This window comes from Aulonocara sp. 'chitande type north' Nkhata Bay, linkage group LG13, assembly GCF_057382095.1.
Source record: "Aulonocara sp. 'chitande type north' Nkhata Bay isolate Kocher_YH1m ecotype deep benthic linkage group LG13, A_spYH_male_GT1.1, whole genome shotgun sequence".
NCBI lineage: Eukaryota > Metazoa > Chordata > Actinopteri > Cichliformes > Cichlidae > Aulonocara > Aulonocara sp. 'chitande type north' Nkhata Bay.
The window spans coordinates 8276426-8398321 of NC_141356.1; the positions used below are offsets into that span (position 1 = coordinate 8276426).

A 121896-nucleotide genomic window follows, 5' to 3' on the forward strand; every position below is an offset into this window, starting at 1 on the left:
GGTTATATTCCACTGAACACAGTGGAAATGGCAGCCATTTAGTATTTAGTATTAGTATTTATTTATTTATTGTCATTGTCAAGAACAATGAAATTGCGTTTGGGGCTTCCATACAACCCAAAAAAAAGAAGAAAATAATAAATACCCCTTAAAACCCAAGTGTACATATTTAACCCAGTGTGACTCCAATGCAATAAGACAATCCTTAGCAATAATGTTCGTAGAAATTCAGACAAAGACCTGAGAAACATGACAAAATACAACAATGCAACCCATTCAATATTATTGTACTGTGAGATATGATATCAGATATGATAGTTATCTATTTAAGAAAGAGGGGGGGGGGGGGGCAGGAGGGGGAAGAGAATAAAGATATGATGCACCAATGCAGACCAGTTCATTGCTATTAAGAAGTTGGATATGGTTATTGTCCGTGAGAGGGGGGCAGAGAGTTCAGGAGCCTCACAGCCTGTGGATACAGGCTGTTGGCCAGTCTGGATGTTCTGGCCTGTATAGACCTGTACCTTCTCCCTGAGGGCAGCAGATGGAAAAGGTGGCGCGCAGGGTGATGTTGGTCCCGCAGGATACTGTGCACCCTCCTCAGACAGCGAGTGGGGAAGATATTACTGATCTCTGGCAGACTTGTTCCAATAATTCTGCCAGCTTCTTTCACCACCCGCTGGAGTGCTTGCTGATCGGCCTTGGTGCAGCTGGGGAACCACACTAGAAATCCATACGTCAGAACGCTGCTGATGGCACAGTTGTAGAAGTTCAACATCAGAGATCTGGGAATGTGTGCGCTCCGCAGTCTCCTCAGGTAGTAGAGGCGCTGTTGGGCCTTCCGTACAACTGAGGTGATATGGTTGCCCCAGGACAGGTCCTCGGTCACAGTTACCCCCAAGAATTTAAAACTGCTCACCCTCTCCACCGCCTCACTGCCAATGAAGAGAGGCAGATGGTTGTTATGACCCCTCTTCCGGAAATCTACAATGATCTCCTTGGGAAAATTTAACACATAGCAGTGGCACAAAAAGGTCCCAAGAAGGCAGGAAGGTTAAAAGCAGAGAAACATCAATAATTCAGCAGTTACAATAGCTCATTCCAAGTTACAAACTTGTGCGTCGGGTTATATCTGTGCTTTAGAACAGCCTGCCTCTGTAGCTTTCCCCGACACTTTCAGCTTGCCGTCACAACATCCAGCACTGAGATCTAACGAACGAGTTATTTGTTCTGATTAACTGTCCAGATCTTTTCCGGCATCATAACCGTATTTGTACCTTATTTCTTGAAAAATACTACCTCCCATTGTTTGTAACTGATGACGGTTAGTGGGAGCTGGTGGCAGCATAGTACAATTCATAAAGTAGTTACTTTATGAATAGTAATGAATAATTTTGACTTTTTTGTCAGAATTCTGGAAAAGAAGATAAAAAAATACGTGCCCACTTTTTTTTCCAGTGGCCCTAATCCTCTTCTGTAGCTATCAAATGAATGGAGTCAAGTTGACAATTACATGCAGCCTGTTTGTGATAATACAGCAATGACACTTTGCAAAATATGCCAGAAAACTGTAACAACAAATGTGTTTCACCACTTGAGACATAAACACAGCATCAGATACAACCAGAATATGAAGGAGGAGATACTGGCACTCTGACGTGTGACCCAAATATAGAAAACATTACTCAAACAAGCAAGTTTAACTTCTTTCTTCTAACTTTTTATTAAGTGACAATAGTGCGGAACAACCTGAAGATTCGTTAGGTTAATTGACTCTAGTTGTATTTAAACTGTAGTGTTGAGCTGTTTTTATTTTATACTTAAAATTTCCAGCGAACCTAGGTTACTTTTGTAGTTTCATTTGACTTATGCTGTGTCACTGGATACAATGATGTGCCACTACTATTACACTATAGTAATGCTGCTGTTGGCACCTTATTTCAATAGATTCGCACTTGAAATTAGGTAGTGTGTCATCGGTGACAGTAGCTCATTAGAAAATAAGGATGGAAAATGCTCTTTATTTACTTGCATTTATAAATGCTGCTGCCTGCAAGCATCAATAAACTGTTGTTTATATTGTTTTTCTATATTATTATAAATATAATTATACAAAATGTTTCTTACATTATTTTGTTTTCAGGCTATATGTTGCTTATCCCTAGTTGCCAAACATAAAAAACAAAAAAAAAACAAAAAACCTTTTCTCAATCACAGGAGGTTACACTGCTATTTACTTTATTGTCCACCAGCACATTTTCACTTGCACAATCTTCTCTTAAATCATTTGCTGTGAAGTGCCAGCTGTGCGACATACTAAACTGGTATAAAAATTACACATTATTAGTTGGTTTTTTTTTAACAAATGTGATATTTTTAAGCTCTAAATGTTCAAAGCTGCATAAAATCATCCAGTATGTAACATAATTAATCTTTATTTCACTTTTATAGCAATAATAAAGGCTTTTAAAAAAACCTCTTTCTTACTATAGTATATCATTAACTGGAAAATGTAGCATCTGTGTCTAAAGCATAAGCCCAAGGAGACTGATGACTGCCATACCTCCTAATATTACGATAAGATAAGATAAGATAACCTTTATTAGTCCCACACGTGGGAAATTTGTTTTGTCACAGCAGGAAGTGGACAGTGCAAAAGTTATGACGCAAAAATAACACCCACATGAAAAGAAAGTCATTTATTTGCAATGGATAGGTGGCAGTTAACTTAACTTAGAAACACTGGGAGGAGGGAAAAACAATCTACTATCATAATAATAATGATAAATATTATAAATGATAATTTTGGTTGGTAAGATAAGATAGCTGTTGCCTAACTGTAGACCTGAGAATAGTAATAGTCTTTTTTATTATGCTCTTGACCAGAATGAAAATGTCCATCACATATTTCTTTATAAAAATTCTTAATGCTCTTGAATATTTCCACTTAAATGCATGGTGGCATAGTCTCAAAGGCCTACTTTTACATTTGTGGGTGGAATAAATATATGTAACTCTAGTATAAAAGGCAAATAAAGCCTGTGCCAGATTTCATTGGTAAGCTGATGATAACCTTGAGATGACACACAATTTTCTCAAAGACTCCGAGTGCATGAAAAAGGTTTATCACAATAACTCATATGATTTCTCTTTGATACGTAAAAATGTTTTTGTCTAAAATTACTAAGCTCACAGGCAGTGAGACACTAAATGTTAATACATATTAGTCTTGCAGCAACAGCAAATCACATCTTATTCTTTCAGTTATGGTGATTGGTACAGCGTCTTACACCTAAGTCAGTTGGATTTGCCTATAATATCAGTAAATAAAACTTCTATTATTAAGGAACTGTCACTATTTTTTCCTCAAGGATTTTTTCAATAATAAGAAGCTGATGGAGAATGAAGTCAAAAAGCCAGTTCATCTAAATATTAAGCTGTGAACACCACTGAGAATATGTTGTGTATTTAATCATCTTCACTCACACAGCATGACTAGAGCCAGCCTAAGAAAACAATACTTTTGATTTGTGTGTGTTTTTCTAAATAAACTTATTACAAAGCATTATCTTGCCTGAGGCGAAAAAGAAAAAGTCTAAAAAAAATATCTGCCCCTGAAAGACGAGTACCTTGCCTGGCAGCTCAACTGCCCCAAGGCTACCCAAAGCTGTCTGTCTCCCAGGAATCATATATCAGACTTCACAAGTTAAGGTAAATACAGCGAGAAACACACCTATATGGTTCACAAAGGATTTTAATAATACATTATAGATAAATGGTGTTTGTTTTCTACCTACTCTTACTAGAGTTCTTCTAAAAGAAAAGCAGCAACAGAGAAAAGCGTGTGTTTAAGAAAAGTGTTTAAGAAGCTAGGCAAGAGTCTTAAAGAGATTTGCTGAGTGACTGAGACAGGATACATAGAAAAACTGTCTCATCTTTTCCTTACTTGTATGTTTTATTCATTGACTTGCCTTTCAGTCCGTTTGCTTGGTTCCAAGTGATGAATCCCAAACGAATTCCAATTTTCACGTTTTATTTTTAGCTTTTCAAGATGTTTTTGTTGAAGAGTTTCCCGCTTTTTTGCCACAAACTTCGGTCGAATATGTTTGAAAACTTGAGAAGAGATTTTTAACAATATAGTGAAAGCAAAGAAATCCTGTGAAAAACTTTGTAAACCAGCAATAGTTTTCTGTGTGACTTCATCAGTCTATCACATCGTTGTGGAGGACGTTTGGCCCTCTCTTCTTTACAACGTTGCTTCAGTTCATTTTCTTTTTCAACCATTCGGTTGTAGATTTGCTGTCAGACAGATGGCCTCACCTTTGACTCTAGAATACTTTGGCACACAGAGGAGTGGATGGTCGACTCAGGTTTTGTGGGAGAAAAACGAGCCCAAATCATCACTCCTCCACCACCATGCTGGTATGCAGTATTTGCGCTGATGTGCTTGCTGTGTTTGGTTTTCTTCAGATGTAGTGCTGTGTATTATGGCAGAACATCTGCACTACTACACTAATACTCCTGGGAAGTATGTGCTATTGTTTTAAAACACTCCTGTATACTCCAGACCAGCAAACTACCACAAGTTCTGTTTTTATAGAGCTTCACCCTTGCTGGTCATCAGTTAATACAGTGCGTTTGATTAGCAGCACCTGTTACTTCCCCTCTTATTATATACCATTGTGTTTTTAGAAATGACTGAAAATGCACAAGACAAGATTTTTAAGAACTCGTAAGCTGTTTTGTAAGTCTGTGTTTTTAATCTATGTGATTTGTTGGTCAACTCAATTAATCAGGAAATAGATATTCATGAACCAGCAGCAAATGTAATGCCCCTTTCACGGCGAACAAGGTAACCACATCTCCTCCATATTATTCATGCAGAGGAATTGTATCAGATCAGTTTCTGTCAGGCCCTTTTCTTATAAAAATGATATTAATGAAATCTGTAATTGCCTCAGTTAGTTAATTTTATTCGCATAGATGTACAAACAGTTGGCTGGCTCTCTGAAGTGGGGGTGATGTGTGAATCTGGGGCATGCAGTGACTGATGTTCAGTGCTGACGGGCATTGGCACTGCCACTGTGCCAAACCCATGAGGTGCCCAGCAGAGAAGAGGAGCTGCAGCTGGCCTGGATAAGATTTGCCATCAAGTACGATGGCAACCTGGAATCCGTTGTACCTGAAGCACATACATCTGGGGACACCTGAAGGATGCTGAAGCGGCTGTTTTCTTCTCTGCTGTGACGTATTTTGAGAAAAATGATATTGGTACTACTAACGGGGGTCTGGGTTGGGATGTGATAAAGATAGACTAACTACAAGTTAAGTAAAAACAAATCCTCTGAAAGACTGTAAATAATGTTTTTAGGTGTAACTGGCGTATTGTATATCCATCTTAACAGGCCAGTGAGAAATCCAAATGAAAGATTTGTTTTACACCAGGGATCTCAAACTCAGTTTACATTGTGGGCCACATACAGCCGACAATAATCGCAAATGGGCCCCGACCAGTGAAACATCCCACACATTTAACACATTTAAACATGAGATATCTTAATAAAATAAAAAGATGCGCAGTTTTGAACATGATAAATAAATGCTGCTGCAGTGAATGAAAGAAAACTGTCAGGATGTCTCTTTGGGCCTAAAATTGTAAGAAATAAATGTGTAAAATTAAAGAAACTTATTGCCCAGACTGTCATCTAATTATACAAAGAAAGTTTTTATTTCACAGAAAATGTTCTATTTTTGTTTTTAATTTATTTATTTATCTTTACTGTGAACCCAATGTATTCAATAGCAGAGATTGAAAAACAGAAACCTTTCTACCATTTAACCGTTAAACTGTTACTTAATTACTTTGGTTTAGTGTGAATGTCCATGGTGGAAGTCTTTATCAGCAGGAAAATGCAGTTAAATAAAAAAAAATCAATGCTCTTTTTCACATTTTCCAAAGCCAAATCCAGTGGGCTGGATTGGACGCTTTGCTAGATCAATTTTGGCCCCTGAGCCTTATGTTTGACACCCCTGCTTTAGACTAATTGTCAGGTTAAGATTATCTGGTTTATTGCATGATAGTTTTCTCTTTTAAAGTTAACCTGCTTAGTAGATTTGCATCTTGATCTGAGCCAAATTGATTCAGCATCTGACAACAGCTCTCGTGGTGTGTGGGGATCACAGCTTTATGCCGAGAATGGAAAAAAGCCAATGAGAGATGAGTTCATGTTGAGGTGACTTGGGCTTTTTTCCACAGTTTTTGGTTGGATTTCAGTCAAGTTGTACTGTGCCGAGGATTAGAGAATGAGTACTGTATTAAAACCCCAGCAGGGCTTTCTTAGTTATGTCAAATGTATTTCGTGTTGCCTATTCATTTAGTTGGAACAGATGTAAGTCTGAAAGACAATTTTGCAAGTATTAGTTGTGAGTGAGTGATTTCCTTTTTTAATACCAGCTGGAATTTTTAATGTCCTGTCATCTTCTTCTACATTCAAGCTTGTGTGCCACTTTCAGGATGGATACTCTTGCCCTACTTCCACAGCTCTATTGTACTGCCCACATCCTCTGTGTTAAGGCAATATGTTGCCCAACGGGATTAATCTGTTGCAAGTCTCTTCATTTCTCTCCAGTTCAGTTCTGTCACTCATGACTCGTTACACACCAATACAAACACGCCATATTTAGACAGCTTCACATGCCTGGCTGCTTAAAAGTGCATACGAAATGACAAACTCTATCCCCGGGCAACTATGTCACAATTGCACAGTTTTTACTGCAACTACACACCAACCAAATCCTTTAGACTGTTCTGTATGTCAGAAATGTCAGCTTCATTCATCAATCCAGCCAGCAGTGACGTTGCTCACCACAGTATAATTGGGACAACTACAGGCCTGACCTTAAATCCCCAGCCTGGACCACTGCACATTTGGGAGGTGGAAACTTGTAGGTGTCAAAGTGTGAATTCCTCACTTAAATCCAAACTTCAGTGTAGTGACCAAGAAAACATCATTGCCGGAATAACCCAGGACCGTGCGGACCAAATTGACTTTTACTGTATTGCTTGTTGATTTAGAAAGGCATTGACAAAGTCACAGTAGGTCTGCTGTAGGGTCAGTTTACCTGAAATCTTATTGCTCATATAAAGTCAATTGGTTAGTATTTTGACTTGATTGAATTACTTTTTAAAATGTAAATTCTTTTCTTCATCATCATCATCATCATATTATTATAATGCTGTTATTTATACTGGTACTGATGCACAGTGTGTGTTATTGTTACTGATTAATTGTGTTGTAATTGTGAGGGACAGCCTGTCAAACTGTTGCCTTAGTTACTACTATGAATGGATTTCCACTCTATCAACTTCCATGTTCTTCCTCAGTTTTAATCTTATATTATTCATTAGTGTTAAAAAAAAATTACTATTGTGTTTTGTGAAATCAAAATTGATAGGAATGGATTTCTCTTCATTTGCTCGCCTGGGTCCATTTTCTAATGGAGAGAGCTTTGTTAGATGTTTGCTTAGCAAAGGGATGGACGCTCACAGGAAAAGATAGCTTTGTTTATCCCGTCATTTCCATTTAGGCATGCATGCCTCTCATCCATCTGAGAGGCTTTGTGAAAAACGAGCAAAAGATGATGCCTGCAGGCTGGTCGATGGGGTTCTGGCTGCTGAGAGCACCTATATATTCATTATCATATAAAGCAGAAGAAGCACTGGATCTACACCCAGGCTCTAGGTTTTTATTGCTTATGAGGCTTCATTAAATATGCATGAATCATAACAGTGATTTACACATCATTTCCTGTCCATGAATCTTTAATGCCTCTTACTATGTCATCTGGCAAGTGATACACCTCCTCTGCTAATCAGTATGAAAAACCTGTTACTTTTTTCAGCACTCTGTAGTCTCGCTCTCTTCCTCGTAACGTCTCGCTCAAAGACGTATCCTCAAAGATGCCATTTTGAGAAGGTGCGATATATTTTTTCGCAAATGTCAAATTAAGGTAACCTCAAATAATGAATAGAAGCTACCCAGTAAAAGCACTCTGGGGTAGGAGGAACAACAAAACGCGAGTATTTTACAGATGCATCTTCCTAAAAAGCTAAAACATGTTAAGGGTAGTCAAGATGAGTTCAGAATTTTTGAATTTTAACTCTCCCTGAACTTGTCCTGGTTTGCAGCTTAACTCAGCAGACTCCTGAGCAATATTTCCTCTGAATTCATACTCATCAGTGAGTATTGCTAATCTTCTTATTCCACTGCCAGTCGGATTACCTGCCTGCTGATATGTTGAATAAACCCCTGTCTGTTTTCTCTCTCCTTCCTCCCCTGAGCTCTCTCATCTTATGTGTGTGTGCGTGTGTGGCCGGGGACAAGAAGCAGTCAGTAATCATTTAGTTGCAGCTGGTAGCACTGCAAAATTGCACCATATCCAGGGATTCCATCTTAGACCAGCCAATGAATACTATCTAAAGACATCCACAGACATGTTTTACTCTTTCTCGTGTCTGCTGAAGAAGCTTTTGTTTGATTAACTGTTGAGGGGAACATTTCTGCGAAAACTGATAACGCATAACAATTATGCACATTTAGTGCACCACTGTGGGATAATCTTCCGCATCTTTCAGTTTTTGTTTGTTCTTTAAATTGGGCTTGCGTGCATAATGTTAGGGTAATTCTTGTGGCTCTAACCTTGTAGTGTTAATTATAAAATGCTTTCTTGTGTACTATAAATTGCTTCTCGCAGCTGCTCTGTCTTTGTGTCTGCTTAGTGGGGAGTAGTTGCCAGTAACTGATTGGAGGACGGCAGTCTTGGACAGTGCTGTATACTGTGACATTCTTACAAGGACAGCCCTTCAGCAGTAGTCTCAGTCTAATGTATGTCTTCCTCACTGCCCTCCTCTTGTTTTTAGGCTGGTCTCCCACATACTCACAAAAAGCCTTTAAATGCACCCACAAAAACATGCTGGCCTTACTCTTTCATCTCACTCTGCATCCACTGGCAGCCCTTAAAAACACAGGAATTTGGCATTCAACCCAGTGACTGCAAAGCGAAATCTTTTTTGTTTTGTTTTGTTTTTTGTTAATTTACCCTGTTCTGCTCTAGTTGCTGCTATGGCTAAATTGCTGCTCATTAGAAGAGACGTGTCCCAGGTCCATCCTGTTCCCCTTATGGAAAACAACTCCACTATTAAGAGGAAAAGCATTAGGAGTGGCCATTAGCGACTGCACAGAGGAGAGACATAAAAAACAAAACAGCAGCGCACACTCTGGCAGAAAGACAGAGAGTTTTAGTGTTACATTATTCTCTCTAGCGTCTGGATAATGAAATTTACATTTGTTTTCCACTGAGAGTCTCCAGCTGTGTCACAAAAAAGTTCTGGCACTGGTACTCAAAAACAAGGACTTTACCATATGCACGAGAGATAACGCCGAAAAGGAAAAAAGTTTTGACATTGCTTTTTTGAAGCAATTAGAGCAACACTTGAAGACGAAAAAAAGTTCATTAAATTTCTGATGCTTTGCACAGTGGTTGAGCTGAGTGCTTTTTAATTAGTATAGACTGACATATTGAACCATTGTTACTGTTTGTCAAGGTGTCGATCTTTAATCAGCCGTTGCCTAATAAAAAAAAAACAAAGAGTCTCATTAGACATTAACATCAATCCATTTTCTTTTTGTGCTGGAGCCTATCCCAACTATCACAGGGCAGGGTACACCAATCTGTTGCAGGGCTAATACACACAGACAGACAACCCTTCACACTCACAGCCAATTTGGATGTCTTTAGGGTGCAGAAGGGAGACTGAGTATCTGGGGAGATCCCACATGGACATGGAAAACATGAATTCCACACAGAATCAAATCAAAATGTATTTCTATAGCTCATAATAATATAACAAAGTTGACCAAAGTGCTTCACAGTCGGTCAGAGCAGTAGCATAAGACAGAATAAAAAAGAAATAGATAAAAGAGGGCAGGAAACAATATGACAATTGTTTGAAACAAAAAAAAACTAGCCACAAAATAACATACTAGTTTGAATCAAAAGCCAGACTAAAATAATACGTTTTAAGACGCAATTTAAAAGACTGGATGGACTCGGAGGAACGAATATAAGGAGGGAGGTTATTCCAGAGTCTGGGAGCTACGACAGCAAAGGCCCGATCACCTCTGGACTTCAGACGAGACCTCGGTTGCGTCAGGAGCATTTGATTGGAAGATCTAAGTGCCTTATTAGGGATATACAAATGAAGGAGTTCGCATAGATAGCTGGGAGCCAAATTGTTTAAAATTTTAAAGGTAAGCAAGAAAAAATTGAAATTGATACGATATTCAACAGGGAGCCAATGTAGGTTGGCTAAAACTGGTGTGATGTGGGCATTATTTCTAGTACCAGTTAACTGGGTTTTGAACTAACTGGAGCTGGTAAATGGAGGAAGATGGGAGGCCGAGAAGAGGGAATTACAGCAGTCTAATTTGGAAGTGATAAGAGCGTGAATGAGCAAGGTCCTTCATAAGGAGGTATGTCTTTGCTTTAGATATCTGACACAGCTGGTAGAAACTGTTTTTTACCACAGAGGAGATCTGTTTTAATGAGCTGTTCAGGAAAACACCAAGGTTTCTAACAGTGAGCGAGAGATGGCTATCAGTTAGTTGTTCCAGCAGGGTGTGACTATCAAAAACTATAACTTCTGTCTTATCCTCGTTCAGTGTGAGAGAGTTACACAGAAAGGCTGCTGGATTTGAACGCTCGACCTTTATGCTGTGAGGTGATAACGCTAACCACCATACTGCCCCCTAACATCTGCATCATAAGAAATGATTGCAACATGCTGCTAATATTAGAGATAAAATGGGTGTTTTTAGATCATTTTCACATCACTATGTTAGTTCAGGGTGTTATTATTCTGAAATTTGTTGATTAACACTAAACACAGTCTGCAGTTGTTCATAAAGCTAAGTTCTGGCCAACTTTACAGTTTGATCAGAACATAGCAAAAGTTGAAAAGTCAGTGAATCAATAAAGCGATGCAATCGGCCGACATTCATGGTTTTCAGAGGTTTTCCCAAGGGAGCCGTGAATGTGTGCACCAATCCGTCCTAAGATATTTCACAGAACTGGTAAAAATGTTAGCATCACTGGGGTCAAGGGATTTTGAAGTCTTCTGGATACAATGTGGGCAGACCACAAATATCTAGATTTTCTCAGAGCTGTTAAACTGGACTGGCTGAAAACATCAGTGGTTATTTTTCCTGTTTTGTTTTTTGTCAGCAGTAGTGAGGGGAAATCCATGTGCTTCTTGTTTCATGTGAACTTTAACAACTCCTTCCTCGCCCACTGAGCAGCGAAAAGGTCACTGCTGCTTCTCCCATCGACACCAGTTAAACATCCGACTCAGTCTGGGTCACCGCGGAACATCGCTGCTGTGAAATGTTTTCCAGTGGCTGCCTCGTTCTTAATAACTTCCCAAGTTTGGCTTAATAAGCACTGTGTTGAGATGAAGGATAGACTTGTATCTGATGACGTACACAGTGCAAGAACACTGGGGGAAAATGTTTTCTTTTGTTCAGCTTTAAAGGTTATCATCAGTCTAGGTCGGCGTCTGCGTACTGAAAAAAACCCACTCCCTCACATTTGTCCATCTTAATGTTCTTCTGCTCATAGTGACAGCGTTTGAAAATTGCAAACATTCTTTACAGACAGTTACAAATGTATTAAATTATTCATCTGAAAGAGACAGCCTGAGCTCGCAGCCTACGTTAATGCGTTTTTCCACTGAATTGTCTTTTTATATATTTAAATATATAAAAATGTTAAGCACAGTTAATGTTTTTATCATACCATTCACACAAACAGCCTAAAAAATTGTGTCGACAGACTTGCTATTTATTCATGTTTCTGACAGGCCAGATGGTGGTGACCTCTTGAAGTGCACACAACACCACATTTAAATGTGTTTCAGCACTAATATGCAGCAAACTGTATAGAAAGTGGATTAGCGTCGACACCGCTGAGCTTGACGTCATGTTTTATTCAACGCTCTTGAAAAGAGAAGACCTTGGAATAAAAACATGTTGGCTGGAGAGACAGGGAAGGGAGGGGAGGAATCAACAGAAATGTTTCTCTTTTAAGGATTCAGCAGAAAATACTCAGGTTTCTCTCTTGATGTCCAATATCACCCTCTTAGCACAAACAGTGTAGGTTAAATTCAAAAATTTATTCCTTTTGTGTACAAAAGTCCACTGCTTCAGGCAGCTTTCAGCAGAGATATTATAAATCTAAGACCACTGAGCTGCGTTCACACAAGTGAAGGTGGGCAGCTCCCACGTAAACTACACAATTAAAAACCTCCCATCTAATCAGAAAGTCGCTGGCCACAAAGTCTGGCAGGTGATGAAAAGCTCTGGGGTACAATTTGCTTTCTGAATGGCAGTAAATGTCAAAAGCTGTAATCAGATTGTTTGATTTCACAGTTTTGATAAACAAATGATGAAATTCAGTCTTTCAGAAGGGTATGTGGCTTCATTACCTATTTTGAACCAGCCCCTATTTCTTTTTCTGCTTTACATTGTCATTCGAGACAGCGCAGAGGTTTAAAGTCTGTTTAAAGTTGAAGTTTAAACTACTACTTTCTACACTACTAAGCTCCTAGCTCACTCGGTCTTCCTTGTCTGTGTGGGTCAGGCCTGGGTTCTGGTGGGGATGTGATTAAACTTTTTCTTTGTCTTTTCCACTCTGTTGCACTTTATCTTACTAACCTTCTCCCTACTGCCACCCTCGTGTCTCTTCCCTTCTCCTCCCTTCCCATCACCACCTCAGGATCACTGCAGTGGAACCTGCTCTCATCTCAGCAGTAAGGATGATTGATTAGCCATCAGCAACCAGGCTCATCTACTCTTACCATTACTGCATTGCTGCACTCTTGCTGCTCATTTTTAGGGGCTAGCATTGGGGAGAGCAGGTCGCTAGAGCCCAAAACACAGGTGTGACAGACTCACATTTGATCCCAATGATATACAAATCCTCTAATTTTGGTGGTGAATCGAGTCATGTCTCATCTACTGTGACAGAGTTCAGTCATCTTGAGCATCCAGACGATTCCTGTTATGTGTGATAAAATGACACATTCTTTAAGATTGTACTGGAGTTAAAAGGACAGAGCCAGGGCCTAGCTTAAGAGCCTTTTAGAAATGCACTCCTTTCCATTAAGCTGACAGCATCTGAAAGGGTCAAGTTTGTGTCTCTATGTGTCACGGTCCGGGGCAGCGGCCGTGTGGAGAGTGGAAGGAGGACTCAAAGCGCAGCACTCATTCAGGTGCGAGGGTGATTTATTGATAATAACAAACATAAAGAGGAGATGGCAAAACAGAACTACGGATGAACTAAACTGGGTGAAACTACACAAAGGAGTGGCAAACCTGAACACGAAGGGAGAACAGCAGGGAGAGCACGCAGAGGATTTCACAGGGTAGATGCAGAGTACGCAGGGTAACACAGAGGATGAACACAGGTAGGAACACAGACGACGCGACGAGGAGCAGAGGAAATCACACGCTATAAATACACAAAGAGACACTGGGAAATCACACACAGATGGGGGAAACAGCTGGACCTGATTAACCTGACGAGACAGGGGAACACTAACACCAGGGACCAACAGAGGGAGCACAAACCCAGAACCCAGTGTCTAAAATCCCAAACACAAACCATCCCAAAACAGCCATGAATAATAATGAAAGTAATAACAATAAGTACATAAACATAAAGTCACTGAGTCATGGTCGCAGGACCATGACAGTACCCCCCCCCCCCTCAAGGGCTGGCCCCCGACAGCCACAGAAACACACCACCAGATCCGGGCGGGCGGCAGGGGGCCCAGGACGGAGGGACCGGACCACGACCACGGACGGAGGCCCCAGAGTCCCAAAACAAAGATGAACACAAAACCCACAGGGGAGCAGAGTCCAAAGCACAGTTCAGGAGGCCGTCCACGAAGAAGGCAGCGGCGGCGCGTAAAGAGTTCAGGAGGCCGGCCGTGCGGAAGGCAACGGCGGCGCGTAAAGAGTTCGTTCAGGAGGCCGGCCGTGCGGAAGGCAGCGGCGGCCACACAGGCGATGGCGGTCCGGGGGCCGGCCGTGCGGAAGGCAACGGCGGCCAGTCAGGCGATGGCGGTCCGGGGGCCGGCCGTGCGGAAGGCAACGGCGGCCAGTCAGGCGACGGCGCTCGGCCAGTAGCCTAGCCAGCGGTCCAGAAAACGGCCGTTTAGCTCCAGACCCAAACGAGGCTGGGCCAGGCAAGGCTGAGGGCACGGAAGCCGGGACCGCAGCAGGCGGAGATGATGATGCAGACACGAAGGCTGGACCAGACGAGGATGCAGACACGGAGGCTGGACCAGGCGAGGATGCAGACACGGAGGCTGGACCAGACGATGCTGATGATGCTGATGATGGACCAGACGATGCTGATGATGCTGATGATGGACCAGACGAAGATGAAGCCGGACCAGACGAAGATGAAGCTGAAGCCGGACCAGACGAAGATGAAGCCGGGCCAGGCGAAGATGAAGCCGGGCCAGGCGAAGATGAAACCGGGCCAGGCGATGATGAAGCCGGACCAGACGAAGATGAAGATGAAGCCGGACCAGGCGAAGATGAAACCGGGCCAGGCGAAGATGAAACCGGGCCAGGCGAAGATGAAGCCGGGCCAGGCGAGGATGAAACTGTAGCTGAAGCTGGGCTAGGCGAAGCAGACGCTGAAGCTGAAGCTGGGCCAGGTGAGGATGAAGCTGGACCAGAACCAGGCGAGGCTGAAGCTTCAGGCTGAGGCGTGGCAGTAGCAGGTGGTAGCGCTGCAGGTGATGATACTGCAGGAGGCGGCGCTGCAGCCACAGGTGGAGAAGCAGCCACAGGTGGAGAAGCAGCCACAGGTGGCCGGACGGGATCCTCGGGCCCCCCAGCAGGCGAAGCAGGAGGCTGGACGGGCTCCTCGGGCCCCCCAGCAGGCGAAACAGGAGGCTGGACGGGCTCCTCGGGCCCCCCAGCAGGCGAAGCAGGAGGCTGGACGGGCTCCTCGGGCCCCCCAGCAGGCGAAGCGGGAGACTGGACGGGCTCCTCGGGCCCCCCAGCGAAAACAGCCGCAGAACCAGTGGGCACCGGGGCCCCCGGCACACATGAAACAAAGCCAGTAGGCACGTGGGCCTCTGGCACACATGAAACAAAACCAGCAGGCACGTGGGCCTCTGGCACACATGAAACAAAACCAGTAGGCACGTGGGCCTCTGGCACACATGAAACAAAACCAGCAGGCACGTGGGCCTCTGGCACACATGAAACAAAACCAGTAGGCACGTGGGCCTCTGGCACATGTGAAACAAAACCAGTAGGCACGTGGGCCTCTGGCACACATACGGAGGGCTGCAGCTGCGCAGAGCACTGACCCTGCTCAGGCAGTGACAGCCCGGTGCAGTTCACAGCTGGCATCTTGGCCACCAGGGGTCCAGAGTAAGCTGAGGGCAGCAACCCCGCCTCTGGGGAAGCCCCGGAGTGAGTAACAGTCACTAATGTTGCCAGCTGTTGAGGAACAGGTCCGTAATGTAACAGTTTGTCTCCCTGCTCAGAAACGGCGGTGGAAAAACAGTGTGAAAATTGTGGCTTAAGGGAGGCTAATGGTTGAGCTACAGACTGGGAAGCTTGTGGCTGGACACAGAACTGAGCCGGAGAATGGTGATAGAGTCCTGGCTCAGAAGGAGCGGCAGAGAAACAGTCTCTCGGTTTCACAGAGGGTCTGTACACGCCCACTTGCGAAGGGTCCGTTACCACGAAGGTGGGTAAGCGATCCGAACAGTCTCCCATCCCGCTCTGGATAGCCCCAGAAAACAGAGTCTCGGAATCTGGGGAAGCCAGAACATGTCGCTCGCTCACCGCCTCGGACTGCTCGGAAGTAAAAGCAGACGGGGGGTGAAGACCGAGGTCCAGAAGGAGGAACTCCCGCTCCCACGAACAAAGCGAGCCCAGGAGCCATGGGAGACCGGTCACCAGACGCTGTAGCCGCCTCTCTATAGCGCGCTGGGACGTGCCACCCGGGCTTTCCAGCCACAGGTCGATCAGCTCCTGTGTGGCATCGATGAGATTTTCCCGTAGTTCCCTGGATGGATTAAGCGCTGCTGGGTCCATGTTGTGGTCGCGTCGTACTGTCACGGTCCGGGGCAGCGGCCGTGTGGAGAGTGGAAGGAGGACTCAAAGCGCAGCACTCATTCAGGTGCGAGGGTGATTTATTAATAATAACAAACATAAAGAGGAGATGGCAAAACAGAACTACGGATGAACTAAACTGGGTGAAACTACACAAAGGAGTGGCAAACCTGAACACGAAGGGAGAACAGCAGGGAGAGCACGCAGAGGATTTCACAGGGTAGATGCAGAGTACGCAGGGTAACACAGAGGATGAACACAGGTAGGAACACAGACGACGCGACGAGGAGCAGAGGAAATCACACGCTATAAATACACAAAGAGACACTGGGAAATCACACACAGATGGGGGAAACAGCTGGACCTGATTAACCTGACGAGACAGGGGAACACTAACACCAGGGACCAACAGAGGGAGCACAAACCCAGAACCCAGTGTCTAAAATCCCAAACACAAACCATCCCAAAACAGCCATGAATAATAATGAAAGTAATAACAATAAGTACATAAACATAAAGTCACTGAGTCATGGTCGCAGGACCATGACACTATGCACACTCTCTTTACTTTACCATAAAAGCTGTGATGAAAAGTTTGCATATTACATGTAATGTAAAGTCTGAATGCATGCACTCTGAATGCAATGTACACTTAGAGATTGCCTTTGGTGCATCTTTGTTAGTTGCTCGTTTAATATTATTAAAAGGCATGAATGTTTTCGTGGAATCCCCTTCAGCAATATGAGTAGTGACCGGCTCTCAGTCTCACTCCAACCAAACTACTGTCACAGCAAATAACAGCTGCAAGTTAAACAGACTTTTCATTTTAAAAGCTTTTCGGTGCAAACAGTGCAAAGATTCTTCTGAACACTTCTGCAAAGAAAACAGAAGAAACACAGATTCTGGAGGCACATGTAAACTTCTCCAGTATAACCAAAGATTGAAGACCAGCTGGGACACAATGACCACTGACAGTAAACCAACAGAAGAGAATAGACATGGAATATGACTTCAGACAGTGGTTACAATATGATGATATATGTAATTGACTATGTGCTACAATATATCTGTGAAGGTTCTCAGTCATCCAGGTCATCGTAGTCTATGGAAATTGGAAGGAAAAGCATCTGGACTTCTAAGACATTTCACTTCTCATCTGAGAAGCTTCTTCAGTTCTAAGAGTAATTGGTGGACAGTTCCAGATTTTAACCCTCTCAGGCTCAAATTAAACTTTTTGTTGCTAATGCACAACCAAGTCCTGCAGTGGTACTTCTGAGTAAAAAAAACTCATAAAATATGTATGTGGGGTAATCAGGTTGTTAGTTTGTTGCAAATCGGCAACGCCTGCCTCGAGAGTGTTAAGCCGTATGGGAGTGTCCCCAAGAGGGTCATGGACCCCCTATTGGTCCTCTACCTAATCACATGAGCCAAGGTCTCTACATTAAGTACTGCCACTTCATAAACGCATGGCACAACATAGAAGAGCCACCTCGATAGGACAAGACTTAGTGGTTCATCTACATCTAAAGGACAAAGGTCACTCTTCCGAGGATGCCAGTTTTCACATTTTGGACAGAGAAGACAGATGGGTGAAAGAAGCCATCTATGTTCACTGTGAACGACCATCTTTGAACAGAGGCGGTGGATTATGACACCAACTGTCTGCCATCTATAATCCAGTTTTGAGATCCCTTCTGAGACACCTTAACGCCCTCTCACATCCTGGGCCATTTGACCACAGTAAATCACATGATAGGGTGGGGTTCACCCAAAACGATGGCTGATTGTGACCCACACCTGTTTTCACACGTTGGCTCATGTGATTAGGTAGAGAATCAATAGGGGGTCCATGACCCTCTTGGGGACACTGCCATTGGGCTTAAATCTGGGACTCTCCACCAATTACTTTTAGAACTGAGAAGCTTCTCAGATGAGAGGTGAAACGTCTGCAAGAAACCTAAAGAAGTCCAGGTGCTTTTCTTTCCAAGCTCCTTAGACTGTGCGCTACAATGCTCAACATTTAAGGAAGAATATAATGCTGGTATGGAACACAACTCGTTAAAAAAGGCTATTTTCTAGCTGGCTGTAGTTGATAACTGAATTACTGGTGTGCCTGTGGAGGATCAAGGCATTATGCTGTGACAGTGTAACATAATAGCAGATAGTAGGAGGAATCCTGACATTAATCTTGGAGGCTCTATTCTAAAGCTTTGCTGTTGGTTCACCGATTAAAGTAAATTATTATAATAGAAGAGGCAAAGAAAGATGGTACAGAATGAGACTGTCAACGTTCTAAATCCCAGGATGATGTTTAGAAAAAACAATGTTTTACTATATGTTCACTGCCAATTTTGCCAATGCCAATTTTTAAAATGAATGTTTTCACCAGCATAGGAACATGACCATCTATGTGGTAAATAAATGTATACACTGTGAAAAATAAACTATTCTGGTGTTCTCTGGTAAATGCTAATCAATCAGTATAGTCCTGGGCTGTGAGCACAGGTCTCGGTAAAGCGCACGGGGGCCTGATGCAACCCTTGTGAAGTCCATTTCCGACGTTTTTTATTAGAAACATACACAACTAGCCAAACTGGAGGTCACTTTTGGTTACCGTGGCACTGTACGTTGTATTCCTCCTTGCACAAAGCAGCAAGTTCTGGTTCTATTGTTGGATTTATATCTTTTTGCGGCCCTGTCCACCTTTCCTCATGTAACAATCTGTCTTCTGGTATCTCTACCACACTGTGACTGTGCTGGTAGATACAGCAAACATTCTTTGCAATGTCATGTATGACTGTGCTGTCCTGGAAAAGCTGGACAACCTGTAAAACCTGAATGTGTTGCAGGTAAGATATCATGCCATCATTTGTAACAAGGATACCAACAAGGCAAAAATTCAGTCAGCAGAAATAAAAAATAAAGCAAAGGTTATAGGGTGATCTTTTGTTGAGGATAAACATGAGGTATATCTGTTACCAGCTATAACTGAATTGAAACAATTTTGCTGTGTGCAACAGGCTGAACGTCTTGTTAAATCTCTTTTAATAGCTCCTTAGAGCACTTTAATTTGTATGCCAAATTTTGAAATTGCACATTGTTTTCATTGAATTCGGTTTCAAGTGTTGTCATTATTAATGCTGAAAGAAGGGCAGCTGTGTTATGTTGTGGTTTATTTGTTAATAGAATTAAATGATGGAGATGAGAAGCTAAATGCCTCTTTGTAGTTTTACGATGTGAAAATGCACATGAAGTGATAAAGTGGTCCTACAGTAGCAGTAGATGTTTTAAAATTTTAAAATGTTTTTGAAGATAAATATTGTGACTCAAAATGTAGCAATTTGTGTTATAGTAATATTATGATGTTATTTTTAAAAGTTAAAGCTAATATTTTAATAATTGTAACTTTTCCAAGGTTTGCATCCAATAAATACACATGACCTGATGAGAAATCATATCTTAGTAATTAATTTGTACGTGACATGATCTATAATTAACAGTATATTGCTAAAATAATTTCTGGACATTTGTGAAAATGTAAATCCATTAGATTTATATGTGGGAATACCTTTTTAACAGTAGAGATCTATCAAATATACAAACTTTTCATGCAAAAATCCTGTATTACAGTTCATATAATTAAAAATTAAGATAGATTTACTAGTTTTACAATGGTACTTTTTTATTGATAGTATCATGTTATTATATTAAATGTGAGCTAAATGTTCAAAATATTTAACATAATATTACCTAAATTCAAATAATAACAGCACTTTTCTGTAATTTTAAGCCTGATTATTTGTATTGCAGGTGTGCTTGACTGTACTATTAGGGAAATTTTGAGTTTAATTGTTTTTACACGTGTAAATACCTGTCATTTAACCTAAAATATCCACAGAAATACCAGCTATCTCAGGTAAATTAAAGATACAAAACTATTTCAATTACAGACTTTTTACAGTCTTTTTACAAGGGTTCACTTACACTGGTAAGTTTTTAATATTTTACAATATTTTTCTGCTTCTCCAGCTACAGGAATATTTTATATTTTTTATGATTTTCTCAGTTTACGGTATACAAATTAGATAAAATGTGTGTATAAATCAGATTAAATTGGGGTCATGCACTCCCAATTAATGTGATTGGGGGGGGGGGGGGGGGGTTATAAGCATGTAAGAGAAAGTAACTGTGGTGTGATACATTTTATTCATGAAAAAGTCAAAGGCCATGAGCTGCCTGTAAAAAGGCTTCCAGGCTGCTTATTCCTCTCCTGCTCCATGCAGGCAAGTTGTTGATTTTTTTGCTATTTTGATTTTCAGCACATTGGTTAAACCAGACAGGGGTGAAAAGTAGAAAGAGAAAGTTTCAAGTTCACTTTCCACCAGGCAGTGAGATTTCCAATTATAAATATTCTTTATGTACTAAATTACACCCAAGTCATCTTAGAGTAATTTACATTCTCGACACTGTAATATAGGAAGAAACCAAACACATCTCTTTGAGTAAGCACTTGACAATAGTTGTGACCATATAGACATTTGATTTGATTGGTTGTGTTACAAATCATGCCAAATATTGAGGCCAAACAGTAATTTAAAATGTGTGTCACGTAAGAAAACTACAGTGTCATCAGCATCTAGAAATGTACCTGCATATGCTGGAGTATTAAAATATCATTAACTGGTACAGGAGCTTATATACACAGTCCAGAACATCTTCCACTTTCTAACTGTCCACACTGTGATTCATGCAGTTAGCCTTAAGGTCTTTTCATCTGCATTTGGCCTGGCAAAGACTACTGTGCACAAGAGAGCACAGAACACAGAAGTTACACGAACAGCCTGAGGTGAAATGAAGAATTACTTTTACTTTTACTACACTGAGCAAACAGACTTACTTAGTGTTCTTTCACCTTCCTTCGCCTTTTTGTTTATTTCACATTGTTCTGTTTTCTTACTCCCTCAATCTTGGAGTGAAACACACAGGCTAGAACACCACAGTTGTGCCAAAGAAGTGGTCAGTTGATATTGAGCTGCCATGCATTCCTGCTTTTAGAAACTAATCAGGCTAAATTAAAATTGGGATAATTAGTACATAATTCTTCCCTCGTCTTATATGGAGTGCTTCTAATTTGAGTCCATATAGGCACCACTGAATATTTGGTTTACTATAATTTATGTTGGAGGAGGCTTCAAGTAAAGAAAGTCCAACAGTATATTACTGTGTAGCTAAGATCCAATAATGAGTGTCTGGCTGTATTTTTGGCATCACCCCCTCATCCTTTTAAGTAGTCAGCCCTCATCTTCCATGATTCTCTGCCTGCTTTTCTTTTACTGTCTCCCTTCAATCTGACTTTCACTTTCTATTATGTTCAGTCTCATTCCAATTTTACTTTAAATCAATATTCTTTATTATTATGAAGCCTGCATGATCAGCACTGGAATGCAAAACATGTTACTGAGATAAAGAACATTACTTCACTCTTTTTCTTTCTTTAGGCATCACTCTTTATCATCATTATATCTTTCAGGGAAATGAATTATTCAGCTGCACCCCTGGTAATAGGATCTTATAGTCATTACCAACAACTATAGGGATGGAGTTATTCTTTTGTCTTAGGTGTATGCAGCAAGATGACCGATGATAAAATCAGTTCAGACCATCCAGCTAAATCACCTCATTAGGAGGACAGATAAACTCAAATGAGTGAAACTGCATAAATTTAAAACATGTTCTCAAGGTTCTAAAAGAGTTTATCACAGCTGTATAATTTGCCTCCAAAAGCAATCAAGTATGCACTGATGCAAGAATGTACCCCCCCCCCCCCTCCCCCCCAAAAAAATAATAATACCTGTTATAGTGGTGATTAAAGAATGATTTGCATGACTTCAAGACATCTAAAAGCTTATCATGTTATTAGTGATTCGTAGGCTTCACGTTAAGCTACTGAAATATTTGGCTTTAATGCCCTTTATCATCCTCACACTTCTCTTCCTTGCTGTAACTAATAAGCCGTGGACTTTCATCTGCCCTGCGTCTCGAATATCGTCTTACTGTTTCACTGAAACACTACACAAGGTTTCCTTCTTTTTGTTTGCACATCTCTCGGTAGAGAGTGGTTTTCTTTAACAGTGTTTTGTGTCCAACCGTCCATCACCTTGTCATTTATTAGACGTTAATAAAACATCAAGAGGGAGACCGCAGCCAGAATGGTAATGGGTTATCTTGACAGCAATATTCAGCATATGTGGTTTGTGTTGATGAGGCATCAAGTGTGGCCAGGGGAGCGAAAGAACCACTTAACGTTTCTCTCGGGGTCAGGATTACGTGACACTGAGCTACCACTACATTAAGCATTCTTATCACAGTCTCCGAGATATGACACAGACAAATATGGGCTTTAGGTCAGGGTGCGGTACATCATTATCGTCATTGTTTGTAAGGGAGGGGGGGGTCTTTTGTTTCTTTTGGCCTTGGTCATTGTGTGAATTCAGTTTCATCATTCACTTTCTTATTGCTCAGTAATGACTGACTTATTCCCTCTAATATTGAATGGCTTGAGTCTGTAAATGATGATTGTGATGGCTGCAGTTACAGCCACATGTATTGGGTAATATCTATCAAACATCAGCGCTACAATAGACTTATACATAACAATAGTTATATTTTCTTTCTTTAAGTATAGGATTTAATTTACAGGGTAATAAAGAATTGGCTTTAGTTTAGAATTAATTTACTTATACAATTACATGAAATTGTATTCTTAAATAAGTGTGTACATTTTAGGCCACGCTGTTATGTGTGTTAATCTTTCTTTGTTTTCTGAGTTACCTCAGCAGCAGCTTCTCCCAGTCCCTCAGTAGATGAGCTAACAGGTGGAAAGGGGGCGGAGCAAGCCTATATGGAGCCCTGTGGGTCATACCACAACTCTGGATCATGGGGGGGAAATGGAATTTTTTATGTTGGTTTCGGTTAGGTTTGCGTGTGTTCTACCCCTTTTTGTGTCTTTGCGGGCTGATCACCCACTATTTAAGTTTTCCCTTTGTCTCATTTAAGTAGGTCAGTTTGTTTGAGTTAGTAGTATTGTTTGTTACCAGCTTTTGAGTAGAGTTCTGTTACTTTGACCTCTTTCATGGGTACAAGATTTAGATTCTTTTGTATAATTTAACCAATTTTATTGTGGGAGGTTACATTTTATTGGACTTAACCTGTACCTTCTTACTTACTTACCCCACGGTCCATCAGAGTGATTCAAATGTTTTAATGGCAAGGGTCATTCTTTGGTTAATTCAGCACCATTCCACTCATAACTCCAAATAGGAAAGAGAATGATCATACTCCTCTCAAATCTATAATATGGACCCATTTTTCCATCCATCCATCCATCTTCATCCGCTTTATCCAAGGAAGGGTCGCGGGGACAGCAGCCTAAGCAAAGAGGCCCAGACCTCCCTCTCCCCAGCCACCTCCTCCAGTTTATCCGGGGGAACACCAAGGCGTTCCCAGGCCAGCCGAGAGATACAGTGGGGCAAAAAAGTATTTAGTCAGCCACCGATTGTGCAAGTTCCCCCACCTAAAATGATGACAGAGGTCAGTAATTTGCACCAGAGGTACACTTCAACTGTGAGAGACAGAATGTGAAAAAAAATCCATGAATCCACATGGTAGGATTTGTAAAGAATTTATTCGTAAATCAGGGTGGAAAATAAGTATTTGGTCAATAACAAAAATACAACTCAATACTTTGTAACATAACCTTTGTTGGCAATAACAGAGGTCAAACGTTTACTATAGGTCTTTACCAGGTTTGCACACACAGTAGCTGGTATTTTGGCCCATTCCTCCATGCAGATCTTCTCGAGAGCAGTGATGTTTTGGGGCTGTCGCCGAGCAACACGGACTTTCAACTCCCGCCACAGATTTTCTATGGGGTTGAGGTCTGGAGACTGGCTAGGCCACTCCAGGACTTTCAAATGCTTCTTACGGAGCCACTCCTTTGTTGCCCGGGCGGTGTGTTTTGGATCATTGTCATGTTGGAAGACCCAGCCTCGTTTCATCTTCAAAGTTCTCACTGATGGAAGGAGGTTTTGGCTCAAAATCTCACGATACATGGCCCCATTCATTCTGTCTTTAACACGGATCAGTCGTCCTGTCCCCCTGGCAGAAAAACAGCCCCATAGCATGATGTTTCCACCCCCATGCTTCACAGTAGGTATGGTGTTCTTGGGATGCAACTCAGTATTCTTCTTCCTCCAAACACGACGAGTTGAGTTTATACCAAAAAGTTCTACTTTGGTTTCATCTGACCACATGACATTCTCCCAATCCTCTGCTGTATCATCCATGTGCTCTCTGGCAAACTTCAGACGGGCCTGGACATGCACTGGCTTCAGCAGCGGAACACGTCTGGCACTGCGGGATTTGATTCCCTGCCGTTGTAGTGTGTTACTGATGGTGACCTTTGTTACTTTGGTCCCAGCTCTCTGCAGGTCATTCACCAGGTCCCCCCGTGTGGTTCTGGGATCTTTGCTCACCGTTCTCATGATCATTTTGACCCCACGGGATGAGATCTTACGTGGAGCCCCAGATCGAGGAAGATTATCAGTGGTCTTGTATGTCTTCCATTTTCTGATGATTGCTCCCACAGTTGATTTTTTCACACCAAGCTGCTTGCCTATTGTAGATTCACTCTTCCCAGTCTGGTGCAGGTCTACAATACTTTTCCTGGTGTCCTTCGAAAGCTCTTTGGTCTTGGCCATGGCGGAGTTTGGAGTCTGACTGTTTGAGGCTGTGGACAGGTGTCTTTTATACAGATGATGAGTTCAAACAGGTGCCATTCATACAGGTAACGAGTGGGGGACAGAAAAGCTTCTTACAGAAGACGTTACAGGTCTGTGAGAGCCAGAGATTTTCCTTGTTTGAGGTGACCAAATACTTATTTTCCACCCTAATTTACGAATAAATTCTTTACAAATCCTACCATGTGCATTCATGGATTTTTTTTTCACATTCTGTCTCTCACAGTTGAAGTGTACCTCTGGTGCAAATTACTGACCTCTGTCATCATTTTAAGTGGGGGAACTTGCACAATCGGTGGCTGACTAAATACTTTTTTGCCCCACTGTATAATCTCTCCAGCGTGTCCTGGGTCTGCCCCGGGGCCTCCTCCCGGTGGGACATGCCTGTAACACCTCACCCAGGAGGCGCACAGGGGGCATCCTTGTCAGATGCCCGAACCACCTCAGCTGGCTCCTTTCGATGTGGAGCAGCAGCGGATGGCCGAACTTCTCACCCTATCTCTAAGGGAGAGGCCAGCCACCCTTCGGAGGAAGCTCATTTCTGCCGCTTGTATCCGCAATCTCGTTCTTTCGGTCACTACCCACAGCTCGTGGCCATAGGTGAGGGTAGGGATGTAGATCGACCGGTAAATTGAGTGCTTCGCTTTTACACTTAGCTCCCTCTTCACCACGGCGGACCGGTGCAGCGTCTGCATTACTGCAGCTGCAGCCCCAATCCGTCTGTTGATCTCCGGCTCCCTTCTCCCATCACTCGCGAACAAGACCCCGAGATACTTGAACTCCTCCACTTGGGGCAGGAACTCATCCCCGACCCGGAGTGGGCACTCCACCCTTTTCCGGCTGAGAACCATGGCCTCAGATTTGGAGGTGCTGATCCTCATTCCCGCTGCTTCACACTCGGCTGCGAACCGTTCCAGAGCGAGCTGGAGGCCCTCACCCGATGAAGCCAACAGAACCACATCAGCCGCAAAAATCAGAGATGAGATTCTGAGGCCACCAAAGCGAAAGCCCTCCGCCACTTGGCTGCGCCTAGAAATCCTGTCCATAAAAATTATGAACAGAACCGGAGACAAAGGGCAGCCCTGGCGGAGCCCATCACCCACCGGGAACGAGTCCGACTTATTGCCGGCAATGCGAACCAAGCTCTTACAACGGTTGTATAGGGATCGAATGGCCCGTAGCAATGGGCCAGACACCCCATACTCCCGCAACACCTCCCACAGGACACCCCGAGGGACTTTGTTTACTTTGCCTTGTTTACTTTGCCTTGTTGCCCATATTAGATTCTTGATGAATGTGTGTTGTTGTTATTCAGCCTGGTTCAATGTGCCCCTTTTTAACTTTGAGCACCCGCCCCTTTAAACCTCTCTGCACGGCCCTATCCCGGGCAGGGTAAACTGTTCCCTCGATGTTCTTTTCATAAGGGTCTTCTGAATCGCTCTTTGTCTGGTCCCTCACCCAGGACCAATTTGCCATGGGAGACCCTACCAGGGGGCAAAAGCCCCCAGACAACATAGCCCCTGGGATCCCTGGGACACACAACCCCTCCACCACGATAAGGTAGCGATTCAAGGAGGATTCAAAATGGACCCATTTTTTAAAATTATTATTATTATTATTATTATTATTATTATTATTATTATTATTATTATTATTATTAGTCCACCACTAACCATGAGAACAATGTTTGGCTGTTGTAAATCCAGCACTTTTATCTGGAGTCTCTCACATGGGTTCATGTATTTTCATATAGATGATTCAGGTTTACTTAAAGCCTCTCTGTAAAGTGTACTGCACACTTAAGCAAGTCTAAAAAAAAATCATCTTAGCCTATTTAATATTTGAGCTTTTGATCATATCGGTTGACCTTCAAGAATGGCTACAGCAGTCTGCAGAGGTATCATGGGAATTCCGATTCTGCTGGCTTTAAAAGTCTGGAAATTGCTTTGACAAAATGAAACACCGTGCAATAGGAAATTATTTACTGTAGGCCCAAATAATCCTATGAGGTGAAGAATGAAGACTTGGAGTTCAACATGCAAATGACTTTTGCAAATGTATGGTTTTTTTTCTTTCTTTTCAGACCACGGAACACATGCATACAGCAACGATGTAAAGCCATTGGTAATATCCTGGAAAAGCACCATCACCTCCTAATTTGCAGTCAGATGTAGTTCAGACACTTTTAACACTCTACAGAGATGTTGCACAAATACATAGGCTTCATTTGCATTCATCTGATGGAAATTACCTTGGTGTATGGGTCATTTTGGACAATTCTGAGGTTGTAAAACATCTATGCACGCACTCTCTCTGTGGGCTTTCATGAAATAACGATGCTCAACGCTGAAGCTCATTATACAAATATATTGTCAGCCAAAAGCTATTTTCATGCCCGTTTCACTCTGGAAAGGGTGAAACTGATTCATATGCAATCATATAGCAATTCCCTGAGGTTGTTAGCACCCTCGCTTTCCACAGGTCTAGGAGGTCAAATTATGTTTTATGACCTTTTTGGTTTATGTCATTATTCACTTTATACCCCTCCAGTCATTTTTTTTATTCTGCTCTATTTATGATAAATAAAACATGTCCATCATGTATCATTTGCTCTATGTGAAGAAATTATGCAGTCAGATCATAAAAGGATGACTCATTTTGCTGTTACAAGGCAGTAATTTAGAATCAATTTCATACAAGGAGAGGTAATAGAAACAGGGCTGCAAATTACACCAACGACAATGCTATTACTATACAACTCATTCGGTCTTTCATTAATATTCATATGGCAGATGTTCAATTGCCTGGATGACAGAAGTAAATCAGGGATATCTTGTGGGGATCTCTCTTCCTAAAGTATGACATCGTAACTCATCCTGACACCCAGCACTGAAAGCATCAGATGAGACAATTTAAAATATGGAAAAAGAGTTGTGAACGCACTCACAGGAGGTACAAGTCAAAGGCTTTGTCTGTTCATGTGGATCAAAAATGCTCCGTGAGCATCGACAACAAAGTGTGCTAAGACGTGACGTAGTAAAACGTTAACTTGAGCACACCATATGGACTGCTGTGGTTTAAGAGAAATCAATGAGAATTTTATGACCCTGTTGCCTCCGCTCGATTGTTCTCATTCCCCGTGCTCCATGTGGTTGCAGAGGGAATTGTGCTGACGGTAAGACAAAAAGGATGGCAGAAGGAACGAGAAAAATGAGAGCATATGGGCACTAGAGGAGAAGCTTCCCCTTGTGATTGATTCTGTGATTTCTGAAAGCACACATGATGGGCATGGATTTTGTTGTGTGCCATTTATAAATTAGGAAGGATAAAGTGGAGAAGAGTCACATCATAAGCGTTTTGGTTTTGTGGCTCAAACATTACCCCTGTTATTTGTTTTTTAGTTTTACCATATTTTTCTATACAGTATTAAACACGGTTAAATGTTTCAAAAGCAAATATTGCTGTAAATAAATCACATTACGGTGCAATATTTCATTGTGTGTATCCTTGACACTTCAGAATCAGAATCAGAATCAGAATCAGAATCAGAAAGGGTTTTATTGCCAAATGTTGAGCAGGTTTACAACATTAGGAAATTGCTGCGGTGCTTCAGTGCAAACATACTGTCATAAAAATATAAAAATAAGAATAAGAATTAAAAGTGCTAAGTGGATAGATATATACATGATATATACATGAGTGCAGGTGGTGATCAGTGCCAAACATAGAATGATGCAGTGAACACAGCGTAGGGTCATGTGTTAGTGGTGGGAACAGTCGTACGTTTATTGTTCATATGTCCGACAGCAGAGGGGAAGAAACTGTTCTTATGGCGAGAGGTTCTGGTGCGAATGGACCGGAGCCTCCTGCCTGAGGGCAGCAGGTCAAACAGACTGTGTCCAGGGTGAGAAGGGTCAGCTGAGATCCGAGCTGCACGCCGCAGTGTCCTGGAGGTGTACAGGTCCTGCAGAGATGGGAGTCTGCAGCCAATCACCTTCTCAGCAGAGCGCACAACACGCTGCAGTCTCTGTTTGTCCCTGATAGTGGCTCCAGCGTACCACACGGTGATGGAGGAGGTGAGGATGGACTCGATGATTGCAGTGTAGAATTGCATCATCGTCCGTGTTGGCAGGTTGAATTTCTTCAGCTGCCTCAGGAAGTACATCCTCTGCTGGGCTTTCTTAATGACGGAAGTGATGGTGGGCTCCCACTTCAGGTCCTGGGTGATGGTGGTACCCAGGAAGCGGAACGAGTCCACAGAGGTGATGGGGGTGTCAGTCAGGATGATGGGGGGGAGTGGAGCTGTGTGCTTCCTGAAGTCCACAATAATCTCCACTGTCTTCTGGGCATTCAGCACCAGGTTGTTGTGGCTGCACCAGGACACCAGACGTTCAACCTCCCTCCTGTAGGCAGACTCATCCCCGTCCGAGATGAGTCCGATAACGGTGGTGTCATCTGCAAACTTGATTAGCTTGACAGACTGGTGGGTGGAGGTGCAGCAGTTGGTGTACAGGGAGAAGAGCAGAGGAGAAAGAACACAGCCCTGAGGGGAGCCGGTGCTGATGGTCCGGGAGTCCGAGACATTCTTTCCCAGCCTCACATGCTGCTTCCTGTCCGTCAGGAAGTCAGTGATCCACCGGCAGATGGGATCAGGCACATTCATCTGGGAAAGCTTGTCTCGGAGATGGTCTGGAAGGATGGTGTTGAAGGCAGAGCTGAAGTCCACAAACAGGATCCTGGCGTAGGTTCCTGGGGAGTCCAGATGCTGCAGGATGAAGTGTAGGGCCATGTTGATGGCGTCATCTACAGACCTGTTGGCTCTGTATGCAAACTGCAGGGGGTCCAGGAGGGGGGCCGTGAGGGTCTTGAGATGGGAGAGAACTAGGCGCTCAAATGACTTCATGACCACAGATGTCAGAGCCACGGGTCTGTAGTCATTTAGTCCAGTGATCCTAGGTTTCTTGGGGACAGGGATTATGGTAGAGGACTTGAAGCAGGCAGGCACATGACATGCCTGCAGTGAGGAGTTGAAAATGCCAGAAAACACTGGGGCCAGCTCGTTTGCACAGTGTCTGAGGGTGGCAGGAGACACACCGTCTGGGCCGGGAGCTTTTCGAGCATTCAGACTCTTAAACTGCTTCCTCACATCTGCTTCATGAATATGAAGAGTTGTGGTGGGAGGAGGTGGGAGGAGGTGGTGTTCACAATGATATTTTGGTGGAGGTGAGTAATATTATGTAGGCTGTTTTTTTCCCTTTGTAGTGGAAAGAATGTCACAGTGATAAAAAGGTCAGTGGAAAGAATGTCACAGTGATAAGAAGGTCACAGCCTTGTTTGTAAGGTTAAGAGTTTTTCTGTGAATTTTGAAACGATCACAAACTACAAAAGATGACTGAAATTTCTGAAATATGTGAACACTTGAACCTGTGTTGAACATCAAAAAACGATTGTAATGTACTGTAGCTGGACCGAAGCATAAACATTTGAGAATTATGTAGATAAAATGGGTGTACGTGTGATGTACTATTCAGTACGCATTACATTATGACCACCTGGCTAATACTGTGTCGGGCCCTGTAATGAAGGTCATCTTCATTGCTTGACCGGATTAACATACATGAGTAATTTTAACATTTGTGTAAAAGTAGACACTTAAATAAAAACGTTGTACTTGTTTTTATTGGTTTTTCCTGTTAGCAGTCTTCCAGCTGCTACTGGTTAATGTCAACCTAGGAACAGAGATTTGGCAAGTTCAGTTAAGCTGATGGACAGTATCACTTTAACATTTACCTGATGATATTTATGATATTTTAATAGGTAGGAGATCTTGTCATCAAAATATCCTAAGTGAATATTTTGATGACAGGATTTTGTCTTACCTGTGTTTTCACCCAATGGTGTGCCCCAGCCTTGCTGAATGCCTTTTAACGTTTCATGATTGAAGTTTTATTGTAGATTATAGGTGGTAGAAAAAGTGGGAAAATATTTGATTTAATAATTGTCATTATTTCTACATATTTGATTTGATGTTAATAAAGGCTAGTAAATGTGATGTGTGTGTAGTTTACCATCTTAGTTTAGCATGCAACCCCAGAAAAACAACATGGCTTGAGGGTCAAATTAGCAGCTGTCTATAAAAGGCTTCCAGTTGACAACAGAGGTTGTTGGAATTATGTCTCAACGCTGGGCTGTATGTTTGTGTTATGTTTTGGAATTTGTTAATGTAGGTGAACAAACACATGGTTGATCTGCACTAGACCCCTTAAGGTGTGATGTGGTATCTGGAAACAAGACGTTAGTGACAGATTCTTTAAGTCATGCTGTAAGCAAATACTTGTCAGGATGGAAGGCATCACATTGCCTTGGCTGGGGTGTCTTCTTCCCATAGTGTATCCTAGTGTAAGGAGTTACCCAGGTAAGTGATGCACACACACCAGGCCATCCGTGTGATGTACAAGAAAACATGATTCATCAGACCAGGCCACCTTCTACCATTGCTCTGTGGTCCAGTTCTGATGCGCTTGCCCATTGTTGGTGGTCGACGATGTACAGGGGTCAGCATGGGCATCTTAACTGCTCTGCAGCTATGCATCCCCACGCGGTTGGGTATATTCTGACACCTTTCTGTCAGAACCAGCATTAACTTTATTTGAAATTTGAGTGATAGTAGCTCATCTGTTGGATCGGACCACATGGGCTAGCCTTCACACATGCGTCACTGAGCCTTGGCTGTCCATGACCCCGTCGCTGGTTCCCCGCTGTTCCTTCCTTGGACCACTTTTGATGGATACTGACGTATGCAGACTGGAAAAACCTCACAAGAGCTGCAGTTTTGGAGATTTTCTAACCCGGTCACCTAGCCATTGCAGTTTGGCTCTTGTCAGGGTCACTCAAACCCTTATGCTTGCCCATTGGCTTTGAATGCATCGACTCTGAGGAAAAAAATGTTCACTTGCTCCCTAATCTATCCCACCCACTAACAGATGCCGTGATGAAAAGATAATCAGCGCTATTCAGTTCGACTCTCAGTGGTCATAACATTATGCTTGATCGGTGGATGTCTTGTTTGTTTAGTCTCCATAGTGCTTTTTTCCCAGATTGTGTGTGCTCTTTAACTGCAGTAGATCAGATGTTAACATTCATTAACATCAATCACAAATAAAATAAATAAATAGAATGGAAAGCCATCTTCTCAGCAATTTGAAAGTGTAATGTCCATTAAGCTGCAGAGAACATTTGGTCTCTATGACTAACATTAAGTTACGCCAAGCTGGTGGTCATTCCAAGTCAAGACCATAAATGTTCTCCAACTTTTTACCTCATACAAATCATTGTATTCTGCAGTAATGAGATGGGAGTCACTGAGCTTGTGTGGAATAAATGTAAAGTGCTTACTATGCATCAATAAGAGAGAAAAAAAACTTCTCAGCACGTTTTGAACACTTTCCATTGGACGAAAATTAGAAGGCCAGATGGGCAGCGGAAATAATGGAGATATTTCACAAGGCTTATGACCAGCACTCAAGCACACTCAGAGCACTCAGGCTCTAATTGAGTTTTTACATGACAAGAAGTGTGATTATTCCTGCTCTCCATTTTCGTTTAAGGATCTTCATTACATACCACTGCCCCAGCAGACCCTTTGCCTTAACAAAGAAATGTAAAGGTTGCAAGAAGAAAAATAAGTGAAAGAAATAAACAGCTGATTTATGACCTTTCAAATTCTCAAATTATTCCTGTCTTGTTAGAAATGCCTGATCAAACAGTGCCTTTCCAGTTTGACCAGGACAGACCTGAAGTGAACAAGTAGGTTTTATTTTAGCAGAATAAAAAAACATCCACGATGTTTTAGCTATAAAAAAGTGGAGAGAAATAAAAAAAGACTTGTGGTGAAAAGAACTCTTCTCAACAAAAACAACAGCATCAGTCATTTCAGAAAAAGCTCAAACATTATTTGTCACTGTTAGAGTTACACGCTTTGTACAGATTAAACAAAGCACACACATTGACTACAAGCTTTAGATGTTCTGGCAGGTAGATTTGTTACTTTTTTATGTTAGATAGAGTCAGACTAGCACTCTGTATGGCTTCTAGGCTTTCATGCTAAGCAGTTAACAGCGCTCTTGTAGCTGTCATGACAGATTTCCCCCCCCCCCAAAAAAACTCATTGTTTAATGGCATATTTTTGGATATAACATTTGGATTGTTGTCTTTTTATTTATGTTATAAAAATATCTGAATACATGGCAATTTTAAATAAACCTAAAATGTGCCTGCAAAAACTGTACATATATCACAAAAATCATCCATTTAATATTACACAGTAGAAAACCTGAAGAAATTGTTTGACTACTACAACATATGGTGAAACGCAGCACAAATAAGGATGCACATGTTTCCCTGAAAAGAAATGTGCCAATGACGTCTTAGCTGTCCTGTACATGTTTTCAGACCATAAGCTGAACAGGATAACCATGAGCCAGCATTGGTTAAAAAAAAATAAAGACATTCTGCCTGGTTTGGGAAAGAGAATGAGGAATAACAATGGAATGAAGCCATATTGCAGAATATATTAGATAAGTCCAGAAGCAATTCATTAACTGTAAGATGCTTAATTAATCAATGCCAAGCAGCAGCATGAATTATTTTAAATTAGGATGCTGCCATGCTGCTGCTGTCCTTTAAAAAAAATCCAGAATGATGGTATGTGACTTTGCATCTGATATGAATTAAATAAATATGATAGAAAGTAATACATTTAAGCTTCTTAGTAACTTCCAGGTTAAGCCTCACTATGGATGCGAATACTGGTCAAACTTTATTCAGATGAATGCATTTAACTTTAATCTAAGTGTACTTACTTAGGTTGTGCTATATGTACTGTGTGTCTGCATATTAAAGAGTGTTTTGCACGCATTTTTTTCATTTAATCATTTGGAGTTGATTTTTCTGAGTGTGGTACACTGCTCTATGACAGGTGCAAAGACTCATGGGAGTTTTAATGTTTAACTCTGTGTCCTGAATTTAGCAGTGCTGTGATCATTATTTCAGTAATGCTGGGCTTAGACTTTGATTCTCATGAACATGTGATGTGTTTTCCAGTGTTTGAGCTGCCAAGAACTGTAAAAGCTTAGCTATTAATAGGCCACCGTGACTGAGACTCCTTGATCAACGTTCTTGTTTTGAGCTTGTTGTTCAAATGTTGACAAAACCAGCATTGCTATACTGCAATTTTGTAATGCATAAGGTACATTCATTTTGCAAACTTTTGCAGATTTTGATCCTTTACCACATTCAATGCAAAAATGTAAATAATGTATAAAACTCACTAAATGATTATACATTGCATTTAATTTATAATTAAATTGTTCTCTTTTGCAATCATGTCAAAAGGAAAGTTTTCACTACAGTAAGTACACCCTTGGTAGTTTAGTAGTAGCCAGGTGCTGCTGATCAAATAAACTTTATTAAATATGAGAAGAAAAATATGTGCAAGTTCTGTCAGTTTGCTGTTCTGGAGCTTTCATGTGTGTGTTAATACAATGTCCCAAAAACCCAAGGAGTGATCATCCTAGCAAATTCACCCATTCAGTGCATTTCTCAGGAATGTTAACATTTCAAATGTACATGACAGTGCACTTGGAGAAAGATTGAAACACGGTGGTGTTTGTGTTAAATAAACATTCAAGATATGATTTAAGTACCAGAAATCAGCTTTAACTCACTGTTTTATATAAAAAATGTTGTAATAACTTTATTAATTTATGAATGACAGACAGTTTTATACATAGTTCCCGATTTTTAGAGCTCCAGAAGTCGTTGGACAGCTGACTGGCAATCAGTTTTATGATCAGATGAGGCCTATTCCCTTGTTGTCCCCTCTGATTATCTAATTATGGAGATAGTATGGTATGGTGGTTTGAGCAGGTTGTTGGAGGGGAGAGGTTTAAAATGCTCCTCTATAATATTAACAATATTTTTTAAATGAACAAAAACATACATACATAAATACTAACAATGAAAAGAAAATTATATTTCAGTTAGAAATGCTTAATAAGATTAGACAGCGTTCCCCTAGATTTGCAAATGACCGGAAAATTTTCATATACTTCAAAAACTATTTTCATAAAAATCTCAACAATCTGTTAAGTAGATTTGGGGTATAATACAGCAAAAAGACATCAATTTTGACAGGCAGTCTCTCAAAATAAATGCCTTAGCTTCCCATATGAAAAGGTTAACTGCTTCTCCGAGCTGCAACAGAAAATGACTTTACAATGAAATACTGTCATAGCCCGTCAAAATTATATTCACAGTTTCTGTAATTTTAATATGGAAGCTAGGTTAATGTTGGACTGAAATCCAAAGTTGTGTGCCTCCAGCAGGAATAGAAAATATATGATAACTGCATTCCAGCTCAGCAGTGTGGCAGACCTGGCATAATTACTATTAAAAAGACAGATTTGTGGTGTGTACACTGAATGTGCAGACAGCCGTAACAGCATCCTGATGGACAGTCAAACATTTATAGGATGTAAGGTGAGACGCAATCTCGAGTAAACCTTCTCACAATTAACATGCAAATCAGAAAAAGATCTGGAGGGGATTGTTAGCAAAATCCAATAACAGAAAGATAAAGAACACTATCGTATATGTTCATTTAGTCTGTCTGCCGCAAAAAAATAATTAATAAATACAAATATTTCCCCAGTTCCTGGATCTGCATCACAATATGAAAAAGCTTGAAAATCTCATTGAGGTGCTGAAAATGTCAGAATTATAATTTCAATCAATTGTTGTAACAGTGTGACAACTCCCTGAGGAATATTTAGCCTAAAAAATAACAATTAGTTCTCTGGTAAAAACACCATTAACAGTACTGCATTTGCAGCCAATGAGCCATAAGTAAATTAATAGTTACCCTGAACATTTAGTGCTTTTAAAAGTGCTTGACTATTAAACATGTCTTTTTTTTTCTCCCCCACATCCAATGTTAGTGTCTCTACAGACGAAAGAAAAATGGGCTTCATTGTGTTGTTGGAACCTGTGTTTTTCAATATGTCACAATAGGCAAGTTGGAAAAACATCTTTCTTAAAGAAAATCTCTACTTCATGAGAATAAATCAAATGTTACTTAAAAAAAACCTTCAAGCCTATAAACTTAAAGTTCCATCGTATGTATTTATTTTTTATTTCAGTTGACTTGGACTCAGTATATGTTCTTTGTGTTGCACTGCAGGCTTTTTCTTTTTTCATCCTTCACTGAAGAATGAATCTCAAAACTGAAGGCCAACGTCTCAGAGGCTGGAACAAAACCCTCCAACTGAGAGAAGTTGTTTGTTTTTTTTGCTTTTGCAGTTAATAAAGCAAATTAAGCCTCTTATCACAGAGCTTAAGGAGCTTACATTAAATAAGAATGAACCTATGTAACTCTGTTTAGCCACATAAAGTGTAATTAAATCTGGCATATTGTATATTTCTGTGGCAGTTTTATGTACAAAGCTGAAAACAAATTCTTCTGATTATCAGTCGAACCCATAAGTTTAAGGTCTTTCCCTAATATAAGAATCTGCCAGGATGCACTTCATTCCCAGGAGGATGATATAGGCAGATTTATCCAAATATCAACAGTACAGATACCAATGCTGGTACTGGTATCAAATCGATGCTAGCACAGTAGGCTCAATACTTAATCAAAGGTCAGTATGTAGCCCACTGAATTGTATTAAATACAAACATTTTTTGGAAATGGAAAAAAATATACCTCAAAACCTACGCTATGAAAAATTACTGTTGCATCTATCCATCCATCCATCCATCTTCATCCGCTTTGTCCGGGGCCGGGTCGCGGGGGCAGCAGCCTAAGCAAAGAGGCCCAGACCTCCCTCTCCCCAGCCACCTCCTCCAGCTTATCCGGGGGAATACCAAGGCGTTCCCAGGCCAGCCGAGAGATATAATCTCTCCAGCGTGTCCTGGGTCTGCCCCGGGGCCTCCTCCCGGTGGGACATGCCTGGAACACCTCACCCAGGAGGCGCCCAGGAGGCATCCTTGTCAGATGCCCGAACCACCTCAGCTGGCTCCTTTCGATGTGGAGCAGCAGCTGCTCTACTCTGAGCCCCTCCCGGATGGCCGAACTTCTCACCCTATCTCTAAGGGAGAGGCCAGCCACCCTTCGGAGGAAGCTCATTTCTGCCGCTTGTATCCGCGATCTCGTTCTTTCGGTCACTACCCACAGTTCGTGGCCATAGGTGAGGGTAGGGACGTACATCGACCGGTAAATTGAGAGCTTCGCTTTTACACTCAGCTCCCTCTTCACCACGACGGACCGGTGCAGCGTCCGCATTACTGCAGCTGCAGCCCCAATCCGTCTGTCGATCTCCGGCTCCCTTCTCCCATCACTCGCGAACAAGACCCCGAGATACTTGAACTCCTCCACTTGGGGCAGGAACTCATCCCCGACCCGGAGTGGGCACTCCACCCTTTTCCGGCTGAGAACCATGGCCTCAGATTTGGAGGTGCTGATCCTCATTCCCGCTGCTTCACACTCGGCTGCGAACCGTTCCAGTGCGAGCTGGAGGCCCTCACCCGATGAAGCCAACAGAACCACATCATCTGCAAAAATCAGAGATGAGATTCTGAGGCCACCAAAGCGAAAGCCCTCCGCCACTTGGCTGCGCCTAGAAATCCTGTCCATAAAAATTATGAACAGAACCGGAGACAAAGGGCAGCCCTGGCGGAGCCCATCACCCACCAGGAACGAGTCCGACTTATTGCCGGCAATGCGAACCAAGCTCTTGCAACGGTTGTATAGGGATCGAATGGCCCGTAGCAATGGGCCAGACACCCCATATTCCCGCAACACCTCCCACAGGACACCCCGAGGGACATGGTCGAATGCCTTTTCCAAGTCCACAAAACACATGTAGACTGGTTGGGCAAACTCCCATGCACCCTCAAGTATCCTGGAGAGGATAAAGAGCTGGTCCAGTGTTCCGCGACCAGGACGAAAACCGCATTGTTCCTCCTGTATCCGAGGTTCGACTAACGGACGAACTCTCCTTTCCAGCACCCTGGCATAGACTTTCCCAGGGAGGCTGAGGAGTGTGATCCCCCTGTAGTTGGAACACACCCTCCGGTCCCCTTTCTTAAAGATGGGGACCACCACCCCGGTCTGCCAGTCCACAGGTACTGCCCCTGATCTCCACGCAACATTGCAGAGGCGTGTCAACCAGGACAGTCCTACAACGTCCAGAGCCTTCAGAAACTCGGGGCGGACCTCATCAACACCAGGGGCTCTGCCACCAAGGAGTTGTTTAACTGCCTCAGTGACCTCGCCCCCGGAAATTGGCGGGTCATTCCCCTCATCCCCAGACTCTGCTTCCTCCTCGGAAGACGTGTCAGTGGGATTAAGGAGGTCCTCGAAGTATTCCTTCCACCGCCTGACAATTTTCTCAGTCGACGTCAGCAGCGCTCCGCCAGCACTATACACAGTGCAGGTAGAGCACCGCTTTCCCCTCCTGAGACGTCTGACGGTTTGCCAGAATCTCTTCGAGGCAGTCCGAAAGTCTTTTTCCATGGCCTCTCCGAACTCCTCCCACACCCGAGTTTTTGCTTCAGCCACTGCCCGAGCCGCATTCCGCTTGGCCTGTCGATACCTGTCGGCTGCCTCCGGAGTCCCACAGGCTAACCAAGCCCGATAGGACTCCTTCTTCAGCCTGGTGGCTCCCTTCACCTCTGGTGTCCACCATTTGGTTCGGGGATTACCACCACGGCAGGCACCAACCACCTTGCGGCCGCAGCTCAATGCAGCAGCTTCGACAATGGAGACGCTGAACATGGTCCATTCGGACTCAATGTCCCCAGTCTCCCTCGGAATGCTGTTGAAGCTCTGCCGGAGGTGTGCGTTGAAGATCTCGCGGACTGGGGCCTCTGCTAGACGTTCCCAGCACACCCTCACTACGCGTTTAGGTGCACCAGGTCTGTCCAGCGTCCTCCCCCGCCACCTGATCCAACTCACCACCAGGTTGTGATCAGTTGACAGCTCAGCCCCTCTCTTTACCCGAGTGTCCAGAACATATGGTCGCAGGTCTGCTGATACGATTACAAAATCGATCATCGACCTACGGCCTAGAGTGTCCTGGTGCCACGTGCACTTATGGACACTCTTATGTTCGAACAGGGTGTTCGTTATGGCCAAACTGTGATTAGCACAGAAGTCCAATAACAGAGCACCCAATCACGCCCCTCCAGGTCTCGCTGTCGTTACCCACGTGAGCATTGAAGTCTCCCAGCAGGACAACAGAGTCTCCAGGTGGAGCACCCTCCAGCACCCCCCCCCCCCCCCCCCCCCCAGGGACTCTAAGAAGGCTGGGTACTCTGAACTGCCACTCGGCGCATAAGCGCAGATGACAGTCAGGACCCGTTCCCCAACCCTAAGGCGCAGGGAACAAACCCTCTCATCCACCGGGAAAAACCCCAACGTACTGGCAGCAAGCCGAGGGGATATTAGGATACCCACCCCAGCCCGCCGCCTCTCACCAGGGGCAACTCCAGACTGAGACAGAATCCAGCCCTTCTCCAGGAGACTGGTTCCAGAGCCCAAGCCATGTGTAGAGGTGAGCCCGACTATATCTAGCCGGTACCTCTCAACCTCACGCACTAACTCAGGCTCCTTCCCCACCAGAGAGGTGACATTCCATGTCCCTATTGCCAGTCTTGGCAGCCGGGGGTCAGTCTGCCAGGGCCTCCGCTCCTGGCCGCCACCCGGCACACAATGCACCCGACCCCTATGGCGCCTCCTGCGGGTGGTGGGCCTGCGGGAGGATGGGCCCATGTCTCCTCTTCGGGCTGTGCCCGGCCGGGCCCCATGTTGCATCTAATGTATTTATATAAATATACATTTATTGTATTGCCACAAAGTGCTTTAGAGACAAGCAGATTTACATTCCAGGTCTCCAACACACCCAGTGTCAAAATACACGAAAAGCTGAATGGAGTGTTTTGTTGTATTAGCTTATTATTGTGGAAGGTAAAAATCTCAGTGATTTCCTATTAAAATGTGAACAGCATTTTCAAATTAATGATCTCTGATCTCCTCTATAAGCTGCCTTTGTAGCTTGAACGTATTCATAACTGGTATTGGGGTCAATATTGGTAGCGGCAGTTCTGGCTCTGTGTTTACATGGACTTGGATCACTACCAAAGTTTGCTGTATCACACAGCACTACCAGGAGGCACCACTGGTGTGTTCAGCACTATCAACCAGTGTGCCAGCTCCAGAGGGAGTACTGGCAAATAAAAGTCACAAAGATTTTACTCTCGAACTGCAGACACTTAAATGAGGTAGTTTATATTTCAGTTTCACAGCTTTGGTGGCCAGAAACCATTCACTGCACTCCCCTGTGTGCTGCCTCCAAGCCCATCAGACTAAAATATGATGTCACCATCTTCCTGCAGGATACTCTTCACACAGTGAGAAATGTGGGGTCTCTACTGAACATGCATCCCGAGGGGAAATTATATGAAGTTGCTGAGTTGCTGCAGTAGTTATGACACTGGTTGTTGTTAAATATTAAATAAGCCACTAAACTTAAGCACTTTATTGGAGTACATAAGTCATTTTTGAAAACACAAAACATTTGAGGCATTTCATCATTCATTTAACTCATATGACATTAAAAAGAAAACAAACAAGACGAGTATTTGGGATAGTTTATGTATTTAATCTTTTCAAGTGGTGGATGCTAAATTGTGAATAAATTGCAATTGAAAAGAGGATAAAAATGTTTTCAGTGACATTTTATAATCGAACACCAATTAAAGCAGAACAATAATAATTCCCTAGTTACTGGGTACTGGATGCTTCCACTTCAGGTTAATTTCACTTCATTTCCACTGGGGGATTGATCATTTCAGTTACATTTTTATTTACACAAGAAGTCAGTTGGCAGCCAGCCTTTAACGCTGTATGCCACAGTCTAAATCAGGGCCCGGGGGCCACTTGAGGGCCACGTCACCCTTACTTGCAGTCCGTATAATGGACCAAATTGTATGATAAAATATATCATACAATTTGGCCTTTGAAGTTACTTTTGTTCTTAGGGAGGATTTGTTTTTTGTTGAGTGCAGGGTTAAAATAAGTTATTTAAAAAACAAAAATTTGTCTGCATATTTATTTTGTTAAATATGAACAAAATTATAGCAGAAGTGCTGCCACGCATCTGGCCAGACACAGAGTACCAATGTGAAAGGATTAAGTTTGCTTGTTTGTTTGTATGTTTTTTCATACTACTTGAACACTAAAGTGGCCATTCAATCAGATGACAGTGCCAGCAGTGGCCCACAGCTCATTTAAGTTTGAGACCCCTGGTCTAAATAAACTGAGCCTAAAAAAGTCACCGGTACGTGTTCACTGGTCAAATCTGAAAAAACAAACCCCCCCAAAAAAAACAAAGAACAAAAAATTGTATGTCTGTCAACTTTGACCCAAAACAAGACTTTACCATTGGAAGTTACACATTAAAGTTATGCATTACATACCACCATCTTTGCTGTTACCAAAGTCTACCTCAGATTTCAGTTCTTTTATTGTCATGCCTCTCCATAAATATTATACTGATTTTTATTTTTTGTGAAAAATTGTGAAAACAATGCATAGTTTTCATCAACTGTTTCTCCTTCTTTAGTTTTGGATATCTCTCCCCCACATTGCAAAGGGACTATGGGCAGAAATCTGTGCCATCAGAAACTGAATATGAATAAGTTCAATTTGAATTTGAATTGCTCAGATTGAATCTGAATTGTAACTTGAATAAATGCTTTTGAAAACTGAATTTGAATTAGTCTAATTTGAAATTGAATTTGTGGTTTGAAAATGATCATCACTAAATTGAAATTGAATTTTATATTTTGAAAATGAATTGATTTGCTTTGAAACTGCATTTTATCCTTTAAAAATTCAGCTCTCGAATAATTTCAGTTTCACTTCTCACCATTCAGTTTCAGTTCTACAATTCAATTTCAGTTCCAAAATTTTGTTTTTTGGAACTTACATCCGGTTCCGGTTCAAGCGCAGATTAATAGAGCTACGTTTTACTAGCGGACCGAAAGTGTTACCGACGGGAATCTACAGCGTCTTGAGCTGAATTAAGACTTCAGAAGTCATTTGTCATGTCGAATGACCAGCAGATAAACTCTGAGGTTGGTAAATGTATTACATGTATAAGAACAAGCGTCATGTTAAGAAATGATAGCCGTACAGTAACTTTTATGCTTATTGTAGCTGTTAGCTAAAAACGCTAATTTAGCGTAGTTTGCCCTGAATTCAGCTTTGACAAACAAATATGATCGACTGTTTCTAGTAGAATTCCAAAGTTGTCATCTTGGACCCTGTCAGAGTACCCCCTCTGTATGCTTGCAGAGACCCCTACAGTAGGGAAACATGCAAAACGGTGTCCAAACCTTTGTATTTTAGCTTTATTTATGTCTTACACAGCATCCCAACTCTTTAGCTAACTTAATAACTTTAGCTAACGTGAATAGTTAGTCTAATTCATTAGTGCAGCATCACTGGATCACCTCTGTTTGAAGTGATATACAACTATCACTGTGTTTAACTACCATAATAATTCTTAGGGTACTGAGTGCATGCTTAATTAGATTTTTTTTTTTTTTAAAGCATACTGCTCCATTAATATGTTTGACAGGCTGAAGTTGTCGGGTCACCTCCTAAATCGACCATCTTTTACAGGTGTTTTGTGCCAGAAATGGAGTGTCCACTGAAGACTGAAGATACTGAATCTCTACGCCTTGCCATTGATCCCTCTTGTGCCTTCATCTAGACAAGAGACAAACTTAACCACTCTCATATGCTCTGAACCTACATCATCTTCTCTGACAGTTGTAGCTTGGCTCATCTGAGGGTGAAATTATAAGAATGTGTTATTTTGCAAAGTGCTCTCCAGGGTTCCTAAATAAAATATGGCATTGAGGTAATTTCTTTTGAATTAATCCCTTCTTCTGAAATATAAGAACCTCTCCTGGTTTTAATGGCACTTTGGATTTCTTTACTTTCTGTTCCACTTCCAAACCCAAATAGATGCTGACAAGCTGACACAGTAACATGGAAGAGGGAAAGAGGTTGGAAAGGACTACTACAAATAAACCTAATGCCTAACAATGAAAAGTGTAAAATAAGAACAATAATAATAATAAAGATAAAAGATGAAGTAACACGTTTTTAGTATTTTATTTATTCCAAATGATCATCCAGATGTCTGTGACATGTGATGACAAACACCATAATGGAAGGCCTTAGTCATCACATGCTTAAACTCATCATATATTTTTGCATATGCTGAACAGGCAGTCAGACATGCTGTAACTGTGGGGTAGAAAACAGCATGAACACCATACGGCAGGTGTCTCAAACTCCAGTCCTCGAGGGCATGGAAAAGTTGCATGACACTTTGACCCTTGAGGACTGGAGTTTGAGACCCCTGTCATATGGAATATGACAGGTGTGGTTGAACTGCATGAAGACTGAAGTTTCTCTTCTCTTCTGGCAGGACAGGAATGTGGCCTTGTCCTGTGAGCCACTGTAAGGATGTACTTAGTAGGGCTGGGCGATATATCGAGTTTTTTTTAAAAATATCGATATATTTTCATACGAGATATAAGATGTGACAATATCGTTTATATCGATATAGTCTATGTTACGTTATAATTATACTCGTGGAGCCGCAGGTTTGCCTCTCTTTCGTCCACTTTTGTCTCTACGCAACGTTACTCGGCCTCGCCTCTCCTTCACTGAACACAACTCCGCCTCCCCCATAACTTCACCTGCAGGCAATGACAAGATGAAAGCGGAAAATCTCCGTTAGCGAGTTACCGTGCGTGGGGCTGGACGGCGTCAACGTGTTAGCGAGCTAACCGCGCTAACGACATGCTGCACGGCCTAAAATCCTTTCATTTTCTCAAAACTCGACAGTGCGCCTTATGTATGAATTCTGGTTGTGCTTACTGACCGCGAACCGATTTTATGTGGTACACAGCGCTCGGCAATCTGTCAAAAAATGTTTTAATATGACTTTGCTAAGCTACGGAGCTGCACCGCTTGATGGATTGTCTTGGAGGATTACGGCTACCGGGGAGGAGCCTCGCGGAGTGATATGTACTCTGTGTGTATAAGGACCACAAATGGCACCTGTTCAGAGACGTGGTGCAGCTGTGAAATCTGTCTCTTTGTTATTATGCTCAGCGTCTATTAGTTTACATTTTGACTGCACAATTGTGAGCTTTTTGTTATGCACAAAAACAACATTGTTTTCTTTTATTTATGGACCATGATTATTTAATAAATGCTGATAATTTATTTTTGAGTAATTTCTTCATGTACATCTACGCTGTATGTAAATAAAAGCGCCCACATCTGGGACACAGTGTGACTAGAACTCTCTTTTTGTTCTTAACTTACGGCTTTAAAAAAAAAAAAAAAAAAATCGAGATATATATCTTATATCGCCATCCAGCTAAAAAATATCGAGATATGAATTTTGGGTCATATCGCCCAGCCCTAGTACTTAGAGTAGAACTGGACTGTCACCGGCCTCAGGCTCTTCACCCTTTTCAAAGACAAAGCAGTCATTTAGATAAAATATTAGATATTGTTTACCTGTAAATGCACAAAGTAAATTTAGAAATGTAATTATTGTGAAGAGTGAACAAGCGCTGATAGTGTAATCTACAGCTGTGGCCTAAGTTTAGAGAATGAGAAGTGTTGTTTGCTTATTTACAAAGTTTGCTGTTTCAGTGATAGCTGTATATCATATTATATCACTTCAAACAGAGGTGACCCAGTAATGCTGCACTAATGAATTAGACTAACTATTCACTTTAGCTAAAGTTATTAAGTTAGCTAAAGAGTTGGGATGCTGTGTAAGACATAAATAAAGCTAAAATACAAAGGTTTGGGCACCGTTTTGCATGTTTCCCTACTGAGGGAAGCATTCCCTACTGCAAGCATTCTGAGAGGGTACAAGATGACAACTTTGGAATTCTACTAGAAACAGTCGATCATATTTGTTGTCAAAGCTGAATTCAGGGCAAACTACGCTAAATTAGCGTTTTTAGCTAACAGCTACAATAAGCATAAAAGTTACTGTACGGCTATCATTTCTTAACATGACGCTTGTTCTTATACATGTAATACATTTATTACCAACCTGAGAGTTTATCCGCTGGTCATTCGACATGAAGAATGACTTCTGAAGTCTTAATTCAGCTCAAGACGCTGTAGATTCCCGTCGGTAACACTTTCGGTCCGCTAGTAAAACGTAGTTCTATTAATCTGCGCTTGAACCGGAACCGGATGTAAGTTCCAAAAAACTGAATTTTGGAACTGAAATTGAATTGTAGAACTGAAACTGAATGGTGAGAAGTGAAACTGAAATTATTCGAGAGCTGAATTTTTAAAGGATAAAATGCAGTTTCAAAGCAAATCAATTCATTTTCAAAATATAAAATTCAATTTCAATTTAGTGATGATCATTTTCAAACCATAAATTCAATTTCAAATTAGACTAATTCAAATTCCGTTTTCAAAAGCATTTATTCAAGTTACAATTCAGATTCAATCTGAGCAATTCAAATTCAAATTGAACTTATTCAAATTCAGTTTCTGATGGCACAGATTTCTGCCCATAAGGGACTCCATAGTGTAGTGGTTTGTACACTCACCTTACATGTGAGACACCCTTTGAAGTTGTATCAGAAATGGCAACTCGCATGAAAATATGCCCAAGCAACCAGGCAACCCTCTGTCAATAAGCAGCTGAGAACAGCTTTCTGGTATAATATGTATGTATGTCTGTCTGTCTCAGCTGTGAAACTGGTATATCTTCTGTGTTATAAATGCAGCACTTGGTAAAGAAAAATGAAAGCAGCTGTTTGTGTGTCTGTTTGTTTTGAGGCTTATTCACTTTTGTATTTTAGGCAACTTTTGATTTCATTTCATTTCATGTATTTTATTATTTTATTGACTTATTTTTATTATTATAATCTTGGGAGGATTAAAACAATAAATGTAGCCCGTATGTTTTTCAGTTACAGTATTTACTGTAACTATTATTTACATATATTACAACTTTTTTTTTGTTTTGGGGTTTTGTTTTGTTTTGTTTTTTGCTTCTTTTTCGCTTTTTCTCTCTTTTTTTGGCGGTGGTGGGGTGGGGGATAGTACTGTTGTATTCAATGCGGAACTTTGTTGCTGGAATTTGTTCCTACACGGCATCCTATTTAGAAACACCATTTCACTTCCTGTTAATATTCACAACAGAGCCGATACAGATAAGCTAATTAATTTTAGCAGTGTTTACTCATTAAATGTTAACGTAGCAGAAATTCTTAGGAAGAGCAATGATTCCTTACACCGTCAACATTAAACTCGCGGCTCGGACGTTAACTGGCACTCTCAATTTGCAGAATAAAACCGCCGTAGATTGGTGAGTACCGCTTCTCTGCTGCTAGCATAATTTGGTTAATTGAATACGCGACTGACAGATAACGTTAAGGAACTGATGTTTGCATTGTGTCAGTTTCGTGGCTTGTCTTTATTGCTGCATGTAAAGTTGTCAGCGTGAACGGCCACTGATAATTTGTCATTGAGCTCACAAACATGCGGGGTATATATTTCTTGTGCAATGTCATGTGACATTTTGTCGGGCCTGATGAATTTCTAATGCCTCATCCTCCACAGCAATCCAGCAGAGACTGTCAAGGCAGTCGGACTCGCGTGATCAAACTTTAGATTAGAGCAGCATAGTGCCAAAGTTTAATTTCGCATACATGAACCTAAATATGATACATTTGCTTCTAAAGCTATTTTTGCTTTTCACCAGACATATTTAAAAAGAGAACTGTCCTTGTGAATATTTAACTTTATGTACGCATCATATGAGATAAATTACCTTGTGTAGTTGTAGCATATAGTACAGTCTCTGCACTGGCAGCTTTTGTCATTGGAACTGAAAGTTTAGCTTCAAGTTATGTTTGAATTTTGAAATTTGTTGTGTCATTGAGCTTTGATTTTTTTGCAGTCTGGATGCACTCCAGGCAAATATGCATGCACGTCTTGTACGGACACGGAAAGAAGATGAATTTAGACATGGAGTGGAAAGCACAGAAATCAGAATGCAGTCACAGTTGTTGAATAATTCTGTGTTTACTGGAGAGGGTGCACTTAAGCGTCAGGCTGACTGGAAACATAAGTTTAAATTCATAATGTCCAGAGTTCACAGTCTGAATCATATGTTATCTTTTGTACATCAATGTCTCACATCCCAAACCATTTCACGTATCTTTCATCTGTTTCTTTCCTCTTCCTCCTATTCTGCCTTGCTAACGTGGTCTGTAGGGGCTGGCAGGGGCTCATAGCTCAGGGATGTCACTCCAGTATTCTCATAATTGATCCTAAGACCGCCCAGACCATCCAGGTGCTGGAGAGACACAAGGCAAATGTGGTCAAGGTGAGTTTGAGAAGTAAATTGGCTTAATTGTTTCCCTCCACAACATAATTGCTGTTTAATTACACAAATTAATTGACTCACTGTTGCGCCTCTGCTCCATAGACTTCAAAATATGATTTAATATATACCACTAAGTTAAGCCGTTGGAGAAAAGGCACACTAATGAGGCTACAAAGTGAACACACCTTGTGGGGTTGTATTATTTATGTCTCACAGTATTAATGTTAGCATTGTGTGACCTTGAGTGGAGTACTTTTGGCTCTCTCTGCTTCTTGTAAACCAACACCTGCAACACAGATAGAGCATTGACAGAGAGTCATTTTGTTTGGGTCCGTGTGCGCGTGCATGTGTGTTGTAGAAGAGAAGAGTAAATAATGGGCAATAAATTCTACAGTGATTATCAGTGCCTGGGCTCAATCCGGGCCTTTCATTCTTCACTATAAAGAACACTTTAATCTTGTAAAGCACCGCTGCCACAGCAACAAGCTATTCCTCACCACCCAGCCTGACATAAGAGAACTTGCTGAATGAAGGAAAAAGGGAAATAGAAAAAGAAGTACCTACAGTAAAGGGCATGCCTACCTGGGAGCAAATAGACAGACATAATCAATTATTTAAACACCATCTTGTATGTGGAGTAATTTGTTATTTCACATATAAAATGTGCTGCCTGCTGTAACCCCTAATTTCCCTCGGGATGAATAAAGTATTCTGATTCTGATTCTGATTCATTTCAGTGTAGGGCTGTGCGATATGACCAAAATCTCATATTCCGATATAAGAATTCTATCGTCTGATAACGATATAAATCATAAAAATGTAACATTTTCTGTAAATTCTGTGAATCTCGGGCAGCTCAACTTGCGGGAAGTGTTTGCAGCTGCGAGTCATGTAGCTGCAGTCGAGTGTTTTAACCGATGCATGAAACTATACATTTTTAGACATAAGTTGTAACGTTTTCTTTGTGAGTATTTATTACACGGCGTGCTGCGGGGAAAAGCCTGTTCTAACGTTTATTTTTTAGCACCTGGCGGCTCTTTTTTTAAATTCTCATCCGTAAATAATCTGCTCTTTCACGTGATTCAGTTTATTTTGAAAAGTCTCAACAGGATCTTGAGCTTTATTGTGCTATATCGTTATATTGAACAGCCCTATTTCAGTGTTATGCATTTCCTATAATGTCCTTTACTCTCTTTTCTCCCCAATGTCGCATTTAGTGAAATTCATCATACATCTTCAGACCTTGCTGTTATTGTTGTTGTTTTTTTTTCTTTTCTGTTGTTGACTTTCTGAGCATTCTGTCAACAAATGTAGAAGGCTTACAGCTTTACCTGATATTCCTCCCAGAGACTCAATTAGTGTTTTATGTTGGAAGGTAAAATGGTCCAGGGAAAATTACTACCACAACTTGAGCTCACCCTACTGTCTGCGGTTGGCCTCGGGAGATGCCTCGGGGAAGATTATAGTGTGGGATGTGGTCAGCGGCACAGCCCACTGTGAGATACAGGAGCACTCCAAACCTATCGGGGGTAAGACAGCTTCAAGACACCAAACATGTTTGTCAGCTCAGTGGCAGTCCTGCCAAGAAGAGACACTGAGCCGATGGTTTGCTGTTGACTATTTGTTTTCATTAGGACGCTGTTACTGCCACTCCTGCTGGTGCGCACTACGCTTCCATTCTCACCTCCTCTTCTCTGTTTTGCTCGCTCCCTCTGTCAGACTTGGAGTGGCTGTGGAATCAGGATGCATCTCGTGATCTCTTGTTAGCTGTCCATCCTCCCAACTACATTGTTCTGTGGAATGGAGACACAGGCACCAAACTGTGGAAAAAAAGCTACGCTGAGAATATCCTCTCCTTTTCTTTTGACCCTTTTGACCCTTCCAACATGGCATGTAGGTGAACAAAATACTTACCAAAAGACTAACGAAGCCTTCGAATTTTTCACTTTGCCACCCACATACACAGGGCATGCTTCATCTCTTAAATTTACTGTTTATTGCAGTATGGTTGAACATATCTTATATCTGAAAGCATGTGACTGGTATTCTGTGATGCCAACAATTTAACCAGTGGTATTTCTTTCTTTTTTTTTTTTTTTTTTTTTGTGGAAAAAGATAAGTCAAAGCAGAGACTTTCACAAATAACAGATGGCAAATTGAAAACAGAATATTGACATCTGACCATCTTTTATTGGCAAATGAATCTTTATAATATTCTTCTGTCCTTTTTCTCCTATCCAGTGCTGACCAGTGAAGGGATCGTCTTCATCACAGACTTTTCTTACTCCAAACCCCCAGGCAGCGCTGGCAAAAAGGTCTACATTGCCAGTCCTCATGCGAGCCCAGCGCATACCAAACCTGCACCTGCAACAGCTCCGGCCCCTACTGGTGCCAAGAAGGCCCTTAACAAGGTCAAAGTGCTGATTACCAATGAAAAGCCCACGTGAGTGAAATTAAATTAATTTTCCTTCCCTGACTTTATTTTAAAATATTTTGGATCCTTCTTTTTAGACACATAGACTGTTGTTTCAAGTTTAACAAGTCTAATGAAGCTCTTATGTATTGTATGGTTTTTAAGACGTTACTTACTGAAAAGCCAAGATCTTCATACAGTACAGCATGTTAATATTTTAATAAATGTCTGAATTTCATCTCAACACTTATGTAGGTGCTAAAGGATAATCTGTGGAATATATTTGTTTCAATAGTTAAGTCAGTTTTTAAATCAAACTTCCTGTAGGTTATGTCACCCTTTCAGTGTCATGTTTTATTGAAATGCTATGGCTCAATGTTGTTCAGTTCCCTTTTTTTGTCTCTTGTTGTTCAAAGTAAACTACAAAGTCTTATCGGTTTAAGACAGCGGTCTCCAACCCCGTTGTTTGGTACCAGGCCCGCTAGAGATGAGGCTCGGGTGTGAAATTTATGGTTTTCGGGATTTTTTTTTTATCGTTAACTCTGTTTCTCTGGGTCTTTTCCCGTGTTGTAGTTGTGTGTCTTATTTTGAAAGAAATATTTACACGTTACCATAGCGACCAAAGAGTATTAGGGGCAAGGAGAAGGATGTTACTCTCAATGTTGTTGATGCATTTCAGGAGGATGCTGCTAATAAAGTTACACAATTCCACAGTGAATTTGCGTTTATTATTATATTTACAAAAATACCACAGGTTTTGTCTTGGTCGTATCATTTTATTTTGTTGTATTTATCCGTGACACCTTAAAGGCCGGTCCGTGGAAATATTGTCTGACATTTAACCTGCCCGTGGCGCAAAAAAGGCTGGTTTAAGAGGACTGACTTAAGGCAGTCATAGTTATCACTGTTACATGATAGAAGTGATGTTTCTCTGATTGTAACGTATGATATGATTTCTAAGTAAACACCAAGGTTTATTTACTGTCATATGAACTAAATCTCAGTTACTAACCAGTCTTTGTAATGTACAGGGCTGGAAGCATACACTGTTTGGCCACAACATTAAAAGCAGCTGCCTAATATCAAGTCAGTGCCAGTCGTACCTGCAAAACACTGAATGATCAAACTGACTGTAAAGTTTTATCCAGTTATTTTACATTTACGAAAGTTTATTTTGAGTTTTTATATTTTAATCTGTGAAGAGGTTTACAACGAAAGCTATCAAAAGAATGTGAAATTCAATTAAGTTTTATTTATATATGTATTATTTGATCAAAACAGCGATTGACCTGCTCAATCTGACTCATTGCTGGGAGAGCACTTTAAATCAGTATTACTCCTGGATTTGTTTGTATTTTCTCAAGGAGGAAAAAGAGCCATTGTCAGAGAAGATGTTGGTTCTCTTTGGATCTGCCCTCGCATGTGAACAGATTTATACAAATTTAAACAACATTAGCCCAAAAATGCGCATTTTTGTTCACACTTAGTTTTGGAAATGTTGATTAAATGGTGATAAAGTCTTTTCTCTTCTTATGCCTATTTCACATTTTTATTGTCTGATATTATTGATGTAGTTTCTCACATGACAGCTTGAGGAATATTAATAGCTCCTGATCTAAAATAATTTTGACGTGTGAGTCCAGGGGCCCGTTCTTCGTACGTCGCTTACTACATCCAAGATCAAATGACACATCCAAGATCAAATCATCGCGCTAACCGTGAGCTCGCTAATCCGGTTCCCCGAACACACCTGCTGTTGACGATTACTACAGCTGGACGCAGGAATGTGACATCACTGGGTGTCGTAAAAGGGGCTACGCATCGATAGTAGAAACATTGATCGGCAACCCGCTGATTGGTCGGCGAAAATGTCGAAGGAGCGCGCTCGGTATTTTCCGGCAGCAGAGCAAGAACTCATGAGTGAGGGATTTCAGGAGTTTCAGAGTTTAATTAAAACGCAAGAGAACACTGCAAAGGCTGCAAAAGCAAGGAGAGAGGGCTGGCAGAAAGTTGCTGACAAATCAAACTCGTAGGTAATTTAATAATAATAATAATAATGGATTGGGTTTATATAGCGCTTTCCAAGGCACCCAAAGCGCTTTACGATACCACTATTCATTCACTCCCACATTCACACACTGGTGGAGGCAGCTACGGTTGTAGCCAGGCTGCCATATCGCGCCATCGGCCCCTCTGGCCAACACCAGTAGGCGGTAGGGTAGATCTATCATATGACACTATATTGTCCAATATCATATGGCATTATATTATATTATAATATGTTATATTATATCCCCTTTCACATTAGAGCCACAACAGGACCCACAAGAACATGGGAACAAGTAAAAGTGGAATACAGGAGTATTCTACAGAATGGTAATATTTATCTCTTAGATTGCTTTGCGTCTCTTGGCAAGGTAATACTGGCCTGTAATACTCTGTTAGTTTGTTCATAACAGCAACCAAGAAAAGGGCAGAGCAAAAAAAGACAGGTGGTGGTCCTGCACCCCCTCGTCAACAAGTTGGTTAAGTAAATAATACCCTCACGGGAATATCGATATCTCTCTATGAGCACACTGTCGCGCTGAGCTAAAGGATCCTGTCTGTCCCGCAATATACGCTGAATTCTGAGGACTCTCCTTATCAATCTTGCACCTTCCGCAATGGGTTGGTCGCGTATACGGACAGGACATGGCTGCGACAGGCTTCCCAAATCCACCTTCGCTTTTATAGCCGTGGTCTCTCATCTTGATTACACGAAGTAATTTACAATTACTACTCTGAAATATGAATTACATCTGTAATAATCACATACATGTAATAGAATGTTAATAGTACATTTCCCTTTTTTAGGAAATGACCTGTATGTATCTGTGTGACATCAATAAAAGGATCAAGTGCTGCATTATCTTTAGTTACATTGATAATATTTATTTATGGTGAAACAGTGGAAAAATATCGCTGTTGCTTTCGTATAAATGAAGCGGACATACCTGCGTGGCTGCGATCTAATCCTGTTTACATAAAGTAAACCTGCTCCCGAGCAGGTTTACGCTTACGGCTCTGTTGCTATGACAGCAAGTCCCGGATGAGCTTCGGGGAACCGACTGATCCAGGATCACGCGAAATCGTCAACAATCTAATCCGGCTAACCTACTTAGCGAGGTACGAAGAACGGGCCCCAGAACCACTTCTCCTCAGTCCAGTTCTCACATTCATTCTTCTGTGAAGAGGGGTCAGCATGAGCAGTCAGACCAGGCTGTTGTTATGCATGCCTATATACAGTGAGCTCTGTATTTTGCCTCCTTTCTGTCATAGCCAGCATTATTATTTTCATCACACTCTTGCCCCCATCAAGGTCACTAAGATCACACTTGCCCGTTTTCTGCTTTCAGGACATCATATTCAAGAACTGGCAGTTCACTTGCTGTTTAATTTCTCACACCCTTACTCAGTGTAACAAGATAATCAATGTTATTGACTTCACCTGCCAGTGGTTTTAATGTTGTGGCCGATTGGTCTTTCTGTAGAGTATATTTTACTCCGCACTGACCTGAGACCTCCCTGTTCATTCGACAGCAAAGCTCCTCCAAATTATGTGAACAGGAGAAGTATTCCAGACACTTTTTCAAGCCTAACCAATAAAAATGGCCCGACAAGCAACACTGTAAGAAGCAGATCACGGAGCATTTTTGTTGACAGCAGTATGGACTAACACGGTCTATTTTTATGTTTGGTTTGTTTTCTTTTTTCTTTGGTCATTGCAGAAAAAAAAAATCAAAACAGGAACAGCACCTTTCACTACATAGATGACCTAGTTTTGATGTAACTGTCTCTCCAGCACAGCAGTGAGATTCCTCTTTAAACTTAGATCAGATGCTAAATCAAGTCAAGGGTCCGGGAGAAGCATTTCTCAAGAGAATAAGGAAGGATTTGATCACTTGGCATATTTGCTACATTGATTTTTAATTCTGAAACGCAGCAGAAGTAGTGATGTACTTCTTCTGGCTTCTTATTCCATTAGTTGACAAACTTGATAAATTGTATAAGCGCTAATTTAGAAAAAGTTGCATGAGCTGTAGACGTGTTTGATGTGCTGGCAGCTTCCTGCTGGAGTGGTTGTGACTGTCAGGTTATTTATAGCAGCATGCCCCAGTCTCTCTGTCCACCCACCAAGCCAGTTCTGATAACAAACACTCCATTAATCTTACTTGTCTTTATTCTCTCGTGCCTTTCTCATTTTGTCTGTTTTAGTCTTCTATCCATGTGTGACAACTTCCTTCCTCACCTTTAACTGTGTGTAATTGCTACCCAGGATGCTGTATTCCTTCAGTTCGCCTTTGTCTACAGTCTCTACTCTCGCCGGTTCTGTCTGCTTGTGGGTGATAAATGGAGGATTTAAACAAGACTGTTCTCCCACAGCGTTATCAGAAACTTACTGAATACAGTATGGTATTGTGTGCATTAGTGTCCCATCAGGGAGCCATTAATCTGGGTGTTAGCCACTAGAGATTTGGTTCATATATCAAAATGAAGCCAGCTATACTATTACATATACAGAGCAATGTCGACTAATGTATGTTTTCTTTTAAACTGACAGAAATATTTATAAGTTAGATTTAAAAAAAAATCTAAATAATTCACTAAGACGCTTGAAGTTGTAGTTCTTATGATTATGAAAAAATCATAATGATTTTGATAAAAGCAGTAAGTCTGAATAATCAGGCCTTTTTTAAATTCATGGCTTCATCTGAAATCATGTTGTGTGCAGAGCGAGTAGTTTTCCACACAACAGGGAATAGCAAAGTTAATTATCTTACCGATGAGTTGGGGGTTCTGTCTGACTGTAGCTGCTCTTCATAATGCTGATCAAAAATGGATGAAACTGAATCTCTTGATTTGGACACATTCGATGAACAGTCGCTACCCACACCGACAAATGCACAGTTAATGCCGGCTCGCTGGTTTCAGGGCAGTATGATGCTGCCCTGCGACTGCACACTGGACTTATTTCAAAATCAGAGGTTAATCAAGCAAACATTCAACCACTTATTCCCAACACTGTTTCTTTAGGGCAGCTGTGGCTGGATAATAAATGGATAATTGAGGACTTTTGTTCAAGCTCAGTCTTCACTTCAGTCTTAGAGGTGTGATTTATGGCTTTGTACTGTGGTGATGTACACATGCAACACCTGCTTCCAAACACTACAAACTCTCGAGTTTTATTTGAAGCTCGGCTGCAGGTAGTGTGAGAGCAATCGAAAAAGAAACAACATAACATGAAAGAGAACCCGGTCATTCACAGACATGTACAAAAGTGATCAGTAATGGAGTGACGTGACCAACTGAAATGGACAGGTTTTGTTATAGAAGTATTTTAGGTTGTGGTTTGTTTGTTTTTTTTGTCCCACAGTGTGAGCATCAGTTCAGTTTTCTGCTGTATCATCTCCAGCAGCTGCCAGTGTGTGTGTAAACTGAATTTGTATTGTGTAGATAACAAGCTCAAGGTGGTGTGACTGCTGTATAAAGACAGTATTTGACTTTAATGTCCTTTGGGTGAGTTAAATAATAGAACCTTGAGAGTGCTTTAAAACTTTAATAAAGGCATCCACCTTTGCTATCAAATGTCCTGCGTCTTTGATAGCAAACTCACTGCGTGAGCACACATATGTGTATGTACTTAGCAATATGTAACTGTGTGTGATCCTCTGACCGCTGTAGCCTTCATGTCTTATTCATAACAACGACTGAGAGAGCGAGAAGGGCGTGTGATGTTTTGGTAATTGGAGAGCTGAATATTTGAGGGCTGCAGTTTTTTTTATTTCCCTTTTCTCCCTTTTTTCTTTTTTCATTTCTCTCTGAAGATCTGTTGCTTGCAATCTAAGGTCTGCTCCTTTCTGATGTTCTGCCTTTGGTGACTCAGACATTTTAGCCTCTATCTCTTTCTTTTCTGACTTCAGTAAGCTGCTAAAAGTGTAATTTATCTCAATAACTCCTAAAGCTTCCCCTACTGAGTCTATTTTATCTGTTACACTTTCCCCAGATGATAATGATCTCCATTGTGTTATAAGGTTTGTCTCTCTTTTATTTGATCTTGCCGTGACCTAGAGGAATTCAGCTGTTGGAATGAGTTATGGCTGTAGACCTGCTCGTAAGTTCAGTCCAAATCGTCTCTTTTTCCTTCTTGAGTGAACTGTACTGAACAGAAGTACCTGTGACCGCTTTGCTGTGATACGGAGAGATCAAAACTGGTTGCCGCCACAGATAATAGTACCTGTCATTAATTTGGTCACACATGAAAGAAGTCGCTGTGAATAACAAATCAGAGCAGCCAAAAGTAACGTAAAGGAAATTCTTTGCAATTCTTACAGTACCTGCTTAGTTCATCAGCCAACCAACAATAATAAGTCATTCATTCTAGCTTCTATTTGGGAAGACATGAATAAATATCAAGTTGTCCTTAGAAATGAGATTTTTATATTTTATATTGAATTTTAAATCTAGCGTCATATTGGTTTGCATGGAATTTGCATTTTTCATATGCATGTGTTGTTGTTACAGCAGAGTCTCATTATATCCTGATTTATCTGGAGAATAAGACTGACTTACTGAGCGGTATATTATCTAACCCTCATTTCTAGTCATCGTAATTTGCATTTTTCATCTTTTGTGTCCATTAAATTGCGCCGTAAACAACACGAGAAAACAGGCAATTCCAGGACATGCTTAATCCTTGGATTAAAGAAAGTCTTTTTGTCAATAAAGATTGATAGTTTATTATTTACCATTCCATCTAGTTTGTTCTCAGTTTCAGTGTCAGCCCGTTTTAACTAACTTCCTGTTCTCATTGTTGTCATTCCCCTGCTCTCTGATGCTTTAGGGCAGAGGCTGTGACGCTGAACGACTGCCTGCAGCTATCCTACCTACCTTCGAAGAGAAACCACATGCTGCTGCTTTATCCCAGAGAAATTTTGATCCTGGACCTGGAGCTCAGTCAGACGGTGGGTGTGGTGGCCATCGAGCGCTCCGGGGTTCCCTTCATCCAGGTGAGGCACGCTGCAAAAATACGCAGCAAAATCCCTTTAATATGGATCTCGGTTAAACTCGAAGAGATGAAAGTTAACCTTAAAACAGCATTAAATTTTCAGGCTCTGAGTTCTCACCAATCACTTACTCTTGACGTTATGTGCAGGACATTTTTTAAACTGCTTTGCGCTGACACCGTAGTTGGTCTAGGTGAAAGGATGGCTGTGTTATGTGGCTTTAACAAACTTCATATATCAACATCTTACTTGAAGAGCTTTACTGAAATCTGTCTTTTTTATGGATGATTCCTCCAGGAAGACAGTTCCTCCTGCCACGAATGATAAAGTTCTTAACTCTTTGCACCCGCCTCTGCAGTTGTTTCTCCTCATTGGGTGTGACAACTGCACATCAGGACTGTGTAGTCATTAGCAACAAGGGGGGAAAAAGTCCCCCCTTTCTTTATACTGCCTCTCCACAGCAACAGACTTGACCTTTAGGTGCCAATTCACTTTCTTTTAAAGTCTGGATTTCTAATTGGAAATTGATGAATGCCGTGGGGGTATTACACTGAGGATTTGTCACAGCTCCAGTGCCAGTAATTGAACAGAAACTGTCTTAAAGTCGCACCGTTCGCTCCCCCTTTCTATACTTACTCTCCGTCTCCAAAAGATTGACCACTGTGCTGCCCTGTCATTACACAGAGTAGCTCTCCTTATTTTTCACGGCAGTGGTTCTACTGTATTTGAGACCTAATGTGCCTTTTTGAAACTCGTTGAATTTCATGCCTGAATGCACATGCATGGAACAGTTTGCAGTTATTAGTTCATCTCTGCAGTCGATGACATGTTCTGCTTCTGTGAAATTGCGCTCTGTTCTTTGTATTATTGTCCTATCATAAATCATACTTTATTTGGGTTGTCACTGATCTTGTTTTAATAAACGTCTCTATGGTTTAACAACACAAAGGTAGAGAATGAGCGTTTGTAGTCAAGGAGTAAGATCTAAAGTCACCAGGGGCAGAAGCAAAGGGGTATTACTCAGCTGCCTAGGCTCCGTCTGACCAACGCCTCCTTTCTCTAAGTGTTATAAAGTGCTTGTCTTCCAGCCAATTTGCATGACTGATGACACAGTTTAGCAAAGGTCTATGCTCGAGTGTACAGAGGCTCCACTGTCAGGTTGGGGCATACATAGTGTGCAGTTGCCAGTTTGTCAGGTCAACATGGCCTACAGTCATTTTTCCATCTATCAATAGCAAACTAATACAGAATCCATCAATTTGTTGTTTATCTGTTCATTTTCAACAAGGTGCTGATTTACTTTGATTTCAAATGGCTGCAGATTGATGTCTTGCAGTTTTTGCATTTCAGTATTTGGAATATTTTGTGCACTGGCATAAATTGAGTGAGGTGTTTTAAAATGTACAGTATGTTCAATGAAATCAGACGTTCAGAAAGCCAACAAAAGAAGCAATGTGAAGATGTCAAAATAACAATCACAACTGAATGCACATATTTGTGAATAAGATGAATTTAACTACCGGTAGTAGTTTGATTTGATTATCTGTTAGAAGTAACAAAAAAAGTTCAGTGATGTAGCCTCACCAGTGACTGTAACGTTAATATATTAATTACTGTCATGAGTTAATAAGGTATAGAAACATGAGAACTGCACTGAAATAGAATTTATTGTTTACAGATCATACCAGGTGAGCTCTGTAGGGCTTTTGTCATACAAAATATGGATAGATTTAAATAACTGAACACTTCATTGTTATTATGTTATAGTTTTACACACAAAATTCAACTCCAGTCCAAATTTCTTTATGCAGCATATTTAAAACAACAAAGTTAACCAAACTGCTGCACATGAAACGGAGAATTACACAATAAAATAACAGATGTACATGCCCACACACATCAATAAATATATTCAAAGGATCACAGAAATGGATCTGATATTTATACAACGCTAGAACTGGCCCCAAAATGCTGCTGCTTCTTTGCACTTTCAGATAAAACTATTTTCAGAGCTGTTAAATGCAAACAAGTCATTCAGTGTTTTTGATGACAGTCTTGTTGTCCGTTGTGCTCCGAGAAATGTGAATTTTCTTCTATCCTCGCTAATGTGGAACAGCAGTCACTTCAAAGTGCTTTATATTGTAAGGTAGAGACCCGACAATAATACAGAGAAAGCCTCAGCAATCAGACGACCCCTTTTGCGACAGTGCGAAGGAAAAACTCCTCTTTTGCACGACAAAAGCTCTGGGAGGGGCAGCCATTTGCCACGACTGGTTAGGGGTGAGGGGAGAGAGTAAAAGTGTAGAATAATTACTTGAAGTACAACTGTAATGAATTCTGCTGTATATTTGCACAACTCATCATCAGGATAATTTTTTTGTATGATAATAGATCTTGCCTGCTGTAGTCGGCAATATTTTGAATTCCCAACTTCTTAGCTTATTGTCCATATATTTATAAAACATGACTATGCCATAACATCTTAAGTCTGCACAATAATATTTTTCCCAATCACGTCATCAGTATGTCTCAGCAGCCTTTGGCAAAAATCCCTCCTTTTCAGACTAGCATGAGATCTGACAAGCTAATGAAGCTTAGCCCCTGCTCTGTTTTCCTCTGTTTGTGCCAAACAAATTTACACATGTAGGTTTTGATGAGTGTATTAGGGGGTTCTCATGCTGTGGAGCAAATACATTGGCAAATTCATGCAGTGCTTAGAGCAAATGTAAACACCACCTGTTCAACATTAAGTCTCAAATAGACATTTGGCAAAGTCACAATCACACATGATCCCCTTTTTTTCACTCTCTCTGTGTTTAGGTGATTTCCTGTGCTCAGAGAGACGCCCTCTACTGTCTCCATGAGAATGGTTGTATCACACTACGAGTTTGTCGCTCCACGGTTGCCACTGAGGAAGCAGCGGGTATGAAACCTTTTCACAATGGTGTATCCACTCACAATCTGCACATAGCCGTTGTGCTTTACTCACTCCTCACTTCAGCGCCTAAGCTGCTCCTCACTTCAGTGCTCCATCCCCCAGTCATCATCTATTCAGCCAACTGCACTGCAATTGGATCCTGTAGCCTTTTTTCCTATGCTCCAGTGGGCATTTAGCCCCTTACTGTCTCATTTATCTTTGGCTTAGCGTGATAGGCCAATGGGAGGCAATTGTCTCGCTGAATCTCTCTCTCTTCCTCACTTACTCTCCTTGCTATCTCCTCCACACACATCTCTCTATACCCATTTTCCTTTTTTTCCCTGAAATTTCCTCTTGTATCTCTCACCTACTCTTTTTACTGCCTTAAATCTATGTAAAGCTCTCTATGCTCTCTATTTTTCTTTTAATGTGCTCAAAATTGTTCTTTCAATCGTATATACTCCTATTCTTCTTCCTTTTTCCCCCCTCCGTTGTCAGTATTATGAACATCTACTCTGTAGACTTTGACATTTTGTATTTTTTTCCTCTCGTTTGTCCTTCTCAATCCACAATTTCCATCATGTGGTTTTTATCTGCCACTATTCTTCCTGCATGTCGACCTCGCTGTACATTTTTTCTCTTCCTAATTCTTTGTCGTATTTTTCCTTTATTCCTTTGGTTTCCCAGACCCAGAACAGAGTGTCCAGGAGCTTGTGTATGACCTGCGCTCTCAGTGTGACGCCATCCGAGTCACAAAGACCGTCCGACCATATCGCATGGTGATTTGCCCCGTCAATGAAAACAAGGCTGCGCTCATGGTCAGCGATGGCAGAGCCATGCTGTGGGAGCTCAGAGCCCACACCGGCAAAGCTGCCAATCCTAGGTACACACACACACACACGTATGCAGAAAGCCAAATAATTCTGCAAAGTTACATTACAATTTCACAGTTGAAAGCTAGACGTAATGGTTAAAAGTTTGACTACTTTGTAAGGTGACTCAAGCTGACTTTAAATAATAATCCTCTGACCTAAATGTAGTCTTCATCGTGACTGGCGCAGGTGGGCTGTGCACAGGGGTTTGGTTGTCGTTGACGTGTCTTTTCGTTTGATGGAGCGTTCCCTCGCTGCTGTCGAGAACAGTTTTGTATTTCTCTCTTAAGTCAGGTTCCTACGTGAGACAGAGTGAATTCTGCCTGCCTGTGAACAAGCCAATTTAATGTGGGCAAACAAGAGAAATCTACAGCATTAAATGAAAAAGGGATGAAAAGTTTTTGCTTTCCGTCAGTATGTGAGGAATTTTCTTATTATAGTCTTGTTTGAATTCATTTGCTTGACAGGTGGGTTTTCTGTTTCACGGCTAATGAGTTGCAGAAGTTTTCTTTTGCGGTGCTCTAAATTGACAGTCTGATGTTTCCTAAAAAGTTTTTTAGCTTACGTTTGATATAATGACATAAATTATATTCTCAGTGAGGTGGTTTTGAAAGGGAAAGCTGAGTTAACTAAGGAAGGTTAAGACGCAATGCATATAATTAGTATGCAGTTTATGAAATATCGCATGTGTTTATTCATTTATGTCACTCTGAAGTTCATGTGGTGAATGATTCTTTCTCTTTCTCCACGACAGCTCGGGTTTGTCGCCGCTCTACTCCCCTGTGTCATTTTGTGGAGCTCCACTGGGTCCAAACCAGAAAAAGATTCAGGATCTGTCTCTTAACAGCATGATTGGTATGCCTAAACACACCACCACCATCAACACTCCACTACAATGCGCATCTCAGACAATATAGTTTGCTGTTTGGAAGGCAAAACGTCACACATGTCACATCTTGGTGCAGCTGAAGCATTCTCATTCTCATCATAGAAGGATGGTTGTAATTTTTTTGAGAGAAAATGTGAAAACTCAAAAACATGGAGGCAATTAGATTATTGTGTGTGGATGCTGCAGGTCTTAGTGTATCTTTTATTGTACCTCTGCGAGTTGAGTGGGCCTCAAGGCACCCCTTCAGTTTCTGCTTTAATGTGTGACTGCTGGTTTCTCCTCTGTGCACTTCACAAGCCAGCCTTATTCCCCTGTTGAGCAGCTCTGCACAAAGAGTCCCATAGATGCATGGCCCTTCCTCTCTTTCCCTTTTTCCCCTTTTTTTTTTTTGTCTCATCTTTTCTGCTTATGATGTCTCTCCTTCATTTAATTCTTTTTTTCCTCTCCACCCTCTCTCTTTATCCTCCCTGATGATTTAAGGCTGCCTGTCAAAAGATGAATGTAAATGTAAAATTGTGATAGGATGATTTTTTTGTGTGTTAGGTTTGTCATTTGTATTAAGTGAGAGTTAACTTGCATTGGGAGGTAGACCTGTGGGAGGTGGATGGCATTAGAAGGGAGGGGTTTTCTGTCTCATCCTTAATCTATATATATCTATATCTATACAGATATGTATACACACACAGACACACACAGACACAGACTGAAGCCATCTACTGCCTGGAGCAGTAGCTCTGTTTGACAGTTGCTGACTAAAGCTCTTGTTATGAGGAAATATCACTGTCATGCAGGTTACTTATAGTCTGTAAAACAAAAACATGCTTGTTATTACACTGAGATGTGGAAAGAGCTGGTAACTAGAAAACCATTTTTCCTTTGTTGCAATCTATGGTAGGCACAGTGTTGTTTGTTTGGGTTTTTTTTTTTTTGTTTTATTTGTAGTTATAATAATATAAGATTAGAATCTAACTCCAAGCTGAAAGACAAAACATCTCCAGTGTAAAGAAATCAAGAAAACCAAATGAATTATTTAACAAGTGCTAATGACAATTTAAGGTTTGTTCCTCGGGGAATACTAAAGCTCTCCAGCAGATACACAGATAAAGATGAATTATTCGTTCACAGTGCATTAAAATGCGCAGTCTGATGTGCAGTAATGAAATTATTTTAAGCGAATCGCCTTCACATCTATGTCTCAGTCTGTGATTTTAAAGTATTGAAGAAACTTGCTGTTACTTATCTCGTACACCCGTTCTCTGATAACATGAGTGTGGTGTCTTACTATTGGAATGCTTCCTCAGCTACCTCAGAGACCTTTACGTCATTACTCCAGTGCTGGCTGCCAGTCGTGACACTCGCATTACGGAGGGCCCACCCACATCCCAACAAAATGTTTTCTTGATATTTAAAATTGATTGTTGATTAAAATTGATGAGGGCACTAGCTACTCTTTGCCTTTAGTGCTTTAACATACCACTAAATTCTTATGATAATTACAGCTGCTCAGCCTGATAACTAAGTCCACAGCTCATTGAAATAACCAATATTAGTTCTTTTCTATTGCCTCCAGCTGTAGTTGCATTGTGTACAACGTTTCCACTTCAGACAAACATGTGCTTTGTTTTAGATCAGTAAGGCCAAGTTGAAATTTGTATTCAAAAGACTTCTATTAAGCTTCTTACAAGTACGAGGTGTCTACAGTCTTGATTTGGGATGATTTACTTCCTGCACAGTATTCAAACACTATTTGTTTCACATAATGTAGCATCTTGTTATTGCAGTTCACTTGTTGATGTTGCTGCTCTCAAGAAGCTTCTGTTTATATTTGGTTTATATTTTTTTGACTTTTTGTTTATTTTGCTTGTGTTTATTTCTTCGTTGAACATATTCATACAGATGGTAGCACCCACTGTTGCTGTCTATGCGTTATACAGTGATTGATTTACAGAATGACAGCCTTCCCTCTACATATGAGCTGTATAAGATAGAATACAATGGTGACAGTGATAATGAAAGAAAGTCTTGATTTTGGTTAGATTTTCCTAACCTGTTGTTATTTCATTATTTAAGGAGCAAATAAGAGGTAGTTTTTCACATTATGTCCAACTTAACACTTGACGTCTTGTCTTTTTATTTTATCTTTTTTTTTTCCATCTCCAGGTCAGACCTTGATAGCCGGTGAGACTCTTCCTACATCTTCCCACCAGCAAGAAGTCCAGCTGAAGTTCCTGCTAACCGGTTTGCTGTCTGGTCTGCCACTGCCACCATTTGCCATCCGAATGTGTCCACCTCTTACCACCAAAAATATCAACCACTATCAACCCCTTCTGGCTGTAGGTAGGTAATAGGAAACCAGTTACTCACAGTCACGCAATTCTGCAAAACTTTATGACAAATGAGCCACTACCACTGGCATATGAGGTTTCTGTTTTTCTGGGGGGGGGGGGAAACAAAAACTATTGATTTGTTATATCATTATTTAATCATTAACAACCACGTAACAGTAAATTTTACTGGACGTTGGTAAATTCTGCAGAAACTGTAAATGCAGCGAATTCTAGTCTAAATGTCCTGTTTTTGTTGAACTGTATACGTTCGATTTGCTTTCTTTTGAGTTCACATTGGCAGTCCTACAAGTCCACAAAAGATTTCAACACAGTACTGCTACTGTTTTATCATCATTACCTACTGTTATTGACAAGTCCTTGATACACAACCAAGTGAATTAGATGTCAAAGCATTTGTAAATTAATGGTGGCAAAACATTTAAACATTGACTGTATTGTGAGTAATTGTCAAGCTGGGTAAGTTAATGTTGACGAGCACTTTGGTATTTGAGACAGAGTTCGCGGCCCACTGAGGAGCGAAAAAGGACTTTGGTTCTATTATTCGGGGACATATTCTTCCTTTGTAGCTTTTGTTCATTTTTTTTAAAACGCTTCTGTAACTCAAACCGGATTCACCTTTGGTTACCTTGGAAACCAGTGCTGCGTTTTTCAAACCTCCCGTCTCTGTGTGAAGATGCATGTTGACTGCAGACGATAATTAAACATCATCGAAACTGGAATGGTAAGAAGAAAACAAGCTTTCTTTAGTTCATTTAATTTGTAATTGATGTTCTATAGCGTGGAGGGCTTTACCGTAGAAGTGCATAAAAGTGGCATAAATAGTTTTATTTTTTATGTATTCTTTTCTAAATGTCCAAGCGGCAGTTATTTAAAAAGAAAATGGATAGAAGGCCTATGTATTGTTTCTCTGTTTACTATTTACCTGGATTAGCTTTCTTATTGCTACTTACAAAAATCTTTTCATTATTAGGTTTTGTTTTTTTCAATTATAAAGGTCAGATGAATTTTCATTGACATGTTTAGGTGATGATTTTTAATGCAATTGCCGTTGTTGCTGCAGTGTTTTAGCATTTTACCGTCTTTATTATTTCTGTTTGTTTATGCCAGAGGGGATTTAAAGATGGAGGAATGCCTGATAGAAGACTCACACCAACAAAAAAAACAGATATCATTCACGGATGTAAGTTCTTTAACGAATATTTACTGTGTGTAAAATTTCCATCTCTGCTTCTTCTGTTGGCATTTAGTAGCTATAAATAGGGGTGGGTTTTTATAATCGATTTATCGATTAAAATCGATTCTGGCTTGGATAACGTAAAATCGATTCATTAAAATCCTGAATCGATTTTTTAATATTAATTTATTTTGCCCGAAATGCCAGAATCTCAGGTGAAAGATCACAAAATTTCAACAACCACCAAACAGCTAAGACAGTAAATGAGAGCAGGTACACGGCTTCTGCACAAAGACGTAAACACACAGCGCAACCCGCGGATCAGAATCAGTGAGATGTCGCCTTTCTCAGCTGACGGTCGGGGCTGAAAGCCGACAGCTCGCTGATTCTGATCCGCGGGGGCTCTCTCTCTCTCTCTCCTGCATTATTCGCTTGCTTGTTACGCACAAGTCTACCGTTGTTTACAGCGCTGTCGGCCGACGTTTTTTTTTTTCCCTTTTACTTACTTCCGAAAAGTAAACCTGATTTCTGCCGTTCAATATTGAACAACTTTAAACTTTTTAAAATTAAGCAAAATGCAAAACGCTTAGCCGTGTCTGTAATAAAACTGCTGTAACTTCAGAGGTAATGTTCATGTGTTGATTAATGGTTTTCTTTCGTTTTTGATGTACTGCAGATTATTTTTATAAAATCCCAGGCCAGGAAAATCACCTTCATGTTTTTCTGTGTTTTATCTTCAGCTACTTTGACACAAAGGCCTCTGCTGTGATGCTCACAACTTTGATAAAGTCTTGCGTGTGTCAGCTTCCTTTTAATAGATACAAAAATATGTAAATGTACTGATCTGAATTATAATATTTCTAACTGTCAAAATTTCCCAGATTCGAATCGAATTAAATCGAATCGTGGATCGAATCGATTCGGGACCTTGTGAATCGGAATTGAATCGATTCTAGAAATCAGTGACGATACCCAGCCCTAGCTATAAAGACATTTTATTGTAATGTCATTACAAAAGGGCTCAACAGCAGTTGTAACACTTAAAGTGATCTTATTTTGGCCCCAGTGCACTGATTACATCCCACAGATAACTCGTATTTCCTTAAAGCAGCTAATACTTAAAGAAAAAGCTCTTATTCACTATTATTATTATTCACAGAATCTTAAGTGATAGTTGTTATATACCGCTTTATACTACAGACTAGAGACCAGTGTGTACCTGCCTATATTTATAAGGCGTCCAGAATGAGTAGTAATATATATAATATTGTGATTTCAGAACCCCTGAGAACTGCCCTGAGCAATAAATTCCACAATCCGACTGTGCCATTTTTTTTCTTCTGTTTTTTAAGACAGAAAGCCCCTTATTCAGTTCGTTTCGGATGTAGCTGCTGCTACTGTCAGGTACGGGCACAGACATTCTTTTAGTTTTATAGAAAATTTCAAAAGGTTATCAAAAGATAATTGACTTAATGTTTCACTTCTACCATGCCCAGTTTTTCTGTGCGTCAGGAGACCTCTTCCTGTGTGATTTGCTAATCTTACTACACTGTTATGACTGGCTTTTTTTTTTTTTTTAAATTGTCCATCTCTGTTTGCTTCACAGAACCACAGCTGAAAATATCCGGACAGACCTCATGATGAGTGTGAAGATGTTTTCAGTGAATAACAGCTGGATCAGTCTATCCACACTCTAGAGAAACAGCATTGCTGTAACCAATGTGGGAAAGTTCCCTGTATTTATGAGATTGGAATTGTTATCACCTTATTCACACAGAGGCTCAGCCTCACAAGTGTAGCAAGTGTGCCAAATGCTTCCACTGCTTGTATTTTTCAAACTCTGAGTTAATAAAGAAAATACATTTCAGTTCAGGTTTATTGATATAGCACCAAATCACAATAACAGTCACTGCAAAGTGATTTACACAGTAAGGTAAAGACCCTACAGCATTCTGGAGAAAACCCAGACATTCAAATGACCCCCTATGTGCAAAGACCGCGTGAAGGTGGGCTGGAGAAACCTCTCTGAGCAGAACCAGGCTCAGAGAGGGGCAGCCATCTGTCGTGACTGGTTGGGGCGGGGGGGCAGGAAAAAAAAAAAAAACAAAGCATAGGGAGACAGGCAAAACACAGACTGAGAGAGAAAGAAGATGAAAAAGTAATGACATCTTGCAGTGGTAAATAAACAACAACAACAGAAAATCGTGAATCCCCAATGTGGGATAATAATATTTTCATTCCATTCTAAACACCTGGAAAGGGAAAAGAGGTGAATGGAGAAGTGCTCAGTGTGTCTGTTCTTACATAGAGAGTGAGAGTGTCTGTCTCCCAAATCCAAACTGTGAGATGGCTCCACAGGGGAGGGACCTGATAGCTGAAGCCTCTGCCTCAGCTATCAGGCTGAGGCAATTCTACTTTTATTCTACTATCCAAGGAATCACGAGTAAGTCTGCTGTCTGAGAGCGAAGTGCTTGGTTAAGAAAGGACAATGAGGTTTTTAAGATATGATGAGACCTGATAGTTCATGAGAAGGATTTAAAGTTCAATTCTGGATTTAACAGGAAAAAATATCTGAGAGAAATATGATCCTTCTCTCTTGTCCCTGTATTAACTGGAGGCTTTTTATGGAACTTTTAGAACAACCTGACGATAATAATGAATTACAATAGTCTAATTGTAATTGATTAGCCTAGAAGTCATGAATGAACTAGGTTTACGGCATCACTCTCAGTCTTACATATTTGCTTAATATGCTCATTGAAGGACATGTCCTGATCAAAAGTGACCTGAAGATAAGCACAAACTAGCACAAAATATGCATGTCACCTCACTGTTGCATGTTTAAGCAGATAGCAGCAGCTATATATATACAGCTATATATATATACAGCAGCAGCTATTTATTTATTTATATATATATATATATATATATAAAAAACACCCAGCACGCCCCTGCGGGCGGTTTATCCTTCAAGCTCGGGTCCTCTACCAGAGGCCTGGGAGCTTGAGGGTCCTGCGCAGTATCTTAGCTGTTCCCAGGACTGCGCTCTTCTGGACAGAGATCTCCGATGTTATTCCCGGGATCTGCTGGAGCCACTCGCCTAGCTTGGGAGTCACCGCACCTAGTGCTCCGATTACCACGGGGACCACCGTTACCTTCACCCTCCACATCCTCTCGAGCTCTTCTCTGAGCCCTTGGTATTTCTCCAGCTTCTCGTGTTCCTTCTTCCTGATATTGCTGTCATTGGGAACCGCTACATCGATCACTACGGCCGTCTTCTTCTGTTTGTCTACCACCACTATGTCCGGTTGGTTAGCCACCACCATTTTGTCCGTCTGTATCTGGAAGTCCCACAGGATCTTAGCTCGGTCATTCTCCACCACCCTTGGGGGCATCTCCCATTTTGACCTCGGGACTTCCAGGTTATACTCGGCACAGATGTTCCTGTACACTATGCCGGCCACTTGGTTATGGCGTTCCATGTATGCCTTGCCTGCTAGCATCTTGCACCCTGCTGTTATGTGCTGGATTGTCTCTGGGGCATCTTTACACAGCCTGCACCTGGGGTCTTGCCTGGTGTGATAGACCCCAGCCTCTATGGATCTTGTACTCAGAGCTTGTTCTTGTGCTGCCATGATTAGTGCCTCTGTGCTGTCTTTCAGTCCAGCTTTGTCCAGCCACTGGTAGGATTTCTGGATATCAGCCACCTCCTCTATCTGCCGGTGGTACATACCGTGCAGGGGCCTGTCCTTCCATGATGGTTCCTCGTCTCCCTCCTCTTTCTTGGGTTTCTGCTGCCTGAGGTATTCACTGAGCACTCGGTCAGTTGGGGCCATCTTCCCAATGTATTCTTGGATGTTCCTTGTCTCATCCTGGACTGTGGTGCTGACACTCACCAGTCCCCGGCCCCCTTCCTTCCGCTTAGCGTACAGCCTCAGGGTGCTGGACTTGGGGTGAAACCCTCCATGCATGGTCAGGAGCTTTCTTGTCTTTATGTCAGTGGCTTCTATCTCCTCCTTTGGCCAGCCTATTACCCCAGCAGGGTACCTGATCACGGGCAGGGCGTATGTGTTGATGGCCCGGATCTTGTTCTTACCATTCAGCTGACTCCTCAGGACTTGCCTGACCCTCTGCAGGTACTTGGTGGTTGCAACCTTTCTAGCGGCCTCTTCATGGTTCCCATTCGCCTGCGGGATCCCCAGGTACTTGTAACTGTCCTCTATGTCTGCAATGTTGCCTTCTGGTAGTTCAATCCCCTCAGTTCTGACTACCTTCCCTCTCTTTGTTACCATCCGACTACACTTCTCCAGTCCGAACGACATTCCAATGTCATTGCTGTATAGCCTGGTAGTGTGGATCAGTGAATCGATGTCTCGTTCACTCTTGGCATACAGCTTGATGTCATCCATGTACAGGAGGTGGCTGACAACTGCTCCGTTCCGTAGTCGGTATCCGTAGCCAGTCTTGTTAATGATCTCACTGAGGGGGTTCAGGCCTATGCAGAACAGCAGTGGGGACAGAGCATCTCCTTGGTAGATCCCGCACTTGATGGTAACTTGTGCTATGGGCTTGGAGTTGGCCTCTAGTGTTGTACGCCACATCCCCATTGAGTTCCTGATGAAGGCTCTTAGGGTCCCATTGATCTTGTACAATTCTAGGCATTCCAGTATCCAGCTGTGGGGCATTGAGTCATAGGCCTTCTTGTAATCAATCCAGGCAGTGCACAGGTTGGTCAGTCTGGTCTTGCAGTCTCTGCTGATTGTTCTGTCTACCAGTAGCTGGTGTTTTGCACCTCTGGTATTCTTGCCAATTCCTTTCTGTGTCCCGCTCATGTATTGACCCATGTGCCTGTTCATCTTAGCCGATATGATGCCTGACAGGAGCTTCCATGTAGTACTGAGGCAGGTTATTGGTCGGTAGTTGGAGGGGACCGGTCCCTTCTTGGGGTCCTTGGGGATCAGGACCGTCCGGCCTTCAGTTAGCCATTCCGGGTGTCTCTCGTTAACTAGCAGCTGGTTCATTTGTGCTGCCAGACGCTCGTGGAGTGCAGTCAGCTTCTTCAGCCAGTAGGCGTGAACCATGTCGGGCCCTGGTGCTGTCCAACTCTTCATACTGGAGACCCTTTCTTGGATATCTGCCACTGTGATGGTTACTGGACCCTGTTCAGGGAGGTCGCTGTGGTCTGCCCTCAGATCCACTAGCCACTGAGCATTGCCGTTATGGGTTGCATCCTTCTCCCATATGCTCTTCCAGTATTGCTCCGTCTCCAGCCTTGGTGGTGCTGTTCTCTTATTGTTCCCTTGCCACTGAGAGTACACCTTTGCTGGTTCTGTGGAGAACAGCTGGTTTATTCTCCTGCCTTCTATCTCTCTGGTGTACCTCCTCAAGCGGCTGGCCAAGGCTGCCGCTATATTTTTTTTTTTATTTCTCTTCTTGCTCAAGAGTGGCTTGTAGCCTAAAAAGGGGGGAAATGGACTTATAAAATGAGTAATATCAAACAGTGATGATTTTATTTGTTGTTCCCAACAGCTTAAGAATCTCCATTAAACGATTGGCTGCAAAATACAATAAAATAAAATGAAGTCCCACCGATAGCAACAGTGCAATTTCAGCTTTAGACGTGGTGTCTGGAGAAATTATAGTTTCTAGCTGTGTAGGAAAGCCAATTAAGACGAGGCTAACTCTAACAGATAAATAGATAGTTAAGGCAATGCATTTATATAGTGCTTTTCTAATCTTATTGATCAGTGAAATGTATAGAGGTGCACTGCCAGCAGTTTGATTTCTAAAAGAATGCCAAGTGGAAGACACAAATGGATGTTTATCAGCAACTGTTTGGCTCGCCGCACAGAAGGGTTCGTTTTTGTTTTTATGTTTATTAAATTTGACTCATCTATGCCGTTCTTGCCGTCGTGTGTAACTACCACAGATCTGTTTGAGGAAAAGCCTGGTTGGATTTTATCAAAGTTTGTTTGTAAATATCCAGTGAGTGAAGAATGCTTTAGAGGGAGACGAGATGAAATGATTATGCAGCTATAAGCTGCAGCTGCGCATTTTAATTTCATGCACATCGACACTCTTTGTTAACGCTCTAGGGTTTTGTTTTTTTTTCCCCCCAGTTGACTCAAAAAATATATAAACATAAATTTGATTCAGTTTGTCACCTTAAGAGTTTTTGCTGCAAAGTTAAACACACACAAAAATGAACGCTATTCAAATTGTCATCATTTTTTTTTGTCCCTAACAGGAAATTAACAGAGCTGATATGAAGCCAAGCAAGTTAAACAGGTCTTTATTTCAAATGGCAACACAATCTCAAGTTTGAGCTGGAAAAAAAAACTCAAAATTGATTTTTTTCAAATGAAGTGCATGTCAGGATTTGTGAATATGCAATATCATTGCTGTAATTTATGTCCTTGAGGCAGACGGTGAGTAAGCAGCGGGCCATCAAATTCTACTGTGCGGTCTCTGTAAACGATGGCACAAGGCATAGACTTAATCTGAAGTATCATCCTCTGTTATTACTCTCCTAAGACAGCTGCCAGGCAAAAGCGAGAGAGAGAAGCAGTCAAAGTTTGGATTTATTAGTTTTAGATCGGCATAGCAATTTTGTTTTCCCTCACTACAGTAATGATACATAAAATTATGAAAGTCTAAATTTGAAGGGGAAATTAAGAGCAGGATTGTGTTTTTTTCCCCCTCATTTTGCCATTGCTTTTCATGTGTGTAGACATGCGCGCACACACACTCGTGGTTCTGTGCCAAATTCCATTTTAAGTCTAGGCAGGCTGCTTTTCGCTCCCTGTTGCAGCAAACCTTCAGTTTAGTTGTCAGGCTGAAAAATAGGCTACACTTTGTCCCCTGACATTGGACACATAAATTAATCATACCTTAAAGATACATTGCCTCCTTCATACCTACAGACAGGCAGATGAATAATAATACCTTCAAGCTCTACGTCTTACAACCATTTTCTTGGTCTGTTTACTTTTGCTATACACCTGTCAGGTCCACAGTTATGGAAGACAGAACTTTCTTAAGTTCACTGCACATTATCGCCTAATTAGTGCAATAGTTCTAAAAGAGCTAAGGGGAAAACCTAAAACTGTTAATAGCAAATTGTCTTAGGTGTGTGTGTGTGTGTTTTTGTTAAGGAGTGAAATGAATGAAGAGGTAGCAATAGTAGAAAAACTGACCCTCCCTCCCCAATTTAACAAGGGATTGGAGTGGCTGCTCGTCCTGCTGCAGATGGTGTGGGGTGACTTGGCACAGCTGGCTCTCGGTAGCATTTTGAATCTAAAGCTAGAACAGGATGATTAGGTTTTCTTTGCACATCATTTGGCAAGTCCCCGTTGTCATCTTGCACGGTCAAGTAGTTAAACAGTCTCTAGCTGCATTATTGAAATGTGTCTTTTGTTCCACTTCCAGTGAAATGCCTTGTGAATAATAAGTTTGAAGGTCTGGCTAATTACACCGAGGATTTAGAAGGAGAATCGCAATCTCCACTGAAAGGTGGAGGCAGCGTCCAGATAATTCAGAAGCTGAAGTATGTTTAATTAAAATGGTATCTTGAGGCTAATGCGTGTCATTTATAGCCACTTTATTTTATTAGTACAGTTAGAGGGAATGTGCACACAAAGTACAAGTTACAATAATATTAAATATTGCATTTGGAGAGTTGGAGCCTGTTACTCGCTGTGTCATTGCGCTCAGATTACTGTAATGTCTTAACTAATGTCATATATACAATTCCTGTATGCAAATACAAAGCACTAAACAGTCTGTCTCGAGTCAAGATCTCACTGTCAAGATTTTTTCAATCTACGGTTTTATTTTATCTTTTTGTGTCTGTTTTCTAATATATTTTACTGTTTCCTGTTGTAAAGTACTTTGTGAATTTGAAATGTGCTTAATAAATAAACTTTTTAAACTTACTTTACCTACTTACGCTATCATCAAATGCAAAACGAGTCAAGGTTACTTTGTCTTGATGCGCGCTCAACCATCCAGGTAAGTAAATCCCCAGGTTGTTTCTGTTTACGAGTCGTTTCTGTTCATCTTGACGCAGCGTTTTCAGTGGGAGAAATGTTTCGTCACTCATCCAAGTGACTTCTTCTGTCTCAGCTGACTGCAGGCTTCCCCAACCTTATAAACAGTACATTTGCACAATAACTGAAACCAGTCCACTGAATGAACAATGGGCTGTGAGGTCAGTTCCTTGATCATTAATGATCAATGAGTCAAAGTTACAGTAGCATTTCTCACCTCCTCAGTATTGCTGCCACGGTTGGCACTGGGGCAGGTATTCTAGGGGGTGTTGGTATATTTTACCTGATCAGTAAATCCAGATTGATTCACGCATGAGTGCTTGGCACATGCAGTATCATTTTCTTGGCCTCTGTTCCAGTCGGCATTTGGCTTCTCCCTAATGTGTGCACAAGTTAAAGAGGAGAAACACTGAGTTCTCAGTTATGAGACACTAGTCAGGGGAACAGCTAAGGATACAGACTTTTTACACTTTCTATTAGTGCAATTAAAGCAGGAGATGCACCTACTGCTGATGGTGTGAAAGCACTGAGGTTTGAAATTGCCTTCCACAGTTTCATCACAGTTAGACAAAGTGCAGGGATTCCCAACTCTGTTTTCTTCATTTCCGTCTCTCACTTTCCCCTCTGCCAGTCTTTTTTGCTCTTGTTCTCCTCTCTTAGGAAAGGTTACAGAAGCTCTGCACCCAAGGAGCTTCCCAAAATCACTGCTGTCTGGTCTCCTGTTTAAAGAGTTGTAAGCCTTCGGGGATCTGACAGCTCCATTACTGATAGGTACAAGGCCCACACCCTTCTTATTCAGTGGCTTGTACAAACACTGACAGACTGATATCCCTCCCAGCCTTCTAATATTTATTTATCCACACTTTCCTGACAGCTACACTCCACTGTGTGGTTTGAACCAGAGAAAATGGATGATTTAAATAAAGTATCAATAAAGCAAAATCTAAATTTATCAATAACAAATATACAAAATAAAGCTACTGTGCTTCAGAAAGCAAAGCAATTATCGGATTGATGGATTTTAATTATCAGCTCCAGTGGCCTGTCAGAGAGGAATCGGGATTGTAGCCCACAAAAGAATCCATTCAAAGCTTCCACTTTATGTCTCTTTTCTTTTTCTATCTTTCCCCCTTCTCATAATTTGTTGGGTTCATTTGCAGATGGAGTTCAGATCTGTCATCACTTGGTATTGAAACATTAATTTTTGGATTAGCATAAAATGATTTCTGGTACTCTCAAGGAATTCATGAGGTTAAATGGGAAGGTGCAAGAATCTGTCTAAATACGCTATTAATGAAATATTTTGCTGCACATTCTATACCAGCAATAAAAAAAAGAATACTATAGTATATTACATGAAAATGACATAAAATGCCAGTATGATGACACAAAACTAAAATATTTTTTTAGCTTGTACCTGGCTGAATGTTTTGCATCGTCCCCACTGATCCCAACTCTTCACTGTGATAACATCTGAATGACCATTTGTTCAGGACTGTGTGCTATGTTGCTGAATGCTAAAATGTTTTCCAATGACTTTTAATGCATTTGGCTGATCTGAGCCTTGACCTTGTTGCTGTGTTGAAATCCTCAGTAAACGCTAGCGAGGCTGTATCGCCAAGTACTATCCATGCCCAAGCCAAAACCGAATGTTTAAAGGATGAAGTTTTGATTAAAATTAATGATTCATTTTTGTAATAGTTAACTCCCGTGGTCTTTTTGATAAAGGTTAATTTATGGTTTATCAGTTTATTTTATTACAGGACAAATAAATAGAACTGACAACCCAAGACATACAAACTCTGAGATATTCTTATTATTTTAGTCTCGATAGAAACTGCAAGGCCGACACTACCACTAGCACTATAGAAATAGCTGGTCAGAAAACATCGTATTTGTATTCTACATGAAATAAACAATAGTGTGGTCTTATTGAGCAAGTGCTAGAGGAGACGTATACACTCTCATGTCTGTGTGGTTAATATGAGACTACAGCCAGTTGTTGGTTAACTGTGCATAAACACTGGGACTAGGAAAGACAGCTTGCTTGGCTGGCCTTTCTGCAGGCATGCTCACTAATATAGTTCTTGAAGGAGCGACTTCTTTCAGTTTTGTTCTTCCAGTGACCTTGCCAAGCAGCTAAAGCATTGGAGTCATTATGCTGAGCCAAGAAGTGTATTCCAGATCCACATAAAACAACAACTTGACATTTTTACATGTGTTTTTAATAGATTAACAATCTCTGAAGCTATAAGGTGATAATTTGCGAGGTACAGAGCCTGACTAATCTTGCATAAAGTAAACAAACACTGGCTGTGAGGAATCACGCTGCAGGAATGTCATCTCCACTCAGTCCTTCCCTGTTCAAATCCTGCTGAAGCATCTTTGTGCCCACACTACATGCCATCTATTAGCAGCACCAGGAGAAGGAAGAGGATACACAAACACCCATGCCACACTGCCTATCACCGATTCCAGATGTTTTGTCAGCATGTGATCATAGTCACTGTGGTCACAGTCAATATAATTGCAAAAACTAAATGTGTTTCTGCACCTGCAGAAGGAATGCCCCAGACCCAGTTAAATGCTTTCCAGGCATCATTAAACTTGAGTCTTCATTAGATATTAGATGCACCGTAGAGTTTGGGTTTTTTAAATAATAGTTTGTCATTCCTGATTGTTTTCAAACTACTTGGTAGTTTTTCATAGTCTATGGTTTAAAGCAAAGAGTGCAAATAAAGGATATTATTGCATATATAGGAAAATGAAATTGGGTTTTTTGCATATGTACAATAGGCATGATGCCATTCCACTTTGTAAATTAAGCTAAGGTGGGATATAGAGGCTTTAGAACTTAAACTTGTTCACATCCTTAGAAGATGCAAATGATTCAAAGTGACGACTCAGTTGTCTTAGTTTGATTTTTTTTGTGTATGAATTTATGTCAGGGCAAAAAAAACATTTCTTGTATTTGCTCAAATGTTTTTTTTGGGTTTTTTTTTTTTTTTTTTAGCTGCATAAGCAAACCTCAGAAAATCACATTTAAAAGTGCAATATGAGTATGAACAAATGTTTTTAAAAAAAGTTTGAGTTTGTGGGAGTGTCGACTGTCACTTGCGGTATTTAATCAGGTAAAGTTTAGGGATGGATCGAGCTGTTGTGTCGTTTTCAGCAGCAGATGAAACTGATGTTCTCAGGCTGTGAGCTGAATGACACAGGGTTTGATGTGTTGCCTCTTTCCACACCTACTGCAGTGACAGGGAACACAGGGGTGTCACACTGACACATCGTGTCTCTGATACTGCTGGAGGCTAGATGCTGCTATGATATGTAACTCTGGCTTGTGACCTTTCTTCCTCTCTGCATCAGCCTGGCTCGTATGTCTTACTCCCTGCTCTCTGTTTCCGTTTGTTCTGCTTAGGCACGAGCAACGGGTCTGTGCTGGTCTACAACCTAACGAGTGGACTTCTCCACAAAGAACTCAGCGTTCACTCATGTGAAGTCAGGTAAGACTATTGTTTCTGTTATTGTGTACAAATTTTTATTCTTATTTTTTTACACTTCAACAGTTCAGTCTCAGTAATGAGCAAGTATATGAAGTCATGGCAGTCTTTAGCTGAAACATCAGCTAAATGACATGTTAGACAAATCCCAGGAGCCAGTCAGCTTGAGGTGGATTCAGGCAATTCACTGTCACACAATTAATGTCAACCCATTTTTTTTTTTTTTTACGAGAAATCATTCCCTATTTGGTTTATATGTTTTTTTTCAAGTATTTATTAGAGTGAGGTGGTTTAACTAAGTACAATAACCAAATCTTGAAAAAAAAAAGTGATTTATTGGTTTCCCACTGCCATTTACAGTAATTTACTTATTTGAGGGAGAAACTCAACACCAGTATTCAGACATGTTGTGGCACCCTTAGCTCTGAACACACACCAATCCCTGAAGTTTAAGCAGTTAATTAATTAGGCTGTCAATCACAGATCAAAGGGGCAGTTCAGGAAAGAGCAGTAATCTAAATTAGGAAGCTTCTTCCCTCTGTTATTAACTATGCATTTTAACCAGGAAAGTGATCATTAAAAACAGATGCAGTAAGAAGCTGTTGACATTTCTGCTAATTGGAACTCAAACACTACAAACACAATAAAAAGCTAGAATAAAACAGTAAAACGTTTTTTGTTTTGTTTTTTCTGTTGCATTTTTCCTTGTTGTCAGTGGCGTAGCGGTTAATGCATTTGTCTTACATGGGAAAGATTCTCAGTTCAATTGACAAACCCAGCCTCAGGAGGAGGGTCACAAGCTAGTGGACTTCTAATACCTGTCCCAAGCTTGGATAAATGGGAGCGTTGCGTCAGGAAGGTCATCCAGTGTAAAATCTGTGCCAGATCAAACGTGTGGATCCATCCACTCTTGCGACCTCTTGGGAAATAAGGGAGCTGCTGAAAAGACCTCGTCCTTCTGTTTTGTTGTTGTTGTTGGTGTAACAGAGAAATCCAGGGAGGGAGAAAGCAGTGCGTTGTCTGCATTCGTGTATGTCTCTGTGCCTTCTCAGAAAGAGATATAAAACTGTAAGACTGGTTACACATTAGGCAGAACGCTTGCTGGGCTGAATCCACATCACATATCATTTTACATATTTATAAGGGCACCATTCAGTCATGTCGAATTCATATCAAGTAAGTGTTCAGGCTGTTTATTCTAATTAGGAGACAGATTGGGGTGATGTTCTTGACTAAAATCTGACTGTGTTTCAGTGCAGTTTTCCTATTCTTTTAACTCATTTGTCCTAATGCACTTCTTCAGATCTGGATAGCGATACATGCTGTATCTTCAAATGTACAAGATGTGATCAAAACTGTCCTTGAATTGGTCTATAAAAATCAAAAACCATACCAGATTTAAATTTTGCCAGTCCTCTGTGCCTGTGTTTTCAACACAGTGGCTGTTTTTTTAATGTTTACATCACTCGGTGTAAGTCCCATTCTGACACTTTTACCTCTGTGATGCACTTTGGATCTCCTCCAGTGTGCCACTGAACCTGAAATCTGAGCTGGGCAAGCGGCGAGTGAATGTGCTGGCGCGGCCAAAAAACTTTTCAGTGTACTGCGTGCCAGCACACGATCGTACGAGTCACAGTTCAGGTGATTTGTGCTGAATGTTTTCCGCCTGGTTGCCTCAGAATATAAAACAGAACTCATTGTTAGTCACACAGTAAAGGACGAATTCACGATGCATAAATTTATGCATATTGACAAGATGACGAGCACGCTCCTGGTCCCATTCCTAACCTGCTCCGCAGGTAACAGCCACACTGGAATAAAGGCCCTATCTTTATTTACAGTCTTTGTGTAGAAAGCTGCCCCACAATGCAACCGCCAGACATCAGCACAGAGCCAACTGTGCTTCATTAGTTAGCATTCTCTAATGAGCAGCAAAACTATTTGACCAGGATTAATTAAGCACAAGATTGAATCAATTAATACTGTTAAGAGATTGATTGGGAGCAAACAACATCCGTTCAAGCAGAGCCAGGGTTTCTTTAATGAGAGAAGTTGGTATCCACAAATACAAAACTTCAGCAAAGTTTAATGAGCTGCGCAACACGAGCAGAAGTTACTTGAAACGCCTTCTGTGTATGTAAGGATTAAAGGGAGAAATGAGGCAGTGGCTTTTTCTGCCTGGTTACTGGTGACTGAGAGTTTGCTCTTCAGCAGTGACACTCAGGATTCATGTCTTCATCCGCTTGTAATTTGTCTCCTTAAACACTGCTCTGCGCTCTCAGCATACAATATGTATTCCGTTGACCTGTCCGCTGCTTAAATACGTTTGCTCGTATTAAACAGATCTCATAGATGTTTCCCCCTGTGCATTTTTTTTTATCATATAAATAGATATTTTCTTCTCTCTTCATATACAGACACAGGTGGAACACAGTGCAGTGCTGTGATGTACAATCTTAGGTTTAAAGCTGTGTGTTTTATGAGTTTGGGAGAGGAGAGATGCTTTATGTAGATGAGTCCAGCAGCCGTTGCCCTGCACAGCCATGCCGAAAGAAGCCCAGTTTCTCAGCATCTCATTTACATTTAGTGGGGAAATCGACTAATTAATCATGTGGCTATTTACCATCTCATTACTGTGGAGTTTGTGCTCCCTCCACTGGGCCAGCTTCTTCGAAAAATATCCTAATCTCACACTCTCTAGCTTCATTTTGCTCCTTCCCGATCTGTTTTGGGCTTTAATGAAACCCATCTACCTCACACCACGCTTGGATGTATTAATGGGAATGTTTTACAGCTAGGCTGCATCTGTTAGATGGCACTATTTTTTTTTTTTTTTAGTTTAACTAAAAATCTTGTGTGTGCATTGATTTATTTCACAGGGGGATAGAATGGGTGAGTCTTACCAGTTTCCTGTCTTTTGCCACTTCTGCACCCAACAACATGGGGCTGGTGCGAAATGAACTGCAGCATGTCGACCTGCCTACTGGTGAGAGACACACACGCACATATTATCATCTATACCTGAGGGTACCAACCACAACTTTTGTATTATCCTTTGTTCTTTAGAGTTTTCTTTTGGCTTTCTGCACCCTTACCAACACAAAAAAAAAGAGACTTCAGTCTCTGTCGCTCTGACTTTCTCTTTTATCTGTCTCTCTTTGTCTGTGTGGTTCTCAAAGAGACACTTCCATTTTCCCTCCAGGGAATACTTGCACACTATCCAAATTAAGGTCCAAACTAAACAGTGTTAGGGCACCACCTAAGGAAGTTTAGCTCTGAAAGTGAGATCCATCATGATTTCTTACATGTCTATAGAATTATTGTGTTTCTGCCTCCCACAGGAGTGGAAATGGGAAATGCTAGATTTTCTGAGCTGAAAGAAAGCAGGATTTCTCTGTAACCTCGGGTGATGAGGAAAAGTATGTTTAATGGCTTCAGTGGAACTTTAAAAAATATGTGTTGTTGTTACTTCTTTTTAAAATATTAGAAAATCAGACACAATTTTTAGATGCAAAGAACTGATGAGAACTTTCCTCTTTTCCATAAGTCGTTTCTGCTTTGGTCAAATATTTCCAATTCCTCCAGGTTTTTTTTTTATGGCTGCAATAAAAAGAATTATGGTCACTATGGTGGTTCATTTACTGAGCCTTTGCCCTGTGTTCATTAGGACAATGGCAAAGCAAGCGCGACACTTTATTAACTGTCTTAAGCACCAGCATCGTCAAAGTTAATAGTCTGTGACATTACGTTTGGTTACAATACCACACGCCATTCAACACACTTTTTCATTCAGTTGTTCTTTAATACAAATTTAAAGACAGGTGACAAATTAAAGGAAAGGTGCTGGGTCACCTTGTGCTGCCAGAATAGCATCAATGTGTCTTAGCATTTATTCTACGTCTCTGGATTTAAGAGGTTTAAAGAGACGCAGAGAAAAGAAAAAAAATCAATGTGTATGTGGACACCGTTGTGTAACGTGTCAGTGTAACAATTCACAAAGACCACATTTATATTGACCTCAAAGGCTGTAGCATATGGTTCACAATGACATGCTTGAAGAAACCACATCACTCGTGACAGAGTTTGAAACAAGGGTTTTTCCTTTAATTTGTCATCCACCTGTACATGCTGGAGGTGCAGACAGGATCTTTAGCCTTCGCTGTCCAGGTTTACATCTCTGTTGTGCAGTTTAGTCCGTCATATTATGGAAAATATGTTCTGTTTGGCTGTCTTACCAAGAATTAGATGGAAAAGATCAATGCTAATTTCATCTGTTTAGCCTAGCATGGCGCTAGGTTCATGAGGAAAACTGCTCCCTAAGACCAATGAAATTATAAAAACATACCGTTCTCTAACTCAGCTCATCTTATTTACCGATTACAACCTAAACTTCTACAAAAGCTCAATGCACATGTGTTTTTCAGAGAACATTTTTAACAAAAAAAAAAATTAATACAAATCTGCCCTGTTTTCTAATTTAAAAAAATATTTTAAAATCTCAAAAGAGCTTCTGCTGACTTGAGAGATTGATTTCATGACTCGAGTAATATGTGCCGGATTTTGCAGCGTTTCTCCAGGATCTGAAATGCATTCAAATCGACAGTATCTCCCTGTATTAAACCAAGCAGTCGGACCATTATTACTCGTGAAATCAAGCTTTCGAGTTAGGAGCCTGTTTTGGGAGTTTAAGTTCTGAAAAACAGGGCAATATTTTTTTTTTTTTCAGTAGAAAGTTTTCTTTGAGTTTCTGAGATAATGATGTCGTTGATTCAGAAAAACAGGACTATTTGTTTTGTTAACTGAATGCATTATGCTTCTGTGAATTTAGTATTCACGGGTTTCAAGTCTAAACAATATCCATACAGTATTTAAATTGCATTTAAAGAAGATTTAGAAAATTTGACATTTTTTTAATGTTTAAAAGAACAATTACACAGTGAAGCTTTTACGTTTAATCCTGAACATTATGGTCTAGATTTTATAAGTCAGATTCGCACAGATTTGTTTCTGTTACTCGAGCTTATGTGTGTTCATCTCAGTTAATCAGGGAAAGTGAACATGCACAAAAGTGTGTTCTGCTCTTAAATGTTTTCACTTCACCCATTAATCCACTTAAAGGGCAACTCATGCCGTTTACAGCATTTCCTGATAAAGTTGAAGACTCATGGATGGGAAACTGTCTTCACGTTGTCAGCTGTGGTGGTACTTGGCTTCTGCAGCAGTGATAGCAGCTGTCCTAAATGGATATGCTGTTTTTCCTGTGAAAGGATTTTTCTAAGGTGCAGTAAAGATAAGCTGTGCACCCAGTTTGAAACGCCTCGTGTACAATGTAAAAATTTATTGCATAAATGTTGATGATTACTTGTTACTTACACATCCATGATCATTTCAGGCATCAACCCTTTGACTTGTCTTTCCAAAAAGAATCCATTCATGGAGCGCTTCAGGTTCTGACAGTTTTTATGGTAATGAGAAGTCGAATGTAATTTCCCTTTCTGGTGTCTCTGTTACTGTGTTTGCTCCACCCTGGGTCGTAGTTGCGATGTGTGTTTTTGTAAATGCACATTTGACCTATGCGATTCTTCCTACTTTATATAAGTAAGGAAATAAAGGCATAAATGGTGAGCAGTGCTTCATAAGCCTCTAGTGAACCACAGCTCTCACCTGCCGTCATCAACACAACTGTAGGTTAAACTTGCAACAGGCACCTCTATCACTTGCACATTTCAATCAGGCCACCTTTCCTTAGTGCCCTTCGCGAAATCTGATAAGCACTTCCGTTGGCAAATGTGATGCAGTGCACCTGAAGGGCATTCTTGTTTTGCTCACAGGGCCACTTTGATGCTCTGCATAATGTCGAATTTCGTGACCGGAAAGTTGCGAGTGTTAAGCACGGATTAGAGCAGATGGTTAGAATAAGTTGTGTACAGCTTTCTCTCCTGGCTCTGACAAAAGAGATAAAACCAGGATGCACTGGCACTAAAAAGAAAATGAGATGGATCAGCTTTTTCACAGGTATAAGGAAAGATACCATCTTCTGTCTTCGATTATCACCTCCTCTCCTTCAGCCTCTCACTTTCTCCCTCTCGGTGTGTGTTTGTTGTGCTTTCCAGGCAGATGCTTTGCATTCAGAGGCGAGCGCGGAAATGATGAGCCACCCATTGAGATGATTAAAGTGTCTCATCTCAAGTAAGTCACCAACTCTCCAAAACACCAACAAAAGTAAATACAAATAAGAGGCACACACTTGCTGATGTTTCTACCTGAGATCTGCATTCATAAGCACAGAGTGTACATTTCACACAAAGGTGTGAGTGGTCTTGTGGCTTTGCCATACTCGGATCCAATTGTAATAGAAATCTGTGAAAAGGGCTTTAAAGCTGAGAGTTGTCTTTAATTTGCTGTTTCATTCGTAATTATTCCCCGACCTTCATTTATTCATGTTGTGCAGCATTTTGGAAACTTCATTTTCTCTCTTTCATTGCCTTATCTTTTGAAGGGGCTGTGTTATTCAGTGGAAAAAAAATAGAGCATTCATTTACAGTCATCACACATTTTTAAAAAAATGAAACTATAAACAAGGTTTTCATATAGCAGCTGTTTATTGCATACTCTGCTGCTCTCTGGGAGACAGTCATTTCATCTTTTTTTTCAAGGCCAACATCTTTTGTCAAGCTTCGTGTATACGTTACGAATGGCATAAGGTGGCAGCGCATTTTACTTTATTGCCAGTGGCAACAAGTTTCTCATCCTCTCATGAAAGGAACAGGCTAAAGTGGAGGCAGTAAATGTAAGGGTCAGTACAGAAGCCATGCCCACAAGAATGTTATATATGATATCACAAGCTGTAACACAAGAGGAGACAAGTAATGTACTCCTAATGGCGTTCTACTAAGTAAACTGTATCCTCTCCACGAACTGCTTTCAAAGCTTGAGTAACAAGCAGTAAACCCACATTTGTCTCAGTCTGAACTGACCAGTGCATGATCTTATTGCTCTCCTTTTAATCAGCCCTAGTCCTGGTTTATGAACCCTAGCAAATTAGGGTCCACATCCACTTGGATGAGTGACAAAACGTTTCTGCAACTGAAAACGCTACATCCAGATGAACAGAATCAAACCCTGTGTGCTAAAGTTTGTGGACATATAGGCCTGAGAATGAACCCAGAGTGATTAGACATCGCCTTTTTAATGAATATAGAAACACTCAAACTCGAAGCGCTGACACAAGCCAAACACAGTCAACCTCAGTAGCTAGTCTCTGTTTAATTTTGCAAGACTTTGCTTCACCTACTGCCACCATTTTATAAGGCTTATGCTTACTGTTGGCTGATGACATGCAATTGCAAAGAGAGAGAGAAATTAAAGAAACTTAATGGTGGGCCTACCTATGCTGCAGCGCTCACATGAACCGAAACAGGAAAAAAGGTGCAGGGACAGAAAAGGTGGAGATCTTTTGCATGGACATATTAAACCTGTTGCAGACGGCAGTGTTGATAGAACTAAAGTTATTTGTAAAGCACTGCAAAGTTGAGTTTACTTATCACCGGAGTACTTCAAGTCTGAAGTATCATTTAAATACATTACATGCTATTGATGCCCAAATCACCCACCCACCCAAACAAACAGTGGCGGGAGGATTCGGCAGACTTGTGGGAGAAGGATAGATAAACAAAAGCAGGACAAGCGACAACAAACGCCATAGCGAAGTGGTTAGCAACAAACTGCAGGCCGATTAGTGTTGTTGAAGATGTTAGGCTGAAGAACGTTCTTAGAGTCGCACCAAATATTTTAGTTATTTTTCTTCAATAATCAATCATTCATTGGAAAAGATTCTGAAAATGTTGACTATCCTCTTTCAGTTGCACTCACAATCTGTGTCTTGTTTTTCTGGCCTCTGAAACTGAGTTCACTCTAAAAGATCATCTGTGACTGCTCATACCACGTTTTGATTTTTGAGGGATTTTCTGCAAAATTAGTTTAAAAATGTATTTTATTTTATTTCCAAAGTTGCTTCTTTTACTCCAAATCTGCACAGCCTCACTTTAAAAGGCAGCTAGGCTGTGTGTTACTGAGGTGATTATAATAGGGAGGAGAAAAAAGTACAATTACTGGGAGACTCATCACATCTTACAGGAGGCCACAAAGCACAATCTTATAATAATTATTACTTACTGTTTGTATTTACAGTGAAAGAAGACAATGTTTTTTCATACGCTCAAGTTCCTGTACAGCAGCTGAAGGTTAAATATTGGCTTCTGTGTAATTGCACAGTAGAACAACAGCTTGTTAGCTCGGTCACAGGTTTGGACAGTGATTATTTTGTGGATTTAGTCTGATAAACATCAGGTCACACGTCAGAATGTCTAATCTGTTGTACACTGTAAACAGTGGTGTAACTAAGCTAGAAGATAATATGGAGAGTTGAATAGAAAGGAGTTGTTGTACCATATAAACACAAAAAGTCTTAGACTGCATAATAAAGAAAACAACTCGTGTCTTCATCATTACTTTAGCCACACATTGCTAACTTCTTACTTTATGCTACACCACAACAAGCCTTATATTGGTTGTTCAGAATGTATGTTTTGTGTTTTTCCTCCTCAGGCAGTACCTGGTGGTCGTGTTCAGAGACAAACCCTTGGAGCTGTGGGACATCCGGACTGGGACTCTTCTCCGGGAGATGGCTAAGAACTTCCCCACTGTTACTGCACTGGTACAAACACATTTACACACTAATAAAAATTAGATTTTGTACCAAGTAAAGAACAGAGTCCAGGCAGGATGGAGACGAGTGTCAGGAATGATTTTTGACAGAAGGATAGCAGCAAGAGTGAAAGAAAAGCTTTACAAGATGGTAGTGAGACCTGCTATGATATATGAATTGGAGACAGTGGCACTGACAAAAAGACAGGAGGTGGTAGTGGCAGATTTAAAGATGCAAAGATTTTCATCGGGAGTGACCAGGACTGACAGGGTTAGAAATGAGTATACCTGAGGGACACATCAGTTTGAACAGTTGGGAGACAAAGTCAGAAGAGGGAAGCCTGAGAGGGTTTGGACATGTATAGAGAAGAGAGAGTGGATGTATTGAATGAAAGTTGTTGAACATGGAGCTGCCGGGGAGGAGAGAAAGAGGATGATGATAAAAAACATTCATGGATGTAGTCAAGAAGGACATACAGAGGAGGATGCTGGGCATAGGGTGAGGCTGATGATCTGCTGAGGTGAGCATCCGAAAGACGACGACCAGTCGACCACAATACTAAGAGAACAGATCATCATCATGCTGGAATGTATCATTTCTGCTTTTAAATGTTCATTTAACTCCACACTTTATATTTTAACTTGTGTTACAAAGTGTTGCAAACACCCATTGTTGACTCTTTCCTGCGTTAATAGTCTCATACTTTTTGGCCCATCCTCGCCTTGTGTTTGCATGGGTCATTTGAAGGATTAGTCTGGAAAATTTCCCCAAGCTCAGCAAACAGCAGTGGCTTCATTAGGCCAGAGAAATGCTCATAAAACAAGAGTTATGCTGGACAAACTTTACAGTGAGGCCGTAAAAATCGTCCACAGTGTGAATAAAAACGGCAGTAACCTTAATAATACATGCAGGCCTCCCCTAGCACCGTTTTGCTGTCTCATTTCCATATTGATTACAACCTCGACTCACCCAGACTTGTAGCCACAGTGCACCAGAATGTAGACAAGAGGGCTGAGGAAAACAAATCTCCTGCCTCCCTTAGTTTCATTTATGTGAGTGTGCAGATCTCCCTTCTCTCAGTCTGTCTTTGTCTGCGGGTCATGCTGCAGTTGTTTGCTATTGTGTCCGCAAATGTGTTGTACGGATGGCTTTGTTACAAAAACCGCAATCCCCCGGTTATGTCAACAGGAATGGTCCCCATCCCACAACCTGAAGAGTCTAAAGAAGAAGCAGATGGCTGCGAGGGAGGCCATGGCTCGGCAGACTGTGTCAGATGCCGAGCAGAGTAGCGTTGAATCCTCAGTAATCAGGTGAGTGCTGTGGAGCTCCAGAATCTTGGAAGCCTTTTGACTGACATTTATGAAATCCAGCATTAAATCCATCTGGCTGAGATCGTATTTACTTTTTATGGTCCCAATGTTAGAACTTAAGAGAACAGACAGTCCAGAACAAATTCCTTAGTCCTTACTATGTTTCATTGAGAAAACATTGTAATAAAGAATAAATAATTCAACCACATGTCATGTAGCACTCATGTGTAACAGCTGATATATATATGTGCATATATGTGTCTAGTTTTTCATATTAGTTCAGCTTCTTGACAGTCTTTCTTCACCCCCTCTGGCAACTGCAGAGGTGCCTCCTGCGGTACAACCACCCCTGCTGGGGAATCACTAGGCTCCTCATAAACGTAAAGCCCTGTCAAAGTGCGGAGCCGAATAACAAGATGTCCAACCAAAAGATTTCACACGAGAAAGTGTGAACAAAGACTAGCGCTTAGGTGGGAGAATAGTCAGTATCATTTTTTTGTCTTCTTCTCCCTACAGTCTCCTGCAGGATGCTGAGAGCAAGTCGGAGACAAGCCAGGCTATCTCAGCCAGAGAGCATTTTGTATTCACTGACACAGATGGGCAAGTGTACCACATCACTGTAGAGGGCAACACAGTCAAAGATGGTGCAAGAATTCCACCTGATGTGAGTCCCGAGACTGTCTTTTTTTTTTCCTTCTTCCTCGTCTCTTTACCTTATAAGCTCTTGTACTGCTTCAAGGTCGTCCACACCGATCCTTGCACAAAGCTATTTGTCCCCGCTTTATATCGACCTCTTTTCATTTTGTTAATATCATGTTAATCCTTTTTGTACACACAGATCATAATCAGGTTTTTCCTTTACATCAGTCTCTCTTGTCATTCCTTTTCCTTCTGACTGTGTGCTTTCTCTCTCTGTGTTTCTGTTGCTGTAATAAGTTGTGAGGAAAAATGTTAAAAATTTAGTTGAAACATTTGCATTTTCAAGATACTGGTGACAGTAAAGAAGTGACATTCCATTGTGCATTCTTTTCTTTAAATAGTGTATATGCAGAATAAAATATTCTGTCACCTAACCGTCTGGGCAAATTTGGGGCCAGGTTTGCAATACCATCAGAGGTTAGCATAGCCTACGAGGAGCTTACTGTGCACTCACTTCCTCTTGTGTGCCAATGAAATCAGTGAATCCCTAATTTCCTTCGGGATTAATAAAGTATTCTGATTCTGAATATTGCTCCAACAACCTGCTGTGGCTGTGTCCACACACCCATGTTGTTGGCCATCCTTTGATTGCTGATCATTTCACAGTAGTTTCCCCCTGAAAGGGCTCATTTCAGGAAGTTTTTGACAGTGTAACTACTGATCACCCACCTTCCACCATCTGTTTATCTATTTACTCTCTGTTTCCTAACACACGTTGTTTTTTTTACTGTATACAATCAGTGGGGGAACTCCAGGCCTCAAGGGCCAGTGTCCTGCAGGTTTTAGAGATCACCCAGGTCAGCACACCTGAATCAAATGATTAGTTCATTACCAGGCCTCTGGAGAACTTCAAGACACGTTGATGATGTAATTTAGCCATTTAAATCAGCTGTCTTGGATTAAGGACACATCTAAAACCTGCAGGACAATGGCCCCTGAGGCCTGGATTTCCCCCACCTCTGCTGTGTACCATATCCATCACTTCCAGTCATTTTGTTAGCCAAAGGCTAATAAGTGCTCTTTTTTCTTTTTATGTTCTTCATCTACTTTGGGCTCTCTTATGTTTAGAGGCTAAATATCTCCTTGGTGTTATGTGTTTTACTTTATATCTGCACTGTCTTGTCACTTTACTCAAAAGAAGCTCTGCTTTCCGGTTGTTAGGCAGTGTCTGCCCAATTTTCCCCTCGATAAAGTAAATGCCACCACTCCCTCTTTAAAATCCTGTGTCCTTCAGGTTATTTGTGAGAACTTGTGCAGGGGATGATATAGATTTTGGCTCCCCAACAAAATGTTGCCAACCTAATGTCTCTTTCAGTCATAAACTAAATGTAATCAAAGTAAAGGTTTCAAAGATAAATTGTACAGCGCTATGTTTTTTGCCAGTTCTCTCTCTCTCTCTTTTTTTTTCCCCCTGGGAACCAAACGGCCAGCTGAATGTCTGCGAATTTGACGGTGTCATCAGTTTGTCCCAGATAGCGTTTAGCAAATGTTCACCTCACTGATAGGGAGCAATGAGTCAGGCTACAGGAAAAAGAAAGCGTGTGTGTATTTATATGTAAAGCAAGTACATGTTAACCTAGCTATTAATCCGCTCTGACAGCAAAGTGTCCTCCCTTGTAAAAAGAAACGAGCTATTACTGAAGACAGGATTTCTTTTCACCCGGGTGAATCCAGGATGCATTGGTAACATCATGACTGTAGGATGGTTTGATTACCTTACAAGTGGACATGTCACCCCTAACAAAGAACGCTTCGGATTGTTAATTAAGAAAGTTTCAGTTACCTAAGCCTCCCTTTCTTTTGGAGGACTTTGACTTTCTTGGACTCATTACCTTGTTCAAACTTGCAGTTGTTTAGAGCTTAGTCACGCTGTAGTGTAGCACCTGCTGCTGTCGGGTGTTGATTGCCCACATCTTTGTCATCACTGAAGATGGCACAATCTCATATCTTTTCATTATCATTTAATATATTATTTAACTGAGTAACATTTATCTCACTTCGTGTAGCATTTCTAAAGGGAAACCTATGGAATATATTAGTTTCCTTTGTGAACCGGTGGATTGTTTGCCTATTCAATGCTTTGCTTTCCGCCACGTAGACAGATACCGGCGGTTTACCTGGGGATTTTAAAGCCTTAGTTTTGTGACGGCTTTGAGATTTATTTCTCAAAGATTTGCATACCCCAAAGGTTTTACAGTCTTTTCGGGATGATAGAAGATCTTCATATCTCTGTCAGGGAACTGAGCCAAAGTCTTCTAAAAAGTTTTGGGCTATCACATACTGAGGATGAGCTGACACGTAACATCTTAACATTGGCACTCTGCTTCACAGCATAGTCTGGCCTTATTCAAAACTCAGATGTTGTGCTTGTTTACCACTCAGCTGCCACACATATATCAATTTATTGTCTTGTTTTCTTCATGCCCTGACATTAAATGCCTGGCAGCGAGATGTTTTATTGCAGAGGGAAAAGGGATGGCTTTTATGCTGTTTGAATTGCGCGTTTTTGTTTTTTTAACTACGCAATGGTTGGCTGCATTAAAGACGTGACTTGTGAACATAATAACCTAATTCCTTTTGATGTCTATCTCCAGTTATATGATGGGTAATCATAAACTTCAGACTGCATGTCTGAAGGATCATGGACTCAACTGCAATTTATCTTAAAACTCAGAGGACACAGCTAGAGCGACTCACGTGTGAGGCTAGCACTTTATCATCTTTGCTTTAACACCTTTTTCTTTCTTCCTGTGTTGCAGGGGAGCATGGGCAGTATAGCCTGTATTGCCTGGAAAGGTGACACCCTGGTGCTTGGGGATGTGGATGGCAATCTCAACTTCTGGGATCTCAAAGCTCGTTTGTCGAGGTAACAGCTAGACTGAAAAACCTTATGATAGCTCCAGTTTTGCTTTCTGATGCTTTGTTAAAGAAACGGTTCATAGATTGTAAACATTATGAGCAAATCGATCAGTAAAGCCCATTTCAGAGGTTGTAGGTTTCGTGTTTGAAATCGCACATGGGTCACTTTTGACCTGCTCTGAATACATGGCACATAAAATGGATTATATGGCCTTTGATGTGCTCTCAGATTTTGTGCAAAGTACATCATGTAGTGCACACAGGCTCATTTTCACGAGCATGTTTGAATGAACCTGTGAGTGATGAAGCTGAAAAGTCAAATCCACAAAGTAAATAAGGTCATTTCTTCTTATTATTAATTGACATTTTTAGGGGGATACCAACACATCGTGGTTGGGTGAAGAAGATTCGCTTCGCCCCCGGGAAGGGTAACCAAAAGCTGCTGGTCATGTACACAGATGGAGCAGAGGTCTGGGACACTAAAGAGGTAAGACTCTATACAGTAACTCCACATGCTGGTAGTTGCATATGAGATGCTATAAATTCCCAGCATGCATACCCTCACTGCACTGCGTAGCTCATAAGTTAAAAAAGCAACAGTCGTCTTCAGGTTCATAGCAGTGGTTTACGGGCTCACTGTGGCACACTTAATGGGTTTTCATAGAACGGCATTCACTGGGGCATGACAGTATTTCTATGGGGTGCATTAAACTAATGTCCTTTCTGAAGCTAACACTGTAATAATAAGTCAAAGTCAAAAGTCAAAGTCAACTTTATTTGTCGATTCTGCCACATGTACAGGACATACGGAGAATAGAAATTGCGTTACTCTTCACTCCCTAGATAAATAGCAAATGAACATTTAAATATATTTAAATATAAAAGTGATTAAAAAATGCAAGTAAAATAATTAAAAAGTAAAAATTTAAATAAATACAATTTTACATATAACAAGAAAGCTATATAATATACAATATAATGGGTAAGTGACATTGAGTGTAAACCAGGCAGAGTAGTGCAAATAGTGCAAATGGAGATTTGGTAATGTACGGTAAGAGAAAGTGTAACAACAAAGTCTTATGAGGTAATGGCAGTCCAATGCTCCACAAAGTGACTGGTAACTGGTGCAGGCCAGTGAGTGAGTCAGAGAGTGTGTGTGTTTGTGTGTGTGTGACAGAGTTCAGTGAGACCGTGGAGGAGAGAGGGGAGAGGGGGCAGAATCGGGAGGGAGTTAAGCTTCCTGACAGCCTGATGGATGAAGCTGTCCTTCAGCCTGCTGGTCCTGGCCTGGAGACTCCGCAGTCTCCTCCCCGACGGCAGCAGCTTGAAGAAGCTTTGCATTGGGTGTGTGGGATCAGCCGCTATGCAAAGGGCTTTTTTAGTGAGACGGGTGCTGTAAATGTCCTGGAGGGAGGGGAGAGAGACACCAATGATCCTCTCTGCAGCTCTCACTATGCGTTGGAGGGTTCTATGACAGGACGCATTGCAGGCTCCAAACCACACAGTGATGCAGCTCGACAGGATGCTCTCGATGGTGCCTCTGTAGAAAGTGTGCATGATGGGGGCTGGTGCTCCTGCTCTTCTTAGTTTGCGGAGAAAGAAGAGACGCTGCTGTGATTTCTTGGCCAGTGCTGTGGTGTTGTACGTCCAGGAGAGATCCTCTGTGATGTGCACACCCAAGAACTTGGTGCTGCTCACTCTCTCCACAGACGCTCCGTCAATGGTCAGAGGAGCATGTTGGGTGTGCATTCTCCTGAAGTCCACAACAATCTCCTTCGTCTTCTCCACATTCAGAGAGAGATTGTTGTCAGCACACCACGTGGCCAGGCGTCTCACCTCACTTCTGTAGTCGGTCTCATCCCTGTTGCTAATGAGACCCACCACCGTTGTGTCGTCCGCAAACTTGATGAAGAGGTTGGAGCTGTATGATGGGGTGCAGTCATGGGTCAGCAGAGTGAAGAGGAGGGGGCTCAGCACACATCCCTGCGGGGCCCCCGTGTTTAAAATGATGGTGCTGGATGTATTACTGCCAACCCGTACTGCTTGAGGTCTTCCGGTGAGGAAATCCAACAGCCAGTTGCACAGTGAGGTGTTGAGCCCCAGCTGGACCAGTTTTTGAATGAGCTGTTGGGGGATTATGGTGTTGAATGCTGAACTGAAATCTATGAACAGCATTCGAACATATGAGTCATTTTTGTCCAGGTGTGTGAGTGCCGAGTGGAGTGCAGTGGAGATGGCATCATCGGTTGAGCGGTTGGGCCGATAGGCAAACTGGAAGGGATCCAGGGAGGGGGGCAGGACAGTCTTGATGTGTTGCATGACTAGTCGTTCGAAGCACTTCATCAGGATGGGAGTAAGTGCAACAGGACGGTAGTCATTAAAGCAGGAGGGAGATGACTTTTTTGGAACCGGAATGATTGTGGTGGCTTTAAAACATGTGGGGACGACAGCCTGGATGAGTGATATGTTGAAGATGTCTGTGAAGACATCAGTGAGTTCCACTGCACAGTCTCTCAGTGCACGACCAGGAATGTTGTCAGGACCCGGAGCTTTATGTGCATTGATCCTGCTGAGGGATCTCCTCACGCTGTCCGGTGACAGAGTCATCACCTGGTCACCAGGAGGGGGTGGGGTCTTCTGTGCAGTGGTGCTGTTTTGGGCTTCAAAGCGAGCAAAGAAAGTGTTCAGCTCGTTCAGCAGGGGGATAGTGCTATCACAGGTCTGTGGTGGGGGCTTGTAATCTGTGATGGTCTGAATGCCCCGCCACAGGCTCCGTGAGTCTCTGCTGTCTTTGAAGTGATGAGATATTTTCCTGGAGTACTGTCTCTTAGCCTCTCTGATGCCACGGGAAAGGTTGGCCCTAGCTGTCCTCAGGCTTGCCTCGTCTCCAACTCTGAAGGCAACATTCCGAGCTTTCAGCAGCCTGTAGACCTCTCCTGTCATCCATGGTTTTTGATTGGCCCGGACAGTTATGGTTTTCGTGACTGTTACATCCTCAATACACTTGTTGATGTAGGCAGTAACAGTCTCTGCGTACTCCTGGAGGTCAGTGGTGTTGTTATAGGTGGCAGCCTGCTTAAACATGTTCCAGTCTGTAGTATTGATGCAGTCCTGTAGAGCCTCTGAAGACCCCTCTGGCCACACTTGTATCCGCTTACGAACCGGTTTGGTCACTTTAACGAGCGGTCTGTAAGCAGGCATTAGCATGACAGTGATATGGTCTGAGGCGCCGAGGTGGGGGAGGGGAAAAGCTTTGTAAGCTCCTCTCTGGGTGGTGTAAACAAAGTCCAGTGTGTTATTTCCCCTTGTTGGAAAGTTTATGTGTTGTTGTATTTTTGGAAACACGCACTTTAAGTCTGCATGATTGAAATCCCCAGCCAGGATGAGAAAAGCATCAGGATGGGCTGTCTGCTGCTCACTGATGTGCTGGTATAGTTCATTCAGTGCCTCATTCCTGTTGTTGACATTGGAGGAGGGAGGGATGTACACAGCGCACAGGAGTATGGCTGTATATTCCCTCGGTAGATAGAATGGCCGGCACTTAATAACCATTAACTCCAGCACTGGTGAGCAGTGTTTGCAGACCGCAACAGCATCGCGACACCAGGCATCATTGATGTAAACACAAAGTCCTCCCCCGCGGGTCTTACCTCCCGCGACGATGACTCTGTCAGCACGGTAGCATGTTAGCTGGTCGAGCTGAATGGCGCGGTCCGGGACACTGTCGCTGAGCCATGTTTCCGTGAACACAAAAGCACAGCAGTCCTTTACATTCCTTTGAGATGAACGTAGCAGTCGGATGTCGTCCAGTTTATTTTCTAGCGAGCGTACGTTGGCCAGAACGATAGAGGGGATGGCGGGTTTGTGTGGGCTAGCCGCTAGCCTAGCTCGGATGCCACCGCGCTTACCCCTCTTCTGCTTCCTCTCACACCGCTTGAGGCGCATCCATTGTGGGCGAAGTGCGGGAGTGGGGGTCGGTGATTGAGTAGGCCTTCGGAGCAGACCCAGATCTTTCAGCTTCTCGGTGTCCACAGAGTTTAACTTAAAAAGTTTGTTTTACTGCTTTAATACAACTGCTGCAGTTCTGCTGTTGCGTTGACAAATCATTACAGTGTGTTGTATAGGTACACACGCGCAGTTCTTAAAAGCTTTCTCTTGACATGTAAAAGCTCAAGCATAGCAGGATGGATGATTGTGAGTTCTGAAGGTGACTCGAATCCCTGCTTCATCTTTAGCTTTGTTTACCAAAGTCGTCAACATCCTCAAGGTCCCCTCTGAGCAGTCTACTTTTCATCTTGCCCGAGATTCCTTCTGGCTTGTTTACATTTCAGTTTTTTATTTGATCTAATGTCATCCACTGCATTTTGTTATCTGTATCCATTCTACATTTTTTGTTGGCTTACCCAGCAGCAATCAGTGTTAGATATTAACTGGCAGATTAAATGACACACGCGTCGATGATTTGGTTTATTATGAAGAGCGAGGTAGAGAGAAAATGGTCATCGTGGAGCCCTATTTATGGTCCCCAGTTATAAAAGCCAGACAGTAGATGAGTCAAGCCGTAGAATAAAACAAGAAAAAGCTATAATGTAACAAATCATGAGAATTATGATTCGAAATCTAAAAGAGAATTTCAACCCCAGCTTCCAATGAGCTAATCAGCAGCTGAAGCGGGAAGCACATGAGCCATTTGGGATCTTGTGCTATCACATACAAATTCACAACAGTTTAGTTACATGCATATCTATTTGTTACCAAAACAAACATGTATTTACTGTACTTTTATTTTTTTTTCTTGTGTGCCTATAACATCATTCTGTTTCCTGTTTTACTTGATCAAAAAAAACCTTTCCATATTGTGTCCTTACAAATAAAAGAAGCAATTAGATTGCAATTTGAAATCAATCACCTTGGATGTCCTTTTTCTGCAGGTTCAAATGGTCAGCAGCATGCGCATTGGTCGCAATGTGAACTACCGCATCTTAGACATCGATTGGTGCACATCAGACAAGGTTGTCCTGGCATCCGACGATGGCTGTATCAGAGTGTTGGAAATGGCCATGAAGTCTGCCAGCTACCGCATGGATGAACAAGACCTGACTGGTGAGCTAGGATCCTTATGCTGCATAAAGGACTGAAAAGAAAAGGTTTATGTAGATTTTTGTTGTTGATTTTTGTTAAGTGTCAACTAAAAATGGTTGCATATACCCCGATCAGGCATAACATTATTACCACTGATAAGTGAACTAAATAACACTGATTGTCTTGTCTCTTCATCACGTAAGCCTTTTCTTCTCAAAATTGATGAACTAGAAGCTGGAAAACTGGGCAAGACGACTGGGTCAGAACATCTCCTAAACTGCAGCTCTTATGAAGGCTGGTCCATGTGGTCCAATCCAACAGATTAGCTACTGAAGCTCAGTTTGCAGAAAAATGTAATTCTGGTAGAAAGGAATCAGAATACACAGTGTCTCACAGTTTGTTGTGTATAGTGCTGCATAGCCGCAGACCAATCGGGGTTCCCATGGTGACCCCAGCCATCACCAAAAGCGCCAATAATAAGCGCGTGAGTAAATGGACCACAGAGAAGTGGAAGAAGGTGGCCTGTTTTATTTTTTAAATTTACATAATGTGGATGGCCAGATGTGTGTGCATCGCATGCCTAGGGAACACCTGGCACCATGCTACTATATGGGAAGAACCGCAGCACAGTTTGGTCAAGGCTGTTTTGGCAGCAAAAGGTGGTCTGACACAATATTAGGCAGGTGGTTGTTATGGCTAATCGGTGTAGCTGTGGATTAGAGCTCCTTTACCCAGTTACAGGTTGGCATCTGTAGTCACTCAGTTTATGATGCTGATAAAACCTACAGTCTAATATTGTGTTCTTTCTTATCTGTGGTAAATATGCACAGATCCAGTGTGGTGCCCTTACCTGCTGCTGCCCCGAGCTGCCCTCACTCTAAAGGCTTTTCTTCTGCTGCAGCCCTGGTCAGGAACCTTTACCATGGACGTCACGCAAGTGTAAGTCTCACCTCTGAACAAGTGTTCACTGTGAAATCGTCTCCTTGTTTACATGTCTTTTTAGTCAGGCTAACTGATTTTGACCTGAGGATGATTTTAACTTTCACAAAGTGCTGCTGAGCTAAAGGAACTAGCAACAAGATTTAACGTTATGAATAGGTTTGGTTTGACGTGATCAGAAGCTTTACTTCTCATTTTCTTGTACATAAGGGTGCAGATACATTTTAGTAAGAGAAAGCAACTTACTGAGTAGAAGTTCATGAATTGACCTGAGGTTGTCTGCAAGATCCGTATGAGCTGTGACCATATGATGTTTGAATAAACTGTTTGAGCAGTGTAAAGATGGGTTTTACTGATGTGTTTTTAAAAATAAAAATGAAATATTGCTTCCTACCCTGAAAGCAGGCGGTTGTAAGTGAGCAGAGCAGCACATCAATTGTTGTCAGTAGTTTCAATTATTGATATCCACACAGCCTCGGTCAGTAATCTGTGTGAAATGCTCTAGGTTAAATTGCATTTAAACATGTGTACTGTGTACTGCTCTATTTGAGGAGGAAGACCAATAAGCCATCTTCTGTTGAACTGTGCTACTTTTACAGTTACAGACTGATCTCATCTCCCCACATACAGTATGTTCTACAAAAAACTAATGAATGAGTATGAGAAGGTTTTCAACTCTGCTATCTCAAAACCAAACTTTCCCCTCATTAATTCATAACGTTGACCTATTTTCAGACTGATTCACTCTGAGGAGAAATAAAAATCATCTGATTGCGAATCTTGGTTACAATTTAGTAATACCATCCATTTTTAATCTACTTTCACTTTGCATTGAAGGATGATTTTTATGTCTGTCAACCAAAAAATAGTTTTAAGAACAGTTAAAAAGTAGTTATGGAAAAGGATTAGGGCCACTGGGGGAAAAAAAGAGGGGCACTTTTTTTTTCTTCCTTTCCAGAATTCTGAGAAAAAAGTCAGAATTTAAAAAAATAAATAAATCTGAGAAAAAAGTCTGAATTCTGACCTTTTTTTTTTCCTCGGAATTCTAATCTGAGATTAAAGTCAGAATTTAAAAAAATAAATAATTCTGAGAAAAAAGTCTGAATTCTGACTTTAATCTCAGAATTCAGATTTTTTTTCTCAGAATTCTGGAAAAGAAGAACAAAAAAGTCGAGCACACTCCCCCCCCCCCCCCCCCCCCCCCCAGTGGCCCTAATCTTCTTTCATAGGTAGCTGTGTTTACAAAACTTTGTTAGAATTTTCACCCAGTTTGCAAAATGAGAACTGAAAATATAAATATCGAAAATGTAATTAATTTTAAGTAAGATGTCTGCAAGATTAGGCTCTTACTTTTTCATCTACCACTACAGCTTCTGTCAACCACCCAGACACTGTCTGTAAAAATCACCAGTATAAACAAGTAAACAGCTCAACGCGGGATTCAGCAGAGGCCGTCCAGAGGGACACTATTTAAGCCAGATGTAGTTACAAACCCATTTAACTGAGCCCTGAGTATTTCACTGCTTCACAGCTCCCTTATCATAAGTAAGCAGCTATATTAGCAGCGTGTGTAAGGCAATACCCATCCTCAGCTTAAATGTTAGAATAGACTTCGCTTGACACCGCAGATCGACTTCTCTTAAAAAGTGTTCAGATTTCCATTTAATATCAGGTCAGGTTCTATTTAAGGTAGATGTTAAAGGAGCCGTTTGACTTGCTTTGATCCTTCCTTCTGTTTCAGAGACTACAGTGAGAAAGATGAGATAAAAGGCCTAATCCAGGAGCAGCTCAACTCATTATCAAAGTGAGTTACTGCACTGTTGCTTTGTCCTCTAATGCCAAGTTCGTGTGATAACTCGATATTAATGTAATGGCACAGACACTAACAACCAAATAACAGTGCATGTATGTGATTCCAGTTTGTGTTCATGTAGGGTTGTTTTACAGTTAGAAACTGTAAGTCCTTCCTTAGTGCTTAGACAGCGGGCCCAGAGAGCATGTAGTCTGTGGGTTGACAGATAAGACGAAACTCCTGGAACAGCCACACTGGGCCTGCTGTGTTAGAGAAGTGTAATTGGCCCTGGCTGTGTTTTGATTGTCTGTCTCTGATTGGCCCCCCAGTGATATGAAGAGTGTGCTACAGGACCCAGAGCTCAGTCTTCTGCAGCGCTGCCTCCTCGTCTCACGGTGAGTTCGAGCTCTGTGTGAAGTTGCCAGTGTTTGTCTCTGCGCAGATTGTACCGTGTTCGTGAGCGTTCGCTAGTACCCTGGGGCGGTTATTTTGTTAACATTCAGACAGTGTATCTATGTCAAAGACTCATAAAAGCCTTGGTTACAGAGTTCCAACAGAAGTATCAGAGTATAAGGGACAAGAAAAAAAGTTGTCTAATATAGAGAATAATACTAACTTAATGATATTCTCTAATAAAAATAATAATTCTGACTTTACATGAGTTGCACAGTGAATATTTGCCCTCATTGTGCAAGAAAAGCACCTTGGGCTTTTTTGGGGTGGATTTAATATTTTTTCATATCTATGTTCACATTTTTTGTATGACAGACTAAACATTCTCAGGATGGAGGATACCAATCTTAAAAGATATTGCAGCCATCTTTTAGAGAGCTTATTTCAGCTACTCGGTGATGAAGAGGGCGACTTTCTATCTTTGAAATAACACACAGGAGTTCCTTTCATTTTTTTCATAATTTTAAAATTACAGTACAATCTGGGCAGCTACCAGTACCGTTTCTGTAATTTTACATATTTATCATGTAGTTTTAGTGATCGTGCCCACTTAAGATCAGAGAGTGGCCCATGATGATACATTTGACCAGATCATAGCTTGTGTCTTCTTTCTAAACTCCTGCGTGACTTTTTGGTGGTATGCTTTGCATTGTTAGCATGCTAGAATATTCTTCTCCTGCCCAGTTTCTGCAGATGAAAAGTGATCTCATCAGCCAGTATTGTTCTCCATAATCTCCACAGTCATACATGGTGCCTCCTATAATTATCACCTCCCCGGTTCCTTCTGCACTCTTGAAGAGCCGTATTCTCTCACCTTGGTGCATCACTCTCAGGACTATGCATTCTCGGTTCACAGAGGTTTTTGCAGTGCTATTTGTGCTCTTGCCTCTTCATCTAATCTAACAAACTTGTCTTGGTCTCGTCTGACCAAATAACGCTCAGTATTCCGGCTTATCTTCATGGTTTCTAGAAAAGTCAAATAAATGCAGTCAGTTGCTAGAGAAACGTGAATTTCCATTGTGCCTAGTCTGAAACTCTTGTTTTTCAGCTCTAGATTGCGCAAGTAGCCATCTGTCATTTTAGCCAGGCGGCCACTGCAGCTCTGTATCTCGTTCAATACCTTCTGATTACTGCTGTAACTTTCTTTCAACTGATTTTTTTGGCCCGTCTCCCCATCATCCTGTGTCCTTTTCCATCTTTTTTTTTTATAATCTCACAATCAAATTTCATTTTCCCTGGCTTTTTCTTTTCCTCATGGAGCCATGCTGCAGAGTCAATTGTCAGTCTGGTTTCAGTGATCACAGGTTTTCTAACTTGACTGTCAGTGATGTATTGGCTTGTGCTACATTGAGTTTTTACCTTTTGCAGGAAGGTTTTTGTTTCCTTTCTCCTCCAAAAGCTGTTTTTTAAGAAAGTTTTTGCTTTTTTGTTGCTTTGAATAGTAGAGGAAATACTGTACTCGTCAACAGAGAAATGAGGCTGCTATTGAGAGCTTTGCTATTACACAAGGCTGGGCTCATTTTTCTACTATATTGTAAAGTGATGTTTTAGCAGGGATTTCTAGTTATTTGTGGAGGAAAATAATTATAAACATGTAACTACTTAATTTAGAACAAATTGGAAAGATGAGCCAGAAGGTGTAAAATTATCAAGCAAAGCAAATTATTTTGTTTTTGAAACATTAAAATTAACTGCCAAAGAGCATATACTTGCTGTAACTGTAAAGTGTAGTTCTGAAGCACCACAAAAAAAGTATGAGACTTGTGCTTGTGTCAGCAACTCTCATCTCATCTCTGCTTCAGCCTTCATTTCCCTCGAGCATCTGACAAATCTAGAGCAGCCAGTATGAAAAGAAAGGCAATATCATATCATCCCACCCCTGTTTGCATCCTGTTATTAATGCCATGATTTACCAGGAAAGTCTAAAAGATCATTTTTGTTCCTTGAACACCCTGGCTGCACTCTCAGTGAGAGCTCACGATTATGTCTCTACATCTGGCTGTCTCAAGTTTCCATGCCATTGTTAATGTCATAAGGTAACCTAGCAACAGCTATGTGTCTGTGCCGATATGTTAAAGGAGGCTGAGGAAAGTAAAGCAGGAGGAGGAGGAGGAGAGCTCACTTACAGACAAAGCGTAGGCTGGATGATGGAGGAACTGTGGTCATTAATGAGCAAACGAGTAGGGAAACCAGGTGCCATGATGATTCAGGCTGCAGAATCTGACTAGTCCAGAGACAAACACTGAACTCAGGTGATGCGTTTTTGTTTTTCTGTGGCAAACTGCAGGCTGTTCGGGGACGAGTCAGACCTTCACTTCTGGACGGTGGCATCCCACTACATCCAGTCATTTGCACAGGCTCGTCAGCTAACTGTGTCCGCCGCAGAGGGTCAGGCCCAAAGCGAAGGAGTCCAACCGTCACCTCAGAGCCACCTGGACATCTGCCACGATGTCTTGTGTGAAACCTCTTATTTCCAGGTCAGTATAATAAGAGAAAATGGAGAAAGTGTTTACCTGTGTTTGGTGCTGTCTCTTTGGTGAGCAGAGAAAGTAAAGACAGATAAGTTTCAGCCAACATTGGAAAAAAAAAAAATCCCCCCAGGAGTCATCCCAAAGACAGTCGATGTCCTCAAGCCAGACTATGCACAAACAAACACAGACGGCCTGTCCCTTATCGTCCACGGTGTCAATATCACCTCGGTCAAACAGTGCATTCTGTTACTAATGACGCTGTGGATCTACTCTCGCCCACATTTTTAAGCCTTTAAGGTCAACTCCATGCCTTCCTCTCCTCTGAGTGATTCAAGCCCTTATTGATGCCCTCTTAAAAATGTCTAATTTGTTTGTGCAGTCTGATTGCGTAGCATCCTGCTGAAGACATTCTTGCATCAGCATCCAAGGTCTTTATAAATATGACTCTTCTCTTTTCATCTTCAGTTAACAGACTAGTTAGACGTGTTTCAGCACACTGAGCAACATTTTTCAAATGTCTCCATCGTTTTCCTATTTTGTATCTGTGAACTGACTTAATTTCTAGTCTGCAAAAAAGAGACAGTTTGAAAAACATAAGATAATTAAAAATTGGCTTACTGTGCATGTGGAGATAGCATTTTCTGGATTTTTTTTTTTTTTGGCTGCTGTACCGTTTTTTTTCCCCCACTGTGCCAACCTCCGTGTACCCGAGAAAGTAAAATGAGGAAAAAACCTTTTCCATTTTTGATAAAAGACGATTTAGCCAGTTGAAAACAGTGCCCCAGACCTTTCAGTTCAAGGTTTTAAGTAGCAACAAGCAAATGTACTGTCTAATTTCACTCAGTATAGTTCCAATTAAAAAGTCTTAACATCTTTTTCTAATGGATTATGCACCATTCCGTTTTTGTGAAAGTTGTGCTGCTTGCTAATAAGGGGCCATGCAGTGATCACAAAGTTAGGACTTTCAAAGAGCTACCAAGACAGTGTGCAGCAGCATTTGGCTCCTGTTGTCATAAAACGACTTCAGTGGCAGCAGCCTGCATGTAATTACTAATATCCCGGACTCCAGTACAGAGCACACAGCTCTGAAGTTACTAAACTCATTTGGTATCTCCGCAAGGAAGTATACCCACAGCTATGAATTGCAGAAGAATTCATCAAAATAAAGCGAAGCCAAAAAAAGAAGCCTCTGTTGTAGATGTAGACGCAATAAATGTGTGCACGTAGCCATTCTTATAAAGAAATCTACTATGCTGCTATCTCTCCCGAAAATTGATGACTGTCTTTTGTCCATCAGCTGCTGTTTTTCTTTTTCTTGCCTATCTTTTGCTAATTGAACAGAGTGCAGTCAGTACATACAATCACACAATCTCGATGCCTGCAGTGAGTATAGCAGATTGAGCCCACGCGAAACCAACCTGAAGAATTTCTTTTAACATGCCTGTTGAGACATGCATGGGACGCCCTGCCCTCCTTAAAGAATATATCAGATCCAACGCCACCTTCACTGAACCCCCAGGGTAGTGAAGACCTGAACGTCTATCCTTCCCCCAGGGAGACAATTTTTGACTGAGTCGGGGAAGCCACGGAGACATTTTCACCAACACATCAGTGATTTTTCTCCATGTCCTCCAGCTCCCTTTGTGTCAGTACAGTCAGTATTACACATCATTATGGGGATATAGCATCACGCCCCAAGACTCCCACAGAGCTGACATGGCCTTGAAACAGCAGCTGCAGTGATGACAGCTGCATCATTTTCCCACTGACAGGACTGTTTGAGTGACTTTCTGAGCCATAGAGTGTAGGTAAAAATAAAAAAAAGTCACAAAGTCATGTTTGGCGAACCTAAGATAGCATGCTGTATCTCTTCCACAGAGATGACCCTTAAAGTCCCCAAGAAGTGACCACATACTGATGGATGCGTCCACACAAGGCAGTTAGAAAGACATCATTTTGTGGAAACCTTTTGTTTCTATCACTGCGTGATCAGTGAACAAAGAACTAGTCTTGTTTACTTCCCACATACAGTTAGCATGATGCATTAACTGGACGTGGGAAGCTGGCGTCTGGTGAAGACTGCTCATTCAGCCTTTGTTCCACAGATGGAAGAGGTGTCACCGTCCACTCAAAGACATGAAGAAGGCAGCTCTAAACTTCTCCATACATTACATGGTGGAGGTGCACATGAGAATAAAAATGTCAGACTTTGAGCAGGCTTTAACCTGCCTCATCCCGGTACAAAGTCGGCGTGATCTCACCCATGTGAGAATGGAGCAGGTCAAGTTGAATTCACAGTAGTGGGCGAGTGGATGGTGCGTTGTGTTTCCTGTGTGGTCTTGTCCAGGAGCACCTTAACCTAAACCAAACAGAGTATTTCTTCCACTGACTTCATCTTTGAAGTGAAGTATCTGACAGGGAAAAAATGAGATCTCCTGTCACCAAGAATTGGGAAACAGAGACTTAATAATGAAATACAGTACAGGGAGCACTGACACCCAAGAAACTTGTGAAGTTTTTAAAGACATTATAATTATACTCTCCATCTCTGGTATATGTATTCATGTAATCCATCACTTTCTCCCTATATTAATGCATGCGTACTAACTCATATCCTCTCTGTCTCTCTCTGACACAAAGTTTAATGGATTTCTGGAAGCACTTGTTACACAAAGCAAAAACTTATTCCTACTACTCCTTAAGTTGTTGCTCCTTGTGTTTTTCTTTTTAACAGAAGTTCCAGCTGGATCGAGTTCACCTGCAGGAAGTAAAGCGCTCCAGTTATGAACACACTAAGAAATGCGCTGACCAGCTCCTCCTTCTGGGTCAGGTAAGTATGACACCACCGCACCGCCTACACAGTTAAAGTGCATCTGCATGGAGACTATAGCTGTGAGTTGTCATGTGGCATAACTGGTAGACTATGCACCACACTTTCCATTGCAAACCACACAAATCTACACCTCCTTAGCTGTGCATACATGCAAGCTAAAATGTCATAGTCATAAATAGTTCATATCGCAGTGAAGAAAATCAGCGCTGCTCCTGTCCTCCCTAGCTTCACAGCCTGCGGGGACTGACATCACCTCTTTCACCTCTCAATGTCACCACTCTCCTTCTAATCACAAGCTGCAATCAGCCGGCTGTTTGCTGGAGGTGCAGTTATCCAGCAGGCAGACAGGCAGAGGCCGGTCGGTGCTGACCCCAGCACGAGCTCCAGCCTTCATCTACACCAGATGAAAAGCATGATAATAAACATAATTTCCCCTCGCAGCTCTGTCTTGTTCAGCTCGTGCACAGTGGTTACCTATCAGAGCCACTAATGCCTTGTTTCTCTCTGCTGCCACGGTAATTACGCTCTCATCTCTTTGTTGTTGCTCTCAGACGGACCGGGCGGTGCAATTACTGTTGGAGACGAGCGCAGACAACCCCAGCTACTACTGTGATTCACTCAAGGCCTGCCTAGTGACCACCATCACCTCTTCAGGCCCCTCGCAGTCAACAATCAAGCTAGTGGCCACCAATATGATAGCTAATGGCAAGCTTGCAGGTAGTGTTCCTCTATATCTGATACCAGAAAGAACATTTTTATTTGTATAGCATACACCTGGGATCTTTTTATTTTTAATTTAAATTGGAAAGATTTATATTGGAATCAATCAATAAATCAAATAATGTTTATCTTATCAATTTGGCTAATAGCAGCATTGTGTAATGAAACCATTCTGCTGCTTTCAGGGCCAAGTTGGCCACCTTTGGTACTGATAGCTATGATGTCTCACACGTGTGTATGACTTGTCAATCTTCTGCTGTTTATCAGAGGGAGTTCAGCTGTTGTGTTTGATTGACAAGGCAGCAGATGCTTGCCGCTACTTGCAGACCTACGGGGAGTGGAACCGAGCCGCATGGCTGGCTAAGGTAACTCAGCATGACGGGATCCATCAGCAGGATGAAGATCAGATACTGAGTAATGTTTGGATAGTGTAAATCTGTGGGCATGTGAGTTGTGGATGTGTGACGCTTATGGCGCCACGATTTATTCTCTGAAGTTTGTTTTCCTGTTAGCTGTTGCACATCAGGGAACTCTCGTAGTGGTCACATATTTATGCTCCCCTAGACTTTTATACAAACATAGACTGTGTGCACAGTTATTAGGCAAACATTTTGACCTTATCGTTGTTTTTATGCATATTTTCCAGCTATAAGCTTTATAAACTTGAATGACTTATTGGATTGAAGCATATCAGGTGATGTGTGTAATGAAGGAGGGTCTGGTCTAAGGAGATCAGCAATCTATATCAGCTTCTTTTCCTCGTGCAAAATGGGCACAAAGAGATATTTAACTGACTTTGAAGGGCAAAACTTATTTTTAAAATAATCTTTCAAGGAGATGCAGAAATTGTTACAATATTAGGGCATGATGACAGAACTAAACTTATTGTTGTAAATAGTCAACACGCAGACAAGATACGTGTTGAGGGAAAAAAGAGTCAAATTAACTGCCAAAGATTTGAGAAGACTCAGACATAATAATGAACAAGACACATAAATTAATACCTCAGTACTGTGCCAGAAAATATCTAAAGATCAGATGGAAGGGACTGTTGTCAGGCCACACAGACGGGCCTTTGGATGGATCGGTAACCGGCTCTAGGCAAGGCAAGTTTATTTATATAGCACAATTCAACAACAAAGTGCTTTACAGAGACATTAAAAAAACAAAGACAATGAAAAGCATGATTTAAGTTTGATTAAAATTTGAAATTTGAAATTTAAGCTTAAAAGTGTGGATTTGGTGCTTTATTCAAATGCAGCTGAGAACAGGTGAGTCTTCAACCTGGATTTAAATAAGCTGAGTGTTTCAGCTGGTCTGAGGCTTTCTGGGAGTTTGTTCCAGATATAAGGAGCATAAAAGCTGAATGCAGCTTCTCCGTGTCTGGTTCTGACTCTGGGAACTGATAAAATACCGGATCCAGATGACCTGAGGGATCTGGAAGGTTGATACTGGGTCAGGAGGTCACTGATGTATTTTGGTCCTAAACCATTCAGAGCTTTATAGACCAGCATCAGAACTTTAAAGTCTATCCTCTGACGGACAGGCAGCCAGTGTAAAGACCTCAGAGCTGGACTGATGTGGTCCACTTTTTTGGTCTTAGTGAGGACTCGAGCAGCAGAGTTCTGAATGAGCTGTAGTTGTCTGACTGATTTTTTAGGTAGACCTGTAAAGATGCTGTTACAGTAATCAAGCCTACTAAAGATGAATGCATGGACTAGTTTTTCCAGGTCCTGTTGAGACATCAGATCTTTTATCCTTGATATATTCTTGAGGTGAAAGTAAGCTGATTTTGTTATTGTCTTAATGTGTTTTTCTAAGTGTAGGGCTGCATCCATCACTACACCCAAATTTCTCGCCTGGTTTGTGGTTTTTAGGTGTATAGATTGAAGTTCTCTGGTGACCTGTAATCGTTTTCCTTTGGCACCAAAGACTATTATCTCAGTTTTGTTTTTGTTTAGCTGGAGAAAATTGTGGCACAACCAGTCATTAATTTCCTCAGTGCATTTACCAAGAGCCTGTACAGGGCCACGGTCTCCTGGTGACATTGTGATATATATTTGTGTGTCATCTGCATAGCTATGATAGTTTATTTTGTTGTTCTTTATAATCTGTGCCAATGGGAGCATGTAAATGTTAAACAGAAGGGGTCCCAAGATGGAACCTTGGGGAACTCCACATGTGATACTTGTCTGCTCAGATGTGAAGTTACCTATTGATACAAAGTATTTCCTGTTTTCTAAGTATGTTTTGAACCAGTTTAGTACAGTTCCTGAAAAACCTGCCCAGTTTTCCCGTCGTTTGAGTAATATGTTGTGGTCAACTGTATCAAATGCTGCACTGAGATCCAGCAAAACTAAGACTGACATTTTTCCACTGTCTGTATTCAGACATATGTCATTAAATACTCTAAACTCCACTTTGAAGCAGACATCAGGTGGGGCTGGAGGTAGGGTACTGATATGAGCTGGTATTATTAAAGATGAGCTAATGTATCGTTTTGGGTTGAAGATAGCCTCAAACTCAACTCCCAAACAGACTGCTAGTTTTTAGAAGACACTTTCTTGAAGCAGCATACAGGAAAAGGTCTGCGTCTTTTCAGAAGATCCAGATTTTTATACAGGACAATTCTCACATATATCATCAACATTTTGGATTTACCAAGAGTGCTGTAGTTGTTCACTACTAAAATTTATATTTTGTTGACTAATAATTGTGCACGCAGTGTGTTTTAGCAGAAGAGTGACAAACCTCCAACTAAGAACAATAATTCATGCCTTTGCGTATCGCGTTTGCTTCCAGGTGCGTCTGAACCCAGCAGAGAGCTCAGATGTGCTGAAGCGCTGGGCAGAACACCTCTGCTCCCCACAGGTCAACCATAAATCCAAAGCCATTCTGGTGCTGCTTTCACTGGGCTGCTTTTACAAAGTAGGAGAGATGCTCCACAGGTAGGAACAAGCTATAGATTCAGAAATGGGAAGATAAGACTCTTGTAATTATCCCCTGTAATAAAATACATGGATGTATAAATATATTAGCTCACTTTTTCTTCTCGAAAATGAGATTCCCTTTCTTGCACTAAAGTTTTTTGTTCTAAGACGTTGCACTTTCACAGTCCTTTTCGTCCTGATTACACTGAAGGACAAACCACAGTGTAGGGTGTGGGCTGTACCTGTGTCTCTTACCTCAGCATCGATCTCCTCTGAGAATACCGGTCCCCCCTCCTTAACAGCTCATGCTCCGAGATGCTTCTGGCAGCAAAAAGCTCTCAGAGAGAATTAGAGAGACATGAGGACGACAAGGTTGATGTATTCTGTAGGAACACAGGCATCAAGGCAGGGACGATGCTGGTTTCTGATGGTCCCTCTCACCTCCTTCTCTCTGTATCTTTCTTTTCTTCCTTCCATCTCCCGGACAGCATGAGACACTTTGATCGTGCCGCCCTCTTCATCGAAGCCTGTCTGAAGTATGGGGTGATGGAGGCCAACGACTCGTCCAATATCCTTTTTGAAAACCCATTATTGTTACACGTTACAAGTATGCACCTGATAGTAGCTTCACAGTGAAGGTCAATTTAGATGCTCTGCAGAGCACATCAAGCTCTATTTCACACTTTCCCATTAGCCAGTAACACACTGTGATCACAGAGAACAGTTGGAAAACTTTTTCAACCTAAACTTTGAAAGCTTATTGTATATCACCATCTATGGGCACAGTTTTGGCACATACTTCTTATCTGTAAGATTTAAATATATTTACCATCTAACTCAAGTAGTATGGTATCCTGTAGTGTTCCCCTGCTCCTCTGTGACTCAACTGAGATAACCTGTAACCCTTAACAAGAATTTATGTCTACATCTGTCCTACCAAACCCTTCTTTTTATCAGCCACATTTTTAATGCGCACAGTGCTGCACAATCTCTATTTTATCTAATACACGCTGAGTATGTTGTGAGAGAAGAAAAAGAATCTGACATTCACCTAAAAGCAATATTTCATCTAGAAATCTCTGCTGTGTAATAAGATATCTGTTTGTCTTGTCAAAGCTGTGTTTACTCTGTGTTTTAACCACAAAGCGAGTTATGATTCATGAGGACCAGATCAAGCCAGGCTCTCTTCGAGCGCAGGTTTTTTTGGAGAAGTGACAATAACGTCAAACAGCTTTTTAGTAAAAATATCTCTATTTTTCAGACTTTGTGAGTACATGAGCCAACACTGCCTAGAAGTTAGGCCCACACAAAAGAGCAAGTGTGTGTGTGTGTGTGTTTGAGAGAGACCAATTAATCTTTGTAAATTTGTACATTTGGCTTATGTGATTACTAATGTGCAAGAGGGCGAATGCAGTCATCCTACTGTAGCTGAAATCAGTGCAGTGCACCAACCAATCTTCCTTTCAAGAAGCTTAGATCTTATTTTTGGTCTAAAAAAACATTTTGAGCAGGGAAACACAAACGGTAGTAAAAAAGGTAACCATAGAAACCCTCAGCTCCATCCTTTCTATCACCCTGATGCTGGCAGGTCCTTAGGATGTCAGGAAACCACATAAGCAGCAGATGGACCACCCTGAGCCTTTTTCTGCGAGGGGTTAAAAGGGAGTTTTTCCTTCCCACTGTCGCCAAGTGCATGCTCACACAGGGTGGTCTGCTTTGGACTGGTTCTTATATATAGCTTTTGTACTCCACATGAGCACTCAAAGTGTCTTTAAATGTAATGCACACTTTGCACTGGCAGGAAGCTAACAGTATCACTGAGCTGAGCGCCTGCATTTATTGTGTTATTCTCTAGTTAAACGCTTTTGTTTTATTTGTTACCTTTTTGGATTTGGTTCAGTGATATAATTAGACCAACACTTGATTAATCTTTCTTGAACTTCTATAGATGAGATGCCAGTATGTAAAAGTTTCAAGTCGCTCTGCTGTGGCATCTCCTTAACTCACTATGCACATAAACTTATCGAAGCTGCATTTCTGGAATACGCGCGGCTGCTGCGCACGCTGGGCCTGCGGGAGGGTGCTGCTCTGTGGGCGTCGCGGGCTGGCAGCGCTGGGGAGCAGCTGATGGAGGAGCTTTTTCAAGGAGAGGGAGGTATACCGGAAGCCATTCTCTGCGAAGAGGTCGTCGAGCTGGGCCTGGAGAGCAAAGAGTGACCTCGAAGACGGAAGATTGAGAAGACGACGGACAGCCCGCTCTTTGGTGTTTATCGAGAGTTAGCCGTTCAGTCTAACTTCAGTTAGTTAACAGTTCAAAGCATCCAGGAGCATTATGATCGTCATCATGATCGTCATCTTCACATCAATATGAGGAGTTTAATTTGATGTTGAGTCAGTGGGTTTGTCTGTGACAGTAATCAGACTGAAATGTCGTCATGTTTGGTGAGACCATTGTGTCTGTGCTCTGTCTGTATGTATCAGCCCCAAAAGAAACACTTCCCTTGTTTACCTTTATCCCCCAAAAATCTGTATATGTTTTGGTAGATTGATTGATAAATTCAAAGGATTTTTTCTTTTTTACAGTTTACTTGTTAAGCCTTATTTTCCGTGCCTGTATTAATTTCCGAGAACTGCTGTAGCTCTGCATGTTCAATTTGCCTTTAGTTTGCTGAAATTGAAAGTGGCAGAATTCATTTATTCTCCAAGTTACAGGTTCTCTATTCCTGTTTGAAAAATGCAAATCATTTGAAAGTGTCATTAAAGTGACAGTCCATTTTCAAATGACGTGACACATTCCCAATTGTTTTGTTTGTTTTGCATTTGATATAACCAAAAAGCTGCATAATTTTGATTGAAAACTTGCCTGACTGTCTTGGAAATGTACAGTAATGTTGCTGTAGACAGGCACACAGCACACTGGGGGAGGGGTTTCTGCAGCAGGTGGTGGTGCTTTATAAGTAATTGACCAAAGCCTGCTGCTGCTCTTGCTGCACGCGCCTCTGCAGCTGTAATAGTTGGATGGCAGTAAAATTGCACAGCCAGCCCACCCTGCACTTATTAGACACTTATTAGTATATTATCTCCCTTGATGCCAAGGACAGAGGAGTCTGACCTGACCGCAGCCACCTGAGGGATTGAGCACCATTTAATTAGAGTGTGCAGAGGGTTGTTTGTTAATCCAATCCAATAATCCAAATGGATTTTTAAAATCTTTTCTATTTTTAACGGAGAATTGTGAGGATACGTTGCAACATGTGTACTTTGATGTTTGTGTAGTGAAGTTGTTCTCTAGTGTGTATGTGTGTCACAAGAAGAGCTGTCAAAACTCCTTTTATTCAGACCTCTGGATCATTTACACAAATACTCTGTGCTGCTTCTGCTGTTGCTCATCACAATCACAGAACCCGACACACTGGCTGAGACGCCGCCAGCTTTCCTTTGCTTTGCTTTCACCTCGTTACATGGTAAAAATGTCCTGATCATAAAAAAAACAAAACGAAATGTGCGCAACAATGCAAAGATTTTAGTGACTGTGTGTTTAATTTGCTTTATGTTCAGCAACTTCATCCACGGGACCTTGTAGTGCGTTACTGTGTTTCATAAACACGTCAGTGCCGTTTTCTCTCCTGTGTTACAGTAAACCCCAGGCTGTGTCACTATGGCAACCCAGTCCTATTTTAGGGGGGGGGGACTGCATGTTTTTCCTGTATATCAATTTTCACACGGCCTCCCCATAACGTGCTGTAGGATCCCGTAGAGTCGCACAATCCAACAGACAACGTTATGATGTAGCTGACCCGAAGCTGTGTCATCTTCTTCCAGTCGTAAAGGTATTGTGGAAGCAGCGTGTACTGTACTGCCCATTTGTGATCGGGCACTGGTTTGATTAACACTTGCTGCTTTTCTTTATATGTAGATGAACTCAACAAAATAAAATAGTTGAAAATTGAGGCATGTAGATGGGAGACGTGCCTTTAGCAGTATATTTTGTAAGAAATGATTGTAATGGTGTCAAAGTTTAGTGGCCCCTCTCCTCTCCCTCATTGTTCTTTGATCACGGTTTACACGGTGACCCTAATGCTTTAAGTTATATAGATATTGCAAGAGAATAGAAATGTATGTGTATATATATATATATGGATGGCAATAAAATCAATATTAACTTCCATGTTTTCTGTGTGTTGCTACAGATCTGAAGACACAAGAGGGCGCTTTAATCCCTCAGGAGGCAGGGTGACTGGTTTCTGTAGAGATCCATTATAGCCAGTGTTCCTTTTAATTTTCCTCGTTTAATTTCAACCCAGGTAGATTGAATTTGAGCGTTCGTTCATTCATCAAGCTGTCCTAAAAGTTAATTAGTTCCTGTTTCAGCCACTTCCGCGATTAATTACTCCCTTTCTGCTCACAAGGAGGGCCAACAGCTGGCTTCAGCTCTGTGTCCAGGTCTAACCGTTTTCACTCTTTTCTTCGTCGCAGATTTATTCATTGACGTGTATTCTGCTTTTTCTCTCTGTCCTGCACACAGCCCAGAACACAAAGGGAAGAAAAACAGTCTGGAACAGAGGGGCCACACAAGCGCCTTGGTTGTGCTCCTTTTAATGGCCTAATGAATAACTGCCGGAGAGCCGATCCAGCCGTTACAGCCAGGTCATCAGTATGCGGGGCCTCGCAGCAGCTTTTCTTTGCTGTTCCACTGCTTTCTACATAGGCTGCCACCCCAGCTTACCCCAAACTCCCAGTTTCCACTTTACATGCTCTCCCTCGCTCTTCTTTCACCAGAATAAACTCATGCCAACTCATGTTCTTGCTGCTCCCCATCTCCACTAATTTCCTGAAAGACTTGTTTCCGTCTGCTGCTTAGCTTTCACCTCTTGGATCCCCATTTTCCTCTAAATAAAATTCAAAGCTGTTTCAGCTGACACAATATTAAGGGGTTGTTAGCAACCGGAGCCGTGAGGAGCACTGGAAATTACCCGCCTCCACTGTTTTACGCACATACTGCAAGAATTAGCAGCCAGCTACAGATCAATCATATGCAGCACTCTTGCTGTTCCTCATTTTCAATCATCTGTATAAGTAGCCACGGAACAGGGGCCTGTGTGTGCAGCAAGCAGAGAGGTAAAGCCAAGGCGGCACGGTGGGTGGATTGATATCGAAAGTATCGATAACAGCGCTATAGGATCGATACTTTGTTTTTATCTTCATTCCTCATTATGAAAGTTGTTACAATGTGACCCACTGGATTTCATTCAATCTCTGGCTCCAGTCTACATTCGTTTCCCTTCACTCCGTTGCTGGTGGGGGGTGTGGTTTAGGAGGTCCCCAACCCCTGGGCCATGGACCGGTATGGTCCACGAGAGTTGAGGCTCGGGTGAGAAATTCATGGTTTTCAGGATTTTTGTCGGTTTTTAGCTTTTTTTTAAAAATCATTTTTATTGTTAACTCTGTTTTCCTCTGTCTTTTTTCCGTGTGTTATGGATAAATAATTTTTTTTTTTTTTTTTTTTTACCGGTACTGGTTTCATTTTTGTTGTATTTATCCGCGACACCTTAAGGGCCGGTCCATGAAAAAATTGTCGGACATAAACTAGTCCGTGGTGCAAAAAAGGTTGGGGACCGCTGGTTTAGGATGATGAAGGGGGGGACGTTTACAGATGTGGACGCATGTTTATTTTTTTCTGCAGGAGAGCTAGGTGGATCGATCCAAATATCGCTAGTATCACATCGATACTAGTGATATGATCAATACTTAGTTATTCATACTGAGAATAGCAACAATGTGAATTTTTTTGTAATGACAAAATACATCTCAAACATACAAAATATCTGAATCTTTCTGTGTTTTTGTCACGTCTATTTTAACAGCCTATTGCTCATTTAAACATCAGAAGCTGACCCAAAGTGTCCAATTTCAAAATACAGGAAAAGCTGAAAGGTGTGTTTTGTTGTGTTACCCAAGTATTGTGGAAAGAAAAAAATCACAGTGACTTAAAGTGTGTTCAGGATTTGCAAGCTGATGATGCAGCTCATAAATCATGACACGCTGCTCTCCCTTAATTAAGATGTCTTTACAGGTTAAAAGGATCGGTATCTGTGATACTGACCCTGTGATTATTTGGTGTTGGATCAATACCAGAATTCGCAGTATAGCACAGCACTGCTGCACGGTCTGTGAGCTGCAGACAGTGACATACACCAGGGTCATCCAGTTCCCATGAGTATGTTCCTCCTGTGGTGCTCCTGACAGATAGCTTTATCTAGGATGGGCAAGTCCAAGCTCGCTTGTATCCCTTACTCCTTCTTCATTTGTGTGAGATGTTTTGAGATTTTCCCCTCACTCTCCCTCATCCCCGTTCCTCGCTGAGGGTTACCACTGAGTTCATTCCTCATTTTCTGTGTAATTATCCTTTCTTCCATTGTTTTCTTAACCTCCCCCAGACATTTCTGAGCATTCTTCACGCAGCTCACACCCCAGGTAGTGGAATAATTTGGGGTTTGAGTGGCTGCCGCATTTATGAGGATAATTATTTTTATGGGCATGATTATTTCTTTTTCAGTGATGTCCTTTTAACCTTTCCACAAAATGCCAGCTTTCCGGGACGCTGACTTGAATACTAAAGCCCACTCTACATCAATGCCCACTTTTCTTGCCTTTCGCCTCACTGTTTTTTTGTGATCCCACTCCACTCCTTGGGAAACCCGAGCTATACATGTAAAGGTCATATCTGTTTCTCTCAAACAATCTGCCTCCCCTCCCTCTCACATCACCTCTCATCGCCCACATCTGGGGGTATCACCTGGCGTGGAATGAACCCACAGGCTCGATCTCATCTGAGTTTCTTTCCTGGTAAGGAGGCGGCTTCCCTCCCTCCCTCCTTTCAGTCGCTGCTATTGGTCGAGTTCACTGTTCACCCTCTGTTTGCGGGCTCTGACTGGCTTTGGAGCAGTGCTGGGGGCTCTGCTTAGGAGGCTCCAGGTGATGTTTATGTTGCAAGTCTTCAGGCCCCATGCTTTATCTGATTCCATTTGAATGAATCCCACAGTGCTCAGCAGACCATGTACTCACCTCAACACAGCACCACACTCTCCCATTTAAGAAAAAGGGCATGAATGAGACAGTAAAAGAAAAAAAAAAGTGGGGACAAGGGGGCCAGGCAGGAGCAGCAGAGGGGAACCACAGGAACTCTGGAGCATTACCACATGATGACAAACTCTTATCGCATCCCGGTAATGACTTGTGGACGGGGTAATCTTTTTTAAAAAGCTCCCCTTATCTCTAAAGCAGCTCTTTTGTGGCTTCCATGTGTGCAGGTTGTGGTCGGGGACTGTTATTTACAAAAAAAAAGAAGAAAGCGGTCTCTGAGCGCATGGTGTCGGGAGCGTGAAGCCACTTCTGCGATCTGCATCCGCCAAAGATACTTTTGAATAATCGGGATTAGTAGTTTCAGAAAGAGGTGCGTGATTTCAACTTGCATTGACGTACCTATTGTGCCAGGGTGGGGAAATTTCCAAACTGGGAATAGCAGGTTCATGTAATGATATTAATACCAAATATAATAGGAAATCCACACTGCTCTGTCAACAAGCCAGACAGACACAGTTGAAAGATCTCTTCCCCCACTGTTGTTGACAAAGCTTAAACCACATCCAGACCCTTTGTGACTGCATTTCTGTGTTTTTATGAGAGAAAAAAGGGCAAATAGACACTGGCTGCGGAGTAAATTCCTGGCAAGTGAACAATAAGGTGGTGAGACATCAAGAAAGAAGAGGCTTAAAGGAACAATTAACCAAACTGTATGTATATAAGGACGAGACAAAGTTAAGCCTGGACTATTGTATGCATTTAAATGTCTCGAAGAACACTATAAATCCACACTACTCCTCTGCTTGACCCCAAAATGTGCGTGTAGGTGCTCTTAATGTGTTTATTTGAGGGTCATGGGGTAAAAGAGATGCCGCAGATGCCCTAGCTACAGTGAGGCCCTCGCTGGGCTAATTGCCACTGTCGTTTGAGAGATTAGAGCTGGAGAAGGCAGGGACGATTATGAAGGAAATGGCCTCTTATAAGCTGCTGTGCACGAGGCCAGCCCGACTCAGGAGTGGGGAGTATTCCCTTTCACCGGCTTACAGTGGGAGCCAGGAGAGGATGTAAAGGATACCTGCGCCGCACTCGACCCATTTCCTAGTTGCATATGTGCATGTATGTGTGTTTATATGAGCATGAACTTGTGCTCAGTTTAAGAAAGTACAAGAGTGCTCCCTATTTAGCCTGCGTGGCCTCTTTCCTGTGAGTGCACAGGGGCAATGCTGCTGTGTTTGGGTCTCTTGCTGAGCTGCGTGTTTTTATTTCTACCCAAGCGTAGTATATGCGTTTCCTCTTCGTGTAGTCTAAGCAGACACACTGGGCCCTGTGTCTGCCAGAGTGGAACTGTGGGGGTCGCTGGAGGGGTGGGCTGTTTTGCTGCGACCCGTGCAGTCCTTCACTCCTGGGGATAAGCACGTGCTACGCTGCCAAAAGAGAACCAGGTCCAGGCTCGATTTTTCGCCCCCATGGATTTAAAAGGAAAACATCCGCCGTTCCTTTAAGTTGGGCTGGTAATCAAAAATGGAAAAGTCATATCTACAGTGTGGAGCGCAAAGCCTTTGTTTTAAAGCTGCAGTTCCTGACTTTACTCAGATGGGGATAAGTACTCTTGACCCCTTATAGTCTACAACTGTCTGGTGTATGTAGTAGATTCAGCAAAGATAAGAGGATTAATAAGTCTGGTGATGGTCTCACAGTGTAATAAGTCACTTTCACCCTCATCATCAACACATGTCTAACTGTTTCAGGCTGTAGTTGAAGTAAAATCACTCCCTGAGCATGTTACAGTTCATTCATGTTTTGAGCTAAGTGCTAAAGTAGTGTTGTTTGTCCATTAGATTGTGCCATAGTGTGCACATAACTTAATCCACTCCTGACACATCCACCCCACCCCAGGGACCCCTGAAATGGATAAGTGGAAGAAAACTGATGGATGGATGTTTACCATAATTCCACTAGGAGGCAGCAGAGGTCTGTGAAAAGTGAGCATCAGTGAGGCCCTTGTGCAATCTAAGTCCAGTTTTAGATTAGATGGATTTGATTCCCCAAATGCAGTTACCAAAAGTACTCTACATAAACAAGAAATGAGAAAAGCTTGGAGTTTAGAGGCCAAATGCATATATTCACTGTTATGTATTTGCCAGCAAGTTATTCCACAGCATCATCCCCTTTAATTAAAATGCACCAGTGTTTATTTCAACACATTATTTAGTCCTTCAAGTGTCGTCCACATATGTGATATAGTTTTCTGTTTTTGAAAGGAAAAAAATAGTCCCTTCACGGCATCTGAAGCAGCAGGATGAGGTGCGGGTTAATAAGTTGTGCAAGTAGAACGAGGCAAAGAAAAGTTGCAGGTCCGTTTCATAACAACCCACTGTGTTTGTGCATCGTGGCGCCATGCCCCCCCACCCCCCCATATCAACAGAGAATCTAACACTAGTGCTGCTGCATGTTCGCTTATCTGGGAATGAACACAGCAGAAATCCCTCTCAGGTCTTGTGATGAATATTTAGAGGTCACTGTTCACTGGCACTCAAGCTCAATCTTGGCTGGACTTTGAGTGATATTCGATTCAGCACAGCTGGGAGAAATGTTAGCGTTCTGATAATGTATTACATCATACTGGACAAAAGTCTAACAGACAAGGAGAAGAAAGAGAGGCGGGAGAGGAGGTCTGCAAGTTGAAAAAGCGATGAGGAGACCGAGCGGGGAGAAAGGCAGATGACAGGAGAGGTGAAAGGATGGGTGGATGAGGGAGGGGCAGGGTGCTGACAGTGTTTTGTAGGAGTTATGTAGATGTAATCCCTTCTGATGGGTAGGTCAAACTGCCTGCTGAATTCTGAGGCACCAGCCAGCATTGGAAGCGCAAATGCTGGCACTCAGTACACATCGGAGCATGTACATCTAGCATGTCAAATGTGTGTGTCTGTGTTTGTGCTGGTCTTTGTGCGTGCGTGTCTACTATGCCCCTTGATGCAGTCTGGCAAAAGTTCCTGAAAGGGGGACTGAAGGGTAGATTTTCTCTTTCTTTAAGCGTCGAGGGCTGGCCTGCTGAGGAAAGAGAGATGGATCTTCTCCAAATGCCACCGTGGGCGCACTAATGCCTGCTTTGTTCGCCACGGTAATTCTATTATGGTAATGTCGGATGAATCCCAGCTTTCGTCTCCTCCTTGCTCCATCCCAGTTCCGAGTCGCCTGTCCTCCTCACACCAGCACCAATGAGCTTCCAGCACAAAAAAACAGGAGTTAAAGGGCCTCAAGAGTTCTAAGAAATCAGAAGCAAGGTCTTGCTGTAGATGTACATTGTAGTAAAATGTTCTTTACAGTGCATGATATTTGTCTGCATCCCAAACAGTTTCAATTCATCACAATAGTTTAGTGAGCTCACTTTTTTGTGTGTTTCTGATAGCAAATTAAATAATGATACACTAATGATGTTCGTCCTCGATATCTGAGATCTAAAAAACATTCACGGCACTACTTTGTTCATTAAGCCATTCTCTGGTCTGCTGTTGTGAGCGTCATCAGATCCAGGCTCAGTACGTATCCAGCATTGTTTTCTCCACTGGGACTGGCCTTTCTCTCCTCTGAGGAAAACTTCACCACTTTACCCAGCAGCCCCTAGAGCCCCTAATCCCTACAGCCTGGGAACAAGTCCAGCTTGCAGTCCCTTAAAATGTCTTGGGTTTGTGCATTATTAGATGCTATGAATTACACTAGGACCATATGGAAGGAAAACATAGCAACTGGCAAACAGGGCAGTGATAAATCTGAAATAATGAAACAGGGCTCTAAGTGAAACCAGGAGAGCTCTGCTGACCCACAATCAGGGAAACCCAATAGGCCTGCAAAACTGCTGGAGGCATGGCTGTGGGTGAAGCCCGGCTGGAGCTGCGAGTACCTCAGAATAACATGGAGCTCTTTGGATCTTTGGAAGATCTGCAATGTGTTCCAGTCCTGGTATGTCGGCGAAGGTGTTACCGAGAATGACGTTTTTTATTTTTTAACGGCAGTTTATCTTCCTCGACTTTGAGCTTTTCATGAAGAGTTATGATTATGTGCCTAAGTGATGGCAAGTTCGAGGTAGAGCTAACAAATGACGGGATGTTTGGCTTTGAACCAGCAATAATTTACTCCTTCAAAAGGATAAAAATAAATTACTTAACCAAGATAAATGTCCTGCCGTCATGCCCAGAATGCTCATTTTTCTGTCTATTCGTGGAGACACGGGAATGCTCGATAAAGAGCCTTTTGATTTTTTCTTTCCTTGCGCACGTGTGTACAGATGATGTGGGATAGTCAGGACTTTCCTGCTCTAATTTCCTGCATGTGTCGCAGCTTTGGCCGCATTCTGGTTATACGAGGGGCCTTGCCATGAAAGACCGTGCCTGTGCAGACGAGGGCTGGAGACCTGTGCCCCGACTGAGTCGTATTATTGTTTTGTTTTTTTCACTGTAATTCTGAAACGGTAATATAACATGTTTTGGTTGGTTTGTGTGCGAGAATGAAAGAGCCATGTGCATAGTGTGTGTCAGAGAGAAAGGGTAGAGTAGGGCAGAGAATGAATAGCTCTGTCACAGAGGGGCCAGCTAATAAAGTAGGCAGCTGAGGGAGGAGGGTAAAAAAAAAAGAATGTGTCTCGCCTTTCGCCCATTCGCTCTGGGTTGTCATCGAGGGTGAATTAGTTTTATGCCAAGTTGAATGCATCCAATAAAGCTCCATCCACTGGTCAGGTCCTTCCCACCGTAACACACACACCCGCCTGCCTGCCAGTGAAAATTGCATTGGCCATGGTTTAGTGGACGCACGCAGCTCAAGTTTCAGCCCTTTTGAAGTTTTTCTCGTCAATAAATTGCTAGATCAAGAAGATTAGTTAAGTGTATGTTGGCTTCTTTTCACAGCTGGGTGACCTTTGTGTGTGTCTGTGTGCATGTGTGTTGAGCAATCTGACCAAAAAAAAACCTAAGGCATTTAAATGCTATCGTTTTAAACTAATAGCATTGTTGCATTTTAGGTTTTCTCTGAGGTCACCAGCTATTTGTCTTCTTTTCTTTTTCTCTCCAGTATGAGAAAAAGGATTTTAGCTTAAAATGTATAGCACTTTAGAGTGTACTCTAAAGCTACTGTAGAAACCTGCTTATGCCATACTGAACAAATATGATGGATCACTGTAAAGGAGCCTCTTGTTTAGCCTTCATCTGACTGATATCAGTGTTCCACGTTGTCTCAGGCTAACATTTTGCCAGAGAACAGGAAGAAAAAAACTCCATCAGACTAAATGTTCCCTCCAGCCTCGCTCTTTTTCTTTCCCAGGCCTTTTTCTTTGCAAAGGGGAAGAAAAAGGAGGTGTTTGGGCTGATAACCCCTCTCCATCACCCTGACACTGGCAAGAGAGCAGTGTAAAGTCGGGCCTCAGGATAGAGCTGCAGCACAGCAGTCACCCCTAGCTATGAGTCGGAGGAGGACAGAGATGGAGATCCTTTGGGGGGAGGGGGTTAACAGGCAAGGGGGGTTGGGGTTGATAAAGAGTCAGAGTGAATGATGGAGGTCTAACTGAACGGTGGAGTTATCTGTCTGGTCATATGCTTGACAGACGCTTTTCTTTCTCTTCCAATCATTCACTCTGTCATTTGATATCATTTTTTTTTTTGCTGCGGCGCCAACTTGTTATCAGGCCCATGGAGGCCAATAGGCTTGTGTACATGTGGGTTATCATAAATGTGCAATACTACATACCTACTGTATGACTCTACCAATCACAACAGATAAGATTAGGCTATATCCTGGAACACTCTGAATTGATTTGATCAGCTTTTCGCTCGGCATTGCTAAAGATACAGACACACAGTACATTCATACAAGTGTGAGGTATGCAGGTTCTCATGGGGAGCAGGGCAGGGACTGAAGAGGCACAGTAGTGCTGTGCAATATTGCAAACTTTAGTGTCAATCCAATATCAAGTACACACATGCTAGTATCACCTAAATGCCGATACTTTTAACCTATAAAGGCAGCCAGATTTTTATTTTTGCATTAATTAGTTAACGGGGGTTGACATTGTGGGTCAGCTCCTGTTATTTAGCTATATACAGCAATGGGCTATAAATAATAGAACAGGATAGAAACAAAGTATTGAGGTCATAGTGGTAGTATCAATATTCGATAGGATATCAATACTCTATATTTGGCTTGATCAGTCCACTTCTAGATAGCAGGCAACCTCCTGCAGAGACAAAAGAATGTGCTTCCAGATCTGCAAATGTGGAGGAAAAAACACCATCTTTCAGCATCCTAAATCACCACCCCCATCAGCAACAGAGTTGGAGAAGAAGGGGAAAGGAGGAAAGATGGAGTGAAGTGAGAGCTTTAATAGAATCCAGGCAGTCACATGATAGATAACAAATTTCACAATGGGGAATGAGGGAATACCGTAATGTGAAGCAGCCATAAGGAGGCCCGGAAAACGGCATGCAGCTGCACTGACCACTCCAGCCCCACTCTGCAGCATGCTCCGACTCTGCAGCTGCAGGACCTGGGGAGCGTCTTATGCAACAGCGTGTTGGAAGATTTCACTCTTTAAACTGTCGAGGCACAGATGTATGCCCCACAGTGTTCACTCTACCCAGCAATTATTTTTACTGTATGCTTCTGGTACTTGCTCCGAGCCCTGGTAACGCAGTGTATTGGTAACACATTTATAGCAACCCAAAGCCAGATAACAAAAAAACAAAGGGCGCATCATTTAGTGGCGCGCGCTGTCGTCAGCACAACTCCTGCCAGGACAGGTGAGCCCAGCCACCACAGCTCAACTGTGGGAATGTTGAGTTTACATAAGGGATTGAGCAAGGCTTCTGAACAGAAGGGGGCTCTTGTTGAAACGAGTTGTTATGATTTCACACTTGGCTTAACAATGCCAATAAAAATCACTTTTTACAGATGTCTTTCTGGTTGCTTGTTTTTAAGTGTCTACTGGACACACACACTAGAAAAGGGGGAGAGGATGGGTGATCATAAATAAATATAAATGGATCATATTAAGTTATAACATTTCTAATCTCCAGGGTGCTCATACAAATAGAAAAATCAAATTATGAAAAATAGACACACACAAGGCTTCCTCTATCTTGGTCCAAGTGTTCACAATCACATTTTCCAAAAAATGCGCTTCCAATCTGTTTTTTATGTACATTTTAATAAAAGAAAAGAGATGCGAGGGTTTCGACAGTATTAGCATCCATGCACTTCACAGCCGGTTGAGCTTGTTTGCAGATGTTGGCATGCAAACCCT

The 121896-nt window shown here is 41.7% G+C and overlaps 1 protein-coding gene across 1 annotated transcript; it reads left to right on the forward strand.

The window, feature by feature from the left end:
* The first annotated feature begins 46032 nt into the window (after window positions 1–46032).
* wdr11 (WD repeat domain 11) lies at window positions 46033–110309 on the forward strand. The gene is made up of 29 exons (XM_086258532.1): window positions 46033–46500; window positions 47412–47523; window positions 48899–49052; window positions 49243–49416; window positions 49765–49966; window positions 56817–56982; window positions 59800–59902; window positions 60584–60779; window positions 61523–61623; window positions 63818–63994; window positions 76649–76733; window positions 79610–79716; window positions 82844–82919; window positions 85338–85446; window positions 86626–86747; window positions 87264–87411; window positions 90206–90312; window positions 90678–90792; window positions 95237–95408; window positions 96218–96326; window positions 98068–98130; window positions 98448–98513; window positions 100859–101048; window positions 103777–103872; window positions 104427–104592; window positions 104863–104960; window positions 107398–107543; window positions 108014–108093; window positions 109540–110309. The coding sequence occupies exons 1-29, from the start codon at window positions 46415–46417 to the stop codon at window positions 109740–109742; spliced, it is 3729 nt and encodes a 1242-aa protein (XP_086114658.1). The 5' UTR covers window positions 46033–46414; the 3' UTR covers window positions 109743–110309.
* The last annotated feature ends 11587 nt before the right edge of the window (window positions 110310–121896 follow it).

Coding starts and splice junctions, on each gene's coding strand:
- wdr11 (XM_086258532.1), top strand. CDS start 46,415: ATGATTCCTTACACCGTCAACATTAAACTCGCGGCTCGGACGTTAACT. Junction 79,717..82,843: donor GCATGTCGACCTGCCTACTG/GTGAGAGACACA, acceptor TGTGCTTTCCAG/GCAGATGCTTTGCATTCAGA. Junction 85,447..86,625: donor TCCCCACTGTTACTGCACTG/GTACAAACACAT, acceptor TTATGTCAACAG/GAATGGTCCCCATCCCACAA.